This window comes from Loxodonta africana, chromosome 3 (assembly GCF_030014295.1).
Source record: "Loxodonta africana isolate mLoxAfr1 chromosome 3, mLoxAfr1.hap2, whole genome shotgun sequence".
NCBI classification, from domain to species: domain Eukaryota; kingdom Metazoa; phylum Chordata; class Mammalia; order Proboscidea; family Elephantidae; genus Loxodonta; species Loxodonta africana.
The window spans coordinates 140,723,101-140,867,279 of NC_087344.1; positions in this window are offsets into that span (position 1 = coordinate 140,723,101).

A 144,179-nucleotide genomic window follows, 5' to 3' on the forward strand; every position below is an offset into this window, starting at 1 on the left:
ATGTCTACACCTTAAAACTATAAGAAAGTTTTCTAGGTTTTCTTTTAATTTGGATTTCTTTTATTAAAAGGAGGTTAAAAAATTCAGTTGTCATCTAGTCGATACCAATTCATGGTGACCCCACGGGTGTCAGAGTAGAACTGTGCTCCATGGGGTTTTCAGTGGCTGATTTTTTGGAAGTACATTACCAGGCCTTTCTTCTGAGGTACCTCTAGGTGGGCTCACGCCTCCAACCTTTCATTAGTAGCCATGTACATTAACTGTTTGCACTACCTTGGAATTCCCAAAGGAAGGTTAGTAGAGAATTACTGAACCCTTAATATGATTTATTAAACAATCAAAATCTCTACATTGTATAGAAATTCCTATACTATATCTTAGAAAGATAATTATTTGGCCTTGTTCTTAGCGTCTCCAATGATATGGTGCTCATCAGCTTCCAAGGCAGCCCATTTCATTGCTAGACACTTCTTGTATTTGAAAGCATTTTCTGAGGCTGAACAAGGATCTTTCTCTTACTTTTGACAGCTACCATCTACACAGGCAGCACGATGTGCTAGGGATTTTTGCTTCATACAACACTTCTAACTATACCTCACAAAAGCCCTACAAGGTAGACGTTACTATCCCACTACCTATTTGAGGAAAATAAGGCTGAGGAAGTTTGATTTACCTAAGATCACACAGTTAGCAGCAAAGCCGGCGTTTGCACCCACTCTGGTTTTCCCAGGCGCCACACTCCTTTCAACTCCCAGTGAAATTAAAGCCTTACAAATCAAAACATTAACTATAAAATAAAGCCTCACCTTTTAAGTGTCAGACCTTTGGGATATTTATATATGCCTCCTCCTTAAGTATCTCGTGTAACTACATTAAGGCAAAAGGACAAATTTTTTGTTGTTTTTCTTCTCCCAGTAAAAAGAGACATTTGGAGGAAATAGACAAGTTTGGAGGGAATAGACAATTGGGTGGAGCCCTGGTGGTGCAGTGCTTAAGAGCTAAGGCTGCTAACCAAAATTTTGGCAGTTCAAATCCACCATCCACTCCTTAGAAACCCTATGGGGAGTTCTACTCTGTCCCATGGGGTCGCTATGAGTCTGAATCAACTCAACGGCAATGGGTTTTTATGGTTAGACAAGTGCCTAGGTATTAAAGATCTGTCTATATGAAATGATACATGAATATGAATGGGGCCAACATGTGCCCCTCTTCTCATTTATGTATAAATATATGCACACACATAAACACTCATACACCCTTTGAGAATGAGGAAGACCTGATTTTTTATGCCCACATAAATGACTGAAGCTTCCCTCCACCTACTGCCCATGGGATACAGACACACTAAACTCCAATGGTGGAAGGAGATAGGACACAGGACAGTCCCAAGACATCCTGCTCATATGGCCACAGCCAACCTGGGAGCTCCGCAATCTATCCACTCAGGAGTGCCAGACCCAGAGTTTGCAAGAATCAGAATGAGGGCACAGGAGGTCTGATTGCCACCAATATCAGATGCCCCCTCAGTGGCACTTGTCCAGTCTTTGGGTCAAATGCAGAACATCCTTGAAACAGCTTCTGGAAATGGGTCACAAGTCTAAGAGCCTGTTCCTCATTCTGTTCTCTGCTCAACAAGTATTTATTGATCACCTACTCTGTGTGAATTCCAGGGGAGGATACAAGCCTGAACAAGGCCAGATTCTTGCCCCTAAGGAGGTCATGATCTAGTGGGAAAATACCAATAAATAACTCCACTAAAACTGAGTATGCTACATTTAATAGTGCTAATCATGGTTAATCAGAGAGTAGTTAAAATCAAGAACTTTGGCTTCGAAACCTGGGTCTACCAGCAGAGCTGTCCTGCTGTGAGGACTCCCACTGAAGAGAAACGACTCTAGGCTGATAGTAAGCTGAGACCCTATCCTTCTTGTAAGCTGATTACAAACATGGCTTATGAGTCTGAATGGAGCCTAAGAAAACCAAAAATTAGGTGGCTTCTAAATTACATAACTGTAGTTTTACATATTCCCCATGTGTCTGTCAGTTTGTTGTACTGTGGGGGCTTGTGCGTTGCTGTGATGCTGGAAGCTACGCTACTGGTATTCAGATACCAGCAGGGTCACCCGTGGAGGACAGGTCTCAGCTGAGCTTCCGGACTAAGACAGACTAGGAAGAAGGACCTGGCAGTATCCTTCTGAAAAGAATTAACATGTTGTCAGGAGGGATCAGTCCCTGGAGAAGAATATCATGCTTGGTAAAGTACAGGGTCAGCAGAAAAGAGGAAGACCTTCAACAAGATGGATTGAAACTGTGGCTGCAACAATGGGCTCAAGCATAACAATGATTGTAAGGATGGCACAGGACCAAGCAGTGTTTTGTTCTGTGGTACATAGTGTCACTATGAGTCGGAGCCGACCTGACAGTACCTAACAACAGCAACGATTTTACATACTGTTCTCAGCAAAATCATAAAATGTATAATAATCCTCAAAACTACAAAATGTATACTAATCCTCAATCTTCACACCCAAGTAACTTCCAGAGGTTTATTATTCATCTGAAGCCCACACAGCTTAAAGGCCAAAGACTTGACATCTCAAGTTTGCCTGGGACTGAAGGGTGCCCCGGAACCTGGGTCCTTCCGTGCTACAACCAGGGCAGTACCAAAAAAACTTAATGGTTGGTCAACTTAGCAGGGTCACCTCTTGATTTAGCAGCAGACCCAGCCACCTTCCATGTACACTGATATCCTTATCTTCCACTCTATAGGTTTATGAAGGAACCCATTCAGGAACCCTCAGAATCAAGCAGAACTGTCCAGACTAAGAGGGACTGGGAAGAAAAGTCCGGCAATCTACTTCCAAAAATCAGCTAATGATTTATCGTATGGACCACAACAGTCCCATCCGTAAGCGATCATGGTGATAGTACAGAACTGGGCATCATTTCGTTCTGTTGTGCCTGGGGTCACCACGAGTCAGGGCCAGCTTGATAGCACTCAACAATAACAACATCAAGTAAGGGGGAAATGTACAAGAGGAGTAACACCAGGGCCAGAGGACACCCCAGGAGGAAGATTTCTTGCCCATGCCCTTCCACATACAGAAGAGCGAGCCCTGCTTTGTGAACTGATGGATGCAGTGACATTCACTTAGCTTCAATATAGAGCAGCAATACATTTTTACAATGCCAAAACCTTCCCTCCTACAAGGAAAATGCAATAATAAATTGCTGAAAAGTTAAGCATATATATCATTCTAGGGCTCAGTTCTGAAATATACCTACTTTGTGTCCAGAGAACACAGCAAAAGGCAAATTAAATAACTGTGCAAAATGAATAAATACATATTCATTCCTTCAACAAAATGTCTATTGAGGGCCCACTACACACAAGGCACTATGTGGGGCCTTGGGGACACGCAAAGGACTCAGTTCTGGTCTGGCAGCCATCTTATTTAAATCCCCCACTCTATTCACAGTCTCGGCTTCCTAGTTTGGGGCTATACTAACTTGGGTAGACTTGTTCTCCAGGGCTTGGGCCATGCACAGAAAACATTCAGTAATTCAATTGCCTCATTTACTATCCCTCCCTGAAGAAGAAGCCATGGCCAACACATTTTTCATGCATTCAGCTTACATTTTCTTCTTTGGGAGCTAATTTCTGTCCACCAAGGTAGCTTAGGCAACAGGTAGCGAAGACATATTAAAGACAAATGAAGGAGGAAACCCCAACAGGAGGGAAATTATTGTTTTAGCCATTACCTACCACTTCTTGTATTGAATCAGTCCTGAAACCATTTTCTCCCTCCTAATTTATTATCATTACCTTTTAAAAAAAAAAAAAAAAATTTTTTTTTTTTTTAATTTATTATCATTACCTTAGTTCTAAAGTCTTTATGGCTTTTTTCTGCACCTGGAGTAGCAACCAATCCTCTCCGAATTCAGACAGGGAAATGCAAGTGGGGTCTCACCCCAGTGATCAGAATAACACATCCCTCCCTGTTATCTGACATCTCCCTCTTTCCAGCTCAGCTCAGACACCACTCCATTGTTTCAGCTGAGAATGCCTGACAGGGGAGATGACTGATGCAACTGACAGATGGGGTTTCAATAGAGAGAGAAGCCTGTTTAAGTTCGGGCCTGTCTGTTCCAGTAAATCTCTGGTTTTTTCAGTGAGGAACAACTGGCTCATTTCGACTAGATCGGTGGCAGTCCATCTCTTTACAGCCTCTTGTCGGGGACAGCCTTCAGGTTCCTCTACATGCCAGGTTTGATCTGAGTCAAACCTGGTGTGAACAAGGATTAACCTATAAGATTGGTGAGACTCCCTGGAAATATAATCCAGGCAGAGAGGAAAGGAACTATAAACTCGATTAAACAAGGTAAACTTTCCCTAGTCCCTCTGCAACATGACTCTCATTTGCATTCCTTCAGCAGTTTGAATAAACATAACCATTGACCTGGGCGGCTCTAGCTGAGAGCCCGGAGCCAGCACCCGCACGCCAGGAGGAATATTTCAATGTTATCATGGCAAAACTGGACAGCCTGTCAGGAACATGAAAACGGCTTTTGAAATCTGCATGTCTGTGTGAAGGTATAAAATATTCATACCTCAGATTAAAATATTTTATTGAATTAATATTGATTTACTTTTAATTTTTAAATAGATTCATATTTCATGAGGCACTCACAATGAACCCACCAATTGGGCCTCAGTGAGTGAAACCAATTATACAAATCGTTAAGGAAGGAAGCAACCAAGAAAGCAACTCCCAATGCCTGGAGAGAGACAAAAAGGACGTGAAAATCAGGCTTTATGATAAAATAAATATAGTGCCTATATTTTATATAGTTACTGGGAAAATTAAAAAAAAAGAAAAAACCTCATCCCCCTGCTTGCTTTTATTCAGCTTTTATTCCCCCTCCTTTTCAACGTATACCATGGGGCATCCTCTGCTAATTTTTTTTAGAAAGATATCTAAGTTTGGAGTCACATTTAAAAACTTCACTGCAGTGACAATTTTTTTTTCCAAAATTTGCAATAATTCTCACCTTCCAAGAAGAAATGTAATAATAATAGCTACTTTTTTTTTTTTTTTTTTACCAAAAAGTGAGGCTTCCTTGAGATTTCCTCCCTCCTGTATCCGGCACAGCCTTTCAGAAAAACGCTGACAGTTGAAAACAAAAGACATTGATTGCTGCACCCAATTAGCATCTTCAGACACAAAGCAATGGCGGGTAAGATGAGGGTTCCCAAGTGCTTTCGTACATGTTCTATTTCAATCTGAGTCCAGAAAATTAACTTCCCCCTTCCTCAGTACTCCTGTTACACTTTCCACGATCACACCTGTGTTTTTGTCTGAAAATTCACCATCATTTCGTTGAGTTCCCTTTTGAAAGGCAATTTTTTTTTCTAGTTTATACAAGGTATTTTTACAGCCTAAGCAACAGACCCAGTTCATCTTTATTCATCCTTCTTTCTTTTTATATCTCATTCATGTTTTTCTTCTCTTACTCAATCAGTCCAAATTGAGCCACCCTTGATCAGTTTATTATAGTCAGTTCTTTTTTTGCACAAATCACCAGTATGTAAAGTCACAGGACAAAATAAGGATTATTTGTCACTTTGTGATGAAAGGATTTAACTTGAGCAAGAAGATCTTTAAAGGTACGGGAAATCTGTGAACGCTAGACTGGGTTAGAATAGCCACGTGGGGCTAAGATGATGCCCAGGGCCTCCTAATTAGATAAAGCCATTGTTTAGATTCAGACAATACCTGTTTACAGTTCAATAAACAACTTGTCACAGTTGCTTGCTCAAAGCAGACCTAGATGTCAATGCAAACAGTTAGTACAGAGGTAGTGAAATAAATTGGTCTCCTGAGTAAATAAATTGAGCAGCAATGTGAACTGCCTCATCAGTACTGAGGAAGATACCAAAAAAAAAAAAAAAAAAAACCACTACCGTTGAGTCAATTCTGACTCATGACAAGCCTATAGGACAGGATAGAACTGCCCTATAGAGTGTTAAAGGCTGTAAATCTTTATGGAAACAGACTACCATACCTTTCTTCCACGGAGCAGCTGGTGGGTTCGAACTGCCAGGCTCTGAATTAGCAGCTGAGTGATTAACCACTGTACACCAGGGCTCCTTTACTACTGAGGAAGATAATCATCTGTAAAGGTTTAGAACGGTATTTCGTAAGTATTGACGTTTAGAGAAATGTCTTTTCCCATCTAAATGACTGCTCCCCTTTTCCGATTTCCACCAGCCACTAAAACAGGATAATAATAATAAAATAAAAAGAAAGGATCTCTGGGATCACTCCATCAAAGTGTTTGTTTAATGCTTTGTATATAAAATTTAATAAACACCCACAAGATTCCAGGTCTTGTACATAAATTATGGATTAGTATGTCACCTGCCTTCAAGAACTTTCCATTCTGTCAAGAGCAAAATGGATCCAGACAAAAAGATTAGACAAGTGGAAAGGTCATTTGGCCAAACCCTCAGGTTTTGTTGTTGTTTCTTGTTGATGAGTAAGGAGGGAGAAACCAATAAAAGCAAGAGCAGAGCTGAGATGTTGGCTTAGAAACCGTAGTCAGGGAGATGAGGAAAGGGAGGCTGGAAGAAGAAATGAGGTGACACTGTTGGGTGATTTCTTTCAGGAGATAATGATTGCACAGAGTGGCATTCCTTTTCCCAAAGATGTTTGAAAGAAAGTATCTGTACTGGGGGATGTAACAACTAAACAATTGAATTCAAAGTTTTCGCAACAAATCGTTATACATACAAATAGAGAAATCACAGAAAGCCTGTCAGAGACACCTATGCACACATAAACATGAGGAAGCAGAGTGGAAGATTCCAATGCTTCAGCTGTTGTGAGGAAAGAAGTCATTAACATTCAGTCACCACCATCTTTAAAGCTTTGCTACAGTGCAGGTTTGGAATCCCTGGGTGGTGTAACCAGTTAACGTGCAGGGCTGCTAGCTGAAAGGTTGGAAGTTCGAGGCTGTCAGAGGTGCCCAGGAAGAAAGGCCTGGAGATCTACTGAAAAATTAGCCAATGAAAACCTACTCTGATACACGTGGGGTCCCCATGAGTTGGGATAGACTTGAAGGCAGCTGGTTTCTGGTTTATTGTGTGTATTAGCATATTAAAGGGCCAGAAGGGGCTAAATCCAAAGGCACTGAACCAACTGAGATGGTGTTACTTTGTGGGGAGGGAGCTGTTTAGAGGGTGGGAAGCTAAAGTTTGACATATTTAATAGATATCAGAAGTTTTGTTTCCATCACATTCTTTCTTCTCCTTTTTTTGTCACCCCACCTTCATGCTTCACGCCACGGACCCTACATGACAGAGCTCCCTGTTCCATGTCACTTACTTTCTAAGAATCTCTTTTTTGTTGTTGTGTGCTATCAAATAGATTCCAACTTATAGTGACTATATATGACAGGGTAGAACTGCCCCATAAGGGTTTCCTAGGCTGTAATCTTTACAGATATCCAGGTTTTTTCTCTCATGGTGCTGCTGGTGGATTCGAACCACTGATCTTTCAGTTAACAGCTGAGCTCTTTAACCACTGCACCACCAGGGCTCCTTAAGAATCTCTTTACCCGTCCATTTTCAAAAGATTCATGAAAGCTGCCACTATGAATAACATTTATTTCCCCTTAACACAAAATTTTTAAAACTCACATTCAGACTTTATAGCAACAGAAGCTTTTTCTTGAACCAAGAAAATAAAACTGGAGTACATTCAATACCATTATAAACCCCAACGATCCTTCCTGAGATGAATATTTACCATCTGCTCTTGTAATTCACACCCCCTATGTTCCTGGTGCTTTACAACCACACCTGCCTTCTCAAGCAGAGTTCACAAACTGACTGACTGTGAGATTTCTTTCACTGGCGTTTATGTTGTGGTCACAGGCCTGAGAGCACATAATGCCAGGATTACTGCTGACCTGCCCTTGGGGGAAATCTGAGCTCAGGGGTATCTTTATACAATGTTAGCTTTCAAGGCTACTCTAGACAAAGTCGACAGTGGATGTAATTTTTCACCTCTATTCCCAGCTCCCATGTTCTGAGACAAATTCTCATTTACTCCATACTTCTCAGAGGGGCCTAGAGCTCTCAGTTGTCTCCTCTTTTAAAACCCTTTCTCAGGAAGGCTCAGCACTGCAGAGAAGAAAGAGAAGGAATTGGGATGAGAATAAAAAAAAAAAAAACACCAAACTCATTGCCATTGAGTTGATTCTGACTCATAATGACCCTGTAGAACAGAGTAGAACTGCCCCATAGGGTTTTCAAGGCTCTAATCTAGATTGCCACACCGTTCTCCCACTGAGCAGCTGGTGGATTCGAACCTCTTTTCATTAGCAGCTGAGCACTTAGCCACTGCACCACCAAGGTTCCTAGGGATAAGAATACCCAAGTTCAAGTCCCATCTCTAATGACTGGGTGACCTTGTTCAGGCACTTTCCCTCTCCAGCTTACATTCTCCTTGTGTAAAAGAAAGATAATAAAACTATTAAGCTCCCAAGGAGTGTGCTTATTGAGTTTACAAGACAGGTAGTACTTGGAAATTTAAAGAATCCATCAGGTGTTTTTTCCTTAAATGATTATTAATTCACTCAAAATATAATTGAACATCTACTATGTTTGATGCTGGATACAGTGATGAATAAGATGAGGGCTCTGACCCTGGCAACACATTCTAATAGGGAATGTCATGAGAAGAAATAATATTAATATTCCAGGAACTCCAGGGTCTGACTAGAGGCTGTTTTAGGATGCATAGTATGTCCTTGGTGACTGTTTCTGTAACCTCTTCTGTGCTTTGATGCCATCTCTTGCGAAATTTACTAAGAGCCCTGGTAGCATCATAAAGTGTTTGGCTGCTAACCAAAAGGTCAGTCTTTCAAACCCACCGGCTGCTCTGAGAGAGAAAGATACAGCAGTTTGCTTCCGTAAAGATTTACAGCCTTGGAAATCCTATGGGGAAGTTTTGCTCTGTCCCATAGTATCACTAGTCACTATGAGTTGAAATCAACTCAATGGCAGTGGCAGTGGGTCTTGAGACATTAACATAACAACCACCTGCATAACCTGCTTTCACTATCCCTTCATCAGGGTGCCTTCCCCACATATGCAGGTGAGGTAGTCCAATTTGAATCATACCTAATCACAATAAACATATTCTGTTATACTAATTTTTGGTGTTTCTCTAAGCATTTTGGTTTTTGACAATGTATATATGTATATAAACAAATACATATGTACATATGTAGTTGTTTTTAGGTGCCTTCCAGTCTATTTCAACAGGGAAACTTTGCCTGGTCCTGCGCCATCCTCACAATGGTTGCTGTGTTAAAGCCCACTGCTGCAGCCACTGTGTCAATCCATCTCATTGAGGGTTTCCCTCTTTTTTGCTGACCCTCTACTTTACTAAGCATGATGTCCTTCTCCAGGGACTGGTCCCTCCTGATAACATGTCCAAAGTATGTGAGACATAGTCTTGCCATCCTTGCCTCTAAGGAGGAAACTGGTCCTACTTCTTCTAAGACAGATTTGTTCATTCTTTTGACAGTCCGTGGGATATTTTAACATCCTCCGAAACCACAATTAGAAGGAGTCAATTCTTCTTTGGGCTTCCTTATTCATAGTCCAGCTCTCACATACACGTGAAGCGATTGAAAACACGATGGCTTGAGTCAGGTGCACCTTAGTCTTCAAGGTGACGTCTTTGCTTTTCAACACTTTAAAGAGGTCTTTTGCAGCTGATTTGCCCAACACAATGCATCTTTTGATTTGTTGACTGCTGCTTCCACGGGTGTTGATTGTAGATCCAAGTAACATGAAATTCTTGACAACTTCAATGTTTTCTCCATTTGTCATGATGTTGCTTATTGGTCCAGTTGTGAGGATTTCTATATGTTCAGGTGTAGTCCATACTGTGCTCTTTGATCTTTATCAGTAAGTGCTTCAAGTCCTCTTCACTTTCAGCAAGCAAGGTTGTGTCATCAGCATAACAAACACTGTTAATGAGTCTTCCTCCAATCTTGATGCCCCATTCTTCTTCATATAGTCCAGCTTCTCAGATTATTTGCTCAGTATACAGTTTGAATAGATGTGGTAAAAGGGTACAACCCTGACGCACACCTTTCCTGACTTTAAACCACTCAGTATCCCCTTGTTCTGTTTGAACAACTGCCTCTTGACCTATGTACAGGTTCCTCATGAGCACAATTAAGTGTTCTGGAATTCTCATTTTTTTGCAATGTTATCCATAATTTGTTATGATCCACACAAATGTCTTTGCATAGTCAATAAAACGTATATACGTGTAAAACACATATCTGTATAGTTGTATGCTGCCAAGTCAATTCCAGTTCATGATGACCTCACATGACAGAGCAGAGCTTCCTCATAGTGTTTTCTAAGCTTTAATCTTTATTTACTGGAGCAGATCTCCAGGGCTTTTCTCCTGCAGAGTTGCTAGTAGGTTATAACTTAAGGTTAGCAGCCAAGCAGGTAACCATTGCTCCACATGTCTCCACATACATATATCAAAATGATGAGCCCTACCATCCACCAGGAGGGGTATGTATTTTAACTATAGTCAAAGTCTGAGACTCCAGGAATGAAGTTCTAAGGTTTCAATTTTAACCCTCAACCAGCTAAGAGAGGAAATACATGGGAACCATCAGGGCCAAACCAGTTCCTGTTCAGTGCTTCCAAATCACATGGAAGTGGTCACTACAATTAAGGCAGTCTTTCTCTGCTTCGAACCATAGAATTGATGGGTTAGAGCATAAGGTCATTTTACCCCATTCCCCTTTCTTCAGCTACATTTTTTGGGTTTTGATTCAAACATATTAGCTAGGAAAAAGAAATCCACTTCAGATGATGAGCTTACGTCTACTTTATATGTTTAAGGAAGCCCATCAGGGAAGGTATTTGGACAGACTCTTCCTCAGTTCGACCCTTGTATACTGGTGTTCCCCAAACTCATCTCATCTACCTATGCCTTCTGAATGCGTTTATTAACACCTATGAGATTAACCACCCTACATATGCTAGTGAATGCTGCATAAGAATCCCCAGCCAGCCACACAGTCAACTCCAAAACCAAATACACTTCCTCAATGGCAAATCTGTACCTTCTCCTGTGTTCCCTTATCTCTGTAAGGGACACCAACTCCTTCACCCCAGCCAGAAAGTAGGAAGCCATTCTTTACTCCTCCCTTTATCCTACCTCCCTCTGTTTCCCAGGCCCACTCAGTAAGCCTTGATAATTCCATGTTTTTGTCATTTCTCATACCTATACCTTCCTTTCCTTCCTGCTCTGATTGCCTGCGTTCAGCTTGAATCACATTTTATCTCACCTAGGAAATAACTCTTTCTCTCTGTCTCTAATTTTACTTCCTCCAATTTATTCTCCAAATTCTACCAAAGTGATAGTGTTCTTTAAATGCCAAGATGAGTCACGTAACTCTCCTTCTTAAAATCCTTCAAAAGCTCTCCATAGTTTACAGAACAAAGAGCAAAATTTTTTAAATGAAAGAGAATAAATTATCTGGCCTAGCAGTTATGTCTTGACACTTACCTCAAATTTCTTGTAGTCCTCTGAATATTCCATGTGGTTTCATAATTCCCTGCCTTTGTTTTTACTGGATTTCTCTATCTGAAAAGCCTGCCTCCTGATTCCCAACTCCCTGTCCTAAAAAATACCTACTCATTTGCCGAGACTCACTCCAAAATAAACCAAACCTACTACCATCAAGTCAATTCCTCACCATCTCATTCCTACTCTCCTCATCATCTCTCAGTGCCCCAACACCTGTAACTAGTGTCAGATCTCAACATGCTGTAGGAAGATAAGCTTATTGTGGAGAGAGACAGAGTGTATTTTGGGATATGAAAAGTGTATTATTCTTTTCATATCCCAAGAGAATAACAAGATTTTGAAAACACACATTGGCAGAAACCTGAAGAGTATGAGTGGGAGTGAGTTCTAAGGGTCTTAGACTCAGAAGGAAAAAATACATAATGTTAGATCAAACCAAAAAAATCAAACCCACTGCCATTGAGTAGATTGCAACTCATAGCAACCCTATAGGACCGAGTGGAACTGCCCCATAGGGTTTCCAATTCTGTAAATCTTTATAGAAGCAGACTACCACATCTTTCTCCCATGGAGCAGCTGGTGGGTTTGAATCACCAACCTTTTGGCTAGCACTTTAACCACTGTGCCACCAGGGCTCCTTTAATGTTGAATCAAGCCATATATATTAATATGATTTAATTTACCAGAGAAAGAATTAACTACAAAGGGTTCTAACAATTTGTTTGGCTGATGGTCTGAAATATGGACTCAAAGTTGACCTAATTTAATCAGGATGAAATGCCAGAGCTTCCTTGGCAAAAAAAAATTAGAAGATAGAATGTAAAGGCTTAGAAATATAAGAATGTTGCTGAAAACATTCTCATTGAGAACAGGAATAAAAGAATGATGCCCTTTATCATCACTCCTATTTAACATTACACTGGATGTCCTAGCTAGAGCAATAAGTCAAGAAAATGAGATACAGGGCATCCAAATTGGTAAAGAAGCAAAACTGTCTCTATTTGCAGATGATATGATACTATGCATAGAAAACCCAAAAGGCTCCATAAGAAATCTACTCAACAAATAGAAAGATTCAGTAGAGTAGCACGATACAAGATAAACATACAAAAATTAGTTAGATTCCTATACACTAATAGAGAGAACTACAAAAAGAAAATCAGGAAAGCAATAACATTTATAATAGCCCCTAAAAAAATAAAAAATACTTAGGAATAAATCTAACCAGGGATGTAAAAGACCTATAAAAAGAAAACTACAAAATGCTACTGCGAGAAACCAAAAGAAACCTACATAATGGACAAACAAACCATGCTCATGCATAAGCAGACTTAACATTGTGAAAATGTCAATTCTACCAAAGCAATCTACAGATACAATGCAATCCCAATCCAAATGTTAACAGCTCTCTTTAAAGAGATGGAAAAACTAATCTGGGGTCTTAAAAGCCTGTGAGTGGCCATCTAAGATACTCTACTGGCCTCACACCATCTGGAGCAAGGCAGAATGAAGAAAAAAAAAGACACAAGGGAAAGATTAGTCCAAAGAAATAATGGACCACAACTACCACAGTCTCCACCAGGCTGAGTCCAACACAATTAGATGGTACGCAGCTGCTACCACCAACTGTTCTAATAAGGATCAAATGAGGGTCCCAGACAGAGCTGGAGAAAAATGTAGGACAAAATTCTAACTCCCCTCCCCCCCCAAAAAAAGACCAGGCTTACTGGTCTGATGGAAACTTGAGAAACTCCAAGAGCATGACCCCCGACACCCTTATAGCTCAGTAATAAATCACCTTTTGAGGTACACTCTTCAGCCAAAGATTAGACAGGCCCATAAAATAAAACAAGACTAAATGGGCACACTGGCTCAGGGGCAAAGACTAGAAGGGAAGCTGCGACAGAAAAGCTAGTAATGGGGAGCCCAAAGTTGAGAAGGGGAGAGTGTTGACATGTCTTGAGGTTGACAAGCCATATGACAAAAAAAGTGTTTATTGAAACAGAGCCAAGATGGTGGAACAGACAGACATTTCTGGCGAGCCCTCTTTTTAACAGAGACCCCAAAAAAACAAGTGAAAAAAGTATATTTGTGACAAGCTGGGAGCCCTGAGCTTCAAAGGCAAGCTTAGAAAACGAACTGAGGGGCAGAGGGAGGAAGAGGCCGTTCAGAAGTGGAGAGGAGTTACCGGACCTGAATCGCAGGGAGCCCTCAGGCACCATTCCCAAAGCCACGGTGGTGGGCTGGTACTTGCATTCCGCCATAGTTTCCTCAGGGAGAGGAAGCCAGCCATGCAGCCTACTCACACCTCTGGAACCTGAGAGGAATGGCACTCTCTGCAAAAGCTAAAAACTTGGGTACATTTTACCATCCCCCCCACCCCCAAGCCACCTTCAGGGGCTGAACTCCCTGGGCCTGAGATAGGCCCTGTTGAGCACCTAGAGCCATCCTCCCAGCCTTGGGGAAGGAAAAAAATTGCAATTGGGGGAAAAGAAAATTTGCTAGCTCCACTAACCAGGGAAACTCAGGACAGAAGCAGCACCTGTCCAGGCATAAACTGTCCATGGACTTTGAGCACCTTTCCCTTCTTCATGGACCTATGTGGACCTATTTCAGGAGAAAAGGCCCTTTTGGCAAACTCCAACCATTTCAGCTGTGTGGCGGAGAGGTAGGTGTTTGATGTTTGACATTGCTTTGCCTATTAAACAAAGTCCTTACCTACCCACATCAGGGACCTAAGGACTGGTAGCTCCACTCAGGTCACCCAGCCACCCACAACAGGGGTCCAAAGATGACTGGTACCTCCCAGTCCTTACAACCAAAAACTTTGGGTGCCCATGGTCCGTCTACAGAGCCCACCCACTTGCACGCTCTAGGGAACAGGTACAAGCTTTCCTCAGAGACACTCGGGGGTCATTTCTCAGCCCCCTGCCTTGTCAGAGTGTGACCCCCTGCTGCAATCAGATACTAGTATATATGCCAATCACCCCTGCCCCTCTAAGACTGTAGGACAGAGCCTGTACCACACACTTGATATCAGCTACCTGGAAACCTGATCTGAATTCATACAAGAAAACTGAATAGACCCCTAGACTGATATACCTGATAACAGTTCTAGCCATCTGGGGACAGGAATTCAGAGCTCCAAAGGTGAAAATAATCAAGCTAGCTCACTCAAGCAACCCATAGGGGTATACCAAAACAAAACAAAGCAAGAAGCTACAACACAGTAAGCAAGCATAAAATAAACTAATACAATAACATATAGATGGCTCGGAGTCAACAGTCAATATCAAGTCACTTAAAAAAACAGATCATGATCACCTCAATAGGCTCTCAAAACAAAGAATCCAGGAATCTTCTAGATGAAAGTGCATTCCTGGAATTACCAGAGCCACAATACAAAAGTTTAATATACAGAACCCTTCAAGACATCAGGAAGGAAATGAGGCAATATGCAGAGCAAGCCAAGGAACACACAGGTAAAGCAATTGAAGAAATTAGGAAGATTATTCAGGAACATAATGAAAAGTTTAATAAGCTGGAAAAATCCACAGACAGACAGCAATCAGAAATTCAGAAGATTAACAATCAAATTACAAAATTAGATAACACAATAGAAAGTCAGAGGAGCAGAACTGAGCAAGTAGAAGCTAGAATTTCTGAACTTGAAGATAAATCACTTGGCGGTAATACATTTGAAGAAAAATTGGATAAAAGAATTTAAAAAATGAAGAAACCTTAAGAATCATGTGGGACTCTATCAAGAGAAATAACCTACGAGTGATTGGAGTACCAGAACAGGGAAGGATAATAGAAAATACAGAGAGAATTGTTGAAGATTTGTTGGCAGAAAACTTCCCTGATGTCACAAAAGATGAGAAGATATCTATCCAAGATGCTCATTGAACTCCACATATGGCAGATTTCCAAAAAAAGTCACCAAGACATATTATAATCAAACTTGCCAAAACCAAAGATAAAGAGAGAATTTTAAGAGCAGCTAGGGATAAACTAAAAGTCACCTACAAAGGAAAGTCAATAAGAATAAGCTTGGACTACCTGGCAGAAACCATGCAGAAAGAAGGCAATGGGATGACTTATATAAAAAACTGAAAGAAAAAAATTGCCAGCCAAGAATCATACATCCAGCAAAACTCTCTCTCAAATGTGAAGGTGCAATTAGGACATTTCCAGACAAACAGAAGTTTAGGGAAGTCATAAAAACCAAACCAAAACTACAAGAAATACTCAAGGGAGTTCTTTGGTTAGAAAATCAATAATATCAGGTATCAACCCAAGACTAGAACACTGTGCACAGCAACCAGAAGTCAACCCAGACAGGGAATCCAAAAAACAAAGCAAGATTATTTAAAAAAAAAAAAAAAGTTCAAAACAGGGTAACAGTGACCTTATTATATAAAAGAAGACAACATTAAAATAATAAAGAGGGACTAAGAAATGTAATCACACACCTTCCATATGGAGAGGAAGATACAGCGATACAAAGAAATAAAAGTTAGTTTTAAATTTAGAAAAATGGGGGTAAATAATAAGGTAACCACAAAAGAGACAAACTATCCTATTCATCAAAATAAAATACAAGAAAAAAATAGAGACTCAGCAGAAACAAAATCAACAACAACAAATATGAGGAAAGGACAATATGTAAACAAAATCTATTCAGCACATAAAATTAAGTGGGAAAAAGAAATTGTCAACAACGCACAAAAAAAAAGATATTAAAATGATAACACTAAATTCATACCTATCTATAATTACCCTGAATATAAATGGACTAAATGCACCAATAAAGAGACAGAGAGTGGCAGAATGCATTAAAAAACAAGATCCGTCTATATGCTGCCTACAAGAGACACATCTTAGACTTAGAGACACAAACAAGCTAAAACTCAAAGGATGGAAAAAAATATATCAAGCAAACAACAATCAAAAAAGAGTAGGAGTGGCAATACTAATTTCTGACAAAATAGACTTTAGAGTTAAATCCACCACAAAAGATAAGGAAGGACACTATATAATGACTAAAGTGACAATACACCTAGAAGATATAACCATATTAAATATTTATGCACTCAATGACAGGGCTGAAAGATACATAAAACAAACTATCAGCATTGAAAAGTGAGATAGACGGCTCCACAATAATAGCAGAAGACTTCAACACACCACTTTCAGTGAAGGAGAGGACATCCAGAAAGAAGCTCAATAAAGACACGGAAGATCTAAGTACCACAATCAACCAAGTTGACCTCTTAGACATATACAGAACACTCCACCCAACAGCAACCAAGTATACTTTCTTTTCTAGTGTACATGGAACATTCTCTAAAATAGACCACATATTAGGTCATAAAGCAAGCCTTAGAAGAATCCAAAACATTGAAATATTACAAAGCATCTTCTCTGACTATAAGGCCATAAAAGTGGAAATCAATACCAGGAAAAACAGTGAAAAAAAAAATCAAACACGTGGAAACTGAACAATATCCTGCTCAAAAAAGACTGGATTACAGAAGACATTAAGGATGGAATAAAGAAATTCAGAGAATCCAATGAGAATGAAAACACTTCCTATCAGAACCTTTGGGACACAGCAAAAGCAGTGCTCAGAGGCCAATTTATATTAATAAATGCACACATACAAAAAGAAGAAAGGGCCAAAATCAAAGAATTATCCCTACACTTAAACAAATAGAAAGAGAGCAACAAAAGAAACCCTCAGGCTCCAGAAGAAAGCAAATGATAAAAATTAGAGCTGAACTAAATGAAATAGAAAACAGAAACAATTGAAAGAATTAACAAGACCAAAAGCTGCTTTTTTGAAAAACTCAACAAAATTGATAATCCATTGGCCAAACTGACAAAAGAAAAACAGGAGAGGAAAGCAAATAACCCAAATAAGAAATGAGATGGGAGATATTACAACAGACCTAACTGAAATTAAAAGAATCATATCAGATTAGTATGAAAAACTATACTCAAACAAATTTGAAAACCTAGAAGAAATGGATGAATTCCTAGAAACACACTACCTACCTAAACTAACACAAACAGAGGTAGAACAACTAAATGGACACTTAACAAAAGAAGAGATTGAAAAGGTAATCAAAAAACTCCCAACAAAAAAAAAAACCCTGGTACGGACTGTTTCACTGCAGAGTTCTACCAAACTTTGAGAGAAGAGTTAACGCCACTACTACTAAAAGTATTTCAAAGCATAGAAAAGGGTGGACTATTACCAAACTCATTGTATGAAGCCACCATATCCCTGATACCAAAACCAGGTACAGGCACCACAAGAAAAGAAAATTATAGACCTATATCCCTCATGAACATAGATGAAAAAATCCTCAACAAAATTCTAGCCAATAGAATTCAACAACATATCAAAAAAATAATTCACCATGACCAACTGGGATTCATACCAGGTATGCAGGGATGATTCAACATTAGAAAAACAATTAATGTAATCCACCACATAAATAAAACAAAAGACAAGAATCACATGATTTTATCAATTGATGCAGAAAAGGCATTTGACAAAGTTCAACACTGATTCATGATAAAAAAAAACTCTCGGCAAAATAGGAATAGAAGGAAAATTCCTCAACATAATAAGGGGCATTTATACAAAGCCAACGGCCAACATCGCCCTAAATGGAGAGTGCCTGAAAGCATTCCCCTGGAGATTGGGAACCAGGCAAAGATGTCCTTTATCACTGCTCTTATTCAACATTGGGTTGGAGGTCCTAGCCAGAACAATTAGGCTAGATAAAGAAATAAAGGGCATCCAGATTGGCAAGAAAGAAGTAAAAGTATCTCTATTTGCAGATGACATGATCTTTTACTCAGAAAACTAAGGAATCCTCAGGAAAACTGCTAAAACTAATAGAAGAGTTCAGCAGAGCATCAGGATACAAGATAAACATACAAAAATCGGTTGGATTCCTCTACACCAATAAAAAGAACATCAAAGAGGAAATCACCAAATCAATGACACTTACAACAGCCCCCAAGAAGATAAAATACTTAGGAATAAATCTTACCAGAGATGTAAAAGACTTACACAAAGAAAACTATGGTACACTTCTGCAAGAAACCAAAAGAGACTTACATAAGTGGAAAAACATACCTTGCTCATGGATAGGAAGACTTAACATTATAAAAATGTCTATTCTACCAAACGCAATCTATACATTTAATGCAATTCCCATCCAAATCCCAAGGACGTTCTTTAATGAGATGGAGAAACAAATCACCAACTTCATATGGAAGGGAAAGAGGCCCCGGATAAATAAGGCATTACTGAAAAAGAAGAACAAAGTGGGAGGCCTCACTCTACTTGATTTTAGAACCTATTATACCGCCACAGTAGTCAAAACAGCCTGGTACTGGTACAACAACAGATACATAGACCAATGGAACAGAATTGAGAATCCAGACATAAATCCATCCACATATGAGCCGTTGATATTTGACTAAGGCCCCAAAACAGTTTAATGGGGAAAAGACAGTCTTTTTAACAAACGGTGCTGGCATAACTGGATATCCATCTGCAAAAACATGAAACAAGACCCATACCTCACTCCATGCATGAAAATGAGCTCAAACTGGATCAAAGGCCTAAATATACATTCTAAAATGATAAAGATCATGGAAGAAAAAATAGGGACAACATGAAGATCCCTAATACATGGCATAAACAGTGTACAAAACACTATTAAGAATGCAGAAGAAAAACTAGATAGCTGGGAGCTCCTAAAAATCAAACACCTATGCTCATCCAAAGACTTCACCAAAAGAGTAAAAAGACTACCTACAGACTGGGAAAAAGTTCTTAGCTATGACATTTCTGATCAGCACCTGATCTCTAAAATCTACATGATACTGTAAAAACTCAGCTACAAAAAGATAAATAACCCAATTAAAAAATGGGCAAAAGATATGAATAGACACTTCACTAAAGAAGACATTCAGGTAGGTAACAGATACGTGAGGAAATGTTCACGATCATTAGCCATTAGAGAAATGCAAATCAAAACTATAATGAGATTTCATCTCACTCCAACAAGGCTGGCATTAATCCAAAAAACACAAAATAATAAATGTTGGAGAAGCTGTGGAGAGATTGGAACACTTCTACACTGCTGGTGGGAATGTAAAATGGTACAACCACTTTGGAAATTGATTTGTTCTTCCTTAAACAGCTAGAAATAGAACTACCATACAATCCAGTAATCCCACTCCTGGGAATATATCCTAGAGAAATAAGAGTCTTTACACGAACAGATATATGCACAGCCATGTTTATTGCAGCACTGTTTACAATAGCAAAAACATGGAAGCAACCAAGGTGCCCATCAATGGATGAATGGATAAATAAATTATGGTATATTCACACAATGGATTACTATGTATCGATAAAGAACAGTGATGAGTCTGTGAAACATTTCATAACATGGAGGAACCTGGAAAGCATTATGCTGAGTGAAATTAGTCAGTTCCAAAAGGACAAATATTGTATAAGACCACTATTATAAGAACTTGAGAAATAGTTTAAACGGAGAAGAAAACATTCTTTTGTGGTTATGAGAGGGTGGAGGGAGGGAGGGTAGGAAAGGGGTATTGACTACTTACATAGTAGATAAGAATTACTGTAGGTGAAGGGAAAGACAACACACAATACAGGGGAGGTCAGCACAACTGGACTAAACTAAAAGCAAAGAAGTTTCCTTAATAAACTTAATGCTTCGAAAGCCAGTGTAGCAGGGGCAGGGGTTTGGGGACCATGGTTTCAGGGGACATCTAAGTCAATTAGCATAATAAAATCTCTTAAGAAAACATTCTGCATCACACTTTGAAGAGTAGCATCTGGGGTCTTAAATGCTAGCAAGCAGCCATCTAAGATGCATCAGTTGGTCTCAGCCCACCTGGGTCAAAGGAGAATGAAGAACACCAAAGACACAAGGCAATTACGAGCCCAAGAGACAGAAAGGGCCACATGAACCAGAGACTACATCATCCGGAGACCAGAAGAACTAGACGGTGTCCGGCTACAACCGATGACTGTCCTAACAGGGAACACAACAGAGAACCCCTGAGGGAGCAGGAGAGCAGTGGGATGCAGACCCCAAATTCTCATAAAAAGACCAGACTTAATAGTCTGACTGAGACTAGAAGGACCCCGGTGGTCATGGCCCCCAGGCCTTCGGTTGGCCCAGGACAGGAACCATTCCCGAAGCCAACTCTTCAGACATGGATTGGAGAGGGATGCTAGTGAGGAGGGAGCTTCTTGGATTAGGTGGACACTTGAGATTATGTTGGCATCTCCTGCCTGGAGGGTAGATGAGAGGGTAGAGGGGTAAGAAGCTGGCAAAATAGACATGAAAAGAGAGAGTGGAGGGAGAGAGCAGGCTGTCTCATTAAAAAAAAAAAAAAAAAAATTTTTTTTTTTTTTCATTAGGGGGAGAGTAATTGGGAGTATGTAGCAAGGCGCATGTAAGTTTTTGTGTGAGAGACTGACTTCATTTGTAAACTTTCACTTAAAGCACAATAAAAATTATTAAAAAAGTATGTTAATTTTTTAATGAGAAACTAGTTTGCTCTGTAAATCTTCATCTAAAGTACAGTAAAACTTAAAAATAAAAAAAATAAGAAATGTCAGAATGTTGAAGTGAAGCTAAATACCAACTCCCACCATATTCCCTGAGAGTGCCCAGAGTACATCCCCTAACTAAGGGACCTTGGTCACCTGGGCATTTCACAGAACATCACAATGGCAGCTATATTAATGAAACTATGTCTACCAGGGCTTATGAACAGGAAAAGTCAAGAATTTTAGATGACTTAATAACATGCATTCAAAAAAGTGGGAAATAAACCCTACAGATTTTCAGAGACTTGCAATCTAAGTTAGTCTTGCAGGCAACCAGCCTGCCAGCTGGTATCATTAACCGTAGACAATCCATCAAGCAGGAAATCTGAAGTAGATGATCCCGCATGATTTTGACTTTTCAAACCTCCATCCTAACCAAAATCCATCTATCACAAATTTGCCCATCTTGGGTATCTTCTATGTACAGAATAGGTGACTCATTCCTCCCAAACACCAAACATTTGCTGAGAGGGTCTGGTTCAATCGCCTGTGCTGTGTGTGATTTGCCTTCATGTTGCAGCCTGCAGAATTAAGAAGGGTGATTTGAGAGATAGGTCAGAAGGCTGGGAGGAGCATTGCACCATCCAAGAGAGTCAACAGTCTAGTCAGGCCCTGCTATGACCACTGTTTCTTCCCAGTACTATTAATCCCAACACTCCTCACGCACAGGGACTCAGCTTCAGAATCCTTCCAAGCATAGTTTACCAAACAATCTCTACCAACTCTCTGTGAGAAAACGACAACGACAATTTTCTCTTAAAGTGAATCGAGGCATAGGTCATGGGATGAAAATCATAAAAACTGACTGAGAGGAAAGGGGAGCAAAATGAAGGTGGGAAGTGAAATATAAGTATACCTCAGTAAAATAGAGAAGCCGCAGCATCTGGTATAGTCAGGGAGGGAACAGTTACAAGTATGTTAGCTCTGACGGTGAAGGCAGAAAATTCCTGAAGCAAGTTCTTTTATTTAACCCTCAACTGCTCTCTGTGAGGAATCATGTCTTGAAAAGTGTGTCCATTGCTACAGGTGTGAAGTGGCTGTCTGCGGGGATCGGCTCCAAGATAAAATACAATCCTAGAAGCTAACATACACATCTAAGATCAGACACTAGAAATATACTGTTCTGCCAAAAAAAGTGAGAATAATATTTCATATCTTGCTACTTCACAGACACTTAATGAGTTTCCAAATTAAGAAAACAAGCTTGCAAGCCAGCTAAGTAAGGTCCTCAGAGCAAAGTAATTGATAAACTGAATAGAATTATTAGAAGAGTTAAGCAATAGGCTTTTTTGTAAAAGAGCTCTTAAGTTGAGAAAGTAGCAGACCATGACCCATGACTTTTTGATTAAAAAAAAAAAAAATTTTTTTTATGCCAAAAAAAAAAGCAAACTTTTCACATTAAAAGATTTCAACAAATGTTTATTAAATTGAAATTTGCAATATACTTATCCTAAAATTTTAATTTTGGAGTTTTGTTTTTTCATATTTTACATAATATTTCAGTTAATTCACCACCAGGCACTCCTTGGAAACTCTATGGGGCAGTTCTACTCTGCCCTATACAGTTGCCATAAGTCGAATCAACTTGATAACAATGGGTTTGGTTTTGGGTTAAGACATCAAAATTTTCATTTGCCGAAAACCTCTTTTCAGTCAAAGCCAAGGAATAGACTGACCAATTCATTCCATTCTAAATCATGTCAGAAACTGCACTCGTCTTAGGAAATGAGCCACTCAGAAGTGGTCTGCATTATTTTCAGCTGGCCCAGATCTGGAACCACTAACGAATGGTAGGCAGATGTCAATTGTTAGACTGTGTATCTTCCTACAGGAAGCCTACAATCATATAAGCAGAGGAGCTGGATCAACGTCCTCATTCACTGAATCACTCCTTTCCAGTCAATTTGGCCTCTTTTTGTTCCTCAACACACCCAACGTGTTTCTGCCTAAGATTTTTGCATTTGCCTTTTCCTCAGCCTTGATCATGGCTTGCTCTCTTACTTAGTCAAGTCTTTACTTCAAGTCACTTTCTCATTGAAGCCCTTCCTGGACATTCTATTTAAAGTTCAACCCCCTTCCCTGCATTATTTCCTTTTCTTTAGCACACATTGCTATCTAACATATCCTGTGTTTTACCTTTTTATTACTGTTGCATATTTCTCCTACTGGACTATAAGCTCCATGAGAACAGATTTTTTTTTTCCATTACTACAGCTAAAGGCTTTAGAATGGTGTCTAGCATATATTTGACACTCAATAAATGTCTGTTGAATTAATAGACGATCGTGCAATAGTGTCCAAAAACATGACATGAAAAATGTCAGGAGACAAGTTATATAGCCTTCAAATCTTCTCCCTTTCTCCCTGAACCCAGGCAACTTTTTACTTAGATCTTGAATACACTCTTTTTTTAATATATATATAATTTTTATTGTGCTTTAAGTGAAAGTTTACAAATCAAGTCAGTCTCTCATACAAAAACCCATATACACCTTGCTACACACTCCCAATTACTCTCCCCCTAATGAGACAGCCCATTCTCTCCCTCCACTCTCTCTTTTCTTGTCCTTTTCACCAGCTTCTAAGCCCCTCCACCCTCTCATTTCCCCTCCAGGCAGGAGATGCCAACATAGTCTCATGTGTCCACTTGATCCAAGAAGCTCACTCCTCACCAGCGTCCCTCTCCATCCCATTGTCCAGTCCAATCCATGTCTGAAGAATTACACTCTATTTTATAATTTTATTCCAAAATTACCAAACTGTTTTGGGAGAAGACAGATAGCCCTGATACATTATGAACACCCTAGGAAATTTCAAAACTTCTATTCCCTGCATTGTTCATAATACATTATACTTTGACATTTATAAAAATGAAAAACAAACAGAAATTAGCCTCGTCTTTAAAATATGAATCCTATAAATGTTATTGGACTATGTTTATACCCCACTTTTTAAAAAATGCATATAATATTTAGCTTCAAAATCCATTACTGCTTCACAATTTAGAATTTTTATATTAATAGATGTTTACTTTTTCATTTAAATCAAATCATTGATATCTCTGCAACCAATACATTTGTCAAGCCAGTACTACTCTTTTTTATTCTTTGTCTGCACTATAAAAAATTGTTAAGGCTCAACTTTTAACCTGCTTGGAAATGAGAGCAAAGTATCAGGAGGGTAGGATTAGAGAAGTTGGAGCACACTTAAGCAATGTCAATTCACGCTAAATAATGAAAAACACGTCACCCAGGAAACACAGCTGCTGCACCAAAGTTTACCTGCACACTCAGTGGCTACTCAAACCAAACTAAACCGTCTGCCATCCAGTCGATCCTGACTCATGACAACCACATGCATGCAGAGTACAGCCACTCCATAGGGCTCCTAAGGCTGTGATCTTCTGGAATGAGATCACCTTCCGTAGCACCTCTGCCTGAGTTCCAGCCACCAGCCTTGAGGGTTAGTAGTCAAGCCCCTAACTGTTTGTGCCTCCCAGGGACTCTCCCCACTGGCTATATACCAGTTTGCAGGCCTTTGTGGGCAGAGGTCCCCAGAAGAGATGGATATAAAATTGTCACACAAAGTCCACATGAGTGTCCCATCTAGAGTGAATTCTGGGAAGAGAGAAACGTGAGATGGTAATGAAGATTCTAGATGTGTTTGAAATTCAGGGGAGAATGAGAAAGGAAACACAAGAAAGCAATGACTGTAGCCAATGTACCACGAGCAATTCAAGGCACAAATATTCTTTCCTAGTGGTGTGTTAATTTAGGGTCAAGAATAAAATTTCTTCTTAGCAGTTTTTCAGGGTTGTGTTAAATCAACCTCTGTGGCTCACAACTGTTGTCGTTATTGTTGACTGGATTCAACTCGAGTGGAATAGAAGAGTGGAACTGCTCCATGCTCACTGCTGTTGAGTCAATTCTGACTCATAGCGACACTGTAGGGCAAAGCAGAACTGTCCCTTAGGGTTTCCAAGGCTGTAAATCTTTACAGAGACAGATTGCTCCATCTTTCTCCCGCAGAGTGGCTGGTGGGTTCAAGTCACCAACCTTTTGGTTAGCAGCCCAGCTCTTTAACCACCGCACCACCACAGCTCCTGAACTGCTTCATAAGGTTTTAAAATTATGACCTTTCAGAAGCAGATTGCCAGGACTTACTTCTGAGACACCCCTGGGTGCATTTGAACTGCCAGCCTTTGGATAAGTAGTCCAGCGCTTACTCATTTGCACCACTCAGGGACGTCTACGGCTCACAATAAAGCAGAGATCATTCCGATCAAGTTAGAAAGAGCCCCAGTATTTGCTAATCCCTCTACAATTGAAGTGAATGCAATCATATCCCTTGCCTTTCAACCCCACGGTTATTCTTTATTGTTTTAAAACATATTGCAGATTTATATTTAACCTGAAAATAAGGCATATGTCTTTTTAAAATTTTTGAGAACCTAACGCTTCAATTTTGAATTGTTTCTTTTCTCCTTCAAATTTGAAAGTCCTACTTTACATATATAACCGTCTAACGTATTTTTTTTTCTTTAACGTATAGAATATTTGATTTATTAAATTGCTTCTTCTCTGTCAGCCCCCAAAAAATACAGGCTCCAAAAAGTCAGAGATTTTTGTTGTTGTCGTTTTATTCATTTACGTAACCTTAGCACTTAAAGCAGTGCCTGACACATAGAAAGCATTTAATTAATATTTATGGAATGAATGAATGATGTCATTAAAGTAGTCTTTTAGGTATATAGATACACCTAGAAAGACTAATACATGACTTTTTTGGAGCTACTTGAAGATAGAATCATGAAATTTTTCTTAATTGCCTGATTTATGCCTACTCTTCTTAACAGATATGAAGAGGGTCGCTGGCCTTGATTGCACTTAGGAACCCTAAACAGCACTTTAGCACGACATTTAGGAGCCACTTTAAACAGCAAAATCACCAACAAAAAGCACAAAAATGCAAAAAACATGGGACTAAATAGACTGAAAAGGACAACTGTTTAAAGTGTAAGAGCTGACACAAGAAGGCAGAGCATCATCTCATTCACCCTCAGCTGAAAAAGTATACATCGGGCAATTCAAAGTGTTTGCTACTCTGTGTATGCGCACAAATGACCATGAAAGTACCTTCAGTACTGATTTTGGGTTTACAAATAAATTTCAGTGAGTAGGCAAATTTGCATATATGGAATTCATGAATAATGAGGATAGACTTACGATGCATTCTATTAGGCTGAAGATCCATGCACTCATTGACTCAGGAAATATCTGTGGAGCATTTACAATGCGCTAACAACTGTGCTGGGTGCTAGGGATCATAAAGTGAACAAAATAAATGAAGTCCCTGCCCTCTTGAAGCTTACAGTATAATCGAAGAGAGAGACAAGAAACAAGTGAATAAATAAAACCATTTAGACATCAATGAGTATTTTGAGAGGCATAACATGGCAATGCCTAGAAGAGTTTAATGTGGGACAGTTTAGTCGAAGAAGGTCTTCTGAAGCAGTGACATTCAAGTTAGTCCAGCATGAGCTTGGGAAAAAGCAATTAGTGGGAAAAAACAATTAGTAGACAAAAGCTTTCAAATTATTCCAGGAAATGAATATGGAAAGCACATGGAGAAGTGGTGACTGAGAAAGAAGGGTCAGGAAGTCACATCCCAGGGTGTGCACAGAGATTGTTACAAATAGGTAGGAGACTTACCTGCCCTGCAGGGGCCAAGATAGCCCTGACACTCCCACATGGCAAGTATGAGGAAGGTCGATATTGAAACAAGAACAAAAATTATGAGGATTAAATAAAACTCAAGAGACTATGTAATCAATCTCAACACCCACAGAAAAAAAAAAAAAAAAAGCTTAAAATTTTTTAAATTGTTAAAAACTATAAACCCACAGACCCAAGAATCTTAGCAAAAACAATGCAGAATCAAATTCAGCAATGTATCAAATGGATAATGCATTATGACAGAGAAGTTTCATCTCAAGAAGGCAGTGAAGGCTTGTTGTTGTTGTTAGTTGCCATCAAGTCCATTCCAATGTGTGCAGAGTACAATTGCTCCATAGGGTTTTCAAAGCTGTAATCTTTCAGAAGCAGTTGACCAGGCCTGTCTTCTGAGGCACATTTGGGTGGGTTTGAGCTGCCAACCTTTCAGCTAGTCTTTAAGCACTTAAGCCTTTGGGTCACCCAAGGATTCCTCAAAAATCAGCTAAGGGAATTCACCATATTAATCAACCAACAAAAGAAAACAATGCTATCAATTCAATAAACGCAAGAAAGGAATTTAACAAAATCCTATCCCCATTCACGATAAAAATTCTCAGCATTGTACAAATAGAAGCTAACTTTCTCCAACTGCTAAAGAGATCTACAAAAAAAACCCAAAAAACTACAAGTAACATCACACTTAATGATGAAATCCTGAATTATTTTCTCCTATAATCAAGAACAGGAGAAGTATGTCCATTCTCAGTATTTATATTCAACATTTACTGAAAGTTCTAGATGGTACATTAAGGCAAGAAAAATAATGAAAATTAAAAGAATAAAACTCTGTTTCCACAAATGATATGATCATCTATGCAGAAAGTCCTAAGCAAATAGAACAAATAAGTGAGTTTAGCAAGTTCACAGGATACATAATTAATATACAAAAATCAATTTCAATTGGAAATTGAAATTTAAAGAAATACTGTCACAATAGCTTAGAAAATACTGTAGCTTGAAAAAGTACAAAATACTTGAGAATAAATTTAACAAAAATATGTGCAAGATATTTATGTACACTGAAAACTATATGATATTGCTGAGATAAATTAAAAAGACCTAAGTATGTGGACTTCCTTATTCATTGTCATTCATTGCTGGACAATGAATAAGGAAGACCGAAGAAGAATTGACGCCTTTGAATTGTGATGTTGGCAAAGAATATTGAGTATACCACGGACTGCCAAAAGAACGAACAAATCTGTCTTAGAAGAAGTACAACCAGAGCGCTCCTTAGAAGCAACGATGGCGAGACTGCGTCTTACATACTTTGGACACGTTGTCAGGAGGGATGAGTCCCTGGAGAAGGACATCATGCTTGGCAGAGTACAGGGTCAGTGGAAAAGCAGAAGGCCCTCAAAGAGATGGATTGACACAGTGGCTGCAAAAATGAGCTCAAGCATAACAACGATTGTAAGGGTGGCTCAGGAGCGGGCAGTGTTTTGTTCTGTTGTGCATAGGGCCTCTATGAGTCGGAACCGACTTGATGGCACCTAACAACAACAACAACAACAAGTATGTGGAAAGGAGCCCCAGTGGCACAATGGTTAAGTGCCCAGCGGCTCCTTGGGAGAAAGACTTTAAGACCTACTCCCATAAAGATTACAGCCTAGAAAACCCTGTGGGGCAGTTCTATTCTGTCACATGAGGCTGTCCTGAGTTGAAATTGACTCAATGGCACCTTACAACAGCAACAAAAAGTATGTAGAGAGTGATACCATGTTCATGGATCAAAAGGCTCAATATTGTCAGGATAGCAATTCTCCCCAAACTGATTTACAGATTCAACACAATTTCTAAAATTTATACACAAAACCAATGGACCTAGAATTGCCAAAACATTTTCAAAAGAAGAAACAAAGTTGCAGGATTCATGCTACCTGACTTCAAGACAATATAAAACTATAATAATCAAGAGTATAGTATTGGTGCAAATAGACATATAGATCAAAAAACTGGAATAAATGGTCCATAAATAGACCAACATATACATGGTCAATTAATTTTTGACAGAGAAGTCAAAATAATGGAACAACAAAAAGATTTTTTTCTAACAAATGGTACTAGAAAAATTAGACATTTATGCACAAAAGGAAAAAAAAAAAAAAAAGAATCTCAGCCCATACCTCACATCATACAAAAAAGAAAATTAACTAGAAATGGATCATACACCTAAATACAAGAACTAAAATTATAAAAATTTCTAGAAGACAACATAAGAGAAAATCTTTGTGACCATGAGTTATAAAAAAAAAAATTCTTAATGAACTGTAAAAAAATTGATAAACGGGACTTTATCAAAATTAAACAACATTTGCTCTACAAAAGGCATCATTAGGAAAGTAAAAAGTCAAATCATAAACTAGGAGAAAATATTTTCAAAACGTGTATCTGATAAAGGGCCTTTATCCAGAATATATTAATTCTTCCAATAATATGACCCACAAAACTAATTAAGAAAAAAAAAAAAGCAAAATATTTCAAAGGACATTTCCACAAAGAACATACCAATGGCAAATAAGAACATGGAAAAAAAAAGCATTAGTCATCATGAAAATGCAAATTAAAATGACAGTGAGATAGCAACACACTTTCACTGGATGTGACAATATCAAGTGTTGGCAAGAGTCAGGGACACTTGGAATTCTCATATATTGTTGGTAGAAATGTAAAGTGGTATTACCACTTTAGAAAAAAGTTTGGCATTTTCTTTTAAAGCTAAACATGTCCCCAGGTGGTATAAATTGTTTGCATTTGACTACTAACCTAAAGGTTGGCAATTTGAACCCATCCAGTGATAATGCGGAAGGAATGGGCTATCCATTTGCTTTCCTTAAGATTACAGCCAAGAAAACCCAATGGAGCAGTACTACTCTGTAGCACATGGAGTCACCAGGAGTCGGAATTGACTCAACAGCAAATAACAACAACAACAAAATCCCAAAATTTCTGTTCCTAGGCATTTACCCAAGAGAAGTGAAAACATACGTTTACACAAAAACCTGTACGTGAATGTTTATAGCAGGTTTATTCACAATAGCTCAAAACCAGAAACTACTCTAATATCTATAAGTTGGTCAATGGATAAACAAATTTTGGGTGCACCCATTCAATAGAATACATCTACTCAATGGAATACAATAAATGAAAAAAATGCCTGATACATGCAGCAAAATTAATAATTCTAAAAAATTATGCTAAGTGAGCTCATTAAGAAAAACCAGACACAGAAGTTTACATACTATATAAAATTGTAGAAAAAGTAAAATTATGGTGACAGAAAGTTGAACAGTGATTTCAAAAGCCCTAGAGTGGACAAGGGGAAGATTGACTGCAAAGAGGAGCTAGGGCATTTTGGGTGTGATGGAAATGTGACTATATCATGATTGCAGTGATAGTTATACAACTGTATACATTAGTCAACCTATCATATTGGACATTAAAATTGGTGATTTTATTTTCTGTAAATTATACTCAAAACACATGCACACAGGCAATTTATAATTTATAATTTATATGTATTCTGTAGAACATGGTGAACCCCTTGACTGCCAAGTCTATATATGTCAGATTTCTGAAACATAATAGACATTTTTTGTTTCATTTTATTGTTGTTGTTAAGAACAAACACAGGTAAGTATAACTAATCCAACAGTTCCTACACGTACAGTCAGTGACATTGATTGCATTCTTCAAGTTGTGCAACCGTTCTCACTCTCCTTTTCTGAGTTGTTCCTCTCCCAACATAATAGACATTTAATAAGTGAAGAAATAGGAGAATGAGTAAACAAGTGAACAATTAGCACAGAAATAAGAAATTATAAATAAATGCTTTAAAGACCCTATATTTGCCTTAAATCCTAAAACACTTCTATACTGGAGTTATTGAGGTTCTTAAAGGATATTTTGTACCTCCTAACACAGTTTCCTACATTCTTGCCAGTCAGTTCTTTTTGACACATTGTGCTGCCTATTATCAGGGTTCTTTCTTAGCTTTGGCTTCTGTCCAAAAAAAATTCCTGGCAAGATTTTACACAACCTAAAGTATATTGATATCCTTATTACTACAGCTCTAAACTCCTGAAATTTCATTTCATTTATTGGTCAGTTTTCCAAATGACACTCTCCAAGAACTTGTATCATCATGTTTCTTTAGCAATTTTAGAAACTTGTTTGGATGACCTGGGAATAAAAGTTTGACTCCAAGGTGAATCACTTCATATATAATTCAATTTTTAATAACTCCAAATAGATTCTTTTAGCCATTTTCTCCTCAAAAAACTAATTTTGCTTGTCAACAAAGCCTGAGCCAGCAAAATAGATTTAGAATTGAGACTTCACTTAGTTTTTTTTACTTAAAAGAACAACAAAAAAAACTTTTAAAGTTTACTTCTCCACAAGAACACTATATATATTTTGCCCAAAATATAAATCAAAGTTCCAAATGAACAGCTTGCATAGATCCACTACACTCTGCTTTCCAAGGTGAGGCACATCCTGTGAAGCACTGGGATCCTTCAGTCATTACACCACAGCCATGATTAATGACAAACTAAGCGGCTACTGGGGGATCAAGCATTATCAGTTGTCATATCTATAGACAGGGTTACTCTCTCCCCTTGGTCTGTGGCAGAGCACGGCCCACCTCCATCCTGTGGGAAAATACAGTGTGTGTTTTCTGTGGTCCCCCTGAGGGATGAAACAAAACCTTGCAGATATGTCAATTAACCCAAAAAAAGGGTGAGTTATATTAACAGAAATAAATATTATTACAAAATACCCTATCTTGTTTAAATTAAGATTAGAAAGTCTGTCACAGAAGTAGGAGGTAAAAAGTCCAGCATAAACTCATATGATGGTCAAAAGTGTCTTGTGGTCCCCCCGCAGACAGGTGAAAGTCAGACATTTGGGTTAATAGTCTCTCAAAGGAGTCATTCAAGCATTGTCCTATTATCTACAATAAGATACACATGGATAACATGGGAACTGACCTCCAAGGAGATAAGTCCAGATTTAAGAACAGGTCTATAAAGTTTATGGAGCCCTGGTGGCACAGTGGTTAAGACCAAAAGGTCAGCAGTTCAAATCCACCTGCTACTCCTTGGAAATGCTATGGAGAAGTTCTACTCTGTCCTGTAGGGTCACTATGAGTCAGAATTGACTCAAGGGCAATGGGTTTGGTTTGGTTTTATGAAGTTTATAGGTGTGAAACTGAATCTGTGCAGAAATTTGCATCAGTTGAGTTGTCCAATAAGTACTCACTAAAAATCTCAACTGAAATGAACATGAGGCCCACTATAAAATTTCTCTCCACAATAGCTGCCCAAGTGGTTTAAAATTTTCCCACTTCACATCCAGGGTCATGGGTACCACATGGTCCAATTAAGACCTTCCTCATAGACCTGAACATCTTTGTACACTAGCCAAAAAAACTAGCTGGGCATGTAATGAAGATCTGAACACCCAGAAACTAAAAGGGAAACAGCAGTCATTTCATTCTTTAGAACTTTTTTCTAGGAAAAAAATGAGTTTTTTTTTTTTTTAATTTATCAGCTGGCATAGAAATAGAGCAAGACTGAACAGTCAAGTACAGAAAAACAACCAACATTTGCAGAAGGTATGCCAAATGCCTCCTTAAATCCCTAGATTCATCAGTATAGGAATGTTTGCACGGGTTCCAGGATTTTTTTCAAATCACATTGCCAATAGAGAATTCTAGGTCTCCTGCATATCTCCCCCAATTGCCTTTTCAACATTAACTAAATTTCCTGAGCAATGTTGGAATCTCTTGAATACTCACCAAAAGAGCATCATGAATCACTCTTTCCATGTGAGGCTTATGAGTCAGATCATTCACACTACAGACCCAAGCTACCACCACCAAATTCAACGTTCCACACACTAATTCACTTACACTTTATATTTTCTGCCTAGCTGCTAGTACTTTCTCAGATCTTTTTATTTTCTTTATTTGATTCCAAAATAAGTTATTATTTCATGGGAATTACTCTGTATGTGTAATGTTAATAAGAGACTACTGACGCTTTCAGAAAAAACATCTTATCGTTTTTATCATGTTTCACACTGTGAGAAAGCACACTAGGACTAAAAGCAGGAGGTCATGGAAATCTGAACAGCTGATCATGTTTACTTAAAAACCTAGATGACCCAAAAGCTATTTAATAGCAGTTAGAAAAGGAGAAAACCAAGACAATTGATGAATAGGGGAAAAAACGCATAAACGTAAGACAATTTCCATACACACACACACTGTCTTCATACTGAAAATGCCATCTGAATGTCAAGCACAAAAAGTCAAGATCCATACCTAGAAATGTTCTGATAAAGTTTCATAATTTCAAATGCAAAGAGGAAATTTAAAACTTTCAGGGGAGAGGCTAGGTTTCTCAACAAGTGAATTCTGAATACCTAAAACAATGTTACAATTCCTTTAGGTTAGTAGGAAAAACAATAGTAAATCTGTATTTCTATAGCCATTTAATAATCAATCAAATTTAAATCAAGACATTCTTCGAATTCTCGAAGTGTACCTTTCAGCCTAAGATTAGACAGGCCTGTAAATCAAGCAATAAAACACGTGAGGAACGTTCTTCTTAGTTCAGTCAAGTATGCGAAACCAAATGGTCAACACCTGCCCAAAAGCAAAGATGAGAACCCAGGAAGGGACAGGAAAACTGGACTAATGGACACTGGGAGCCTGGGGGGGAAAGGGAAAGGAGGAAAGTGCTGACACACTGCAAGGACTGCAACCAATGTCACAAAACAAGTAGTGTATAAATTTTTGAATGAGAAATTAATTTTCACTGTAAACTTTCACCTAAAGCACTACAAAATTTTTGAAAAAGACGTTCTTTGACATATAAGAAATTAAAAAGCTCACCTCCCATACATATGCTTTAAAGCAAAACAAACAAAAACACTTGCACCTGTGTTTACGTAAAAATACACCATGATGAGAGCCTATTTCACTTCTGTCAATAACAACAACAACAAAAAAAAAACAGTTAGATACTCAGAAAAGGAAACAAAATGCTTTATCAAAAATGCATTCAAGTATGAGTAAAATTATAATGCAGCATAATTTTGAGTTATTGAGTTTAAGAAGATGCCACCATTTTTCTTGATGTCTGGCGCATTTATCATTAAATATTACAGGTTTAACAACATAGGATTACTTTTTCCTCTTTTGAGGTAAAATCAAACTACTTGGCTCTTCAGGGAATAATATGTATATACAATAAAATTATAAATGTTATTTAAGAGTATTCAGCTTTTCAAATCAACTTATATACCAAACCAAACCCATTGCTGTCGAGTCAATTCTGACTTGTAGCAACCCTATAAGACAGAGCAGAACTTTCCCATAGGGTTTCCAAGGAGAGGCTGGTAGATTCGAACCACTGACCCTTTGGTTAGCAGCTAAAGGCTTAACCACTATACCACCAGGGCTCCGACTTATATACACGACACAAGAAATTTAACTACAGAACTGAAGGCAAAAGTTTAACAACATAAAAGCAATATAGGAGTCCAGACTTCAGAACTGGGAAACAGAGTCTGGTGGGGCCTGGCAATTAAGTTTATTTAATTTTGCATTCCTTGATTTATTGATATAAGGTTCATTAAATTTATTCTTCCTTACAACCAATAAAGACAACCAAGAGTAGATCCAAGCCACTATGGAGACCAGCTATGAGTATTTGAACATATAGAGAACCATAAACATCATTACAGAAATAACTTACTATACCTCTAATGCTCTCATCTACTCCCAAGACTCTCCCATAACCTAGCTCTCTTTTCCTTTTCTTATAGCCTCTTTAGTAAACAATAACAAATAATTTGGGATTCTTAAATCTCATGGCTGTTTTCAATTGTACAGCCTGTACTTAGCTTCCATAATGATGTATCTCAAATACTTTATGAGCTTCTTTTTCTCACAAAAAATGAGTATACTCTTGACTCTAATGAGTAGGATTAACTCTTTAAACTTATAGGTATATTAGTTACCATAACCCTAAAATTTGTAACAGATAAATCTCACTGACTTAATACATTTAGATTTGTTGCTCAGCAGAGGGTGATGGGGCAAATGTTCTGCTTCATTCTGTCATCCAGGAACCTAAACTAAGAAAGGAACCCTGATGGTGCAGTGGTTAAGCGCTACAGCTACTAACCAAAGGGTCAGCAGTTCAAATCCACCAGACACTCCTTGGAAACCCTATGGGGCAGTTCTACTCTGTCCTACAGGGTCATTATGAGTCCGAATCAGGCTCTGCCATATTCAACACATGACTTTCAAGATTGACTTGGGCATAGACATCCAGCCAATAGATGGCATGAGAGAGAAAATAGAGGATTGTGCGGCGGGTTTTATGGACCAGATCTAAAAGAGGAATACATGCCTTCTGTCCACATTCCATTGGCCAGGACTTAGTCATGTGTCCACACCTAATTGCAAGTTGAATCTGGAAAACACATCTAGCTATCTGCCCAGAAGGATGGGGGAAACTAGTTTGGTAAATGGCTAGCCAGTTTGCCACAATTAAAGTGCTATTTAAAGTGTTAAAAAACAAAAGTCTGAAATACCTGTGGTATGGCTAACCACTGTCTCAACCCTATCTCATCATTTAGTTTGCAAGTAGCTGAAAGACAGAAGACATGGCCTACACATCTTTGCTTTCCTAGCACCTTCACTTGCACAAGTGTTTGAGAAATCCTTGAAGGAATTAATTTACTTAATTATATTCTAGTAGCAAGGCAAATGAATGTGGCTACCAGAGTAAAAAATAATCTCCTTCCTCAATGAAAAGATCAAGCCAAATATTTTTGAAGTGACTACATTTTTTATTAAAATAACTACAGTACAATCAGCCCATAATTGGTTATTCCAAATAATAGCTGAGTTTGTGAATTTTAATATTTGTTTTATTATTGAATGCAAAATGGTAAAGACCGCAAATATAAGCATTTCCTCATTTTTCTTAAGAGAATAAAACCAGGCAGCAAATGTTTAATGATACAATGAATTGGTAATGTCCTAATTTGCCACAGAAGAAGACACGTTTATCAGGTGATGTTTATACCTGTATGCTGCAAGAAAACCATTAAAGTAATAGACTCAAATCCCACAATTCAACCAAACAAATAGCTTCTTGAATGTAGCAACTGTTATTGGGGTACCTCAGCCTCTACTTCAGAGTCCAAGGAAAGGACTGATGAAGGTTAAAATGTTAAAGGTAGGAATAAAAAATTATGTTAAATGATGAATATAGTGTGGTTTAAACTATCATCAAAGACACTTCAGTTACTGAGGAAATTCCAAGGTTTTAGAGGTTGTCTCTCAGGAACCAAGGACAAAGACCAAATTATTGGAGTAAAGTTAAATTCTTTAGCCCTTAAGTGGTATAGTGTGATGACATGAAATTCAAAGCTGGGTTTTCTGTTTTGGTGGAAAGAGTAAAAACAATAAAAATACAACAAGGTAGGAGAAGTGTGTGAGAGAAAAACAGACTCCCAAGAGCCGTAGGGGAAGCAGTGTCCTCGGGTAAAAGCTAGGAAAATACAGCAGATTATGCTAATGACTGACAATTATGTTTGCTCTCAGTGAATCACCTTTCCTGAGTTGGTGAGGTGCCTTCAGTAAACCGTGCATGCATCATGATGCTTTCCATGACTGAGCAGTGCATTCAAAACTACTAAATGGCCCAAAAGCTAGTTGGGTGCTCACTCCTCTTCTCGTGTTCTTTCATATTCTGAAGAAGAGGGGCCATGCAAAATGTGCAGCCTGAGCATCAAGTCTTTTAAGCTCAGAGAAAAACTATTGAAAAACCATTGACTTCAGGGGCTGATTAGGTCACATCACTTTTTCTTTTTTATGTCATTTGCTTTTATTTTATATTTGGGAAGTACTTAGCTTTTTAAAATGGAAGCTTGGGGCTCCATTAGTGATTAGGCCATCAAATGATGAAAACTGACTAGCACTCTTGTTGGAACGCTAGGTCAAGGATTTAAATCAAGCAGATTTCCTTAGGATTTCAGAATGATGTTCACATTTTTATACTTGAAATGTGTGTCCATTTACATTGTTACAAAAAGGAACTTCAGTTGGTTTGAGGATGTGAAAGGGTACATAGAGAAAATTCCCCAATCCACTTTTTTTTTTTTTGACCACAGAAATCTTATAAGACAATTTGCCATTGTTTGTAGCATTTTATACCCAAAAAGTTCAAATGTGATTTGTAAGAACATTTTTAGAAAACTATCCTCAAGAGAAATCTAGGCGTATCTTAGGTTATGGAATCTTTTATATACCGAAGTCCATGTTCCATTTAGAACCTATTTAGATTCTATTTAAAATCATGCTTTTCAGACTTTATGACCACAACACAGAGTAAGAAATGCATTTCACATTTTAACCCAGTAAACATGCATATTAACAAGGGCACAAACAACACACATGAAATAAAATTTTTGTGAAAAATAATACACATTCTTAGATTATAAAATGTGTTCTCATGTTCCCATTGCATTTTCTATTTTAAATGTTACAACCTATTAAACTGATTTCATGACCCACAACACAAACAACACACATGAAATAAAATTTTCATGAAAAATAATACACATTCTTAGATTATAAAATGTGTTCTCATGTTTCCATTGTGTTTTCTATTTTAAATGCTGGTTATAGCCTATTAAATTGATTTCATGACCCACTAGTCACAAGCGACAGAAAAACACTGATTTTAGAGTCATGATATGGAATCGCTACCTTCCTTTTTTTCTTTTTCCTGTCAAAAGGAGAATGGTCATTTCTTCAGTCTCTGAGATAAAAGAAACACCATTTTTTTTTTTTAAATCAACCACCAATATCCAGAATAAGATAAATTTATACAGTAATCACACTCCTGGTAAACCCAGTGCCGTCGAATGAGTAATAGACATAGACCTAAATTCTTTGTATTTATTATCTTATTTGATCGTTACAACAACGCTATGAAGAAGGTAGTTTTTCCAAAGTACTTTCCCAATTATACAAATGATAGAATTATGAGTTTTAACCCTATAGTGTACTAAATTGCCCCATACCTGCCCAGAGTTTCTCTTCAAGATTTACTGGGTACTAGCAGACACAAGAGTTTCTGGGTGGTGCAAATGGTTAATATGCACAGCTGCTAGCTGAAATGTTGGAGATTCAAGTACACCCACAGGTGCCTTGGAAGAGAAGTCTGGCAATCTACTTCTGAAAAATCAACCATTAAAAACCCTGTGGGGCAGAGTTCTGTTCCGACACACATGGAATCTCCATGAGTCAGAGCTGAGTTGAGGGCAACTGTTTTTTCGGTGGACACAGCAGGGGACAAGACATGATAAATACTTTGGGGCACTTCAATTTAGACTATGTTTATCCTCTCACATGCAGCACATTTTAAGACTAGCAGTATATATATATTGCATAGTCTGAAAATGCTTCATGTGGGCTGTTCTACTCTGACCTATAGGGTGATCATGAGTCAGAGTCAACTTGACAGTATCTAACAAAAAATATATATATATATATACACACACATACATACATATATATACACACATATGGAAGGAGTCCTGGTGGCAGGGTGTTTAAGAGGCCCCAACTGCTAACCAAAAGGTCAGTGGTTCAAATCCACAAGCCACTTTTTGGGAGAAAGATGTGTCAGTCTCCTCCTGTAAAGATGTACAGAATCAGAGTCAACTCAACGACAACGGATTTGGCAATGGGAATATATATATATATATATATATATATATCACATTTTTGAGTCTACCAAACACTTCCATGTTCATTATCTGTACTAACTTCTTCAGGTAGTACAGCTTAAATTTCAGAAAACTCACACAATAGCTTTCAGAATTCTGATACTTTTATCTGTTTCTGTTTTCTCTTCTCTGTTATCAGATGGCTTCCATCTCTTCAAACCACCGCTATTAGTTATCTAATTTAGCATTGTTAGTGGTGGCCAGAGAAACTTTGAGATATAGTCATTTCATCAATTATCTTCAGCTAGGAGAATTTAGTGCTTTTAAATAGGGCCACAATATCAAGTTCATCTACGCTATTAGTGAGGTCTTTATCACTGCCAAGTTCAGAAAGTGCTAAAGCATTTAAAAAAAAAACTTTTTTTTTTTTTTTTTTGCCTTTGGATTTTTGGTGCAGTTCATTTTCTTGCTTTTACAGAGCTGGGGTTTCATCTCTAAGAGAACCACCATTCTAAATCAAGTCAAAGCAGAATTGTGGAATGAATATACTTTAGGTCAAGCAAAGAGTTAGTCAGCATTTACTGATTCCCCTAGAAGCTAGCTCTTACGGCCTCTGGGAGAATGGAGAAGAAGCAGAATCAGAGGCAGAGAAACCAGATAAGAAGCTTTCATAGGAGTCCAGGGAAAGACTATGGCAGTGTAATAGGACAGCAACAGCAGAGATAGAAAGTCATGGGCAGACCTGAGAAATACTTAGTGTAGCAGGGCTCTGTATGCAGGGAGACGGAGGAGTCGAGGGTCACTGTGAGGTTTTGGTTTCTAGTTTTGGCAGATGGACATATTCTGGTACCATTCAGTGAGAGAGGGGACAAAATCCCTGAGTAAAAGAGAATAATATGTGCTGGAAACCATATTAACTCTATACAGTAAGAAATGAAGTTCTACCTACAGAGAGGTAAAACTAAAATTTGGTTTAAGTTGAAATTGCAAACGCCTTTCTACGTCAATGCTGAAACAGTGGGTTAAAAGGCAGAATCTGCCAGATTCTGAGCAGATTAAAGTTATCTGATTTCCTTTAGATCAGTGTGGATGGAGGATTGAGAGAGGAAGTAGCTAAATGTGAAACAGATTTCACTTCTCCCGGCAAGCAATAAACCTGGTGCCGTTGTGTCAATTCTGACTCATAGGGGTTCTATAGGACAGAGTAGAGCTGCCCCATAGGATTTCCAAGGCTGCAAATCTTTACAGAAGCAGACTGCAACATCTTTTTCCAGCTGAGCATCTGGTGGGTTTGAAATGCTGACCTTTCAGTTGCAGCGGGCACTTAACCACTGCACCACCAGGGTAAGCAATAACAAGGGCATAAACTAAGGCAGCTGTGGTAGGGCTCAGACAAAAGAAAAGAACAGAGATTTAGAGGAGAGAATCAATGGCTTTTGATGAAGATTACATATCATAGGGTGAGGGAAAGAGGTGCTGAAGATGAGCCAGGTATCCTAGTTTGGGAGACTGAGAAGTGGCAATTCTATTAAGGAGAGACACTCTATGGGAAGAGGAGGAGTTTCAGGGAAATCATAACAAAGTTGATTTGGATGTGCTGAGTCTGAGATACTTGTGGAATACAGAAGGCACTCAACAATGTCTGTTGTCGTTATATGTCTGAAGTTTGGGAAGAAGGTTGGGAACAGGAGATATGGATGTACGAGTTGTCAACATAAATTTAGAGCCAAGGGAACGGGTGCTCATTGCTAAGAAAGAATGTATGGAAGGACAAGATGAGAAAGAAAACCTTGGGGTAAGTCCGATATCTAAGATGTTGTTGGGTGGAGGTAGAAATGATTGAGATGGGAACCACCCTAGCTAGCCTCTAATGCTGAAGACCTCCTTAAAGATAAAGAGATTTCAGGATGCTTGACGTATATCTATGTGTTAGATGAATTGAAAAGTGATTAGCTAATGAAAGGGAGATCAACTGGAAAGCTGTAACAGAAGGCCAGTCCCAATATCCCAATAAAGTGTAGATTTCCACTCTAATCATAAATAACACTTAATATGAATGAGGATATATGTCTTTGGTCATAATGAATAATAAGAAAAATTACCAATTTTCAGTTTCTTTATTCACTCATGCTTTTTTTTTTTTCCCTGAAACTGGACTCTTTTTAACTGAATAAAAAATAAAAACACTAGATAAAAAGTGACTGTTCAGTCACTAGCAGAGTCAAAGAATAAGAGTAACTATTATTAGTTGGGCAAATGGGCCAGAAAGAATAGAAAAAGAACTCACAGTAAATTTGGCTATTTGACTACTCAGCTGAGAACCTGTCAAAAGGCATCAGCTGAAGGGTGCCTGCAGCAGTGCTCAGCGCCAAACAAGGTCAGTAAAAAATGGCAAGTCCAGAAGCAAAGAGGCTCCACCTATTCATGCATAATACTCATTCCATGGCTATTTGGAGACTCTGGGGAATGCTCTGGTTTTTCAGTTTTATGTCCTGGGTAGCATGTGTATGACATGATGACATGTCAGTGCAGACTGTCAGTGTAAAATATTAGTTTTGAATTTAACCAGGCAGCTCATGAAAGTGAAAAATGCAGTCTAAAATTTCTAAAGAACATAGGCCTCTATCTGGTTTGCTCATGTCTCGGGAAAAGTAGTAAATAAGATATTTGTCTATATCCAGCACCACGGCCCCAACTAAGTATTGTATAATGGGATGAGTCATTTCCAGGTAAGCAATGATTTGAAATATGCTGTAATTACCACCCTGCCCATGTCAACCAAGGAGAAGAGGAAACATCTAAGTAACATTGCTATGCCTTACAAATTGTCAAATATTTCGTCAGTGATTTCACCTCACACTGGGGATGACCAATCAGTGGATTTTACAATCATAGACCTGCCAGCTTGGTCTGAAGAGGAAAGGAACTCTCAGAAAGCAGGAGTGTTGGGTTCATAATTAGCTCCATCACTATAATCCAGGCAAAATTCAGAAGTGTATGTTTTAATTGGCTTGCTAACATATATTGATAATAAAATTTCTAACAGGATAATTTTTCCAAACTCAGAAAAAATGAGAGAAAAAAGTAACAGTTATTTTTCAAAATGTCTTCATACTCGATAGTTTGGAAAACTATTACTACTTTGTATACATCGGCCTGGCATTCTCCTAAAATCAGGATTTTCTTCCAGTAAAAAGTGCTTAGAGGCTATGGCACAAACAGCTAGATAACCAGCTGGAATGAGTAAAATAAATCTCTTGGGAGAGGAAATGGCTTTCAGTCTTTCCATTTACCTGTTATTGCCATCAACTGTCTCCAGATAACAAGATACAACAGCAACAAATGAGAGTCACGTTGCCACAGAAGTCAGTTGCTGGGAAAAGTGGGTGGGAAATGCCAATCCAGTACCAAGAGACAATAACCTCAGTGATAGTTTCCTTGTAGACTCACCCTATTATTGCCTCGGTAAAGCTGACTATGGAAAATACCATCTATAAGCTTATCCATCCCATGTCATTTACAACCATTACAATTCACTATCTTTTCTTTTTTTTAATTCCAATAGCATAAACCTGAAAATGGTTGCCATTGAGTCGATTATGACTCATAGCCACCCTATAGGACAGAGTACAACTGCCCCATAGGATTTCAAAGTATCGGCTGGCGGATTTGAATTGCCAACCTTTTGGTTAGCAGTCGAGCTCTTAACCACTGTGCCACTGGGGCTCCTATTCCAATAGCATGGGACCCTAGGATTGTATAATTAAATATTTCTATCATTGACATTCCTAGGTATTCTAAGAAAGCGTCCAGACCAAAAAACAAACCCCTTGCCGTTGAGTTGATTCTGATTCATGGTGACCCTATAGGACAGAGTAGAACTGCCTCATAGGGTTTCCAAGGAGCGGCTGGTGGATTTGAGCTGCCAACCTTTTGGTTAGCAGCTGTAGCTCTTAACCACTGCACCACCAGGGCTCCAAGAAAGCATCACCCCTATCAAAATACCTTCCTCTCTGAAGCTGAGTAACAGAACAATACTGCCATATATCAAGTTAAGATGAATGTGGGCTTTCCTTCTGGAAAAGTCTGAAGAGACTTAGATTCACACCCACTAACTTGTGCTCACAGAGAGGATTTGTCTGTGGAGAGGCAATAACTTTACCCAGATGTAACCACCATAGAGGCCCAAATGGATCATTTCTTGCCCACTGCATCTCCCAACAAACTCAGAAAATGAACTTTGTTCCAAGGAAATAATTTAATACATGTAAAAAGACAGCCATCCAAGAATCATTTCTAGTAACAGAACTTTAAATGTATACTTGGTCTCAATCAGTAAAGATGCCATCAACTATGCTACATTTACTCTATGAAATATTTTGTGGTTATTACAAGTGGCACATATGACCACGTGACCATACAGTAAAGCCCACAGGTGACAACTCCATCCTTGCACAGAACTTTTGATCAAGTTACGAGTGTTTCCCTCTTAAGCATGAGACAACCAAGATCACCACATAACTGAGAAAAACTTCTAACATAAAAGGCAAAGTCCAAAACAAAGAGGGGAGGAAAAGTTACTTGGAGGAGACTACGAGAGAAGAAAACTTTAAATAAAAACAACCATTTATATCCTTAGTGAGATGCGGAAGGATAGCGGCATCCATGAAATGAGAACAGAATAGTATTTAAAATTTTATAGAAAAAACAGAGTCCAAAAAAAGTTGAAATTAAATCTATTATAGCAAAAATTAATGCAGTAAGACAGTTGGAAGAATAAGAAAATCTCCAAAAAAGTAAAAAAAAAGATAAAGAGATGGAAAAGAGGTAGAAAACATTAACAAAATTGGAGGATATTTCAGGAAATCTAACATCAAATAATGGGAATCCCAAAAACAGAAGATAAAATTGCAGTGATGGTGGTGGTTGGCTGCCATTTAGCTGGCCCTTGACTCATGACAACCTCATATGTTATAGAGTAGAATTGCTCCATAGACTTTTCTTGGCTGTAATCTTTTACGGAAAGAGATTGATAGGCCTTTTCTTCAATGGAGTAACTGGGTAGGTTCGAACTGCTAAACTTTCAGTCAGCAACCAATCACAAACCACTTGTGCCACCTAGGCACTCAGAGAAAATGAAGAGGAGAATACAATTTAAAAAAATATATGTATATATATCAGGAAACTGTCCCAGACTTGAAGGGCAGGAGTTTTCAGAATTAAAAGAGCCCACCCAGTACCCAGAACAATAAAATAAAATCATCAAATCCACCTTCCACTCCTTGGAAACCCTATGAGGTAGTTCTACTCTGTCCTACAGGATTGCTGTGAATCGGAATTGGCTTCACAGCACCAGGTTTGCTTTATACTTACACCTGCCACCAGGGTTTCCAAACTTATGCTAAAACATATTATTATGAACAATGCTGGAGACAAAGAGAAAGACTTACAACTTCCAAAGATTTAAAAAAAAAAAAAATCATATGTAAAGAATTGGGAATCAGAAGGGCATTTAATTTCTCAAAAACATTAGAAGCTGGAATATAATGGAGCAATGACTTCAAATTTCAGAAGGTCACTTCCAGCCTCAAGTTTTATACCCAACTAAATTAACAATTAAGCATGAGATCCAACTAAAGACCTTTTCTAATTGTCTCTAATTTAGGATCCCCCAGGAAACTATCCTTGACATAAGGATTTCAGTGCAAATAGCTTATTTGAGAGGTGATCCCAGGAAGCACCAGTAGAAACTTGGGGAGATAGGTTGAACATGCATCATAATTATTCTTACCAAGGGGTAAGAAAGCTGATCCATAATTATCTAATAGCATCTCCCACAGGTGAACCAAGGTTGGTCCTTTATTGAACTTGGAATTGTTGTTGTTAGTTGCCATTAAGCCAACTCTAATTCATGGCAACCTCATGTGTGCAGAGTAGAACTGCTCCATAGGGTTTTCAAGGCTGTTTTCCAAAGACGATTGCCAGGCCTGTCTTCCTAGGTGCCTCTGGGTGGGTTCAAGCCACCAACCTTTCAGCTAGTAGTCAAGCACTTAGCTGTTTTCAAAACCCAGGGAGCTTGATCTTTTAGGCAATGCAAAATTTTATAAATCTGGCTTATAGACTAGTAATTCCTATGGTCAAATTTCTTTCTCTATAAAATGAATTCCTTACTGAGGCCATGTTGGTAAATCCAGCACTATGGATTTAAATAGCAATTTAAATAATGCTGGAAGGAGTACTGTAGGCAAAGAAAGCAAGTCCATAGCTGGAATTGTTGTCAACTCTGGTAATGATGAATTTCTGCCCCCTCCAGAGTAGATGGAGTCTCATGTAATCAATCTGATGCCAAGTATCTGGTGGATTTCTTTGAGGGTGAGAGGGGCTCAGCAACAGTCGCTTCTGCTGGCATTTTGGATATTCAGCAGCAGCAGTAGCTACATCAGCTCTACTAGAAGGGATCTCATGTTGGCAGGCCCCTGCACAGCCTTCATCCCTGCCACTGTGGCCACTCTGTGCATGAGCTCATTGTGCAGCAGTAGTGGGGCGAAAGAGTGGAGATTGCTGACATCTACTAGATGGGCCTTTCCATCCACCTGGTTGTTTTCTGCAGTGGATGTTCTCTGGTGGGCATTGGTAGGACAAAAGATCCACCAACTTTGTGCCACCTCCTTAGAATTTTTCAAATGCCTCCTCCCCAAACCTCGACTCTGATGTTCCAATTTTGCTTCTTCCAAGTACTGACTAACATGCATGGGACCCCATTTGCTACTGCCCAGAAGTCCCATTATGTCATTATCTCAAGCCACCTTTTCCCCCATACAAAGTGATTAAGACAATTAAAGGAGACACTGGAGATAAGTTATAAAAACCAAAACCAAACCCACTGCTGTTAAGTCAATCCAGACTGATAGCAACCCTATAGGACACAGTAGAACTGCCCCACAGGGTTTCCAAGGCTGTAATCCTTTGGGTAGCAGACCTCCATGTCTTTCTCCCACAGAGCTACTAGTGGGTTAGAATCACCGACTTTCCAGGTAGGAGCCAAGCACTTAACCACCACGCCACCAGAGCTACTTGAGTAGGTAATAACCATACAGAAAACTAAGAAAACAAACAAACAAATAAAAAAAAAAAAAGGCAAGACAATTATAAACTTAAGGGAAAAAGAAAAAATCACATAAGAAAGGAAAACTAATTAGAATGTACTGCAGCTAACAATATTAATAAGGTAAGGTTCTACGTTTTTTCCCTTGACAATTTATTTTGTCTATGCACACAGACCTACCACATTTTCAAACCCATATAAAATATACTTAAAAAGGGTGCATTATAGTTCATTTAATGCCTCCATAATCATGGGCAGTCTAGGGCAAATTACTGCATGAAGCAAGGAATCTTCAAAAGAAAATGGAAGAAATACATAGAGTCACTGTACCAAAAAGAATTGGTTGATGTTCAATCATTTCAGGAGGTAGCATAAGATTAAGAACCAATGATACTGAAGGAAGAATTCCAAGCTGCACTAAATACACTGGTTAAAAACAAGGCTCCAGGAATTGGCAGAATACCAACTGAGATATTTTAAGAAGCCCATGCAGTGCTGAAAGTGCTCACTCATCTATGCAAAGAAATTTGGAAGATAGCTACCTGGGCAACCAACAGAAAGAGATCTATATTTATGCCTACTCCAAAGAAAGGTGATCCAACTAAATGTGGAAATTATTGAACAATATCATTAATACCACACACAAGTAAAATTTTGCTGGAGATCATTCAAAAGCAGTTGCAGCAGTAGATCAACAGGATACTGCCAGAAATTCAAGCTGGATTCAGAAAAGGACATAGAACAAGAGATATTGCTGAGGTCAGATGGCTCTTGGCTGAAAACAGAGAATACCAGAAAGATACTTACCTGTGTTTTATTGACTATGCAAAGTCATTGGGCTGTGTGGATCATAACAAAGTATGGATAACATTTTGAAGAATAGCAACTCCAGAGCACTTAACCGTGCTCATGAGGGATCTGTACATAGATCAAGAGGCAGTCATTTGAATAGAACAAGGGGATAGTACTTGGTTTAAAGTCAAAAAAGGTGAGCATCAGGTTTGTATTCTTTCACAAAAATGTGTGCCAACATACAGCTTATTCAGTCTATATGCTGAGCAACTAATCCAAGAAGTTGGACTGTATGAAGAACACAGCATCAGGTTTGGAGGAAGACTCATTAACAACCTGCATTACGCAGATAACACAACCTTGCTTGTTGAAAGTGAAAAGGACTTGAAGTACTTACTGATGAAGATCAAAGACCACAGCCTTCAGTATGGATTACACCTCAACAATCCAGGCATTTAGGTCACCTCCACTTTTTTTTTTTTTTTTACTAGTCCCAAAAATGCTGTAATAAACTTCTTTGAAATTTTCTGTAGGATACACTCCTAGTTGTGGAATTTCTGGGTCAAACAGTATACACCTTTAAAGTTTTGATGGCTTTGACAAATTCTTCTCCAAAAAAGTTTCCATCAATTCCCACCAACAGTGCACAGCTCTCTTCACCAAATCACCTACCATGATATTATCAATCTGCTTTTTTATGGGTTTTCTTTATTATTTTTTTTTTTAATTTTCATAGTACTTTAAGGGAAAGTTTAAGAATCAAGTGAGTCCCTCACACAAAAACTTATATACACCTTGCTGCATACTCCCAATTGCCCTTCCCCTAATGAGACAACCCACTCCTTCCCTCCACTCTCTCTTTTCATGTCTATTTCACCAGCTTCTAACCCCCTCTTCCCTCTCATCTCCCCTCCAGGCAGGAGATGCCAACATAGTCTCAAGTGTCCACCTGATCCAAGAAGCTCACTCCTCACCAGCATCCTTCTACATCCCATTGTTCAGTCCAATCCCTGTCTGAAGAGTTGGCTTTGGGAATGGTTCCTGTCCTCGGCCAACAAAAGGGCTGGGGGCTATGACCACCAGGGTCCTTCTAGTCTCAGTCAGGCCATTAAGTTCGGTCTTTTTACGAGAATTTGGGGCCTGCATCCCACTGCTCTCCTGCTCCCTCAGGGGTTCTGTTGTGTTCCTTATCAGGGCAGTCATTGGTTGTAGCCAGGCACCATCTAGTTCTTCTGGTCTCAGGCTGGGTAGCCTCTGGTTTATGGGGCCCTTTCTGTCTCTTGGGCTTGTACTTACCTTGTGTCGTTGGTGTTCTTATTCTCTTTTGGTCCAGGTGAGTTGAGACCAATTGATCCATCTTAGATGGCCACTTGCTAGCGTTTAAGACCCCAGACACAAGTTTCCAAAGTGGAATGCAGAATGTTTTCTTAATAGATTTTATTATGCCAATTGATTTAGATGTCCCCTGAAACCGTGGTCCCCAAATCCCCGCGCCTGCTATGCTGGCCTTCTAAGCATTAATTTATTCAGAAAACTTCTTTGCTTTTGGTTTAGTCCAGTTGTGCTGACCTCGCCTGTATTGTGTGCTGCCTTTCCCTTTACCAAAGTAGTTCTTATCTCCTATCTAAATTAGTGAATATCCCTCTCCCACTCTTCCTCCCTCCCCCATATCTTAGCCATCGAAGAATATTTTCTTCTCTGTTTAAATTATTTCTCAAGTTCTTTTAATAGTGGTCTTTTACAATATTTGTCCTTTTGCAACTGACTAATTTCACTCAGCATAATGCCTTCCAGATTCCTCCACGCTATGAAATGTTTCATGGATTCATCACTGTTCTTTATCGATGCATAGTATTCCATTGTGTGAATATACCATAATTTATTTATCCATTCATCTGTTGATGGGCACCTTGGTTGCTTCCATCTTTTTACTATTGTAAACAGTGCTGCAGTGAACATGGGTGTGCATATATCTGTTCATGTAAAGGCTATTATTTCTCTAGGATATATTCCAAGGAGTAGGATTGCTGGATCATATGGTAGTTCTATTTCTAGCTTTTTAAGGAAGAGCCAAAACAATTTCCAAAGTGGTTACACCATTTTACATTCCCACCAGCAGTGTATAAGTGTTCCAATCTCTCCACAACCTCTCCAACATTTATTATTTTGTGTTTTTTGGATTAATGCCAGCCTTGTTGGAGTGAGGTGGGATCTCATTTTAGTTTTGATTTGCGTTTCTCTAACGGCTAATGATCGTGAGCATTTCCTCATGTATCTGTTAGATACCTGAATGTCTTTAGTGAAGTGTCTGTTCATATCTTTTGCCCATTTTATAATTGGGTTGTCTTTTTATAGTTGACTTTTTGCAGAATCATGTAGATTTTAGAGATCAGACGCTGATCGGAAATGTCATAGCTAAAAACTTTTTCCCAGTCTGTAGGTAGTTTTTTTCCCTTCTGGTGAAGTGTTTGGGTGAGGATAGGTGTTTGATTTTTAGGAGCTCCCACTTACCTAGTTTTTCTTCTGCAATGTTAGTAATGTTTTCTATACTGTTTATATCATGTATTAGGGCTCCTAAAATTGTCCCTACTTTTTCTTCCATGATCCTTATCATTTTAGATTTTATATTTAGGCCTTTGATCCATTTTGAGCTCATTTTGTGCACAGAATGAGGTATAGGTCTTGATCCATTTTTCTGCAGATGAATATCCAGTTATGCTAGCACCATTTATTAAAAAGACTGTCTTTTCCCTATTTAACCGCTTTGGGGCCTTTGTCAAATAGCTGCTCATATGTTCATGGTTTTATGTCTGGATTCTCAATTCTGTTCCATTGGTCTATGTATCTGTTTTTGTACCAGTACCAGACTGTTGTGACTACTGTGGAGGTATAATAGGTTCTAAAATCAGGTAGAGTGAGGCCTCTCACATTGTTCTTCTTTTTCAGTAATGCTTTACTTATCCAGGGCCTGTTGCCCTTCCATATGAAGTTGGTGATTTATTTATCGATTTCATTAAAAAATGTCATTGGAATGTAGATCAGAATTGCATTAAATGTATGAATCGCTTTTGGTAGAATAGACATTTTTATAATGTTAAGTCTTCCTATCCATGAGCAATGTATGTTTTTCCACTTGTGCAGGTCTCTTTTGGTTTCTTGCAGAAGTGTTTTATAGTTTTCTTTGTATAAGTCTTATACACCTCTGGTAAGATTTATTCCTAAGTATTTTATCTTCTTGGGGACTACTGTAAATGGTATTGATTTGGTGGTTTCCTCTTCGATGTTCTTTTTGTTGGTGTAGAGGAATCCAACTGATTTTTGTATGTTTATCACGTATCCTGATACTCTGCTGAACTCTTCTAGTAGTTTCAGTAGTTTTCCTGAGGATTCCTTAGGGTTTTATGTGTACAAGATCATGTCACATGCAAATAAAGATACTTTTACTTCTTCCTTGCCAATTTGGATGCACTTTATTTCTTTATCTAGCCTAATTGCTCTGGCTAGGAACACCAGCACAATGTTGAATAAGAGTGGTGACAAAGCGTATCCTTGTCTGGTTCCCAGTCTCAAGGGGAATTCTTTCAGGGTCTCTCCATTTAGGGTGATGTTGGCTGTTGGCTTTGTATAAAGGCCCTTTATTATGCTGAGGATTTTTCCTTCTATTCCTATTTTGCTGAGAGTTTTTATCATGAATGAGTGTTGAACTTTGTCAAATGCCTTTTCTGCATCAATTGGTAAAATCATGTGATTCTTGTCTTTTGGTTTATTTATGTGATGGATTACATTAATTCCTTTTCTAATGTTGAACCCTCCCTGCATACCTGGTATGAATCCCACTTGGTCATGGTGAATTATTTTTTTGATATGTTGTTGAATTCTATTGCCTAGAATTTTGTTGAGAATCTTTGTATCTAAGTTCATGAGGTCTGTAATTTTCTTTTTTTTGTGGTGTCTTTTGGTTTTGGTATCAGGGATATGGTGGCTTCATAGAATGAGTTTGGGAGTATCCCATCCTTTCCTATGCTCTGAAATACCTTTAGTATAGTGGTATGAACTCTTCTCTGAAATTTTGGTAGAACTCTGCAGTGAAGCCATCCAGGCCAGGGCTTTCTTTCTTTCTTTTTTTTTTTTTTTAATAATTTTTATTGTGCTTTAAGTGAAAGGTTACAGATCAAGTCAGTCTCTCACATAAAAACTTATATACACCTTGCTAAAAAAAAATATATATATATTTTTTTTTACATACTCCCAATTACTCTCCCCTCAATGAGACAGCCTGCTCCCTCCTTCCACTCTCTCATTTCATGTCCATTTTGCCAGCTTCTAAGCCCCTCTGGACACGCTGGTGGCATAGTGGTTAAGTGCTATGGCTGCTAACCAAAGGGTTGGCAGTTCAAATCCACCAGGTGCTCCTCGGAAACTCTATGGGGCAGTTCTACTCTGACCTATAGGGTCACTATGAGTCGGAACCAACTTGACGGCACCGGGTTTGGTTTGGTTTGGTTTGGTTTTGAAGCCCCTCTACCCTCCAGGCAGGAGGTGCTAACATAGTCTCAAGTGCCAGACTGATCCAAGTAGCTCACTCCTCACCAGCATCCCTCTCCTATCCATTGTCCATTTCAAGCCCAATGAGCTGTCTTTTGGAATGGTTCCTGTTCTGGGCAAACAGAAGGTCTGGGGGCCATGATCACTGGGGTCCTTCTAGTCTCAGTCAGACCATTAAGTCTGGTCCATTTAGAAGAATTTGGGGTCTGCATCCCACTGTTCTACCGCTCCCTCAGGAGTCCTCTGCTGTGTTCCCCGTCAGGGCAGTCATTGGTTGTGGCTGGGCACCATCTAGATCTTCTGGTCTCAGGATAATGTAGTCTCTGGTTCATGTAGCCCTTTCTGTCTCTTGTGTTCTCTATTACCTTGTGTACTTGGTGTTCTTCATTCTCCTTTGATCCAGGTGGGTTGAGACCAATTGATGCATCTTAGATGGCTGCTTGCTAGCGTTTAAGACCCCAGACGTCACACTTCAAAGTGGAATGCAGAATGTTTTCTTAATACATTTTATTATGCCAGTTGACTTAGATGTCCCCTGAAACCATGGTCCCCAAACCCCTTCTCCTGCTTCGCTAACCTTCTAAGCATTCAGTTTACTCAGGAAACTTCTTTGCTTTTGGTTTAGTCCAGTCGTGCTGACCTTCGCTGTATTGAGTGTTGTTCTTCCCTTCTCCTAAAGTAATTCTTACCTACTATCTAATTAATCCCCCACATGTCTGTCAGTTTGTCTTACTATGGGGGCTTGTGTGTTGCTGTGATGCTGGAAGCTATGCCACCAGTATTCAGATAACAGCAGGGTCACCCATGGAGCACAGGTTTCAGCTGGGCTTCCAGACTAAGACAGACTGGGAAGAAGGACCCGGCAGTCTACTTCTAAAAGCATTAGCCAGTGAAAACCTTATGAATAGCAGAGGAACATTGTCTGATATAGTGCTGGAAGATGAGCTCCCAGGTTGGAAGGCACTCAAAAGATGACTGTGGAAGAGCTGCCTCCTCAAAGTGGAGTCAACCTTAATGACGTGGATGGAGTAAAGCTTCTGGGACCTTCATTTGCTGATGGGGCACGACTCAAAATGAGAAGAAACAGCTGCAAACATCCATTAATAATCAGAACCTGGAATGTATGAAGTATGAATCTAGGAAAATTGGAAATCATCAAAAATGAAATGGAACACATAAACATCAATATCCTAGGCATTAGTGAAATGAAATGGACTGGTATTGGCCATTTTGAATTGCACAATCACATAGTCTACTATGCTGGGAATGACAGCTTGAAGAGGAATGGTGTTGCATTCATCGTCAAAAAGAACATTTCAAAACCTATCCTGAAGTACAACGCTGTCAGTGATAGGATAATATCCATATGCCTACAAGGAAGACCAGTTAATACAACTATTATTCAGATTTATGCACCAAACACTAGGGCCAAAGATGAAGAAACAGAAGATTTTATCAGCTGCTACAGTCTGAAATTGATCAAACATGAAATCAAGATAAAAATTTTTTTTTCTTTTTTATCTTGATTGAATATTCGATCAATTTCAGAATTAATTACTGGCGATTGGAATGCAAAAGTTGGAAGCAAAGAAGGATCAGTAGTTGGAAAATATGGTCTTAGAGATAGAAACAACGCTGGAGATTGAATGATAGAATTTTGCAAGACCAACGACTTCTTCATTGCAAATACCTTCTTTCAACAACATAAACGGCGACTATACACATTATGGACCTCACCAGATGGAACACACAGAAATCAAATTGACTACATCTGTGGAAACAGACGATGGAAAAGCTCAATATCATCAGTCAGAACAAGGCCAGGGGCCGACTCTGGAACAGACCATCAATTGCTCCTATGCAAGTTCAAGCTGAAACTGAAGAAAATCAGAGCAAGTCCACGAGAGCCAAAATATGACCTTGAGTATATCCCACCTGAATTTAGAGACCATCTCAAGAATAGATTTGATGCATTGAACACTAGTGACTGCAGACCAGACGAGTTGTGGAATGACATCAAGGACATCATCCATGAAGAAAGCAAGAGGTCTTTGGAAAGACAGGAAAGAAAGAAAAGACCAAGACGGATGTCAGAGGAGACTCTGAAACTTGCTCTCAGACATTGAGTAGCTAAAGCGAAAGGAAGATGTGATGATATAAAAGAGCTGAACAGAAGATTTCAAAGGGCCTCTCGAGAAGACAAGGTAAAGTATTATAATGACATGTGCAAAGACCTGGAGATGGAAAACCAAAAGGGAAGAACATACTCAGTGTTTCTCAAGCTGAAAGAACTGAAGAAAAAAATTCAAGCCTTGAGTTGCAATAGTGAAGGATTCCATGGGGAAAATATTAAATGACGCAGGAAGCGTCAAAAGAAGATGGAAGGAATACACAGAGTCCTTATACCAAAAAGAATTAGTCAATATTTAACCATTTCAAGAGGTGGCATATGATCAGGAACCGATGGTACTGAAGGAAGAAGTCCAAGCTGCTCTGAAGGCATTGGCGAAAAACAAAGCTCCAGGAATTGATGGAATATCAATTGAGATGTTTCAACAAACAGATGCAGCGCTGGAGGTGCTCACTCATCTATGCCAAGAAATATGGAAGACAGCTTCCTGGCCAACTGACTGGAAGAGATACATATTTGTGCCTATTCCCAAGAAAGGTGATCCAACCGAATGTGGAAATTATACAACAATATCGTTAATATCACACGCAAGCAAAATTTTGCTGAAGATCATTCAAAAACTGCTGTAGCAGTATATCAACAGGGAACTGTCAGAAATTCATGCCTGTTTCAGAAGAGGACATGGAACCAGGGATATAATTGCTGATGTCAGATGGGTCCTGGCTGAAAGCAGAGAATACCAGAAGGATGTTTACCTGTGTTTTATTGACTATGCAAAGGCATTTGACTGTGTGAATCATAACAAACTACAGATAACACTGCAAAGAATGGGAATTCCAGAGCACTTGTGCTCATGAGGAACCTTTACATGGATCAAGAGGCAGTTGTTCAGACAGAACAAGAGGATACTGATTGGTTTAACGTCAGGAAAGGTGTGCATCAGGGTTGTATTCTTTCACCATACCTATTTAATCTGTATGCTGAACAAATAATACGAGAAGCTGGACTATATAAAGAAGAACGGGGCATCAGGATTGGAGGAAGACTCATTAACAACCTGCGTTATGCAGATGACACAACCTTGCTTGCTGAAAGTGAAGAGGACTTGAAGCACTTACTAATGAAGATCAAAGACCACAGCCTTCAGTATGGATTATACCTCAACATAAAGAAACAACTGGACCAATGAGCAACATCATGATAAACGGAGAAAAGATTGAAGTTGTCAAGGATTTCATTTTAATTAGATCCACAATCAACAGCCATGGAAGCAGCAGTCAAGAAATCAAAAGACGCATTGTATTGGGCAAATCTGCTGCAAATGACCTCTTCAAAGTGTTGAAGAGCACAGATGTCACCCTGAAGACTAAGGTGTGCCTGACCCAAGCCATGGTGTTTTCAATCGCATCATATGCATGTGAAAGCTGAACAATGAATAAGGAAGGCCGAAGAAGAGTTGATGCCTTTGAATTGTGGTGTTGGCAAAGAATATTGAATATACCATGGACTGCCAAAAGAACGAACAAATCTGTCCTGGAAGAAGTGCGGCCAGAATGCTCCTTAGAGGCAAGGATGGCGAGACTGCGTCTTACATACTTTGGACATGTTGTCAGAAGGGATGAGTCCCTGGAGAAGGACATCATGCTTGGTAGAGTACAGAGTCGGTGGAAAAGAGGAAGACCCTTAAAAAGGTGGGTTGACACAGTGGCTGCAACAATGAGCTCAAGCATAACAACGATTGTAAGGATGGTGCAGGACCGGGCAGTGTTTCGTTCTGTTGTGCATAGAGTCGCTATGAGTCGGAAGCGACTCGACGGCACCTAACAACAACAACAACATCTAATTAGTAAATATCCCTCTCCCACCCTCCTTCTCTCCCCCCGCTCGTAACCATAAAAGAATGTGTTCTTCTCAGTTTAAACTGTTTCTCAAGATCTTGTAACAGTGGTCTCATACAATATTTGTCCTTTTGCATCTGACTAATTTCACTCAGCATAATGCCTTCCAGGTTCCTCCATGCTACGAAATGTTTCACAGATTCATCACTGTTCTTTATTGATGCGTGGTATTTCATTGTGTGAATATGCCATAATTTATTTATCCATTCATCTGTTGATGGGCACCTTGGTTTCTTCCATCTTTTTGCTGTTGTAAACAGTGCTGCAATAAACATGGGTGTGCATATATTTGTTCTTATAAAGGCTCTTATTTCTCTAGGATATTTTTTTTTTATATTCCACGGAGTGGGGTTGCTGGGTCGCATGGTAGTTCTATTTCTAGCTTTTTAAGGAAGTGCCAAATAGATTTCCAAAGTGGTTGTACCATTTTACATTCCCACCAGCAGTGTAAAAGTGTTCTAATCTCTCCACAACCTCTCCAACATTTATTATTTTGTTTTTTGGGTTAATGTCAGCCTTGTTGGAGTGAGATGGAATCTCACTGTAATTTTGATTTGCATTTTTCTAATGGAAACCCTGGTGGCATAGTGGTTAAGTGCTAGGGCTGCTAATCAAAAAGTCTGCAGTTCGAATCCGCCAGGCGCTCCTTGGAAACTCTACAGGGCAGTTCTACCCTGTCCTATAGGGTCGCTATGAGTTAGAATCTACTCAATGGCATTGGCTTGGGTGTGTCATGGCTAATGATCGAGAACATTTCCTCAAGTATCTGTTAGCCACCTGAATGTCTTCTTTACTGAAGTGTCTGTTCATATCCTTTGCCCATTTTTTAATTGTGTTGTTTGTCGTTTTGTGGTTGAGTTTTAGCAGAATCATGTAGATTTTAGAGGTCAGGCGCTGGTCGGAGATGTCGTACCTGAAAATTCTTTCCCAGTCTGTAGGTGGTCTTTTTAGTCTTTTGTTGAAGTCCTTTGATGAGCATAGGTGTTTGATTTTTAATACCTCCCAGTTATCTGGTTTCTTTTTGGCATCTTTAGTAATGTTGTATTCTGTTTATGCCATGTTTTAGGGCTCCTAACGTTGTCCCTATTTTTTCTTTCATGATCTTTACCGTCTTAGACTTTATGTTTAGGTCTTTGATCCATATGGAGTTAGTTTTTATGCATGGTGTGAGGTATGGGTCCTGTTTCCTTTTTTTGCAAATGGATATCCAGTTATGCCAGCACCATTTGTTAAAAAGCCCGGGCTTTTTTGTTGTTGTTGTTGTTGGGAGTTTTTTGATTATCTTTTCAATCTCTTCTTTTGTTGTGAGTCTATTTAGTCGTTCTACCTCTGTTTGTGTTAGTTTAGGTAGGTAGTGTCTTTCTAGGAATTCATCCATTTCTAGAGTACAATTTTTCATAATAATCTGATATGATTCTGTTAATTTCAGTTGGGTCTGTTGTAATGTAGCCCATCTCATTTCTTCTTCAGGTTATTTGCGTCCTCTTCTGTTTTTCTTTTGTCAGTTTGGCCAATGGTTTATCAATTTTGTTGTTTTTTTCAGAGAACCAGCTTTTGGTCTTGTTAATTCTTTTAGTTGTTCTTCTGTTTTCTTTTTCATTTAGTTCTGCTCTAATTTTTATTATTTGTTTTCTACTGGAGCCTGAGGGTTTCTTTTTTTGCTCTCTTTCTATTCGTTCTAGTTGAAGTTTAATTCCTTGATTTTGGCCCTTTCTTCTTTTTGGATGTGTGCATTTATTAATATAAATTGGCCTCTGAGCACCGCTTTTGCTGAGTCGCAAAGGTTCTGATAGGAAATGTTTTCATTCTCATTGGATTCTACAAATTTCTTTATTCCATCCTTAATGCCTTCTAGAATCCAGTCTTTTTTGAACAGGTTATTGTTCAGTTTCCAAGTGTTTGATTTCTTTTCCCTGCTTTTTCTGTTATTACTTTCCACGTTTATGGCCTTGTGGTCAGAAAAGATACTTTACAATATTTTGATGTTTTGGATTCTGCTAAGGCTTGCTTTATGAACTAATATGTGGTCTATTCTAGAGAATGTTCCATGTGCACTAAAAAAGAAAGTATACTTAGTTCCTGTTGGGTAGAGTGTTCTGTATTTGTCTATGAGGTCAATTTGGTTTACTGTGGCATTTAGATCTTGCGTGTCTTTACTGAGCTTCTTTGGTGTCCTGTCCTTCACTGAAAGTGGTGTGTTGAAGTCTCCTACTATTATTGTCGAGCTGTCTATCTCACTTTTCAATGCCGATAGAGTTTGTTTTATGTATCTTGCAGCCCTGTCATTGGGTGCATAAATATTTAATATGTCTATATCTTCTTGGCATATTGTCCCTTTAATCATTATATAGTGTCCTTCCTTTTCGTTTTAGTTTTAGTTTGTTTGTGTTTCTAAGTCTAAGGCGTGCCTCTTGTAGGGAGCATATAGACGGATCTTGTTTTTTAATCCATTCTGCCACTCTCTGTCTCTTTATTAGTGCATCTTGTCCATTTACATTCAGCATAATTATGGATAGGTATGAATTTACTGCTATCGTTTTGATGTCTTTTTTTTGTGTGTTGTTGACAGTTTCTTTTTCCCACTTAATTTTATGTGCTGAGCAGATTATCTTTATATATTGTCCTTTCCTCATTTCATTTTTGATTTTGTTTCTGCTGAGTCTCTATTTTTTTCTTGTGTTTTATTTTGATGTGTAGGATCATTTCTCTCCTTTTTGGTTACCTTATCATCTACCCCATTTTTCTGAATTTAAACCTAACTTTTATTTCTTTGTATCACCTTGTCTTCTCCATATGGAAGATCTATGACTACATTTCTTAGTCCCTCTTTATTGTGTTAATGTTGTCTTCTTTTACGTAACGACATTGCTGTTCCCCTGTTTTGAGCGTTTTTTTTTATCTTGGTTTATTTTTGTGATTTCCCTGTCTGGGTTGACTTCTGGTTGCTCTGTCCAGTGTTCAGTCTTGGGTTGATACCTGATATTATTGATTTTCTAGCCAAAGAAGAACTCCCTTCAGTATTGCTTGTGTTTTTCGTTTGGTTTTTACGAATTCCCTAAACTTCTGTTTGTCTGGAAATGTCCTAATTGCACCTTCATATTTGAGAGAGATTTTTGCTGGATAGATGATTCTTGGCTGGCAATTTTTTTCCTTCAGTTTTTTATATAAGTCATCCCATTGCCTTCTTCCTGCATGGTTTCTGCCAGGTAGTCCAAGCTTATTCTTATTGACTTTCCTTTGTAGGTGACTTTTCGTTTATCCCTAGCTGCTCTTAAAATTCTCTCTTTATCTTTGGTTTTGGCAAGTTTGATTATAATATGTCTTGGTGACTTTCTTTTAAAATCTACATTATGTGGAGTTCAATGAGCATCTTGGATAGATATCTTCTCAACCTTCACGATATCAGGGAATTTATCTGCCAATAAATCTTCAGCAATTCTTTCTGTATTTTTTGTTATCCCTCCCTGTTCTGATACTCCAATCACTAGTAGGTTATTTCTCTTGATAGAGTCCCACATGATTCTTAAGGTCTCTTCATTTTTTTAATTCTTTTATCTGATTTTTCTTCAAATACATTAGTGCCAATTTTTTTATCTTCAAGTTCAGAAATTCTGCCTTTCACTCACTCGTTTCTGCTCCTCTGACTTTCTATTGAGTTATTTCTGTAATTTTATTGTTTATCTTCTGAATTTCTGATTGTTGTCTATCTATGGATTTTTTCCAGCGTATTAAATTTTTCACTATGTTCCTGAATAATCTTTTTAATTTCTACAATTGCTCTATCTGTGTGTTCTTTGGCTTGTTCTGCATATTGCCTCATTTCCTTCCTGAGGTCTTAAAGGGTTCTGTATATTAATCTGCCTCTGGTAATTCCAGGAAGGCATTTTCATCTAGAAGATCCCTGGATTCTTTGTTTTGAGAGCTTGTTGAGGCAATCATTGTCTTTTTTTATGTGACTTGATATTGACTGTTGTCTCCAAGCCATCTATAAATTGTTGTATTAGTTTATTTTATGTTTACTTACTGTGTAATAGCTTCTTGCTTTGTTTTGTTTTGATATGCCCAAATGGGTTGCTTGAGTGAGCTAGCTTGATTATTTTCACCACTGGAGCTCTGATGTCCTGTCCCCAGATGGCTAGAGCTGTTATCAGGTGTATCAGTCTAGGAGTCCATTCACTTTTCTTGTATGAATTCAGCTCAGGTGTCCAGGTAGCTTATCATCAAATGTGTGGTGCAGGTTCTGCCCTACAGTCTTAGAGGGGCAGGGGTGATTGGTGTAGGTACCAGTATCTGGTTGCAGCAGGGGCTCACACTATTAACAAGCAGGGGCCTGAGAATCGTCCCCCGCCTGTCTCTGAGGAAAGCGTATCCTTGTTCTGTAGAGCATACAGGTGGGAGAATTCTGCAGACAGACCATGAGCACCCAATGTTTTTGGTTGTAAGGACTGGGAGGTACCAGTTATCCTTGGACTCCTGTCGCATGTGGCTGGGTGACCTGAGTGGAGGCATCAGTCCTTAGGTCCATGATGTGGGTAGGTGAGGACCCAGTTTAATAGGCAAAGCAGTGTCAAACCTCAAACACCCACCTCTCCACCACACAGCTGAAAAGATTGGAGTCTGCCAAAAAGGGCCTATTCTCCTGAAATAGGCCCACACATGGCCATGCAGAGGGGAGATGTACTCGAAGTCCACAGGCCATTTATGCCTGTACAGGAGCTGCTTCTGTCCTAAACTCCCCTGGTTAGTGGAGTTGGCAAATTATCTTTTCCCCCACATGCAAATTTATTCCTTCTCCAAGGCCAGGAGGGTGGCTCTAGGTGCTCAACAGAGCCTATCTCAGGCCCAGGGAAATCAGCTGATTCCGGCTTAGGAGCGGGGCGGGGGGGGTGGTGGGGTGCAGTAAAACATATGCAAATACTTAGCTTTTGCCGAGAACAGTGTTCTTCTCTGGTTCCAGGGGTGTGAGCAGGCTGTGTGGCTGGCTGCTTCTCCCTGAGGAAGCTGCAACCCAACACTAGTACCAGCCCACCTCCACCACTCCCGGGAATGGTGTCCGAAGGCTCCCCATGATTCAGGTCTAGTAATTCCTCTCTGCTTTTCTGAACCGTCTCTTCCTCGCCCTGCCCCTCAGTTCATTTTCTGTGCTTGCCTTTGATGTTCAGGGCTCCTACCTTCTCATAAATATACTCATTTCACTTGTTTTTTTGGGTCTTTGTTGTAAGAGGTCTCGCCAGAAGCATCTCTCTATTCCGCCATCTTGGCTCCGCCTCCTGGGTTGTCTTTTTGATGATTAAAGAAGCAAAAGGTTTAGATGAGGACTTTCATTTATTTATACTTATGTATTACTTTAATTTTGAACCAATGTACTACTTTTTAAAATCAAGCACCTAATGGAATTGATTCATTGAATTGAATTTTCATACTACACAGGTAAATTTTTCAAAATAAATAGTGTTCTAAAGATATTGTTATGGATTGAATGTGTCCCCAAAAAATGTGTGTCTGCTTGGCTAGGCCATGATTCACAGTATTGTGTGGTTGTCTTCCATTTTGTGATCTGATGTAATTGTCCTATGTGTTGTAAATCCTAACCTCTATAATGTTAATGTGGCAGGATTAGAGGCCGTTATGTTAATGAGGCAGGACACAATCTACAGGATTATGTTGTATCTTGAGTCAATCTCTTTTGAGATATAAAAGAGAGATGCAAGCAGAGAGGAGAGGGACTTCATTACCACCAAGCAAGAAGAGCCAGGATCAGAGCTCATCCTTTTGATCCAAGGTTCCTGCACTGAGAAGCTCCTAGGCCAGGGGAAGATTGATGCAAGGACCTTCCACCAGATCCAGCTGAGAGAGAAAACTTCCCCTAGAGCCAGCACCCAAAATTTGGACTTCTAGCCTCCTAAGCTTTGAGAGAATAAATTTCTCTTTGCTAAGCCACCTACTTGTGATATTTCTGTTACAGGAGCACTAGGTAACTGAGAAAGATGTGAAACATTATTGTCACCCTTAATGCTAAATTATTTCATTCTGTAAAAATTCAGTATATTCAATGTCAATAAAGTAGCTGCTGAATAGTCAATATAATTACCAAGAGATTATCTTTGATGCTTTTAAAGAATCTATATACCTTATACATTCATTAATCTCTAAATACAGGATGTTATGAATTCCAGATCCTTTAATCAAGAGGGATGTGAAGAGAAGAAAAATATATAATTCCCATTTTGCAAATGAAATGTAGAACAATTAATGACAACTAATGGAAAATCAAATAATGTGGATTAGTGCTCTCTACTTAATCTCAGCCATCAATATAAGCTCTAGTTCTCTACTAAGAGATTCTGCCATCTACAGTAGACCCAGTTAGGGCACAGATCTTTACATTCTGTCTCCTAATTTCCCAGAGTCTTCACTCTGGGACACTTTCTCTAGTATTTAAAACCTTCTTCATTAAGACAAGTAGTTACTTACTTGCATCGGTCACTTTTCTGATAGGATTTGAAGTTAATTATTTTTTCCTGGGTATGCAAAGATAGATTCCAGTGTTTTATCAATTTTAGTAAACAATGGACCATCCTCCACAAAAAAATAAGAAGAAAATTGTTAATTTTTTTTTTTTAATTTTAAAACCTCAGCTGATTACTCATAAAATCTTATAATCACAAAATAAGAATTTAAACCTTAATCTTTTTTTAACAATTATTGGCTAGCATACTAAATGATTTAGGAAAAATCAAGTCATGAGTCTTTGGCTTTTTTTTTTTTTTTTTCAAAGTAACTGTTTCAAAGTTTAAAATCTCAAAAATCTCTGCCACAGGCACTGAATTTAATAACATTCCAATTGTGGCTTTTAAATAGTTGTGGTTCTAATAATTGTGCTAAAATGTGTTCTGCTGATAACTTCTTTTACAAGATTCAAGCTATAATCTAGACACTGTTTGCATTTGGTAAGTGTGGCACACTGAGGAACAAAATGACTTCTCTATTCATGCAGTGAACCTTTCAAAATTTCATTATTCCATGGCTGCAGTTGAATAAAATGCCATAGATACAGTGCACAGAGGCAGGGGAAGACTTCAAACTGGGCCCCTGGACACTGCAAAGAATTACATTGAACATGAGGGCCTAAAGTCCTTTCTCCCTCTCTAGTGTAGACCCTTATTAGAGTATTTGTTCCATCCTGGGCTCCGCAGGCATATAGAGATGCTGGAAAGAGTTCAGAGTCAAGCCCTGAAGATGATTAAGGGGTTGGACTAAGGAAGAAATGAACAGATTGCTAAACTTGGAAAAGGAGGGCGCTCTATTTAATAATGGCTTCTGAGTTATAGGACTGATTAATAGACAAAAATAGAAACTCAGCTGTTTTTCATTCCCACTGTGAATAGAATAAGAGAAAACAGGTGGAACTAAATATGAGGGTTAAAGCTGCCAACAGCTTAGCAAGTTGGGAGCAGCAGTGTGTGTAGCAACCAGTTGTGATATTTTAATTTTCACAATTGGTAAGGTAGGCCAGTGGTGGAGGTAAAACGTAGTCCTCACCACCACACACTAAAACAAATGATTGTGTGTTGAAGGGAGGGAGGAAATACTTCTAAAAACATCAAGCATAAGTCTTCATTTCCAGACCATCCCAGTCAATAACTCGTGTGGCAATTCTAACGTGTAAATGAAGATAGCCCTGGAGCTAGGCTGTCTGGGTTCAAATTCTGGCTCTTCTCTTTACCACCTCTGTGTCCTTCACAAGGTACTTAACCTATCTGTTCTTCCTTTTCCTCATCTGTAAAAAGGGGGAAATAATATCTGTGTATGTATAATAACATTAATAATAATATTATTAGTATTCTTTAATCAGAAGTGATGGGTGTTGGAGAAATGTGTTTTGGGTGTAATTTATCTAGCTTCAACAGGCTAATGCCTAAAATTCTCTACTAACCAGCACATTCATAGCCAGTGCAATAAATGAAGATGCTTATGCTAATGATTCTCAGGCAGACACTATGAAGCCCTCAAGTACGAGTCATACAAACTTATTCACATTTATCAAATATTTAGACTTAACTTGTGTAATTCTTTAAGACTTGTGATCTGTGTTTACCTTATGTACTAATTCTCTATTTAGAAGGTATATTAACTAGAATATATTATTTCCTAGTCACAATATGTAATAGAGAGTATATCATAGCACTTAATTAATTAATCAAAGCTGACTATGGACCACACGCCTTTGGCAGACTACCCTGTACAATCACAGAATGTTCCCCTTTGCTGATGTGTGATTAATGCCTAAGAAGTTTCCTCTTTCAGTAGAGAAAATGCCCACCCATGCTTTGGCAAGATAGCTTAAAAAAACTGCAAAACTCTGTTAAGGAAAACAGTGTTCAATATAAAAGAGAGCTTTATCAACCTTGGTAAACTAAATATTTTGATATATCTCTAAAAGATTATAATGTAAAATAGAATTGTAGGAATATACTGAGTAATTAAAATGACTTTAACTGAATGATTATGTAAGACTGTTGTTATTTGGGGCACTAAGAACAGAAAATTAACATGAACCAAATTCCTTTTGTCTATCAGTTTGCTGTGAAAGTTTTAATTTTTCGGCTCAGATTTAAAGCCCATAAATCATATTTGGTTGCACACCTACTCTGTACACAGAAATGTTTATTTATTCCTTAAAGTAATGATTTAAAACTGTTCCATCATATGCCTAGACATACGCTTCATTGTGATTTTCCTTTTTACACTTATTGAAAAAAAGTGTTTAAGAAAGATATAATACGATTAAGCAAAAACGCTGCATAGTGAGAACTAGTTTTTGTAGATTCAAGATCTGAATGAGAGCTAATGTACCCAGGGTCTTTATTTTTAAGCAAAAATATTGCTTGGCTTCTGTTAGTTGCCCATGGTAGTCTAGATAAGCCATGTCAGCAACAGATGACCCCTTGTGGGGTGAAAGGGGACTGGGTTCACGTGTATCCGAGCCCAGATCTCTCCCTGAGCATCATATAGCAATACAGGAACCTGGCTGATGCTTTATTTGCACACCCTAAATCATATAAGTTCCGAAGATGAGCATTTTAAAATACCTATAGAGAAGAACATAACTTTCAGTGATACGCTAGTCCAGCTCTCTCAGGTTAATGAGATTGAGATTTATTGCTGTTTGGAATAGACTCCTTCACAGAATTAACACATATTATTTTTCTTAATGTGGTAAATGAGACCATAAATAAGGTCATGAGACAAACAATTAATTTAAAAAATATATTTTTTTCAACATGTATGATGGGCAAAAGATTTTTATCTCTAACATTCTCAGAGCTCCTCTAAATTTGATAAGAAGAAAAATAACCCAAGAAGTAAAAACAAGACAAATGAGCAAATGATACAAAGTGATATTATGACAAATGGGCAAATGATATAGTGATTGTGATATTTCATATAAGAACAAACATATTTATTTAGGAAATAAATTTAGGAAATTTAGGAAAAGATATATAATCTCACTAACAGTCATTGGAATACCAATTTAAATAATGAGATTCCATTTTTCAAACATAAGATCAATTTTTAAAAAACATTTTTTTGGTATAATAATAAATGCTGGTGAAAATACAGAAAACTAAAAATACTAAATTTACTAAAATTTTAAGACTGCTTTCACCCAATTCCTACTTTGAGGAATCTGTGTGTATGGTGGACATTTGTTATTTGAAACTCCTAGCATCCAATCCTTTTTAATAACCACACACCAATTATCCTTTGGAGAATCACACTTCCTTTACCTTCAATCCATATATTTGGCAAGGCTGGCCTCTTCCTCCAGGGCCCAGAGGAGAGCCTGTGACCAGGGCTTGGTTCAGTGATTGGTTCAGGAATGGGCACCGAGGCCAATGAAAGTCCTATCCAGGACCTTTGATAAAACTACTGGGAAAAAGAAGATCTTATAACACTATGGAGTAAGATTTAAGGCTGAAATTGATAATGGTCATTTTGTCATTAAAAGAGGAGAGATTGCCTGAGAATTAAGCTTACCAAGACGAAAGCTGAATCAAGAACCAGAGAGAGGCAGATTATAGAGGACATCATAGCAGTCCCAGGATCTAAGAGTAAGTACCTGAAGTCTGTATTCCCCTGGATTTTTCAATTACCTGAGCCAATAGAGTTGAATCAGTGATGAACACCCATTTTATGGGATATTATGCAACTTTTTAAAAACAAAGAAATAGAACAAAATGTATTGAAAATAGTCAGCAAACTTTGTCTCTAAAGGTCCAGAGGGAAAATATTTTTGGCTTTGCTCCCAAAATGTCTCTGTTGTAACTACTCAACTCTGTCTTTGTACTGCAAAAGCAGCCATAGACAATATGCAAAAATGGGCATGGCTAGATGACCCAGAAGAACGTCCGTGACATCATTAAATCAAAATTGATGCCATTTTTATCAAAGAAATTGCTTAAAGAATTTCGATAAACATAGAACTTAATATAATTCAATAATATTGGATGTTCAATATAATTAAATAATACAATTTTATAAAATCATATATTAAATGTATGGTGAAAACAACCAATCAACCAGTTACCATTGAGTCAATTTGATTTATGGGGACCCCATTTTTTTTTTTTTTCTATGTGTGTCAGAGTAGAAATGTGCTCCAGAGGATTTTCAATGCTGATTTTTCTGAAGTAGCTAGGCAGGTTTTTCTTCCAAGGCACCTCTGAGTGGAATTGAACCTCCAATCTTTCAGTTAGCAGTCACACATGTTAACCATTTGCACCATCCAGGGATTGTATGGTAAAAATAGTATACCCTTTGCCGTGGAGTCGATTCCGACTCATAGCGACCCTATAGGACAGAGTAGAGTTTCCAAGGAGCACGTGGTGGATTCAAACTATCCACCTTTTGGTTAGCAGCCATAGCACTTAACCAACCACGCCACCAGGTCTTCCAGTAAATATAGTAGAATGATTACTATCTAACTGTCATCGATTACCTCAGGTGGGCCAGTAGGAGGGGTGGTTTTAGAGGAAGGTTGCAGGGTCATTTTAAACTTTTTAGAACTTTTCTTTTTACATCTTTGTATTATTTAATTGTTGAGATAAGCATATATATATTTATTTAAAAACATCCAATGACATAAAAGAAAAAAAGGGGAGGAGGTGGCAAACATTTTGAAAGAAATGTGGCCCCTAAATTTTAACAATCAACTTTGCATCATAAATTAGGCTAGAATTAAGGAAATCCCTGAATATTCAATAAGCCCCTATCTTTTAACACAGGGGAGTCATCCTAAGTTTAATAAACCCATTTTATAGATAAGGCCTAAAGGGGCACTTATTGTGCCTTGCTGAAGGTCACAGAGCTAATTAGTGGTAAAGCTTAGTCTAGAAATGAAGTCTTTCGATGCCCAGTTCAATTCTTTTTCCATCACATATACAGGGCCATAGATGCTGCTACCATTTCTCATTTGCGATTATTGCATAGAAAATAGATGTCTCTCCAAACATAACATCGCGAATATGTTTACAGCATCCAGCTCCAAGCAGCTCTGCCTTCAAAGATTTTTACACCACAGTCAGATTTTCTCTTCTGTAAATCGTTAGCACTATTTTTAGGAGCCCTTTTCTCTGGCAGATCCAGGCGTTCTCGCGTTTGAGCCCTGTCATCTCTTCAGTGTGTATTTAGTAGTTACAGCGCTCGGCTTACTGTTTGCATATCATGACACCAGGCAGAGTTCAGCAATACAGAACGTCTTATCCATTTCCTCTTAATCCATTTTAAATTCAGCCTGAGCCCATCAGAGCAGGAGATGTAATGAGAGTTTTATAATTACCTTTTGCAAACAGAACATTAAATTATTATACAGTGGAATCCTCTAGATTCTTGGACATAAGACAGCCTTTTACTCGCTAGTGAACAGGTCTGCCTGTCTCTGTAAGTACACATATGTATTTTGGAAATCAGCCCTGTTAGTTTGAAGTTATTGATCGATTTTGGTAGATTACCGAGATAGATTCTTGAAGTACTTTAAGATTAAGAGATGTGCTTGGCTTTCGTCTGTCATGTATCTCAAAGGAAAACCATGAGATGAGACACACAATGAAAAACAGCAGGTAATACCATATGAGACTCCTTATTAAAAACATAAAGTGCCTTTCACTCCCGCTTTTATTAAGTCTACTTTTCAAGCTAAATGGGGGTTAGGTGAGGCGATTATAATACAAGTCACATCTAACTATTTCATTATCCATGTCCTACAGCAAGATAGCCCCCAGAATACCTTTGAAAGCTCCAGAGTGATGGCAGCAGGTTGAATATAATGAACAATGTTACAAATGGGGACACTAGACGGAGGGTCTGGCACGGATAGAATCTCGGAGAGACTGCAAGGCTGTAATTACTGAACACCAGCTCTGTCTCGGTTGGCTTTGAACACTGGTAACCATCTTTGGCGGATTATATTTTTCTCTGCTAGTTAAAATGAAGCCAGTCAGGAGAATGGAAATTTATAAGGCATAATGTATACGCAAAAGTGCTGTCTGTTTTTATTACTCTAATTTTTGTCTCATTCCACTATGCACTGCACAACTGGATTAAAATTGGGCTGAGAAACACTTTTGTGTTATGGTGTCCGAGGGCTGAATTGTTATACGTTATACTTAAAAAGAATTGAGCAGACCAATCTTTAGTTGGGGAAAGAGGAGCAGACAATGGAATTTCAATTTTAACTGTCAGCACTTTTTCTAAATATCTTATTTGAAATGATGACTGCGTTAAAATGGAAAAGAGGGAAGTGTGTGAAGAGGGGAATAAACGCGAATGGTAGGTACAAGGAAACCTGGAGACTGAAACCAGCTTAACCAGTTCCATTCCCTTGATTCACCTTACACATTTAACCCAAAACAACAAGAAAAATGAAAATTTCTGATAATGCCCACTTTAATTTAGCTTGATTCCTAATCCAAATTTTCAGGGCTAAGGAAGTTAGTCTAAAGTTACTAAAAAGCTTGAAGAAAATCTGTCAGCTGCCCTGCTGCATGAACAAGCCAGAATCCAGCCTAGCACACGCCTGTTTCACTGCCTGGAACTGCCTGGATAAAATTCGGTTTAGCTCAATTCAGAGAACACAGCCCAGGCAGGACCATGTCCATTGGGGTGTGCACAGGCCCACAAAACAGCCTCCACTCTTATTGTTCATTCTTTGTCCCCTTTCTCCCTGGAACATGGGGAATCTGGTTAAAGGGAACATCATGGCCACACTGACAGAGAAAGGAAGAAGGGCAATATCACAACAACCTGAGGGACATGTGGAAAAGGATGGGGTGCTGTTGCCCAGGATTCGATCTGAGACCACCAACCCTATCCTGGTACCCGTGAGCAGCATGGATTTGGTGGGGGGGGGGGGTGCTGGAAAGACAAATCACTGTATCCTTCATTGTCTTTGTTTTGGTGTCACCTAATAGCATCACCTCCACTTCTCCTCTTACCAGCTATTTCCTCAGTCACTGCCTCCCTGACGCAGAGGTCTGAGGCAAGGGTCCAGTCTGCCATACCACAGTGCTGCATCCCCACCTCTGTTAGCAGCAGGGTGCCAGTGCTCCTGCTCAGCACTGATGCAAAGAAGCAGTTTGGGAGTGCCAGCCTGGTGGGGGTTCTCTCTCACTCAGTTTTGTAGGTGGTGTTGGTGCTCATATGCCCTCAGTCCATCCCTGAGGTCACCTGCAAATAGTCCCCATCTAGTCCCACAACTTCTGGTATCTATGTCTGAGGGTGTTTTCCACCTAAGGGAGCCTGCTCAGCCTGGGCTGGAAGCAGGTCAGAACTCTCAGGAGCAACCCTCAATCAATGCAGGCCAGGAGTTGGTGGATACACACACCAGCTTCCGCAGCCCTCGGGGGGCAGTATGAAGTATGCTCTATGCAGTCTCTCAGGAGGTTCCAGTGGGATTGAGCCCCAATTGTTCACAGCAGTGAGCCTCTATTTGCTGTCCTCTCTTCCTTCACAGTATATCCTGAGATCACCTCCCAAATAAACTGCTTGACCCAAATCCTTGTCTCTGGGTTTGGGAAAACCTGACCTAAAAACCTTGGCAACACACCTATGACTTGCCCAAACCAGAATGGCTCCTGTCCCCCAAAAATTATCTCTCATTTCCCAGAGAAGCAAAAGTTTCCCCTTTATTAATTGAAGTGCTACTTCTTCCAGGACAAAGCCTGTTATTCCATAAGACCAGGTATAGGGGAAAACTGCAGCCAGCTGGCAGAGTTGGCACCTACAATGTCTTCTCTTAAGAAAGTGGTCACCTTGGACCCCTCTGCTCATGCTGGCATTTCACTCCTGAGTGATGTAATCCAAAGTTTGCCGCACTCGGAAGTGAGCAGCAAATGCTGTTGAACAGGTGGATTAAATTTTACTGCATTGTGAAATACAGAACAAGAGTTTCTTTAGGCTTCAACATAAGACATAAATAACTTAACAGGAGTTTATTATAATTATCTCATTGTACCACACTTTTGTAGTTGTTGGATGCCATCAAGTTGATTCCAACTCATAGCAACCCTGTGTGACAGAGTAGAACTGCCCCATAGGGTCTCCTAGGCTGTAATCTTGACAGGCGCAGATTGCCAGGTCTTTGTCCCATAATTAGCAACTGAGCACATAACCATTGTACCACCAGGGCTCCTTTACCGTACCATAGTAACAGTCAAAAATGCAGGGCCCAGTATTCCTCACAGCCTGCAGTGGTCTCCCAAAGTCCAGTTTCACACCCAGGTCCTTGTTTCTTTGTCAGTAAAGGCCTACCTCTTTAACCTTTCCGAGTGTTTCTCTGATGAGCATGTCATACATGCTGAGTTGAGTGGATGAGCATGGGAATTTGTCTGATTAGAATAAGTGGTAAATGGGCTATGGTGATAGACTCTGGTGGGATGTTTCTGGACCCTGTCTACCATGCTGGGAATTTGCCTGCAGGAGGGGCCAAGACAATATGTAACAAGAGAAGAAACATTTGGGTGAGCAATCAAAATAAGGAGAAGAGGGAATGAGGTGTACAGTTAGGTTAGGAGAGTCAACTCAGGAATCAGACCAATGAAAAGACTCTCCCCTTGGGTTTCGTACAGTTTTAAGGAGGCCGTGTAGAGCTGTACAATATGTTAATCAGGGTATAATGGGAGGTGACCTCGTCCCAGCTCCATCTTCACTCTCTTAGGAAGAGGAAAGATCCCACCTCTCATATCACTAAACCCCTGAGAAAATTCGGGATCAAACAGTAGATTAGCAACTTACCAGAAAGACCGCCATTTTGAGGCTCCCTTTGTTGAAAATCCTCTGTGAATCTGGGAAATAACACAGGTTTATTCTCAGTTCTTTCAACTGTTCCTTTCCAAGGCCCCCTTCTCAGACCTCAGCCCACCACCAAGTGTCCCTCCACCTCAACCCTGCCCCCAAACTCTTGGTTCAGGATCATAGAATTTCAGAATTCCAAGAGACTTTCTTTCATTCAATCAGTAAACTCTTACTGAGTACCTACTATGATCTGTGTCAACAAAAAGACAGTCTAACTTCATAGAACTTTAGTGGGGAAGATAACATTAATCAAAAACTCACAGTAACAAATGGTACATGTACCTGAGAAAGATGCTGTGAAGAAAATGCTGTCATAAAAGGTAAGATGAGGGAATTGCTTCATTAGGAAGGCCAGAAATTCACCTTCAGGTCATGGTTGAACTAAATTCTGAAAAAAATAGAAATTAATTTTTTTTTTAAAGAGCAGAAATTTAAAAAGGGAAGGGATTGGCAGCAGGGTGAAGGTTGGAAGTGAAGATCACTGAAAACATGGAGGCCGTTCTCCGTGAAGAACATGGAGGTTGGAGGTTAAGGTCCCAACATTCTAGGCAAAGGAAATTGATGTGCAAGAGTGGCCACTGCAGGGTCTGGAAAAGAGACATTAGTAGCAATAGGGATAGAGAGAAGAGAATAGATCTGAGACATATTAAGGACATAAATGAACGGGACTTTGTGATTGATCAAATATGTGGATTGAAGGGGAGGAGATAGAAAAGTTTCTAGATTCCATAACTAGATGATGACAGTGCCATTCACTGAGACAGAGAACTAGAAAAGTCCGGGTGTGAAGAGGAAATTCATGAGTTTGGTGTGAGTTTGGGATGCTTTCAAGACATCCAAGTAGAGATGACAACTTGGCGGTGAACTAATGAATCCAGAACTCATCACATCAAGACTATTATGAGTGCAAGGCCCTTCTACCACATTCCAGTTTCACCTTGTACACTTGTAAAAGTAGAACTCTCACCCGCTATGAGGCATCGCGGCCACAACTAAACAATTCTAACAGAAAGAGAGCTCTTTCTTATGCTGATTCTAAACCTACAAATCCCACTCTTGCCCTGATTCTGCCCCCTCAGACACCCAAAATAAAAATAAATCCAGTTTCTCTTCTACACGATATTTAAAGGTGCTTGCAAGGCTCTCCTTCCTCCTCCAGCACAAAGCCTTCTCTTCTCTAAATATTCTCAGCTCTCTTAAATTTATCCTGTTCCATAATTTCTAGACTGTCCACCACCCTAGTTGCCACCTCTGACTGGATTCCATTTTGTTTTCCTTCCTCATAAATTTCCTCTCTCTTCTCACCCAGTTTGGTCACCTTGTACATCTGTCCTCTTCAGGCTCTGTTTATGGCAATCAGTTATTTCTGCACCACTCTACAGTGCACACTGTAGTCACTAATGTCCATCCGAGATTTTTTTTTTTAAGCTATCCGTAAGGAACGCTAGGAATATTACCCCTTAAATTTATCAAACAACCATTCACATCTATGTGCTAAGCTGAGTTCCTTGAATTAAAGATTATTCTTCTTTTGGGAGCTTTCAATTCCTTTGAGAATCTGATGAAAACTGTCCATCTCCCCACAGAAATGCTCATATGCATGCTCACAAATCATTCTGCACAAGCTATGAAGAGATGCAGAGTCCTTCTAAAGTATTTCTGGACCCAGCTTAGAGTCCACATTTCCATCTAAACTTCTAAAAGCACTGTCTTTCCTAACCAGTAGCATTTTTGTTCCATTACTCTCAAGCAAGGATCCGGACACAGGATTAAGTCCAGGACTATCATACAACTGGCACTTGGAGAGATGATTTCATTAGCTCTAAGAAAAGATTCTGCCTTGTTGAGCACTGTGGGGCCTGAAGCCTAAATCTTCCAGGTGAAGATACTAAGCACAGTCACCCCCTCCCGCTTTCTTGCTTCTTGCTGTGGGACATAGAACCCACACACCTAAAAGGTCCTGCTACATAAGGCAACCTTTCCACAGAGCCTCAGAGAGTTTAAATTTCCTTGGGGATCTTCCAAAACTCTGGTTGGAGTATCACAAAAAAAAAAAAAAAAGAAAAAGAAATGTTTGCCATCGAGCCAATTCCGACTGACAGCAACCTTATAGGAAAGAGTAGAACTGCCCCATAGGATCTCCAAGGAGCTGCTGGTAGATTCGAAATGGTGACCTTTTGGCTAGCTGCTGAGATCTTAACCACCAAACCTTAATTACTAAGAATTTGGTGAGCTTGTTTTCAAAAAAAAAAAAAGCTGTCTCTCTGGATAGGCTAATTCAACTGGAATGAAAGCTGTTTAAGACTGTGGCTACAGCACCATTGTTTTTACAGCACCAGGAAACCAGCTTGTTTTCCATCTCCATTGCCGAGATAGGATATACCAATAAGTTGAGTCACAGAGGAAGTTGGAAGGCATTTTGGCTCTCCCTGATGTGTGTGAGCTATACCTGATTCCATAATGTTTTAGCAACGTACATTTGCTTATACACCCGGGCTGGAGGAGATCTGAGAAGTCTGATTAGGGCTAATGGCGTGTCTTTTTTTTTTTTTTTTACACAATATTTTTAAAGCATATATGTATGCATATGTTCTCTCTTTCAGCACTTGTTAGAGGCCTACTGTATGCACCGGGAGTCATACAAAGATGAATTAGATCCGTCATTAATGATAATTTTTACATTCTTGTAGGGGAGCTAAGACTCAAATGTCCTACAATTCTTTCACATCGAATGCTGTAGTTGGCAAGGGAAGAGAGCTCTTTCATATGGGATTTACCTAATGTCTGAAAACTATATATTGTTTCATCTGTGATCAGCATATGAACTGTGTCCAATCCCCTTTCTTATCAAACACTAGGGTTTGATTTTTTTCAAGCAATTAATTTTGGAGACAAAACAGTACATAAAAGTAGAATTTACCTCCCTAAATTTATTAAAATACCATCTGCAAGTCCTGATGAAGTTAACATCCCTCAGCTAAATAAATAAGCCAAAATCTGAAAATAAATAAAATCTTCACATTTAATGATCATCTATAGACGAGCTGAAAATATATGGGAATGACAATCTAGAACACTCATGTAGGTGGAGGGTATAGTTTTGGCAAAATTCATTACTAATGACATTTCTTTAAATGTAACAAAATTTCAACAAAACCCAAACTAAGAGACTCTACATTAACACATAACTGGGTACAACGTGATTAGTGCCTTTCCTCTATCTAATCCTATTCTCAGGTCTTTTGGGCTAAAGCTCTTTTACAGGGAGGGAAGACATAGAGTAGGAACACAAGGTGAAACTTGGTGGAAATGGCAGGCAACCTCTTCTTGGGAGGTGGTGAAGAGGAGAGTGGGTCCTTTGGTCTCTGGGATTCTTCTGGTTCAATATCCTCAGACCAAGCCAACAAAATAGAAACAAGCTAACTGGGAGATTCCCAGAATTGCTGCTGCTCTTCCAGAATTCCCAGTCATCCATAAGACCCTGAGTCAATGCAATGACACCTCAGCCAGAGGGGACAACCATTGTTAAACCCAAAAACCAGTCCCGTCAAGTCGATTCCGACTCATAGCAACCGTATAGCTAGGTGGCAACAAACTGCAACTGGGATGGAGACAGAGTGGGGTCCCTCAACCAAACCCCAGGATCTTTGTGCCAACTGAGTAAACATGCTCACCCCCCTCATTTCATTAACTTGGCAGTGCTGTGAACCTACGTTTTACAGGATTGGATTTTTTGGACCCCACTTATCAGGTTTTGGCAGGGTTTTACTTAGCGAAATATCTTCTAGGTCATCTTTTTTATCCAAAAACAAATTTACGAAAAGGTCAGCTATAGTTTGTAGGAATGATGAACAACTCAAACAGAAATTGAAATCTGAAATGTTTTATGGAGGAGATTTGAAAGCAAGAAAAATATTGAATGAGAAGTATACAAATACAAAAGTTTTCTCAGTATTTTTTTATTCAGGTTTTTAAAACCGTACCTAAGCACTTTTCAAGTCTGCCATCATAAGCTTGAAAGAATTCAGAAGCAACCACTATCTGAAAGTACAGATTTAAAAAAGCAGCTTTAGAACCATGAGACAAATTTTAACTCAATAAAACCCAGATCCCAGATGGCCAAAAGAGGTTGTTCCCAGGGGATATGTAAACACACACACACACACACACACGCACACGCACACGCACACGCACACGCACAAACACAATCAAGCCAGAATTCTCGGCCTTTAAAAATTCCAAGTGTAGCTTTTGCATTAGTAATACATCTAGTTGATTAATAAATACTTACACAGTCAACAATCGAACTATTTAAACATTGTGACCAGGAATTTTTATATAAAGATAAAACAGTGAAAGAAAATAAAAAATCATCATCCATGCAATCCCATGTTGCCTACGGACTGCACTGCATTTTATCTATAGATTGCTTATAACACACACACAGACACATATACACACACAGACACACATTCACCTATGCACTCACATGCACACACACACACACACACACAAAACAGCTAGATACTATACAAACCTAAACCTGTTGCCATCAAGTCAGTTCTGATTCATAGCGACCCTATAGAACAGAGTAGAACTGCCCCCATAGAGTTTGAAAGGAGTGCCTGGTGGATTCAAACTGCAGACCTTCTGGTTAGCAGCTGCAGGTCTTAACCACTATGCCACCAGGGTTTCCTTGGTGCTAAAGGCAAAGCAATAAACCAATATCACAGAATAGGTATGTGGCTGAAGTTCTTTATAAACTATTACCCCTAATTTTTTTATTTAAAAAAAAAAAAAGCAAACTCTCCAGTTATCGAACAATGGAGCATCAGCGGTATAATGAAGGACTTTGCGCAGGTACTGACGAACACTATGACATAGTTAATGAAGAAGTCAACGTTGTGAGACATAGAAGCGTGTCTTAACGGAGTTGAAAATGACTGTTTTTGGAGACTCACACACTTATACCTCCTCAGGAATTTCTGTGGCTCTCATGACTGCATCTCCCAGTTCAAAGTGCTGCTAGAAGTGAGCAGCCTCTCTTTTTGTACCGTAGGGTACACTGTAGTTTTAAGGAAAGGGAGTTAATTGGTTATATCTGAGCAGTCACAAGATTTATAGGTTTGATTATCCAAAATGGATGCTTTCACCCTGATATATATGGAGTTTTCACTGTTGTATTAATAATAATAAAAGCTTCCAAATGAATGAAAAATCATCATTATAAAAGGGATTTGTGTGTGCAATGAAACAGTGTGTGCCTCGTGGTTCCCTACAATGAAGATTTAACTATTTCCATATACAAGTTATTAGCTCACGTTATTCTTTATTATACTATAACTTTGTTCCTATAGCAACATGGTTGTAGCAGAAAAATAATTATGCCTGTGTGTTACATGCCAGATGTTTTTAAAGCAAAGGTGGCAGCTTAATTCTAAGGTAGTTTAAATGGTAGATATAAGCAGTCTCCCTCAAAATAAATAAGAGGATTTTTAGAAAAGTAAGGCGTGCTTAATTAGAAACACAAATTTCTAGATATCTTTTTTTCTAGGCCAGAGCTATCCAATAGAACTACATGTAAGCACATATGTAATTTTAACTTTTTGTCAGTCACATTTTAAAAAAGTGAAAAGATACAAATGAGCTTAACTTTAATAATGTTTTTAACCTAATATATTAAAAAAATTATCATTTCAACATGTAATTAGCGTAAAAGTTATTAAGATATTTTACTTCTTTTTTCTAGGTTTTCTAAACCTGATATGTATTTTATACTTACAATGCATCTCCAGTCAGTTTAGTCAAATTTCAAGTGCTCAATAGCCATATATGGCTATTGGCTACTCTAACGAACAGCACACTTCTAGACTTTTCCTTGGCTTATATTTTGGACCATACTTTTGGAAACCCTGGTGGCATAGTGGTTAAGTCTACGGCTGCTAACCAAGAGGTTGGCAGTTCAAATCCACCAGGTGCTCCTTGGAAACTCTATGGGGCAGTTCTACTCTGTTCTATAGGGTCATTATGAGTCAGAATCAATTCAACAGCAGTGGGGTGGGTAGGACCATAGTTAACTTCTCCCATGCAGTTTATAAAAATATTCAGAGAAGATGACCCTGGGACCCAGGGCTGGCTAAAGGTCTGCATGTGGATTCTTCACAGAGGGTGGCTGAGGACTTTCATTCAATCAAGATGACCACAGTTCTAAGTTCAACTCCGAAAACATAAAATAAATAAGTACATAAACCTCATTTTAAAATTCTAGAGTCCAATAACTGTGCCTCAGTTATTGTGTCTGCCTACAGGAAGGAAGAAAACCCAAATATCAGAAGTGACAGATCTCTAAATGGCGTGTTCCACATTCTCACCCTGCTGTGGGAGCTTGTGTTCCATGGGGTTGTAGTGAGAATTAAAGGAAAGAATGTGTGAAAAGCATCAAGGCCTGCAACTCTGTTGGCCGAGCAAAGAATTATCAAAAAAAGAAAAGGCCCTGTCCCTGTCCTCAAGCTCTAGGTCTACCTCGTTCAGTGATAATAGGATAGAAGCCAGCACACTGAAAGAACCCAAATGGAACCTAAGGCAGTGGAATAACAACAAAATATAAACAGTTGCCATGGAATTAATTCTGACTCACGGTGACTCCATGTGTGTCAGAGTAGAACTGCGTGGCGCCGAGTTTTCAACGGCTGATTTTTTGGAAGTAGGTTTCCAGGCCTTTCTTTTTAGGTGCCTCTGACTGGACTTGAACCTCCAACCTCTCAGTTAGCAAAGAATTCCAAGCCTTGGTTAAATCACGGAATATTTTAGTCAGCCACTCTACCCCACAGCCCTACCGTTTCTCCCCAGAACATTTGCATATGGATGGTATTAAGTGTTTGTTTTGTTTGTTTTTAAGTGAACTTCAGCTTCAGAAGAGAAAATTACAAGCAGCAACTTGCAGTGTAAGATGGAAAGGAGGGGAAGTGTAGAGAAAGAAAGGACAGTCCCATTTTTTTTGGCTGAGAGGTGAGTTTACCAACTGAATGTTTGTTTTCTTTTTGCATTACCTGGAAGGCTTCCCTGTCTGTTCACCAGCTGCCAGCTATAAGGACAGCACAAAACTCAGGGTCAGGGTAATTGCCCAGCTTTGCCAGTCCTGAAGACCTCTTGATGATGATGGAATGCAGAATTAAGGAAATTCATAAATGCTGAATGTTTGCTGACATGAACGGTACATTTCAAATCCAGCTGAATTAATAACAAAAGGAGATGAAGATGGTGAGTGAGATAGGGTTGAAGAGAAGGACTGGGGCGGTCGTTATGCTCTAGTCCATCATCATGGTATTTCTCCCTCCCAACCAAGACTATTGTGTTCTCCCCATGAGACAGAGCTGGCAAAATAATTCAACCAATTCCAGCTGGAAACAGGGTGAATGTGGTATCATCAGTAATCCTCTGTGGTATAAGCCCCCAGAAGACAGAGTCTCTGTTGTCTTGTTACCCAGTGCCTATACTAGTGCCTTAAGAGACACTAAAAATGTGCTTACTAGTAAGCGCTAGTTGTCCTTGGGTGGCACAGATGATTAAGGTGCTCAGCAGCAAATCAAAATGTTAGAAGTTCAAGTCCACAGAGGTGCCTAGGAAGAGAGTCCTGGGGATCTATTTCCGAAAATCAGCCATTGAAAACCCTATGGAGCACGGTTCTACTCTGATACATATGGGGGTGTCATGAGTTGAAATCAACTCCATTACAACTGGTGAGGCTTGTGATAGTAGTACGTGCAACTGCTGCTTTGGAGAATCAAGGCTGGCTAACATTATGATGTCTCCAGAGACAACACAAAGGACTGAGAAAACTTACTGTGATGGTTAAGGGTGTGTGCACTTGGCTGGTTCATGATTCTCAGTAATTTGGCAGTTATGACATAGTTTGGCAGTCATATGATGCTGTGATCACTTCCATGATGAGATTTGATATAATGTGTTCACCTTCATGATGAGATCTGCTGTGAAAGGGAGTTTCCTTGGGCATGTGGTCTGCATTGAATATAAGTGGACATTCTGGCAAGGCTCATGGGCTTTTTCTCACTCTCGATCCTGCAGCTGGCTCCTGTTCATCTGACCTCCAGTTTTTGGAGCTTGAGCTAGCAGCTTACCTGTGGTCTTGCCTGCTGATTTTGGGATTTGTAGATCTTTGCAGCCTGTGAGCAACAGCCCTGCTCTGCTGATCTTGGGCTCACCAGTCCCTGTAGCTACGTGAAACAGAAGCCTCTATCCTGACCCATTGACTTGGGTGTTTCAGCCTCTACAACCCCATAGATATTTGCTTGATATAAATCTCTCTAAATATATATATTTACACCTTTTACTGGTTTTGCTTCTCTAGAGAACCCAGCCCAAGACGCTTGCCAATGCCAAGTATGAAAGCAAACGGGAGAGAAATCCAGGTGGGTGCTGCAGAAAGAAAGTGGGAATAGAAGGAGTTTGGGGGCTATCATTCTCCAGCATTTAAACACAAGTAAAATCAACTCATTCGTGGATCAATGTTTTTCCCACATTTATGTATTGATTTATCACTTCTGTTAAGAGCCTACCCTGAAACCTAATCACTTTACTTTCAGGTAGCTAATCCTAGATTCAGCCCAGAGATCATTTTAGTTACTCTTATCTTCTAACAAGCTAACTAATTTCTCTCCATCTTTGATGTTTACGCCGTTCAAATATTTGTAGAGCATTATCACACCTCCCATTAGTTGTTGCTGAGCCAGGCTTTAAGGATTAGACATATTTAGATCCTTTAAACCTTGTAAATGCCTCAAATCAATCCTTCCATTATTCTAACCATTTCTGATACTCTTCTTGAGAGTGTTTTTAGGGTCTTTGTACATCTCTACACTACTGAGAAGTCTGACATTCAACTTGATATTCCAAAAACAACATGAGCAGATCATGTGGCATCTTTTTCTTGGGCTACTTCCGTCAAAATACCCCCAGAATGATTATTTAAACTCAGATTCTTGGATTATAAAACTGAAGCTAATGAATCAGAATCTCTGAGAGATGGGTCCAGAAAGTGAAAATGTTACATTAACAAGATCCCCATGGGTTTTTCTTAGGCACACTCAAGTTTGAGGACCACCCGCAGCAAGGCATTATTGAGAAATCTTCAACATACATTTTCAATACTTTTACATAGGTACCTAGGCATGAAAGACAAACTTGAAAAACACTATCCACTATTATTTGTGTCTACTCCACAAACAACGAGTGTTGAGATGAAGCAGCTAAGATCTCAGACATGGAGGAAAAGGAGACAAGAAGCTTCAGGCATAATACTTGTAGTTTTTCCCCCATTGCACTAAAACTCTGTTACTCTTTTGTTTACTTCAAGTTCATAGAATAAGATTCATCATGCCCTTGGTTTATCTTACACTTTCATCATCGGTCCATACATAAATCCAAAAAACCAAATCCGTTGCCATCAAGTCAATTCCAACTCACAGTGACCCTATAGGACACAGCAGACCTGTCCCATAGGTTTCTAAGGCTATAAATCTTTACAGAAGCAGACTGCCACATCTTTATCCCATGGAGTAGCTGGTGGGTTCAAACCACTGACCTTTTGGTTAGCATTTAAGAGCTTAACCACTGTGCCATGAGGTCTCCTATGGTCCATGCATGGTTCTTGTTTGTTTGTTTAAAGTGTAATAAACCTAGAGACCCCACACCTAACATAGAAATTAGAACATTTGCAATGACTTACATCCTCCAGTGTGATTTTTGCCACCTGTCCCCTGTCCCAGCTTCCTTACTATCCAATTCCAAGTGCAAATTCTGAGACTGGCAAGAGACCTACTAAGACATTTTATAAGATTCTCTCTTCCCACTGAAAAGAAATGTTTTGAAAAAAAGAAAAAAAACACACAAGGTTCCCAATTTGGATAGAATGTAGAGACCATAAAGGGAAGTAAGCCTGGAAAAGTAGTTTAATTGGATTATCAAGAACTTTGAATACAATGCTAATGAATTTAGACTTATTTTGATAAGTAGTATGGACACGCAGTGTATTTGTTTGCTTGTTTGTTCTTCCAAAAGGTTCATTAGTCTGTAGTGAATAGAAATGGGAGAAAATGGGGAAAAACAATCATCAGGAACACTGGCTAAGAAGCTGTACATTCCACAAATGTGCATTGATTGCCTACTATGTCCCATGTGTGGTGCTAGACTCAGGGAATAAAAAGATGGTCCATGCCCTCAAAGAACTCGTAGTTGGTCGGAAAGACAGAAAATTCAGTAAAGTGCAATAGGTGCAATGACAGAAGGTTGGCACGGGGGAACTGAGACCTAAAGGATAAAGACTCAATTCCACTGAGGAAGAGAAGAATATCAGGAAAGCGACTCACAGAGAAGGTAACATTAGAATTGAGTCTTGGACAATGATTCTGAAAGAACTCTAAATAAACCAAAGATTTGAGTTTCAGAAAGGGCTAGTGTTAGTGCCTTAAAATCTAATCGTACCTAATGCTCACTTAGTTTCTAGAACTTCGCTCTCATATATATAACAGTATGGAAGCCATGATCCGTGAGACCCCAATCTCAGCAATGCCTTAGTCAAGAAAACACTGTTAAGCAAGCAAAAAATAATATCAACATTATTCAGTCCCTTTGGATTGCATTTGGAGAGCACATGTATAGCCCTCAGTAATATGTTTTTTTTTATTAACATTTATTAAGCTTCGAGTGAACGTTTACAAATCCAATCAGTCTGTCACATATAAGTTTACATACATCTTACTCCGTACTCCCACTTGCTCTTCACCTATTGAGTCAGCCCTTTCAGTCTCTCCTTTCGTGACAATTTTGCCAGCTTCCCTCTCTCTCTATCCTCCCACCCCTCCTCCAGACAAGAGCTGCCAACACACTCTCAAGTGTCCACCTGATATAATTAGCTCACTCTTCATCAGCATCTCTCTCCCTCCCGCTGACCAGTCCCTTTCATGTCTGATGAGTTGTCTTCGGGGATGGTTCCTGTCCTGTGCCAACAGAAGATCTGGGGAGCATGGCCGCCGGGATTCCTCTAGTCTCAGTCAGACCATTAAGTATGGTCTTTTTATGAGAATTTGGGGTCTGCATCCCACTGATCTCCTCTCCCTCAGGGGTCCTCTGCTGTGCTCCCTCTCAGGGCAGTCATCGATTGTGGCCGGGCACCAACTAGTTCTTCTGGTCTCAGGATGATGTAGGTCTCTGGTTCATGTGGCCCTTTCTGTCTCTTGGGCTCTTAGTTGTCGTGTGATCTTGGTGTTCTTCATTTTCCTTTGCTCCAGGTGGGTTGAGACCAATTGATGCATCTTAGATGGCCGCTTGTTAGCATTTAAGACCCCAGACGCCACATTTCAAAGCGGGATGTAGAATGTTTTCATAATAGAATTATTTTGCCAATTGGCTTAGAAGCCCCCTCAAACCATGTTCCCCAGACCCCCGCCCCTGCTCCGCTGACCTTTGAAGCATTCATTTTATCCCGGAAACTTCTTTGCTTTTGGTCCAGTCCAATTGAGCTGACCTTCCATGTATTGAGTGTTGTCTTTCCCTTCACCTAAAGCAGTTCTTATCTACTAATTAATCAATAAAAAACCCTCTCCCTCCCTCCCTCCCTCCCCGCCTCGTAACCACAAAAGTATGTGTTCTTCACAGTTTTTACTATTTCTCAAGATCTTATAATAGTGGTCTTATACAATATTTGTCCTTTTGCCTCTGACTCATTTCACTCAGCATAATGCCTTCCAGGTTCCTCCATGTTATGAAATGTTTCACAGATTCGTCACTGTTCTTTATCGATGCATAGTATTCCATTGTGTGAATATACCACAATTTATTTACCCATTCATCCTTTGATGGACACCTTGGTTGCTTCCAGCTTTTTGCTATTGTAAACAGAGCTGCAATAAACATGGGTGTGCATATATCTGTTTGTGTGAAGGCTCTTCTTTCTCTAGGGTATATTCCGAGGAGTGGGATTTCTGGGTTGTATGGTAGTTCTATTTCTAACTGTTTAAGATAATGCCAGATAGATTTCCAAAGTGGTTGTACAGTAATATGTTTTTTAAAACTTTCATTTCTTCTCCCTTCTATTTTCTTCATGCCTTGAAACTCCTCAAGAGCCACTCTACCCAAAACTTCCTTGAAAAACACCTTTTCCTCCACCTCTAGTCTGAGCCATCCATCTGTCTCTCTCCTTCTGCATCACAAACCTCAGCAATTTGGCCTGGCAATACCAGAACACTCCACTCCTCAGGAAACAAGAAAGGCAAAGAAGCTGTGCAGACAAAGCTGAAACCTTGGTTTAACCTATGGTTATTGTTAACTAGTTGGCTGGTGACTCGTGGTGACCCCATGCACAATGGAATGAAACGTTGCCTGGTAGTGCACCATTCCCATAATCAATTGTTAATCAGACAGTTGTGATCCATAGGGTTTCATTGACTGATTTTCAGAAGCAGATCAGCAGGCCTTTCTTCCTAGTCTATCTTAGTCTGGAAACTCTGCTAAAACTATTCAGCATCACAGCAACACGCGAGCCTCCATGGTCAGATGAGTGATGGCTACGGAATGAGGTGCATGGGCTGGAAATCAAACGTAGGTCTTCATGTGGAGAGAGAGAATTCTACCACAACAGCCCCCTTTAGCAGATTAGGGGATGGAAAGGCTGAGAACACTCACGTTATATTTGTCTTCAAATATTCATAACATCCAAATTTCTACTCTCTTAAAATGGTGGATCCATCAAAATATTTACAACTTCTGACTTTTAATCAGCCTCATTCCCCTGAGAAGTTGAAACAAGAAGAAAAAGGTAGAAAGGCAGACAAGAACCAGATTGTAAAAGGGTTTGAATCCAAGCTAAAGAGTTTGAATCTTATATTCTTAACAATGGAGAGTCATCAAAGTGTTTTGACAAGGGAAAGTCTTAAGAAGATAAAGCATCAAATGGATTGGAGGAGAGAGAGTTATTAAGCCACTGTTCTTATTAGGTGCACTCAAGTCAGTTCTGACTCACAGAGACCCTCTGTACGGCAGAGCAAAACACTGCCTGGTCCTGCACCATCCTCACAATCACTGCCATGTTTGGGTCCATTGTTGGAGCCACTGTGTCAGTCCATCTCATGAAGGGTCTTCCTCTTTTTCTCTGACATTCTACTTTAGCAAGCATGATGTCCTTCTCCAGGGACTGGTCTCTCCTGATAACATGTCCAAAGTATGTGAGACGAAGTCTCACCATCCTCACTTCTAAGGAGCATTCTGGCTATCCTTCCAAGATAGATTTGTTTGTTTTTCTGGCAGTCCGTGGTACATTCAGTATTCTTCATTGTGCAGATTTCACATGCTAATCTTCTGTTCAGCTCCTTTACTTCATCATTTCTTCCCTTCACTTTAGCTACTCTATGTTCAAGAGCAAGTTTCAGAGCCTCTTCTGACATCCATTTTGTTTTTTTTCTTGTGTTTTTAATGACGTTTTGCTTTCTTCCTTATTGAAGTCCTTGCTGTCAGCCTACAACTCATCTGGTCTTCGGTCATTAGAGTGCAACGCAGCAAATCTGTTCTTGAGGCCTTAAGAGGTTAAGTGAAATATTCAAGGCCAGGAAGGATTCAGAACTGAACATCCAGGAAGAAGCACCCTGCATAGCAGTACTCTTTGGAAGAGAAACTAATACTATTCTAAAAATCCACTAATGGCCATAGGGGATTGGAATTGGTCCTACATATCTCCTGTCAAATGAACCTTTGCATCTACCACTAGTATGTTAGGCATGTTTATCTCTTAAAAGCATCCTGACTTCTCATTACACTTTCTACACTCAGAGAAAGTGTATCATATTACCACTCGCCTCTTGTTCCAAAAACACATTCTCAATGACTCTAGAGTGACTACATTTGCATCTATAGTGACTGCATTTAAGGGTGCTTTAAATGTAATCGGAAACCCTGGTGGTGTAGTGGTTAAGTGCTATGGCTGCTAACCTAAAGGTTGGCAGTTCAAATCCACCAGGCACTCCTTGGAAACTCCATGGGGCAGTTCTACTCTGTCCTGTAGGGTCACTATGAGTCGGAATTGACCCCATGGCAACGGGTAACGGGTTCACCAACACCATAATTCAAATGCATCAATTCTTCTTTGATCTTCCTTATTCATTGTCCAGCTTTCGCATGCATATGAGGTGATTGAAAATACCATGGCTTGGGTCAGGCACACCTTAATCCTTAAAGTGACAACTTTGCTTTGTAACACTTTAAAGAGGTCTTTTGCAGCAGATTTGCCCAATGCAATATGTCATTTGATTTATGAACTGCTGCATCCATGGGCATTGATTGTGAATCCAAGTAAAATGAAATCCTTGACAACTTCAATCTTTTCTCCATTTATTTATCATGATGTTGCTTATTGACCCAGTTATGAGGACTTTTGCCTTCTTTATGTTGATGTGTAATGCATACTGAAAGCTGTTGTCTTTGATCTTCATCAGTAAATGTGTCCAGTCTTCTTCACTTTCAGCAAGCAAGTTTGTGTCATCTGCATGTTAATGAGTCTTCCTCCAATCCTGATGCCCATTTCTTCTTTATACAGTCCAGCTTCTCGGATTATTTGCTCAGTATACATATTGAATAAGTATGGTAAAAGGATACAACCCTGACACACATCTTTCCTGATTATAAACCATGTGGTATCCCCCTGTTCTGTTCGAGTGACTGCATCTTGGTCTATGTACAGGTTGTGCATGAGCTCAATTAAGCCACTAATGGTACATTATTTGTTAGCTATATTCCCAATATTTAAGGGTGGGATTATTGCTTCTTTCCCCCAGCATCTGAGTTTATCACTCACTAACAAGGGTTGGACTACATGTATTACCTTCTTTGTTTCCCTAGCCTCCAAAACCATTCTCTACTTAACACCAATTTTACCTTCTGTCCTTATCTGGAATACTCTTTTCTCCTCACAAATCAACCAATCAGACTCCGTTTCATCAAAGGCTATCTCAAAACCCACCCTCTGTACATTCTAAGTGGATGACTGGCCTGTACAGGTTTGGTATCCTTCTTTTGCTCTTAATGTTTCTATTAATTTCAAGATGCTAAATTTTCGTTTTCATGGAATCTCCTTGTCTTGTTCATCTAGTGCTGGTATAACAGAAATAGCACCAGTGTATGGCTTTAACAAAGAGAAATTTATTCTCTCACAGTCCAGTAGGCTAGAAGTCCGAATTCAGGCTGCTGGCTCCAGGGGAAGGTGTTCTCTCTCTGTTGGCTCTAGAGGAATGTCCTTGTGATGCATCTGTCTTCCCTTGGCCTGGGAGCATCTCAGCACAGAAACCTGAGATCCAAAGGATGGGCTGTGCTCCTGGCACTGCTTTCTTGGTGGTATGAGGTCCCCATGCCTCTCTGCTCATTCCTCTCTTTTATATCTCAAAAGAGATTGGCTTAAGACACAATCTAATCTTGTAGATCTCATCAATATAACTGCCGATAATCCATCTCATTAAAGCATAGAGATAAGATTTACAATGCGCAGGAAAAATCACATCAGATGACAAAATGGTGGACAATCACACAATACTGGGAATCATGGCCTAGCCAAATTGATACACATATTTTTTGGGGACATAAGGTTTAATTCAATCCAAGACATTCCTCCATAGAGTATCAAATGTAAATTATCCTATGTTGATACCATGTTTTAGAGATATCACCTTGGTAGTTGGTAGTAAAAAGAACCTTTTCTTTTTTCTTAAAAAAGAAAAAAAAATTCCGTATGTGGTTTAGCCTAAAATATATGAGATTGAAATTTGTCAAAATACAAATATAAAGATAGGATAATTAAATTTTTAAGTTTTAAGCAAAAGTAGAGCTCACAATTTTGAAGGAATTAGAATTCAGTCACCACCAATGACTCATTTCTGAATGTGGTCTAGATGCAGACCTCTGTTCTAAATGTGATCTTCCAGGTGCACACATCACTTTCGTGCGCAGTATAAAGGAAAATCTCATTTCTGTGTGTGTTCTATATCCTCATCTCATTTCTAAATATATTCTAAATGTACACCTCAGCTCTGTATGGCTCTAGACGTACACCTCACTTCTGTGCGTGCTCTAGCGGTACACCTCTGTTCTTTATGTGCTCTAGATGCACACATCATTTTGTATAGCTGTAGATGCATAACTCATTTCTGCATGTGCTCTAGATGCACACATCACTGCTGTGTGTGCTCCAGATATGCACCTCTTCTTCATGTGGCCTAGATGCACACCTCACTTCTGTGTGTGCTTTAGATGCACGTTTCACTTCTGCATGTTCCAGATGCACACCTCACTTCAGTGTGTGCTCTAGATGCACACCTCACTTCTGTGTGTGCTCTAGATGCACACCTCACTTCTGTGTGTTCCAGATGCACACCTCACTTCTGTGTGTGTTCTAGGTGCACACATCAGTTCTGTGTGTATTCTAGATGCACACCTCACTTCTGTGTGTTCCAGATGCATACCTCACTTTTGTGTGTGCTCTAGATGCATACCTCACTTCTGTTTGTGTTCTAGATGCACACCTCAGTTCTGTGTGTGCTCTAGATGCATGTTTCACTTCTGTGTGTTCCAGATGCACACCTCACTTCTGTGTGCTCCAGATGCACACCTCACTTCTGTGTGTATTCTAGATGCACACCTCACTTCTGTGTGTTCCAGATGCACACCTCACTTCTGTGTGTGTTCTAGGTGTACACCTCAGTTCTGTGTGTATTCTAGATACACACCTCAGTTCTGTGTGTGCTCTAGATGCACATTTCACTTCTGTGTGTGTTCTAGGTGCACACATCACTTCTGTGTGTTCCAAATGCACACCCCCCTTCGTCGTATGTTCTAGATGCACATCACTGTGCGTGCTGTAGATGCATGCCTCCATGTGCCTAGTTAGATTTGGGTTGTCTCTGATCAGGCGATCCCATGGGGGCTGGAAGTAAGAGAATTAACTTTTCTTAGCTTATTTCTCATTTATTCTGTGCCAAGGAGCAATTCCTTTTACTTCTCCATGTGTTTATTTCTGTATTTCCTTTTCTTAGAGTGGGGCTTGATACTTGCACTTTGCCAATCTTACACAAGACCTGCACACTAAAATTTGTAAAACACAGGCAGTCCCCACTTGTAAATGTCTGATTTACAGACAACTCATACTTAAGAATGAATTACAATAACAAATGAACCTATTAAAAAATGGGCAAAAGATATGAACAGGCACATCACTAAAGAAGACATTCAGGTAGCTAACAGATACATGAGGAAATGCTCATGATAACCAGCCACTAGAGAAATGCAAATCAAAACTACAATGAGATTCCATCTCACTCCAACAAAGCTGGCATTAATCCAATAAACACAAAAGAATAAATGTTGGAGAGGTTGTGGAGAGACTGGAACACTTATACACTACCAGTGGGAATGTAAAATGGTACAACCACTTTGAAAATCGACTTGGCGCTTCCTTAAAAAGCTAGAAAGAGAACTACCGTATGATCCAGTAATCCCACTCCTTGGAGTATATCCTAGAGAAATAAGAGCCTTTACATGAATAGATATATGCACACCCATGTTTATTGCAGCACTGTTTACAATAGCAAAAACATGGAAGCAACCAAGGTGCCCATCAACAGATGAATGGATAAATAAATTATGGTATATTCACACAATGGAATACTATGCATCGATAAAGAACAGTAATGAATCTGTGAAACATTTTATAACATGGAGGAACCTGGAAGGCATTATGCTGAGTGAAATTAGTCAGTTGCAAAAGGACAAATATTGTATAAGACCACTATTATAAGAACTTGAGAAATAGTTTAAAATGAGAAGAAAATATTCTTCGATGGTTATGAGAGGGGGGAGGGAGGAAAGATGAGAGAGGGGTATTCACTAATTAGATAGTAGGTAAGAACTACTTTAAGTGAAGGGAAAGACAACACACAATACAGACAAGGTCAGCACAACTGGATTAAACCAAAAGCAAAGAAGTTTCCTAAATAAACTGAATGCTTTGAAGGCCAGTATAGCAGGGGCAGGGGTTTGGGGACCATGGTTTCAGGGGACATCTAAGTCAATTGGCACGATAAAATCTATTGAGAAAACATTCTGCATCCCACTTTAGAGAGTGGTGTCTGGGGTCTTAAATTCTAGCAAGTGGCCATCTAAGATGCATCAATTGGTCTCAACCCACCTGGATCAAAGGAGAATGAAGAACACCAAGGATACAAGGTAATTATAAGCCCGAGAAACAGAAAGGGCCACATAAACCAGAGACTACATCAGCCTGAGACTAGAAGAACTAGATGGTGGCCTGCTACAACTGATTACTACCCTGACAGGGAACACAACTGAGAACCCCTGGGGAAGCAGGAGAGCAGAGGGATGCAGACCCCAAATCCCCGTAAAAAGATCAGACTTAATGGTCTGACTGAGACTAGAAGGACCCCAGTGGTCACAGTCCTCAGACCTTCTGTTAGCTCAAGACAGGAACCATTCCCAAAGCCAACTCCTCAGACAGGGATTGGACTGGACAATGGGATGGAGAGGGATGCTGGGGAGGCGTGAGCTTCTTGGATCAGGTGAACGCTCGAGACTATGTTGGCATCTCCTGTCTGGAGGGAAGATGAGAGGGCAGAGTGGGTCAGAAGCTGGTGGAATGGACATAAAAAGAGAGAGTGGAGGGAGGGAGTGGGCTGTCTCATTGAGGGGAGAGCAATTAGGAGTATATACCCACTACTAAACCACTGCCGTCGAGTCGACAAGGTGTATATAAGTTTTTGTATAAGAGACTAACTTGACTTGTAAACTTTCACTTAAAGCACAATAATAAAAAAAAAAAAGCATGAATTACTATAAAGCCTACTATATTAAAATTTTGAGTTAAATGGTCTGTAATAACAAATGCATGCACTACTTTGTGATGCTCATGAAAACATTGTGTGTTTTCAAATTGTTTCTTTAGGTTTTATATGCTATATAAAAAAAATTACTATATACTAAAACAAACATTTGACTAACTGACACTAAATAAGAACTTTATGTACCTGTTCTGACTTACCTACAAATTCAACTTAAAGAGGGACTTGGGAACAGATCTCATTCTTAACCTGGGGACCACCTGCATGCCAAAAACATGTTGACAAAAAGGCACTGGGATTCCTTTTTATTGCAGTCTTGCAGTGTTCCCTATGTGGATTAATGAGTTAATGCTTGCAAACCCCTTTGACGAATTAGGGTATTACATACTACTGAGAAGAGGCAAGAGCCGTATGTTAAAAATTAATTGGAGGAAACCACTTGCAGATTGTAATAACGAAACATCCCAAGTTCCAAAGGCACTGGGGACTTCAAGTAAACAAGCCCTCATTAATTTGGCTAATTAGTCACTTGCTGTATTTGCTGGTTTATAAGCAGTACCCTTTTAAGCAGAAAATTGAGCTGTAAAGCCCTAAGAGCCATATGTGTGGTAAAGATGGCATCGATATCCCACACCTTGGATTTCAAAAGCACATCTTAAAAATGCATTTAGGAAATGTGGACATTTCAGACTCATCTGCGTCACCCAGGATGGACAGAGGGATGCGTGGAGACAACAGAGCCCACTATGTTAAAAAAAAAAAGGAGAGGCTAGAGAGAACTGATGGAAATCACTGTTAAAGTTCTTTTTTCCCAGAAGGGAGGACAACAGGCTTTTTCAGATTGGGTCTCACACTCACAGGCAGCAGCTTGTGATTGGTTATTGCAGGGACAAGAGAAGGAAGAGATCGGTTTGATCCCTGGGACTGCCAAATGCCCAGCTCCATATACCGATGATACCTGAAGGCCCTGTGTAACAACGAGAATGGAGGGAATTATCTCATATAAACTGTAGCAAGCATAGTGAACTATTCTGCCACAAAAGCAGAGCTTCCGTCTGGTGAGCCAAACACTTGTGTCCCCCAGATGCAGTGTCTTGCTTCCTTGGATTGGGCTAAAACACATTATGAAATTCTTACTTTCCACTTCCTTTTTATATCAACTAACAATAGTACCAGCACTTTCATAGCTTCCTGATCAGCAGCTGATACTCCTGGGTTCCAATAGCATCGCACTTATAAGCCAGCTCCTAGGTTAAGTCAGTAATGCACGTAGCTAATAATATTCATTGTGTGCTCAATTTTATTAGTTTCAGTCGCTTAAAACACTTATTGACCTTGTTCTCAAACTCTGCGGACTCATTAATTCAAATCCAATCAAAAGATGTTACATACAAAGCGCTGACTTGTATAGAGCAGTGAATACGAAGGTAAGATTTTGTCCTGTCTTAAAGGGTTAAAATCTGCATATGCATTGACTAGGAGTCCCTGGGTAATACAAACAGTTGGAAACTCAGCTACTAACTGAAAGGTTGGTGGTTAAGTCCACCCTAAGAAGAAAGGTCTGACAATCTACTTCCAAAAAAATCAGCCATTGAAAACTCTGTGGAGCACAGTTGGGTCATCATGAGTAGGAATTGATGCAATGGCAACTGGTTTTTATGCATCCGCTGACATTGTCTGCAAGACAAAGCTTGTTACTGGAAATAGAACACGGTGGCTAACTTCCAGGAAACTAACTTCCAGGAAACTGAAATAGATTCTGAATTCTAGACTCACCTAGAAATCCGTAGAGTCCAAATGCAATAATTTAAATGAATTTTCATACAACACTTGCACCTTCCACCATGTGTTTGCCCCAGAACAGCTCTCTGCCTGCTCTCCAAAAAACTGGTTCAGGTGGACCAGGGTTGCAGAGAAACTGTGGGGATAAACAGGGCTTATTTAGTTGGTGCAAAGAGCAAATGTAAATATTCTTATTAGCAGGCAAAGCGCTAAAATATATTTTTGAGTGTTGCTAATGAGTGGAAGAAGCACGCTGCTTTTATCATGCAGTGGTACAAATTAGATATTTATGGGTTTCCTGTGGTGTTCAAGGTGTTGCTCCTTTTCAGTATTTTAGGAAGGAAAGCTTTGTGTTCTAAGAATAGCTCCATTGATGATTCTCCCTCTAGCACAAAAGTATTCAGAGCTGAAGACTCTGAAACTCATAGGGAGTGTGAACTATAACCTTAGGTTTTTGGTTTTTGGTGTTGTGTTTTATTTGTTTTTTACAGCTTTATTGAGATGTGATTCACATACCATCTAATTCACCTATCTAAAGGGTACAATTCAATGGTTTTTAGTATATTCACAGATACATACAATCTTTACCACAGCCCATTTTAGAACATTTTCATTCCCTTAAAAACTCTGTACCCTGTAACTATCACCCTTCTACTCCTTCAGCCTCCTCCCCCACCCCTAAGCAAACACTCATCTACTTTCCATCTCTATAGATTTCTGTTTCGAACATTTCATAATTTCCCATGAATGGACTCACATGATACGTGATCTTCTGTGACTGCTTCTTTCAGTCAGCATAATGTTTTCAAGGTTTATCCATGTTGCAGCATGTATCAGAGTTTCATTCCTTTTTATGGTCAAATAATATTGCATTGTGTAGATACACCACACTTTCTGTATTAATGGACATTTTGGTTTTTCCATCTTTTGGCTATTACGAATAAGACTATGTACAAGTTTTTGTGTCGATATCTGTTTTCATTACTCGTCGGCCTAATCCTAGGAGTGGCATTGCTAGATCTTATGGTAATTCTGTGTTTAATCACTTGAGGAATTGCCAGATTATTTTCCATAGTGGTGCATTCCTACCAACAGTGCCTGCAAATTCTTATTTTTCTATTTCCTTTCATCCAACACTTCTCATTATCTGGCTTTTTTATTTTAGCCATCCTTTTTTTAGTGGGTGTTAAGTGGCACCTCATTATGGTTTTGATTTTCACTTCCCTGATTACCAGTGGTGTGGAGCATCTTTTCATTTGTTTATTGTCCATTTGTGTTTCTTCCTTGTAGAAAAGTCTATTCAGATCCTTTGCTCATTTCTTAATTGGGTCATTTTTCTTTTTATTATTGAGTTGCAAAAACCCACTGCCATTGAGTCGATTCCAACTCATAGCGACCCGATAGGGCTCCCAAGGCTGTGAATCTCTATGGAAGCAGATTGCTACATCTTTCTCCCATGGAGCAGCTGGTGGTTTTGAACCAGTGACCGTTAGGTTAGCAGTCAATTGCTTTAACCACTGCAAGTTGTAAGAGTTTTTATATTCTAGATAAAAGTCCCTTACTGGATATATGATTTGCCAAGATTTTCTCCAGTCTGTAAGTTATCTTTTTCTTTTCTTGATTGTTTGCTTTGAATCATGAAAATTTTTAATTTTGATGAAGTTTTGGAGAACGCTTGTAGCATGGTGTTTTCAACAACCCAGCAGCTTTGTTTAGCCTTGACATTGCCTAAATCCCTCACCCACCTCTCTGGAAGACCACCTCTGCACCCCTCCCACTCATCTCCATACCCCCTTCCTTGCCCATTCATCCTCTGGCCACACTGGCTTTCTTTCCATTTCTCAATATGCCAAGCTTTTTCCTACATTTAATTCTTAACATTCATGTCTCAGCTCAAATGTCATTCCCTTAAAGAGTTCTGCCTTACCACCCAGTCATCCCATCTAGTCACATACGATCTAATTTTCTTCATAACACATGTCTTCATTGTCTTTCACTTGTGTAAACACTAAACTATTTCCCCAAAATACAAACTCGACTAGAGTTGTTGTTGTTAGGTGCCATCAAGTCGCTTCTGACTCATAGCGATCCTAGGTACAACAGAACAAAACACTGCCCAGTGTTGCATGATGTTTAAGTCCATTATTGCAGCCATTGTGTCAATCCACCTCATTGAGGGTCTTCCTCTTTTTTGGTGACCCTCTACTTTACCAAGCATGATATACTTCTCCGGGGACTGGTCCCTCCTGACAACATGTCCAAAGTATGTGAGACGTAGTCTCGCCATCCTTACTTCTAAGGAGCACTCTGGCTGTACTTCTTTCAAGACAGATTTGTTCATTCTTTCGGCAGTTCATGGCATGTTCAATATTCTTCTCCAACGCCAGAATTCGAAGGCGTCAATTCTTCTTCGGTCTTCCTTATTCATTGTCCAGCTGTCACATGCTTAGGAAGCGATTGAAAACATCATGGCTTGGGTCAGGCGCACCTTAGTCTTCAACGTGACATCTTTGCTTTACAACACTTTAAAGAGGTCTTTTGTAGCAGATTTGTCCAGTGGGATGCGTCCTTTGATTTCTTGACTGCTGCTTCCATGGGTGTTGATTGTGGATCCAAGTAAAATAAAATCCTTGACAACTTCAATTTTTTCTCCGTTTATCATGTCGTTGCTTATTGGTCCACTTGTGAAGATTTTTGCTTTCTTAATGTTGAGGTGTAATCCATACTGAAGGCTGTGGTCTTTGATCCTCATCAGTCAGTGCTTCAAGACCTCTTCACTTTCAGCAAGGTTGTATCATGTGCATAATGCAGGTTGTTAATGAGTCTTCCTCCAATTCCAATCCCCCATTCATCTTCATATAGTCCAGCTTCTCAGATTCTTTGCTCAGCATACAGATTGAGTAGGAATGGTAAAAGGATACAACCCTGACGCACACCTTTCCTGACTTTGAACCACATAGTATTCCCTTGTTCTGTTCAAACAACTGTCTCTTGATCTATGTACAGGTTCCTCAGAAGTACAATTAAATATTCTGGAAGTCCCATTCTTCACAAAGTACCCATAATTTGTTATGAGCCACTCTATGCCTTTGCATAGTCAATAACACACAGGTAAACATCTTTTTAGTATTCTCTGCTTTCAGCCAGGATCTATCTGACATCAGCAATGATATCCTCGGTTCCATGTCCTCTTCTGAAACCAGCTTGAATTTCTGGCAGTTCCCTGTTGATACATAGTGTTGTAGCCACTTTTGAGTGATCTTCAGCAAAACTTTACTTGTGTCTGTAAAATTAACGATATTATTCAATAATTTCTGCACTCGGTGGGATCACCTTTCTTGGGAGTAAGCATAAACATGAATCCCTTCCAGTTGGTTGACCGGGTAGCTGTCTTCCTAATTTCTTAGCATAGAGGAATGAGTACTTCCAGTGCTACATCCATTTGTTGAAACATCTTAATTGGTATTCCTTCAATTCCTGGAGCCTTGTTTTTCACTGATGCCTTCAGTGCAGCTTGGACTTCTTCCTTCAGTACCATTGGTTCCTGCTCATATTGTACCTCCTGATATGGCTGAACGTTGAACAATTCCTTTTGGTATGGTGACTCCATGTATTCCTTCCATCTTCTTTTGATGCTTCCTGCATCGTTCAATATTTTCCCCATAGAATCCTTCAATATTGCAACTGGAGGCTCGAATGTTTTCCTCTGTTCTTTCAGCATGAGAAACATAGAGCCTATTCTTCTCATTTGTTTTTCCATCTCCAGATCTTTGCATATGTCATTATAATACTTTATTTTCTCGAGCCACCCTTTGAAATCTGTTCAGTTTTTTTACTTCACCATTTTTTCCTTTTGTTTTAGCTACTCAATGTTCCAGAGCAAGTTTCAGAGTCTCTTCTGACATCCATTTTGGTGTTTTCTTTCCTTCCTGTCTTTTTAATGACCTCTTGCTTTCTTCATGTATGATGTCCTTGATGTCATTACACAACTTGTCTGGTCTTCAGTCATTAGTGTTCGATGCATCAAATCTGTTCTTGAGATAGTCTCTAAATTCAGGTGGGACATACTCAAGGTCGTATTTTGGCTCTCATGACCTTGTTCTAATTTTCTTCAGCTTCAGCTTGAACTTGCAAAGGAGTAATTCATGGTGTGTTCCACAGTCAGTCCCTGGCCTTGTTCTGACTGATGATATTGAGCCTTCCCATTGTCTCTTCCCACAGATGTGGTCAATTTAATTTCTGTGTATTCCATTTGGCAAGGTCCACATATATAGTCGCTGTTTATGTTGGTGAAAAAAGCTATTTGCAATGATGAAGCCATTGATCTTGCAAAATTCTATCATCCCATCTCCAGCATTGTTTCTATCACCAAGGCCAGATTTTCCAACTACTGATACTTCTTCTTTATTTCCAACTTTCAGATTCCTATCTCCAGTAATTATCATTGCACACTGATTGCATGTTCCATCAATTTCAGACTGCAGAAGTTGGTAAAAATCTTCAATTTCTTCATCTTTGGCCTTAGTGGTTGGTGTGTAAATTTGAATATTAGTCGTATTAACTGTTCTTCCTTGTAGGCATATGGATATTATCCTATCACTGACATCTACTAAAGGAGGAATCATCTATTTCATTCACTGCTATATCCTGAGTGTCTAGAATAGTGCTTGCCACATAGTAGGTGGTCAATAAATATTTGTTAAATGAATGAATCCTCCATCCCAGGCATCGTGTTTGGGACTAGGAGTAAAACAGTAAATAAGATAAATCCCCATACAGGAATGGAGTCCCTTTAGAAACATATCTTGAGGTCAGTGTTCTTTGGTAGGGGTATGTGGTTGTTAGCTGGAGACTTATTTGGAAAGATGAGTTAATTTTTTAACTGCTTATTTTTAAAGATACCATTAAGACAGGCTTGAACAAACTTGCTTTGCAAACACTCAGAACTTCTTTAATCGAATTTATTATGCTCACAACTTTTCATTGCATTTTTTTTTTAACTCACTTTGCAAGAATTTCCCACAATTTCACTACTAGTGGGGAAAAATGAAGGGACCTGACTATATTCTTTTCCTCCACTTGTATTGTCTGGTGATGATGATGATGGTGATGACTCAGGGACGGATTATCCAATAAGCAAGGTATGCACAGGCTTACTTGTGCTTATTTGCTAGTCTGCAGTGCACACTTTCACCCATATGAAATTGTGCACTACAGATTAGTAAGTAAACACAAGGAAGCCCATGCGTACCTTGCTTAATGTAAGCTGCTGCATACCTTGCTTACTGGTTAATCCACCCCTGATAATGATGGTAATAATGATGCTTTTTTTTTTTTTTTTACTTTTGATGCCCTGGCCTGGAAAAGGGACAGAAAAGCTGTTCCCTTCTTCTGTGCTAGTCGAAAGCCCCAAGATGGCCGCTAAGAGGCTGGGTTCTAGTCCCAGCTTACCTAGACTTAGCCGCGTAACCTTAAGCCTTATGCAATTTTTTTAGGTTTCAATTTCCTCCCCCATAACTTTCAGTTGATAACCTGGTTCCTATCTAACTTGCGGAATTTGTGTGAGGATCAAATAGGGTAAATGTAAAAATACTTATTGCTCCTGCTGGGTGGGGAGCCGTGACCACCTTGGCATCTCCTGGGACACCTACATGTCATCAGAGATGTTCAAATAACTCTGAAAAGAATCCAAGTTCTCATGTGCCTCCAAGTCCTTGCCTAAATTATTTCCTCTGCCTAAAAGGCTCCTCCCCTTCTCTCTTTCCTTTGACTAATTCCTTCTCACACCTCGATGTTTGCAGAAACATATCTTCTCTCTGAGGACTGCCGGGGTTTTGAATACTGTGGTCTTTAGAACCTCCAATGTAACAACAGTCACATAGGGACCAACAGCTCAAGTATTCAAAAATACCCCCACAGCAGATTCTAAGGACAAGATAAACGGATTAAGTGAGAATAACTGAAGATATGCTCTATAACAAGAACCACACACACGTACTCTATCACAAACTAGAAAGGACATTCAGTGTGTTTCCAAGTTCTCCTCCCTAAAGAACTGGTGATAATTCTTACCAGCAGTCAAAATAAAAGTGTCTATTATGAGCTGCTCTAGAAAGCTTCCTTCTTAAAGTCTCTGGGATGCTTCTGTCTGCCCATGCTGTCCTTCTCCCCTTCCATCTACATTAACAAGTTCACTTCTTGCTTTAGAGCTGGCTTCAGAAGCTGTCAGTCTGTGTGTATGCATGTTCTCAAATCATGTACAGTTGTGCAGGTTGTGCACTACACAGAAGCACCCAACTGAGTCGGGGAGTTGGGGCCAAGATTCAGCCTGTCTTCTGCTAGCCATGCTAGGAGGAAGGGGTGTCTTCTTGCAATTCATCCACCCAAAGGCAGTGACATTTTTTAATTCACAATATATAGGTTAATGGATATGGGCTAGCAACAACCCTCTTGTCAAAATACTGATTGAAGAACCAGGTCTTCATCAATTACCTTCTACAGAAGGCTGCCCCCCCCCCCCCGCCCCACAAAACCCTGGTTAAAGGGACTGGCTCCTGTGTGCTGGCCTTGCTTCTCTCTAACCTCGATGGTTCTGGTCCAAGACTCACAGTCTGTGCCTGACGCGCGAGCTGTCTCCCCTCAGTTAGTGTTGAACATAACTAAAAATGCTGGAGAGAAAGCATTTTTGGAATTTTTGGTGAAAAGCTCACTTCCTGAGGAGTCTGAATTGAGAACTAGCTTCTCTCCTGGAATAACACTTCCTCTGTTACTCTAGTCATTTACCCCAGCGGTAGCAAATTTAGGTTTATTATAGTTCAATTATGTAATTCTCAGTATCCTACAGGCTATATACATGCACTTCAGTTAAAATTCAGCTTCTAATGAGGAAGACCATTTCGTCTATGAATTCTGCCTCCATTTCCTTTTCTTTAACATGTATATAATACAATTCATAATATTGGGGTGAGGAGTAAAATATATAATATCTGACTGAATACCAAAAAGTAATGAAGCCATTCATAAGTAATATTTTTCAACATTTCTCTAAGATCTTAATGAAATTTTAAGTTTAAAGGAGCGCCACTCAATTCAAGTACATGAGATGTTCTAAAAAGCAAATTTTCACCGAAGCCAAAAATTGCATCGTTGTTAAAATTAAGCATGTCGCTATTAAAAGAAGTGGGCTTCTTTTAAAGGCAGTGAAATGTAAAAATATTACTTCAAACTTAAGTCCAAGACACCATGAAAGGAGGGAGAGATAGCTGTTGAAAGGATTAACAATGTGAAATGACAGAAATGTTTTATATCTATCATTCATTGTGTTTTCCCCTTTCTTCTTAAAAGCAAAGATACTATAACAAATAAAAAATTAATAAGTAAAAAATACATTTTAAATGAAAAACCATGATTAACTTATTAAGAACCATTAAGTATATAATTACAAGGATTTTATTACATTAAGATACCAATTTCTTTAAAGCCAGAAATAATACCTACTGAAACTTTAATTATTTAAATGAGAAGAGAAAGAGGCATGTTATCTTCTCTGACAAAGATTAAAATCAATTTAATTGCTTCTCTGCTGCCTTGACATGATTCTCGCTGTGAGTCAAGCAAGCAAAAAGGGAAATTAATACCGCAGCTGTTAATCAAGTGATATCCGTGCACTCCGTTTGATTACATCAGGGAGAAAACCGTTGCTCCTTGGCCGACTTATGCATCCATACTCACCCTGCTTCTTTTTATTTTTGGTTGGGTTAGCTATGAGAAGGGCCGATGCTGGACTTAATTTTTAGAGCCTGTGGTAGCTGCAGGTGAGGCGCGGCCTCAGGAAATTGCAGGTTGCTGTGTTTGAGGATGAGTCAAGGCAGTTCTATCGAGACAGACGTTTGTTCCAAATTAAATTCACCCCTTGGTGCCTGATTCAACTGTCCATAGTGTGAAGTACAAAGAAACACAAGGGCATCGGCAGGGCTGAGGGGAGAGAACAAGAAAGAATATGAGAATGTGGCTAAGATTGATGGTTTTTTTGCCTGTGGAGCATAACAATATATTTTTCAAGGTAGACAGCAGCAGCTTCTAGAGGTCAAATACCAACTCTTTCACCTGAATTAGAACGTGCATTTGAAAGCAAGGTATGGTGGCAAGTGATGTGCACCTCCTGGCTCCCCTATCTGCTGATTTCAAAGCAGGGCTTTTGTTAAACACCGGCATGGAGTGAACAGTCACCGGCATCCACATTTGGCAAATGAATGTATCTGATTGTAAGAAAATGGTATTGTGCAATATTTATGAGTCTGGAAATACAAACCAGTACCCTGCCTCATCATCTCTTATCAGCCCTTGTTAACTCTACAGATGACGAGAGGCACTGGAATAACTGAGGTTGTCAAAACTAATAGATAGCAGGCACTTTGCACTCTCGGAGTTCAGTTTCATCAAGGGCCTTTTCTTCAGGAACTTTTAACCCTCCCCCTTCCTGTTTGCTTTCCCTTGTCAGGGACAGAGATGAATAATAGCAGTTCTCTCACACATATACATTCAGGAGAGAATTCTTCTGAGAACCCAGTCCTTACTCAAGGTAGGAGAAAACCTTCAGGTAGGTGGGGAGAAATTCGGTCCATAGCTATGAAAGCTTTGGGGTTTGGGCTTTTTTTTTTAACATTCTTGTTGTGATGTGACATGATCATGGGGGACCACTTGGAGGAAAAGCCGATACGTGCTAATAGGGCAGAATGGCTAAAAAGACAAAACATACTGCCCTCAAAAGATAACTCAATGTTTTTTACATTTCAAATAATAATAATCTCTGGCTCAGGTCAGCCCATGGGATGGGCTCAGGTGCCCATCAGCTCTCATTTTACAGGAGACCTGTTCATCTATCCCCAGGATCTGTAGATGACTTTGTCTGGCTCTTTTTCATCAAATACAACTCATCCTTCTATATTGGATCACCTTGCTGTTAGCCTGGCACTGTCCCTCCCCGTTTCAATTTGACCAAATTGAAACAGATGCCCAGAGGCCATGGAGATCAAGACTGGTATAACAAAATTTGGAGCCCGTTTCCCAGCTTAAATCAATATTTAACGGTAAGCCTGCTTTTATTTCTTTATTTTTTGGCAGGCTTTTACTGGCAAATATCACTTTAAACTGAAAGTCAGAAGCCTTAATTATAAAGGATCCTGTTCAGGCTATATTTTTAAAAACAATAACTCATTTGACAAAACAGCCTGATAGTTTAAGGGATTATCCTCCCCCCAGAATAAGGCAAGGAAGAGCGTGCTATTGTTTTCTATATCCTTCAAGGGTGTATTTAGTTACTTGATCTTCAAGCATGCAGAGAAGATTCAAATAGCGGAGAGGGAGAGGGAGGCAGGGGGAATGAGACCCATTTACTGCCTGAGTCAAATCAGGCAGAGCCTCAATGGCCTACTGGCAACATCAGAGGCACACTCCAAAATGGCACAGGGAAAGAACAGAACTGGGGTGGGCAGGCAGAGGTGCGCTAACTCTGCCCCACAGCTCAGAGCAGTGGAAGACATTTACCAAGGCGGGGAAAGATCACCCAAATGGACCTCTAGAGAGAATGAAGACCAGCATGAATGCTTTTCCTTGGTGACCTTTACTTCACCTCACCGCTTTCCAACATGTGCAGTAAATCTTCTCCTGATGAGCCAAAGGACATGACAAGTGGGGAAGAAGTGATATTAGGTCAGAAATATAAGTCCCATTGGGCTTGCCAGGCACAACAAGACTGGACTAGAGATTTTGTTTCTTTAGTATAATTTTGGGAATGAGTTGCAGTGCTGAAATTCTCTTTGCACCTTACCTACTTTGAACTGCAACAGCAAAATGAAAACAGAATTATCTGTGTAAGTTGTTATTAAAGATAAAAATCAAAAGCACACATAAACACTCACAAAATGAATCCACACCCAACTTAGCAAGCACCAACGCAGAGCTAATAATCATTCACTAATCTCCAGGAACCTATTTCCAAATGTGCAGTCAAAAGCCAGCAAGCAGTAGCCTATGTTCCACAACAGCAGGCTCTGCGTACCTGTCTGGTAATGCTGCCATTTAACTTCAATAGGATTTTGCAATTTTCTAAAGAAAGAAGTTGTTATCCACTTAAATAGACACTATTTAGGAAGGGGGCGGTGTTTGGAGAGAGACTACAATACAGCTCACCAGGAAACAGAAGGGACTCAAAGCCCTCGTGTAAAAGAGGGAAGAAACCAGTCCCAGCCTGGGCACTAAGCCTATTTCTCCCCCGTCTGCCAGAACATACAGTCAGGAGTGGTAGTCTTTCTTCTCCCCTTCTTTATGTTGTTTTACTAATTCAAACTAGCCTCCAGGTGTCCTGTCTCTGTCCCCTATAAAATAAAACTCCCAAAAGTCTTCTCCCCTTCGATATCACCCCCACCCAGGCCTTCCAAGAGTCATAACACTGGTTTTCTGCCTGTCCTCCAGCCTCTGGGCAAAATAAAATGACTTCAGTGGGGTCTCTTCCAGACAGCCCTGTAAGTTCTCACATCTACCTCTATGAGCATATTGAGCGGGAACCCCATCTACATTGACAAGAACACAGTTGTAGGACTCTCATTTGATTTTATCAACTTCTCTTTGCACTTGCCTGTCTCTCCCATGTCTGCCACCAGCAGCAAGAGATCAGAGAACAGAAGAGGTAGAAGCTCTTGTGAGAACCACAGGAATTTGGCAGAACCTTTGTGGGAACCATATGGCAACAACTTTGCAGCACATGAAACATTTCTAAGGGAGGAAATATTATTATTTCCAAGAAATTTTTCTCATAGATCTCAAGCAGATTAAGTACGCATGCCAAAGGATGGGAATAATGTTTTCTGGAAAGATGGTACAAAAAACAGATAATATCTGACCTCAATGTATCTAATAGTAACAAATCATCATTATACCCCCACAATATATTTTTTGTAATTCAAAAGAGGAAGAAGACAATATGGTTTTTCTAATATTCTGTAGCCATGAATAACCTCCCTATAGAACATTTTTAGAACATTTACCCATCTGTGTAACAAATGGGCAGGATAAGATAAATCGTTTTCAATTTTTTTAATCTTTGTAGCAGTTTTCTTTTTTTCAAACAAATTCTTACTCAAATCTTTCAATATGTAAAAAAAGAAAAAAAAAAAAAACATTGCTGTCGAGTCAATTCTAACTCATAGCGACCCTATAGGACAGAGTAGAACTGCTCCATAGAGTTTCCAAGAAGCGCCTGGCGGATTTGAACGCCAATTTTTTGGTTAGCAGCCACAGCACTTAACCACTACGCCACCAGAGTTTCCTTCAATACATAAAAAAAGATAATTACAGAGAGGGTTTGATTGAAGCAAGAGTAGAAGGTGTGGACCCTTTCTCAGCCTCTTCCTCACTTTTTTTTTTCTTTTTTTCTGGAAAGTTTCTTTCCCAGAACTCTGCTGATTTTAAAAAGGTAGAACAGGAAGAGACATAGTCCCATCCAGATCTACCAGGGCCAAATGTGGTTTGCTCTCTCGTTCAGAAAGATGAGCTGTGAGCTTGCATTGCCTTCAATGGTCCACGAATCCCCAGTGAGCTCTGCTGTCCACATATCCCTCTCATATAACCATCTGTGGGCAGGACTCAGTTAATGACGAAGACCAATGCTCCTAGAGGAGTCAGGGCTGTCTTTGGGGCCAGGCAGTGCAGAATCTGTGGAGAAGAATGAGAATCAGTCAAAGAGAAGAGAGATGAGAGTGACTGCAGACAGGACAGAGTCCTGAAGATAGTCTCTTTCCTTCCCAAAACCCTAAACCAAAACCAAAATCCATTGTCATAGAGTCGATTTGATTAACAGCCAGACTCTTAGCCACTGTGCCACCAGAGTTTCCTCCCAAAGCCCTGGAGTTCTCTAAACAAAGCCCCCTCCCCTACACAGTGGGGACCACGAAGAGAAGACCCAGGGAAACCACAATCTCATCACTGCACAATTTGTGCAGTAAGCTTTAGAAGCCAGAAATAGTTTAAGAAATAACTGTACAGTGCTTAAATTGTGGGTAGTTGAGGCAGAAAATGTTTGTGCCTTAAAGCCCAACCTTTTAGCAACTACATATGAAATAGACATTGAGGTGTGGAAATAACAAACAAAACAGCTTAGGCTGAAGGAGTGGACAATTTCTGCAGAAACACAAAACCAAGATGATGGAAGAAGATGATCAACAATATGACTAGGACAATCACCATACCCAAACCACTCGTGATTTAGGGCTTCAAAAAATGAGAAAGGATTGGAACCTTCAAACCACGGTGAGATCTGCAGATAGCTTAATTTTTTTTTTTTTCATATTTAAACTCAGTTCACTTTTGATTTCATAAATTGATTTAATTTCCTCTCCCCTAAACTTTTTAGGAACTTATACAGTCCTAACCAAAGGAATACTTCAGACACTTTTATGAAAACGCTCCTGAACCAAGGGGATACAACCTAACTCTTGGTCAGCTGTAGGCATGATGGTGGTGCCCTAAAGAGAAAGAATAAGAAAGCACCCTTCACATTCTTAAGGAATCTAGAGTGATTACAATTAAAAACCAACAAAAACCAAAGCCAGTGCTGTCGAGTCGATTCTGACTCATAGCAACCCTATAAGACAGAGTAAACTGCCCCATGGAGTTTCCAAGGAGCGCCTGGTGGATTCAAACTGCCAACACTTTGGTTAGCAGCCATAGCACTTAACCACTACACCACCAGGGTTTCCGATTACATTTAAAGCACCCTTAAATGCAGTCACTATAGACGCAAAAGTAGTCACTCTAGAGTCATTGAGAATGTGTTTTTGGAACAAGAGGCGAGTGGTAATATGATACACTTTCTCTGAGTGTAGAAAGTGTAATGAGAAGTCAGGATGCTTTTAAGAGATAAACATGCCTAACATACTAGTAGTAGATGCAAAGGTTCATTTGACAGGAGATATGTAGGATCAATTCCAATCCCCTATGGCCATTAGTGGATTTTTAGAATAGTATTAGTTTCTCTTCCAAAGAGTACTGCTATGCAGGGTGCTTCTTCCTGGATGTTCAATTTTGAATCCTTCCTGGCCTTGAATATTTCACTTAGCCTTTTAGGGCCTCAAGAACAGATTTGCTGCGTTGCACTCTAATGACCGAAGACCAGATGAGTTGTAGGATGACAGCAAGGACTTCAATAAGGAAGAAAGCAAAATGTCATTAAAAACACAAGAAAAAAAAGAAAAAACAAACAAAATAGATGTCAGAAGAGGCTCTGAAACTTGCTCTTGAACATAGAGTAGCTAAAGCGAAGGGAAGAAATGATGAAGTAAAGGAGCTGAACAGAAGATTAGCATGTGAAATCTGCACAGTGAATAAGGAAGACAGAAGAAGAATTGATGCCTTTGAATTATGATGTTGGCAAAGAATATTGAATATACCATGGACTTTCAGAGGAACGAGCAAATCTCTCTCGGAAGAAGTATAGCAAGACTATTCCTTAGAAGTGAGGATGGTGAGACTTCATCTCACATACTTTGGACAGGTTATCAGAAGGGACCAGTCCCTGGAGAAGGATATCTTGATGGGTAGAGGATCAAGGATAAAGACCCTCAACAAGATGGACTCACACAGTGGCTGCAACAATGGACTTAAACATAGCAACAATTGTGAGGATGGCATAGAAATGGACAGCATTTCATTCTGTTGTATATGAATAGAAACCGACTCAATGGCACCTAACAATAACAACAACATGAGGAAAATATTGAACAATGCAAGAAGCATAAAAAAAGAGGAAGAAATCATTGTACAATTGGTACAGTCATAGTACCAAAAGAGAAATGATCAATGTTCAACCATTTCAAGAGGTAGTACATGATCAAGAACCGATGGTATGGAAGGAAAAAGTCCAGCTTCGCTAAAGGTGTTGGCAAAAACAACAAAAACCAAACCCACTGCCGTCAAGTCAATTCAAACCCATAGCAGCCCTATCGGACAGAGTAGAACTTCCCCCATAGGGCTTCAAGGCTGCAAATCTTGATGAAAGTAGACTGCTACATCTTTCTCCCACGGAGCAGCTGGTGGATTTGAACCACTGACCTTTCAGTAAACAGCTGAGTGTTTTAACCGCTCCAGGAACTGGTGGAATACCAACTAAGCTGTCTCAACAAACAGATGTAATGCTGGAAGTGCTCACACATCCATGCCAAGAAAATTGGAAGGCAGCTACCTGGCCAAGCAACTGGAAGAGATCCATGTTTGAGCCCATTCCAAAGAGACGTGATCCAACAGAATGTGGAAATTAATGAAAAATATCATTAATATCACAGAAATTCAAGCCAGATTCAGAAGAGGACCCGGAACCAAGGATATCATTGCTGACGTCAGATGGATTCTGGCTGAAAGCAGAGAATACCAGAAAGATGTTTACCTGTGTTTTATTGACTGCGAAGACATTCGATTGTGTGGATCATAATGAATTATGGACAACTTTGAGAAGAATGGGAATCCAGAACACTTGTGTTCATGTGGAACCTATACATAGACCAAGAGGTAGTCGTTTGAACAGAAAAAGGGGATACTGCATAGTTTAAAATCAGGGTAGGTGTGCGTCAGGGTTGTATCCTTTCACCATACTTATTTAATCTGTATATTGAGCAAATAATCTGAGAACCGGGACTGTATGAAGAAGAACGGGGCATCAGGATTGGAGGAAGACTCATTAACAACTTGCAATATGCAGATGACACAACCTTGCTTGCTGAAAGGGAAGAGGACTTGAAACACTTACTGATGGAGATCAAAGACCACACCCTTCAGTATGGATTACAACTCAACGTAAAGAAAACGAAAACCCTCACAACTGGCCCAATAGGCCACATCGTGATAAACGGAGAAAATATTGATGTGGTCAAGAATTTCATTTTACTTGGATCCACAATCAACACCCATGGAAGCAGCAGTCAAGAAATCAAATGATGTATTGCATTGGACAAATCTGCTACAAAAGAACATTTGAAAGTGTTAAAAAGCAAAGATGTCACTTTGAGGACTAAGGTGTGCCTGATGGGAGGCATGGTATTTTCAACAGCCTTATATGTATGAGAAAGCTGGACAATGAATGAGGACGATGGAAGAAGAATTGATGATATTGGCAATTGAACTGTGGTGTTGGCAGAGAATACTGAGTATACCGTGGACTGCCAGAAGAACAAACAAATCTGTCTTGGAAGGAGTACAGCCAGAATGCTCCTTAAAAGTGTGGATGGGGAGACTTTGTTTTGCTTACTTTGGACATGTCATCAGGAGGGACCAGTCCCTGCAGAAGGACATCATGCTGGGTAAAGTAGAGGGTCAGCAAAAAGAGGAAGACTCTCAAGGAGATGGACTGACACAGTGGCTGCAACAATGGGCTCCAAAAGCAACAACTGTAAGGATGACGCAGAACTGGACAGTGTTTTGTTCTGTTGTACGTAGAGTTGCCATGTGTTGGAGCTGACTCAGCAGTGCCTAACAACAACAATAACTTCAGGGCCTCAGGCTTTTTAATCTATAAATGTGATGATGATGATAATGATGATGATACATTCAGTCTAAACCCTCTTCATACGGGCAGGAGGTTGCTAGTGCTTGAGTGCTAACCAAGGACTCTACTTCTAAAGTTTAGGTCCTAGAGCCAGTGGGGTCAGGGTCAAACTGGTGACCTCTCAGGCTAATAATTCATTGGTCCGTAAAGCAGGTATTCTGTAAATATTTGACCAACATTATCTATGGGAGATATTGAGGGTTGATATAGGAAAAAGGAGCTTGGGCTGTAGATCACCAAATTGTCTCCCCCTTTAGGTTCCTTAGCAATTCAGTTCTTGTGCTGACCTTGCATACCCTAAACTATGGATCCCTAAACTAATTTAGGGTACGCAAAACTAAAGATCCATAGTTAATATGGCCTGCCCTCCTTAGAGAGCATTTCAGGAGCCAACTCTTCCTACTCAGGAGTTTACCTTAGGTTAATTGTATTCTCTGAGAAGATTAAGAATGTTGAGCAAATTGTAGTTAAGAAGTGTTAGTAATCAAGACAGTGGAGGTAGCGATCCTAGTATTTGCTCAGCGGCTTACTAGTTGCAAAGAGCTCTACGTGCATTATCTTGGTTAGTAACTACAACAATCTGGAGAATGTCTTTTATGACCTGTGTCTTGTATCCTCCCTTTCAAAGCAGCTTACCTACATTTTCCTTATCCTGTATATGGTACTGTTCCTAATAGGAGTTCTAAACATCCTGTTTTTGTCCATCTTTTCATATTTTCAGGGATTGTTTAGACCCCAGGGGTATTCTGGTGTACTGATTTTTTGGCATTTCAGGCTGTTGCCTGAACCCAGTTGACCTCTCAATGTAATCTGAGTCTGGGTGGGGTTTCTTCTTCTCTGGCATCTTCCCAGCTGAGCTGATCTTCCAATCCAGTTTGGTTCTGGGTGAGCTGTCCTACTGTATCAGCCAGATACCATCACAGTGAATGGCAGCCAAAGTCTTTGGCATTGTGGATCAAGCCAGGACAAACCATATCAGTTAACAAACCAAAAAGGTAAAGCAGGGTTGAGAGTGAAAGACTATATCCTTTGATGTTGAGTCTGGAGGACTGGAACCAAAAAGGAGCAGGTCAAAAATGAAGAAAGTGCCTTCTGGTACCTGGGTCTTGTGCAATTGAAATAGATTAACTCTGCAGCATCCTGGGCTTATCTACATTTACCGTTGACTCCAAGGTGTATGACTTCAGGCCAAGAAAGACATGCTTCAGGTTGTTGTGGTAACTAGCAAGATAATGCATGTAAGGTTCTTTGTAACAAGCCATTGAGCAAATACTATGACTGCCACCTCCACTGGTCCTGTTTACTAACGCTTCTTAATTACGATTTGCTCAGCATTCTTAATCCTCTCAGAGAACACAATTAACTGTAAAGGGAGACTTTAATAAGGATCATGAAATTCAGATTCAGGCAGAACTGGGTGCAAATCCCAACACCATCGCTAAGTAGCTCACAGAGCTTAGTCAACTCACATAACCCTGAGCCTCAATTTTCTCTTCATTGGAATGGAAATAATAACAATAGCTTGAAGGAATGTTAGGGTATTGACGCCAGCATTCATTAAATTCCAGGCCCAGTAGGTAGTCAATAAATAGCATTTGTTATTGTTTGTTTGTTTACTCATTCATTTACTTGTTCGATTTTTTTAAGTTGAACTCTCAGACTGCTTCACTTGGAAAGAAACAGTTGCTGTTGTTTTGTGCCAAAGAGTAGATTGCAGCTCATGGTGACCCCATGTGTTAGACTCCAACTGCTTCAGAGGATTTTCTTGGCTGTAATCTTTATGGAAACAAAATGCTAGGCCTGCCTTTCTTCTGCGGTACCACTGGATGGGTTCAAACCGCCAACCTTTCTGTTACCAGTCAAACGCAAACCATCTGCGCCACCCAGAGACCTTGGAAAGAAACTACATCCTAGGAATTACTTTTTTTCTCTCTCTCTTTGCATAAAAACTGGACTTTTCCTCAGTACACTCCAGCCAGAAGAGGAAACCCTCAATTTAAGGCCATTAACATGTCCATTTTAACAGTATTAAGACGATAACAAGGAAACTCCAGGGTCTCCACAAAGTGGTTTCAGTTTACTCTCTCTGTGTCCTTAGGGGGGAAAAGGAAAACAGGTTAAAATGTTCAAAGAATGTTCTTTTGTTTGTTTGGTTGGTTGGTTTTAAGTAGAAGGAAGATTTTTTTCTATTAACTTGAGATTTCTGCATTCTGAAGTTCAAAATTGAGGATCAGTGTCTTCAAAGATTAGAAAAGAATATTTGAACTTCCCAGATTGTGTGAAATCTTGTGGGAGTATTTCACATTTCTGTGGAATGGGGAGAAAATATCTCAGTAAAGACTCCTGAGAGACTGACAAAAACATGCTGAAAAGTCTGGTTGAAGTCAGCAGACTCCATGCAGGCCAGATACACGGAAGCCTTCCCTGATAAGCACTTAGGAGAGCAGGTTGTGAGTCATTTTTCTATTGGGCGTAACCAAAGTGAGCTCTGTACAGAGGAAGAAGTCTGTGTGAGCCAAAGCCTTGGAAAATTTGCATACAAGCCAGCAACTCAACAGGTCTTGGCTGCACACAGATCCAGCTTTCTCAAGGAATTAAGCAACAAAGATTGGTACAGAGGCCATGGCAGAGTTAGAAGCTGTTTCCTGTTGTGCCCATTCACCACAATTCTTCTGCACCCTTCTGCCCCAGGTTGATGTCAGCTACCATCCTGTTGTTATTGCTGTTAGCTGCCATCAAGCCGTACCTGACTCATGATGACCCCATGTGCAACAGAACAAACTGCTGCCTGAAAATTCTACCACTGGACCACCAGTGGAATTCTTGTCTTCCATGCAGGAGACCCGGGTTTGATTCCTGGCCAGTGCACCTCATATGCAACCATGTCCCGTCTGTCAGTAGAGGCTTGCACATTGCTGTGATGCTAAATAGGTTTCAGCAGAGCTTTCAGACTAAGACATACTAGGAAGAAATGACTGGCAATCTATTTCTGAAAATCACCCAATGAAAACCCTATGTTCATTGTTCACGAGGTCGATGCCATCCTACTATCTCGCTATTCATTTATTTGATAGCTCTTCCTTAAGTGTCTATGTACTACTGTGCTGGGTACAGTGGATAAGTCAATAAGCCCCACAGAGGCATCCCTACCCTCACATAGCTGAGAGAACTCCCCTCACTTTCTATCCTGGTTCTCAGAGCTCCTGCTCACTGCGTTGGCCACTCAAGCTGATCTTTCCCAGGAATTTCCTTCTTAGTCTGCTATACTCCCCTATCTGCTCCCTCCCACACCCACATCAAAATTCACCTATCTTGTGTCCTATTTCACCCCTCAGACCTAATTCATCAAAAGTATCGATGATCTCAACTTCCTAAATGTATAGCCTCTGCTAGGGGTATTTCAATATTAAAGCAGTTGTATGAAGGAACTTAAGGAGCCCTGGTGGTACAGTGATTAAGGGCTGGACTGCTAACTGAAAGGTCAGTGGTTTGAACCCACCAGCCGCTCCATGGAGAAAGATGTGGCAGTCTGCTTCCATAAAGATTACAGCTTTGGAAACCCTATGGGACAGTTCTACTCTGTCCTATAGGGTTGCTATGAGTAAGAATCAACTCAACGACAATAGGTTTGGTTTTTTTTTTGTTTATGAAGGAGCTTGCGTAATTAGATTTGAAACTCTAAAGGTAGTTGTATCACAGTGGAAAAGAGGTTTTGTAGCAAGTACTTTCTACCAAATAAATATTTCTTGAATGCTTCTTGTGTCACTCATAGTGCTAAGCAACAAGCACATCTTATACCATTCGATTTTCAGAGTAAAACCTATGAGGAAGGTATTATCATCCCCATTTTATAGAAAAGTAAACTGGGGTTGGAGAGGCTAAGCAATTTACCAAGGAACATGCTGTTAACAAATGCAGAGATAGGATTCAAACCCAGATTATGCTAACTCCAAAACTCACTTCCTTAACTATTATACTACACTGGCTCCCTTGCTAAGATGAAAGGGTAGTCTTAGGTCTCAACAATCTCCAATGGAAAAAACCTTAATGCAACCCCTCCAAAAATAAAAATCATAGGAAAGAAGGAAGAGAAGTAGGAAAAGAGAGAGGAAGGGAGGAAGGAAGTAAGGAGAAAACCTTCTTCAGCCAAGCCATTGGTTAAATGGATACTAGCCAATTGCTTATGCTAAGAGAGGCCAGAAAGTAAATGGCATAAGCTCTCTTACTTGGCCAGAAAAGGAGGAAAATCTTTCTAGTAAACTGCTAAGAGAAAAACATTCCCTGAAGGAAGAAGGGATAGGAAGAGATGATGAACACAGAAGCACATTTTTTTCTAATTAATATTTGAAAGCTCCATGGAAATGGCTTAAAGATGGCATAGCAGTTACTAACTTTATTTTACTGAATTAAATTCCTTAAATCAATTTTGAAAACTGCTTTACCTGCCATGTTTTTACTCATAATTCTCAAGGGGAGTAGAGTCAGCAAGCATGATACGGACAATCTCTGTTCTATCTTTGCACAACACCAGCTACTAAGAAGGCTTCCCAGACCAGTCAGTCCCCCACAGAGTTAAACCTAGCCTAAAATTGCCATTATCAGAGCCACAGCTCTGGGTGAAAGTACTAAGGTTAACATCAAAGCAAATTTACCTGATTACAATTTCTCCAAGAATCTTGTCTTTATATCTATCTTCAGCGCCCAACTAAGATACATTGGATTGGATTCCCCTGCTTTAAACATGACAAAGGACCCTGCGCCAAGCAGATAAACTCAGGGTTCTCCTAGAAAGGGAGGCTGGGCAGCAGTGGAGATTGTTGTTGCTAGTCACCATCAAGTCAATTCTGACTCATGGTAACCCCACGTGTGCAGAGTAGAACTGTTCGGTAGGTTTTCAAGGCCGTGACCTTTTGTAAGCAGATCTCATTACCTTTCTTCTTACATGCCTCTGAGTGTGTTGAAACTGCCAACCATTCAGCTAATAGTCAAGTGCTTAACAGTTTATGCTACTCAGGGACTCCAACAGTGGAGATTAAGAGCAACAAAATTATGTATTACTTCTTTCTTTTCCTGGGCAATAATCAAGAAGTTTTTTCAGCAATAGCAATTCAAAGTCATATACAGAATGCTGCTCTGTGGCAATCCCTGAGCTAAGCAAGAAGAAGGAGCAGAAAAAAGAGCTGGAGAAAGGTAGGAGGGAGAAGGGGGGCAAAAAAGAGGAGATTTTGACATACAGAGAAAAAATGCATGAGAAGAAGGATTAAGGGAAGGAAAGCAGTTGGACGCTGGAAGATCAAAGAGATCTTAGGATGCTTCACTATCTATTTGAGGGATTCAGTAAAAATAATAATACTGTCCTGAAATTAAATCTTTCAATTTCTTTATCTATAAAACAGGGATATTAGCTCACAGAGTTGTGAGAATTAAATAATCTTAAAAAAGCTTTTGATACCTCCTAGATTCTTCAATAAAGGCCAGTTGCCTTCTTTTTCTCTTCCCATTCCCTACTGTTGTGGGTTGAATTGTGTCCTGCAAAAAGATGTGCTTAAGTCCTAACTCTGGTGCCTGTGAATGTGACCTTATTTGGAATTAGGGCCTTTGCAGATGTAATCAAGTTAAGATGTGGTGATATCAGAGTAGGGTGGGCCCTAAATCCAACTTGACTAGTGTCCTGATAAGAAGAGAAGAAAAAACACAGACACAGACACAGGCACAGGGAGACTACGATATGATAATGACGGCTTCTACAAACCAAAGAACGCCAAGGATTGCTGACAGCTACCAGAAGCTGGAAGAGGCAAGGAAGAATCTTCCCCTAGGGACTTGAGGGGAGCATGGCCCTGCTGACACCCTGAATCCAGACTTCTAGCTTCCAAAACTATGAGAAAATAAATTTCTGCTGTTTTAAGCTACCCAGTTTGTGCCAATTTCTTAAGGTAGTTCTAGGAAACTCATATACCTCGCATGTAGGAATTTATACTCCACGTAAAGAGGCATATATTGGCTACATGAAAAAGTTAGTATGAATGCAAGACCACATTTAATTTTGTGCTGAAGTAAATGAGGTGGACAGTACACCAGAAGAGCTCAGAGAAGAGGTGGATCAACAAGGACAGATGACTCAGGGAGGACCTGGCATATGAGCTGGGGATAGGAAGGATGAAGGCAGAGAGAAGGGCTGGATGGGTGAGGAGGCTAGCAGAAATGGGACCTTCCAGAAGGAAAGAGCCCACTCCTCTCTCAGAAAGAATAAATATTTGGGGACTTATATATACTTTGGAGCCCTCATGGCACAGCAGGTAAGAGCTCAGTCTGCTAACCAAGAGGTCAGCACTTTCAATCTAACTGGAATCTCCTTGGAAACTCTACGGGGCAGTTCTACTCTGTCCTATAGAGTTCCTATGAGTTTAAATCAACTCAACGGCAACAGTTTGTTTTTCTTTTGTAGTTGTTTGCTTGCTATACACAGTTTAAGGAGCCCTGGTGATGCAGTAGTTAAGCCCCTGATTTCTCAGCAAAAGATAGATGGTTCGAGCTGACCAGCTGCTCCACAAGAGAAAGATGTGGCAGTCTACTTCCATAAAGATTTACCACCCGTCCTATAGGGTCGCTATGAGTTGGCATCAGCTCGATGGCAGTGGGGTTTGGTTTTTAGTTTTTATATATAATTTAACTGCCCCACACAACCCTGGATATTTCGATATACAATAACTTGAAAAATATGATTCTCCAGGAATTCATTTCTCTGGAAAAACAACACATTGTGCTAAAGAAAGTACTGGGGACCTCCCAGGAGCTCCTCATCATGTTCTACAGCACATGGGAAACCGAGTGCACGATTCGACCCTCTACTTGCAGCACCGAACAGATGCCTCGCCAGCCCCCATGCTAAAAACCTAGAGCACAGTATCCCAGGAACAGATTAAAGTAGTAGCCGGAAGCACACCCAAGCTGAGGATTTACAGATGTTCCAGAAAACCTGCAAAGAGCCCACCAAAATCCCTGCACAGAGCTGGAAAGGGCACGTGTCCAGCTCAGTTGGAAATGGGTCCACAGCGAGGGAGAGCAACAAGAATCCTAGCTGCTCCAGATGCATGTCACAAAGGGTGCTGAGCAGCTTGAGTGCATCTTTCAAGAATAGTAACTTTCCAATCTATCGCCGTCTGCTTTTGAACTTCAGAATTCTCACTTCACCATTAAAACTGTTCAGTTTAGACAGAGCACATAACAGATACCTCAGTGCCAAGGAGCAGGAAGATGCACAACCTGAGATGAGCCCAGTGTGCAGCAGAGCACACAAATACTCGGGAAAGCCACGGAGTAGCCTGACTGGAGGGCTGAGCACCAAACAGGCATTCTCATCTTATTATCCTCTTCTTGATTGCCCTATTTGGACACATTTGTAAAATGCATTACCCGCCCCACCCTTTACTCCCCAAATGCAGCAGATGGTTGCAGCGCAGTGTTTCAAATCAGATGTTAGGCAGAGAGACTGAGCTGCAGCCCAGAGCATCTGGGTTTTCAAGAAGCAGAACGCAGAGCATGCGAGAGGCCTCGGAGAGAACAGGGGAAGAGATTGTTCAGAGTATTTACCAGGCCGTATTTAGCCAGAAGGAAAATCACCCCCAAAATTGTGTGATTATTCTTTCCTTAACCTGAGTGGGAAGAAAAAATGTGGGCTCAAAGAGCAAACCAATGTATTAGCTTATTTCAGGAGCTAGAAATTTTTAAGTAAGTTCCTTTCTTCAATTCATGCACACGCACACACAATATGTTATCACAATTTTTGTAGCTAAATTTTCAAAACAAAAATAGACTGTTAAGAAGAAATTATAAATGAAAGTCCAAAAAAGAGAAAAAGTGTAATTCAGCTCAATTCAGTATTCATATTTTTCAAAACCCAAAGTGAAATGCAAAAGAATGCACTTCTGTGTTTCTGAAAATGATGCCTTCTGTCTTTTAAAGATTGTCAGGTAAAGACTGAAAGAATAGTGGATTGAGGATAACTTAGGAAGGGAAGTGAACATGGGTTTGATTCAGTAAATACTGGGAAGAGTTGGAAGTCCATGAGTAGGGTATTAAGTGATCCACGCCATGTTATATTATAGTTCAACTGGGAGGCAAAGACACAGGTGGAGAAATTACTTGTTTTGTCAATAACTGAAAAAAGATGGAGATGTGATTTCATAGTGTCATGTTGAGTATTTGTCAGCCTTATCACATTGCCAGCTGGCTAGTAACAATAGCTTGCTTATGAGAGCTTAGGCAAATTATCTTTTCCATGGCTCAAGTTTGCTCATTTATAAAATGAAAGGATTGGACCATATTGTCTCTGAGGTTCCTACTTGCTCTAATATTCTACAGATATGTGAAACCCTACCTAATTAAATAATACACATTGTTGCTGTGTGCTGTCGAGTGGATTCCGACTCATAGTGACCCGATAGGACAGAACTACCCCATAGGATTTTCTAGGCTGTAATCTTTATGGGAGCAGATCGCCAGGTCTTTTCTCCTGCAGAGCCACTGATGGGTTCAAACCACAGATCTTTCAGTTAGCAGTCAAGTTCTTAACCATTACACCACCAAGGCTCCTTAAATAATATATGTAAAGTACTTAAAACCACAGATCTTTCAGTTAGCAGTCAAGTTCTTAACCATTACACCACCAAGGCTCCTTAAATAATATATGTAAAGTACTTAATACCATGTCTTGCATATAGGTGCTGAATAAGTGATTGTCATTATTATAATAATATAAGTTTCTCATATCTGGTACCCATGTTACATTAGATATTCTTTGAACACAGACTGTTTTGATGTAGAGAGAAAAGCAACACTGCACAGCTCGGACCTAGAACTTGACGAAGTTGAGTCCATGAGTAGGAGAAATGAGGAAAAGCAGGTGCTCACGTCTTCACCTTCTTGCCAGGAAATAAAGTGAGCACTCCATTATCGTATCTTTCTGGCCATGCTTTCTGATTCACTCAATGGTTTCTCTTAGGGGTTGCTCGGAATAGGAATATGGAACAATAAATCAATAAGTCTGTACTTCCCACTTCTGAAACTTTAATCTAATCTACCTAAAGATACACTCTTCTTGGCCCTTAAAGTTATTATTAAACGTTATTAGATATTAATAATATATAATAATTATGAGTCAGAATTGACTCCACACACAATAATAATAATATTATTAAAAATAATTAAAGAATAATATTCATTTTTGGGTTCCATATTTTGAGAGAGTTGACTGACATCTAAAAATAATTCGCTGAAAATAATTATAGTGTAAAGCCTGAATACATAAATTCTACTCCTTCCTTCTCTTACCATATCTCATTTAGTGAATGGTATTCATTTCACTGAATGTCCAAGTTAGTAAACTGAGAGATCCTAGGCTACCCTGTTCCAAATTCTCTTTTTTCTCTCTCCTGTCTTCCTCCCTGCTTCCATCATACCTTATCCAATAAATATTTGCCGAATCAACAACAGTGACAGCTAACCTTTACAGCCTTTACTATTTGCCAGGCACTCTTCTAAACATTTTATATGCATTTACTCATTTAATATTCACAACAACTCCATTTTCCACATTTAATAGATGAGCAAACTGAGGCATAGAGAGATTAAATGACTTGCTCGGGTTCACACAGTGAATAAATGACAGGTCTGCTTCTCAAACCCAGGCAGTTTGGTTTCAGAGTCCATGTGGTAAACCACTGTTCTTTACTGTCTCTTTCTATAGCTTGAGACATTTAAGTTCAATCCTACCACCAGAGTTAAGGTGTATTCATTCCAATTTGAATTAAATAACAATATACTGCTTGTGTTTAGTTATTATTTTTCATTAATCTATAGATATTGTTCTTTGAATTGTCTCACCAACCCAACTTAGTAGTTGTTCCCCAGAGCTCTAGAGTGCCCTGAACATCACCCTAGGAAAGTATTATATAAAGTAACTCTTTCCCATCTCCCTGACAGCCTGGTGGCACACCAGTTCCCTATATGCAAACAAGTCAGCAGGAGGGGGAGCAGTGGAAAAGAAGTATAGAAGAGCAGATTGAGGGTAGCCTAGGAAGGAAGATGAACACGGGTTTGATTTAGTAAATGCTGGGCTATGAGTAGGGTGTTAGGTAATTCGGGCCCTGTTTTAGGAAGGCCGATTTGGCAGCAACGCATGGGACAGCCTGGTATGAGGACAAGTGGACTGGTGTGAGAAATGCTAGCAACAGGAATATCAATGCCTAGGCTTTGCTCCTGGTCCTACTCACCACTCCCCTCCCACCGCTGAAACTAAGCGGTGGGAGGGGGGTGGTGGAGATAGACTCTAGAGCTACTTAGGAGGTAGAATTGGCCTTCCTGGCTGATCAGATGAAGAGTGTGAGGGAGAAAGGAGACAAGAGCATCTTTAGAGCGTGTAGACAGGCCAGGAGAATGGTAAAATCACTGGGTTATTGGGCCCTGCCTTCCTGCAGCCTACAGGCTAGTGGAGGAGACACACAATAAATAAGCAAACTAATAAAATATATTGTTGTTGCTATTGTTGTTAGGTGCCATCTAGTCAATTTTGATCCATAGTGACCCCATAAGGTTCTACAAAAGAAACCAATAGAATATGAGGTGGAGAGGAAGAAATAAGGTCTACATGGAGGAAAATAAGCAGTAGAGTCTTTTGTCACAGAAGCCAATGGAAGCAGCAAACTTCAATAAGAAAGGCACAGTAAATAATATCAAACACTAAGCGGGTATATGAAGTTTTGTTTGTTTGACAGGGAAGGACAGAAATAGGAAGTTAGATTGAAAAGGAGGCAGGATCGGGGGGCTCTTCTAAGTAAGGGTAAGTGTAACATCTTTGTGGAGTAAGGGAAAGAAATCATTGTAGGCAGAGGTTAAAAATCAGGAAAGGAAGGGCACAGCTGGAGGAGAACGCCAGGAGGAGAGAAGAGGAGCAAGAGCAAAGATGTACGTGCGAGCCTAGGAAGAAAGAAGTAAGAACGCTTCATCCAGCAGACAGTGTTCATCGTCCAGGGCTGGAAAGGTAAAATAACTATGTGCCCTTTTCTAAATATTGAATGAGGAGCTCAGGAAATATTTCCCCCTTGAGGTGGGCAGCATCTGTGAGACACCGCCACCATTTTACAAAGACAGAACTATGTACTAGGAGAGGACTATGAAACAGCCTGTACCACAAATTCAATACACAAACGTTGTTTGCAAAGTCACACCAGCATTTATCTCAAGAAATCAATAAAAAGTATTAAGTGGCTCTGATTTTCCTTTTACCATCAGAAACAGGAAAAATCTAGTAAGCTGTTTGGATAGACATCACTTAAATCAATTACCTACAAATAATTGAATTTATTTTCAAGTAAAACAAAACAGGAAAATCATTTCAATTACCTCTTTTAAATGAACGTGTTCCCATAAAAGGTAATGCGTAAGGAGGAGGGAAAGAGAAAAGAAGGCAATAACACTTGTTGAGCACCTATTATGAGTCAAGTGTCTTGAATTGAGTATAAAATACCTTTCGTTATTCACTTAATTCTAATGCCTCATAAACTAGACATTATCATTTTTTAATAGATGAAACTGAGGCTCAAACATGTTAAAGAACTATTCTTCTGAGCGCTCCCCCTTTGATATAACTACCCTTGAGTATTTGTATCTAGAGGCTAGCTTGGCACCAGTTACTAGAACTCTGTGTTTGGCACCCTTGCCATCATGGTAGCATTGGACACGAAGCAATCCCATCCACCGGATTTATCAGAAGGATCTTGGAATTTCATCATTTCGCTCATAGCCGTTTGCAATAGACACGCTCTAAGATGCCTTTCCTGCCCACAACCCTCTCTCTTTCTCTGGCAACTGCCCCGCCTTTAGGTACTGTTAAAGGGACAGGCTCAAGTGGTTATACTTGGGCCCTCTACCCTCTGGTCACAGCTGAGTTTCCTAGGATGGAGTATCTCAGCCAAGACCAATGGCTGGCCAGCTATTCTCTAACAAGGGTCCAAATAGGACACAGAGAAGACATCGGTTCATGATGGGCTTTGGAACTAAAACCATGTAGATTTAGGGTTGGAGTTGATGCTAAACCAAAGACATGAATAAGCTATAGTAGGGTCACAAGAGCAGAAAGATGAATAGGTAGAAAAAGCTGGTCTGCAAACAGGGGAATTGAACAGAAACACAGAGAATCAGGGGTGAGAAGCCACATGGCCCTGGGGAAAGAAAGATCATCTCCTGTTCCTTTGAAGAGTTTCATCTTGGGCCCTCTATGCCCATGACGTTGTCTAACGTAGCATCATAATAGGTACTACATTTTGAGACAGTGTCTGCTGCTTGCAATAAAATTGTTGACTAAAAAATCACTCATCTAACACAAAACACCCTATTAACAATATAATAATAACCCCCCCACACACACACAACACAAGCAGTTGCCATTGAGTCAATTCAGAGTAGAACTGTGCCCCATAGGGTTTTCAATAGCTGATTTTTCAGAAGTAGATAACCAGGCCTTTCTTCCAAGGTGCCTCTGGGTGAAACTTAACCTCCAAATTTTATGTGAACAGACATTAATAGTTTGTACCACTCAGGGACTCAGCTAACATTTATTGAACCCTTACTATGTTTTAGTACTGTTCTAAGTGCTATACATTCATTAACTCTTTCAATCCACACAAGAATTCTATGAGATAGATGTTAATTTTTTTCTCATTTTACAGGTAAAGAAATGGTGACACAAAAAAAACAAACATTTAAATGTCTTTAAAATTCCATTATAAATTCATTCCCTAGCACAAATGGACCCCTACTTCCACCCCCAAAATATTTAATTTTGCCTGTGTTTCCATTCAGAGTTAGGTCTTAGATCTAAGAGGTTTTCTAAACAGTTTAATTGATGGGGTGGGAGTAATTTCTCTTTCAACTGCAGAAACAAGTTGAAAATAGCTACAGAAAACAAAATGTATTCCTGAACCAAAAATTAAAACTTAATAATGTGCAAGCAAATTGCATTGAGCTTTGATCCCATTTTGCCCTCGCTGAACATTTTTGGCTTCAGCAGCTGCTTCATGAAATATAGCCATCACTACAGTGAATAAATAAGCAACTATTGCTGTGATACAGCTGCCCCTTGTAACAGCATTAGGGTAAAGCCATTAGTGGAGCTACAGGCTGGAAGAGAGCTGCATTCTTGCTGAATATGGATGGGATTTCATGCAGTCAACAGCAACTCCTCTGAGATTACAGTACATGTAGAAGGGAAAATGCCCTCCATAGTGGACACCTACTATTTGACCTGTCCAGGTTTTCCTTCTTTGGGAAATTTTTCCAAACCTAACTTCGTTCTAACCATGTGAGTCCTGTGGAGAAGGTGCCATTTTTCTATGCAAAGCTGCCTCTCTGGCAACAGCTAATTGGTCCAATCGAGGCCCACCAACATTTCCTTCAGGATTTTGTACACTGGAACCAACAAAGAGTCAGTGTTTTAGGGATGGTAGATTTGAAATCCAAAACTCAGGAGTTGTGGGGTAAAGAATTTGTTTTTGTCTTTGGTTCCTGAGAGATAACTTCTAAAACCTTGGAATTTTCCAGTGATTGAAGAATTTTTGTTGAGGTCTTCAGGCCACACCTGACTGTTTATGCTAATGAGGTGACTAAAGAGGGAGATGGCCAGACCAGAAAGACTACCAGTGATAGCAGTTGAACTCAGAGAGGCAGGCATGATTCAATCAATGATAGCTATGCAATGAGGTCCCAATAAAGGCTCTGGACAAGAGCGCCCATGGGCTTCCTGGTTGGTGAAACACATCAATACACATGGGAGGACAGTGCATCCCTTTTTGGGGCGAAGACACTTCATGTTGGGAACCCTCTAAGACCTCGCCCATGTATACCCTTTTTGCTATAATAAAACTATAAGTATAGCACTTTCCCTGAGTTCCGTCAGTCATTCCAGTGAATTATCAAACCCAGCGGACTATTGAGAGCTGGTAGGTCAGAAGTTAGGGGTGCTGTTGACCCCTGAGCTTACAGCTGGTACCCTGAAGAGGTAGAAGGAACCCCTGAATTTGTAGTCAGCAGGTCAGAAGTAAGGGTGCCATGAGGACTCTCAAACTTGCAGTTAGCCTCTGAAGTCATGGGCAGACTTGGCAGTCTGGAGGACGGTGCCTTTTCACTTGTGAGGCCTGACCTAGCTCCGGGTGATTAGGGGAAGAAGTGCTACGTGTGTAGCTGGTGTCAGAACAGAAGTGAAACAGTGGGGAACTGAACTAAAAATAAATTGATTTGGGATGATCAACATATATGGTGTTGAAGAGGTGAAAAATGGGATTTGAGATTTATCTACACAGGAGCTATCAGCAGCCATGCTTTCTACCACATGGAAGAAGGCAGCCTACAAGGAGAGAAAGCGGCCAACACTCAGCAAGATAAAAAGGGTTGTAAAAACATTTGATTCCCTGACTACAGTAGTTCCTGGACTCAGCTGTATCACTATCCTTCCCACATTTGAATGCTCAGTCCTTGCTTAGATTACCTGGGCCAATAAATTTCCCTTTTGTCTGAATTAGTTTGAGTTTCTATCAATTTCATCTAAGAGTCTTAATATAATCTTATCATTTATTCTCAATTCCTGGGCCATTTACTACAGAAGACACATTTTCTATTTTGCACAGAAACTTAGGTGTTGCAGTATGTTTCTTCTTTTCTCACTGTCTTTCCTTTAATCAACATTTCCCTAATACTTAGGCTAGTCTCCTAACCCCATGAGTTTTGCCAGTGCCTTACAATCAGGGCCACCACATAGCAGAACTTCAAGGAGTGCCATTCACATACGTGAATCACACCTCTTGGAGCTGTACAATATGTAGTCAGTAGCCTTGCTTATAATCATTAAGGATTTTTGATACTGTAGAAGACTTAGCTGGCTGTTCACTTAACAATGCAGTTGTTGTTGTTGTCGTTGTTGGGTGCCATTGAGTGGACTCCTACTCTTAACGACCCCGTGTGACAGAGCAGAACTGCCCCATAGGATTATCTAGGCCATGGGTATAAGGTTGGGCCCAGGGATCTACACTTTTGCCTAGCATATCTGGTGATTTTTATTCAGGTGGTTCCTGGATCATAAATTACAGAATATTAGTATAGTTAATCTCAAACCCAAAATTTCCCTTAATACTTATTAAATCAATTTCTTATTCTTCCAGTGTCTTTGAAGGAGTAAGGGAAGGAAACATAGAAAGGGTAGTGCCATCCTCTCATATGAAGCTGTTGGTCAAAGAAAAACATACCATCAGCTTCTATTTCTGCCTCCCCACCATGGTTAAGAGCTTGGCTGCTAACCAAAAGGTCGATGATTTGAACCCACCCAGCAGCTCCCTGAGAGAAAGACCTGGAGGTCTGCTCCTGTAAAGATTACAACCTAGAAAATCCTACGGGTCAGTTCTACTATGTCACGTGAGGTCACACTGAGTTGGAATGGACTTGATGACACCTAGCAAGAACAACAGCATCAAATATGTTCTCCTGAGCTAGAGCACCCATCAGAGAGGAGTAGATGGGATGACCAAGAAATGGAGTCAGCAGTGTGGGAAAATGGTAGAGAAGGGGGCAGCCAAGTGGAGAAAGCCTGGGAAGAAAGAAACGAAAGCACATGATTGCAACAAGGTTCACATCATGACTGTCATTTAGAATTATAGTTCAAGGAACACAAAATAAGCAGGGTTTATTTGAAGGATGTAAGATCTTCCTGAGAGGTTTTAGAATAAGATTTGAACACATAGAAAGTATGTATTATTCCTAGACAGGAAGACAGCATTATAAAAATATCAGGTTTCCCTAGATTAATCTAGAATTTTTTTTTCATATTGATACTTAAGTTCACCTGGAAAAAATAAACACGTGAGAATAGTCACAGGAGAACTGAGGGGATGATAGCTTTACCAGATATGAAAACATATAATAAAGCTATAGTAATTGAGAAGTTTGATGCTAAAGCAAGTATAATCAAACTATAATAAAAATAGAAATTTGGTATATTATAAAGATACATGATAAATAATGTATTAAGCAAGTATATTTCTTGAATAATTTGTTGTTGTTGCTAGGTACCATGGAGCCGATTTGCAAATCATAGTAACCCCATATGACAGAATAGAACTGCCCCATATAACTGGTGAAGGGTAGGACAGTACACAATATTGGAGAAGTCAGCAACTCAACCAAGGCAAAGTCACAGAAACTCTACAGACACATCCAAACTCCCCGAGGGACTGAGTTATTGGGCTGAGGCCTGAAGATCATGGTCTTGGGGAGCATCTAGCTCAACTGGCATTACACAGGTTATAAAGAAAATGTTTTACATCGTACTTTGGTGAAAAAGACCACGCTTACTGGTCTGACAGAGGCTGGGGGAACCCTGAGTTAGTAGGGCCCCTGGACACTCCTTTAACTTTGTACCGAAGTCACTCCTGATGTTCACCCTTTGCCCAAAAGTTAGACAGGCCTATAAAATAAACAATAACACATGTAGTTCAACCATGTATAAGAGACTAAATGGGTACATCAGCCCAAAAGCAGAGACAAGAAGTCAGGAAGGGACAGGAAAGCTGGACGAATGGAAATGGGGAAGTTGAGGTCGAGAAGGGGAGAGCATTGACACATCACGGGGTTGGTAACCAATGTCACAAAATAATATGTGTATTAATTGTTTAATGAGAAACTAATTTGCTCTGTAAACTTTCACCTAAAGCACAATTAAAAAAAAAAAAGAGAAAGAAAAGAAAAGAACTGCCCTATAGGGTTTTCTAGGTTGTAATCTTTACAGAAGTAGATTGCCAGCGCATTCTCCCTCGGGGCTGCTGAGTAGGTTTGAGCTGCCAACCTTTCAGTTAGCAGTGATGTACTTAACCATTGTACCACCAGGGCTCTTTCTTGGATAAATATAATAAACAAATATTGAGAAAAGTAATAGTGTTATTTCAGTTGAACAGTCATTTGCAGAAATAAACAAATTGCTTATTACACAAATCTAAATTCCAGATAGAGCAAAAATTCAAATATACAAACAAGAAAGCAAAAGTACTAAAATAATACATAGGCAAAGAGTTTTTTATTATTATTGAGAAGAGCCTTCTAAGCATGAAATAAAACTCAGTAGCCATAAAGAAAAAGTGTGCTAAATTTGAATACATAAAACCTAGGAACTTCTTTTGGACAAAAGTCAAAATATAAATTTGAGAAAAATTGAAAAAAAATTGCAATACACATAACAGACTAATGTCTATATGAAACAGAGAACAACCAAACAGAAAAATGAGGAAAGGACATAAACTGGCAATTTATATTAAAAGAAATATAAATAATCACTCAATATGTGAAATTATGTTCAATACCACTCATAATAAATGCAAATTAAAACAAAAACGGAATATCATTTTTTTTGTTGTAACAAATTAGCAATGACTAATCATTTCATGGAAACCCTTGTGGCATAGTGGTTAAGTGCTACGGCTGCTAACCAAAGGGTCAACAGTTCAAATGTGCCAGGCACTCCTTGGAAACTCTATGGGGCAGTTCTACTCTGTCCTATAGGGTCGCTGAGTCAGAGTCGACTCAATGGCACTGGGTTTGGTTTTTAGTTTTGGTTTAATCATATCATAATACATAATCTTGACTCACATGCATTGTTTGTGAGATTACAAATTGGTACAACCTTTATTGGAGCCAGTTTTAGAGGTCCTTGGGTGGTGCACATGGTTGAGTACTCAATTACTAACCAAAAGGTTAGCGGTTTGAACGCACCCAGAGGCACTTCTGAAGAAAGGCCTGGAAATCGGCTTCCAAAAAAGGTCACAGCCTTGAAAACCCTATGGAGCACAGTTCTACTCTGCTCACATGGGTCACCATGAGTCAGAATCAACTTGACAGCTGCTGGTTTGTTTTTTTGGTTTTGACAATGTTAACCTAAATTAGAAATGCTGTACCTTTTGAATACCATCTAAAAGGGATTTATCCTACAAAAAATATTTGTGTACGTATTTATAGAAGGATATTTCCAATGGCAAAAACTGAAGACAGCTTTCTATAGAGAAATAGGTAAATGCATTCCAGCACATCTATGCCACTATCACCCACCATGAGAAACGATAGATCTACATGTATTTATATGGAAAGATAATTAAGAAATATTAAATGAGCCTGTAAACCTGTTGCCATAGAGTCGATTCCAAATCATACTGACCCTATAAGACAGAGTAGAATTGCCCCATAGGGTTTCCAAGGAGCAGCTGGTGGATTCGAGCTGCTGGCCTTTTGGTTAGCAGCCAAGTTCTTAACCACTGTGCCACCAGGGCTCCAGGGGGAGCTAATTTCAGAACCATATATATAGAATAATCTTTAATTAAAAGCATACAAACCTTGGATTAACTGTCCCAGTTTGTAACCAGCTCTCCTACTAAAGAACTGTTGTTGTATGCTGCTGTTGAGTCAGCCCCTGGCTAACGGTGACCCCATACACAACGGAATAAAACACTGCCAGGTTGTGTGCCATCCCAGGGATTGGTTAGGAATTGGAACTTTGTGATCCATAGATTTTCATTGGCTGATTTTCTGAAGTAGATTGCCCAGCCTTTCTTCCTAGGCCAATAAACTCTGTGACCTTAAATAAAATACTTAACCTCTATCGATGTCTCAGAAACCCTGGTGGCGTAGTGGTTAGGTGCTACGGCAGCTAACCAAAAAGTTGGCAGTTGAATCCACCAGGCACTCCTTGGAAACTCTATGGGACAGTTCTACTCTGTCCTATAGGGTAGCTAGGAGTTGGAATCAACTTGATGGCTATAGGTTTGGCTTGGTTGGTTTACTGATGTCTCAGTTCTGCATATTGACATGGGAGGGTAACAGTATGTACTTTATAGAGTCATTGCGAATATTAAATGAAATAATCATGTAAAGCACTAAGCACAGTGCCAGGCATATAATAAACTCTGTATCAACTATTATTTTTATATAGCTATGTATTTGTATGGAGGCCTGGTGGCACCGCAGTGAAGAGCTCAGGCTGCTAACCAACAGATCAGCAATTTGAATCCACCAGTCACTCCTTGGAAACCCCGTGGGGCAGTTCTACTCTGCCGTATAGAGTTGCTAGGAGTCAGAAGTGATTCCACAGCAATGGGTTTTGTTTGGTTTAATGTATATATATATGCTTGTATATGCATTGGAATGTTCTGAGTAACAGACAAGAAATTCTTCATGGTGGTTATCTCTGGGACATGAGCTGGGCTTGGGGCTTGTATGGACCTCTTATATCTTTCTATGCTTTTTGATTTTCTTTAACTCAAACATATATTACTTTCATCATTTAAAAAATTAGTTCAAGCTTAAAGAATCCCATCAGAGATTGATTTTAAAAAGAACTTTTCCATGTGTATTTCAATATTTGTGACATTCTCAAAGTTAAATTCCCCTCAAAATCAATGTCTATACTCTTTCCTCAAATAATAAAACTAAATAGCAGTTCCCTAGCATCTGTAAATCTCATTCTACCCAACCAGACAGAAGAGCTGCATTTGCTTGGTGAAGGATAAGAGTAGTAAGGCGCAAGGCTTTAGTTGACTTATTTGTTGTTATAATAAACCATTATTCATTCATTCTCCAAAGTATATAAGACAGGCTGACCTTGGCAGCATTCTTTAGGAGTGAGAAGACTATAAGCCAAATATCTAATCATCAGAATAAAAATTTGATTTCTGGATCATCAGAAAAATTGGCCTCTTCTGCTGCCAAACGATCCTCCTGCTGACCACATTTTCAGTCAATCAGAATATAATCCCATCACGGGCAGTGAGCGAGCGTGAGGATTGCATTTTGTTTCATAGCTGGTCTAAACATGATTACTGCTTTCATCACACAGCTGTATCATCAAGTCAATAAGGATTTTCGATACTGACTTTTCATGTTGCACAGGCTGTATAAAGGAAACTTGAGTAATTCCAATTTGCTGCACAAAATCCATCTCTGCAGAGAATAGATTAGTACCTGTCCACCTTGGCTTGTTTGGGATAAACCATGGTACTACTCACTAGCCCATTAGTATATTTCTCTTATTATTAAAAAAAAAAAAAAAAAAACAACTCTAATTCTACTTGCAAATAGATTCCTCTTTAGAACATAAATTTTGAAGACGTTTCTGTTACTCAAGGCATAGATGTTATAAAAATCATACTATCCCATTCCATTCTTTGCTCTTCCCTGCATTTTTTTTTTCTATCATAAAACTGTCTCCCACTTCAAAGTCCAGAGTTACTAGACACAGTAACTACTAGCCCAGCAGAATTTTATGGCCAGAAACCACTGCATTCAGCTGCCGAAATCTTCTTCTTGCCTCAAACGTAACCTCAGTCTCAACAGAGCATAGAATCACCTCTTTCTGCCCAGACCTTCATGGCTCCAGAGCTGACTATGAAGAGATGATCCAAAGTGATGGGTAATATTTCATTGAAAAGTCTTGTAGCTTTTCACGAAAGGTAGAAAAAGTCTTGAGGACTTCTAGAAAGGGAAAAGGCATATGTCATAGTTACCTTTGTAAAATTGGTGACTATCTATTTATACAAGGGGGGAATATCTGGAAGAGAAGAAAAATAAATGAATCAGGAGCCATCTCAATTATATACCCATCCTTGTCCAACAATTTCTCCATTCCTCTCAGAAACATACAAATTTCACCAGGAAGAATACAAATCTTTTATACAGAGTAACAAAAACAACGAGCTTCTATGGACTCTGTGTTTCTGTCCAGCTACTGCACCCATTTGACAGAAAAACATGTAGAAAAAATTGTCAGTGGTCACCATCTCCATTTTCTCACCTTCCAGCCTCTCCTAACCCCAGTCTAATCAGACACGTGCCCCCGAGTGCACTGAAGCTACTCTTTTTAAGGTCTCCAGTGAACTCCAAGTTGCCAAATATAATGATCATTTCTCTGACCTCATCCAGCTCAACTTCTTCCACCCCCTCACTGAAATATTCTCTTCTTTTATCATTTATGACATCATAGTATCTTGGTTTTCCTACTAACTTCATACAACATGTTCTTGTAGTCATCCTTATATGTAGAGCCACCTTATTCTTTCTCATGGTTGCACAATAGCCTATAGTATGGATGTGCTATAATGCATTTACCTAATTCTTTATTGAAAGTTGTCTTCAGCTTTTGCCATTACAAATATTCTACAGATACCTTTACATGGATGCTCATTTACCAACGTATTATCCTCTGCTTCTCCTCTAAGTCCTAGTGTGTTCCAAATCTGGGTTCAAAGACCTCTCTTATCTATTTTCACTCCCTTTCTTGGGATCTCATCCAGTCCCATGGCTTCAAATACCATCAACACACTGAAGACTTCCAAATTTCCACCTCCAGTCCATATCTCTCCCCTAGACTCTAGTTGGCCATCTAATTGACTAATTGAAATTTCCACATGAAGGCCTCATAGAGATCTCAAATGTAATATGTCCAAACAGAACTCTTGATTTTCTACCTCCAATCCTGCTCTTCCTCTAGTCTTCCCCATGCCAGTAACACCATTATCATGTACTCAGTTTCTATGTCAAAACCCAAAAGTCACTCTATACCTCTTTCTCTCATCACTCCCTATACCAAATTATCAAGTCCATCAACTCCACAGACTATCTCAAGTCCATCCATTTAGCTCCATGAACACTCTTTCCACCTTTTGCCAAGACACATCCCTCACTCACTAACCTTTTGCAGTAGTCTCCTAATTGCTCTCTGTATTGCTTTTAGCCTTGCTTCTCTAAAATCCATTATCTACTGGCTGCCAAGGAAATCTTTTAAAATATTAATCAGATCATAGCCCTCTCCTTTTCAATGGATCTCTATAATTTTTACAGGAATAGTCAAACTTTTTTGCTCCCGTAAAAACCCCTGTATGATTTGGCTCTTCCACACTTGTATGAACTCATCTCTTTTGCTCACTAAAATCCAGTCACACTGGGTTTCTCTCTGTTGCTTTAACACACTAAGCTTTATTGCATTTCAAATGTTTACTCTTGTTAGAGTGCATTCTATCTGGGATGCTCCACCTCTGAATCTTCTCATAGCTGATTTCTTCTAGTCATAATGGGTCTCATGTTTAATATCAATGTTTCAGATTAATGTCACTGACCACCTACCTAAAATAGTCCACCAAGCCCATTTCCTCTTCCCACACCCTATAATCTCTTACTTTCATTCCTCTATAACATTTATAATTATTTGAAATCAATTTTTTTCTATTTTCTGTCCTCCTCTACTCCTATTAGAATATATAGCTCCATGAGAACAAGGACCATGACTCTCTTTAATCTCATTAATCTCAAGCACCCCAAAATTGTGTTTAGCATATAGTTGTTGTTAGGTGCCATTGAGTCAGTTCTGACTCATATTGACCCAGTTCTGACTCATATTTACCCTGTGTACAACAGAATGAAATACTGCCAAGCCCTGTGCCATCCTCACAATCCTTGTTATGCTTGAGCCCATTGTTGCAGCCACTGTGTCAATCCATCTCATCAAGAGTCTTCTTCTTTTTCCCTGACCCTCTAATTTACCAAGCATGATATCCTTCTCCAGGGATGATCTCTCCTGATAACATGTCCAAAGTATGTGAAATGAAGTCTCACCATCCTCACTTCTAAGGAGCATTCTGGCTACAGTTCTGGTGCATATTAAGAACCAAAAAAATTGTTAAAAGAATTAATAAATGAATGAGTGACATAAATAGAGCAAGTGTAAGTTTTGCAATCATTCATATCAGATGCTTTATTGTGGTGTTCAATTTAAATGCAAGACGTTCCTGCCTTTGAGGAGAAATATCTCTGAAACCAAAGTCACTAAGACTTCCAAAGAGAGGTCAAGAGGAGTAGATAAAGTAGGAGGGAATGTATAGATCCTTATATTTGTGGCATCAAATAATTACTTATGTATACTTAAAAGGCTGAAAGTAGGCATCTTTCAGAGAACATTGAAGATAAAAATCAGACTGATATAATTAAAAAAAAAAAATTAGGAGGCCATTATTATAGAAGGAGTCCCTGTGTGGTGCAAATAGTTAAGCACTGAATTACTAGCTGAAAGGTTGGCAGTTTGAACCGACCCACAAGAGCCTCAGGAGACAGGCCTGGAGATCTGCTTCCAAAAGGTCATAGCCTTGAAAATATTACAAAGCAGCCCTACTCTGCACACATGGGGTAGTCATTGAGCTGGAATGGATTTGATGGGGACTAACAACAACAACAATTATCATAAAAATAAAATTATTATATGAGCAAAATGTAATCCATTTATTTAGAAATTGAGAAGAGAAGGAATAAGAAAAACAAGTAATGGGATCAAGAGAGATTTCTTTGAGCATGGTAATGATATAAGCTGGGTATGTGTGAAAGGAAAAAAGGGAAGAAAGAGGGAGAGAAGCATAGAGAAAGAAAAGGATGGAAAATAAAAAAGATGAAAAGAAGAGTAAGAAAAGAGAAGAGAAATGTGGAAGAAGACAAAAAAGAAAATAACATAAAGAAATATGAATCAAGAATCAGAGAGAGAAGACTGGGGACATCATGAAGGCTGATGAAAGGAAGACAGAAATTAGACCCATTGATTGGAAGTTCCACTAGACATTGAACTTTCCAAAGGCATAGAATACAGTTTATTTTTGTATTCTCAGCTCCTAGTATAACAGGATGTTAAATTGGAAGTTTTGGCTGAGGTTCTATGATACAATGGAAAATTCCAAAGTGAAGTGGCAGATCACAAAACAGAAATTTCAAAGTGGGCACCAAGAACCAGTTAGACAACTCTACAACTCTCAAGGAGGATATAAAAATGTTAATAAAGTCATGATGGAAGGGGGATTTGTGAGAAGATATTATTTGGAAAAACTCAACAGTTGATCTCATGCTTCTGCTCTCCAGGAAAAGAGTGGGGACACCTGACTTCTCAGTTCAAGCCTGGTGAGAGGGCTTTAACTCGACCACTAAAAAATGGAGACCTTCATATGTGCCCTACATTTCTGGGGCCAAGCACAGGACACGTCCTGACACATGACTAAAGAATCTCAAAATGAGAAGCTGTGCTTATCAGCCTGAGGTAGTGCCGAGGAAAAGTAGACAGTTGTGTTTGGAAGGTAACTATACTCCCACGAACAGCAAGACAAAAAATGCATGAGTGTTTCCCACCATGAGAAAATTATAGCCTGGAGCCACTTTAAGTGCTGCCCAAGAAGATTACCTGGAATCTTGAAGGATACCAATAGAGAGAGTTTGGTATATATTAGACCACTGGAAAACTAGAAGTTAAAAAGGGTTTGGACACCAAAAGAAAATGTGCTTCTCAAGAGACTTATGGGCAGACAGTCCCAGTAAGGAGGCCTCCTAAGAATTCACGAAAGCCAGTTCAAAAGAGTCAGGTTTGAACACCTGCTGAGTCCAGAAATGCAACGTCATTCCATGATAGTACCAGTCAAGTAAGAACTTTCTCTTCTCACTTTTTCCACTTCACCTTTTGTGGTCTGTCTTAGTTATCTAGTGCTGCTATAACAGAAATGCCACAAGTGTATGGCTTTAACAAACAGAAATTTATTCTTTCATAGTGTAGGAGGCTAGAAGTTCAAATTCAGGGTGGCAGCTCCAAGAGAAGGCTTTCTGTCTCCATTGGCTCTGGAGGAAAGTCCTTGTCAACAATCTTCCCCTGGTCAAGCAGCTTCTCAGCGCAGGGACCCTTGGTGCTTCTTTCTTGGGTATGAAGTCCCCAAGTCCTTCTGCTCTCTTCTGTCTTTTATATATTAAAAGAGTTTGGTTTAGGATACAGCCTAATCTTGTAGATTGAGTCCTGCCTCATTAACATAACTGCTGCTAATCCCACCTCATTAACATCACAGAGGTAGTGTTTAGAACACACAGGAAAATCACATCAGATGACAAAATGGCAGGTAATCGCACAACACTGGGAATCATGGACTAGCCAACTTGACACACATTTTCGGGAGACACAACTGAATCCATGACATGGTCCAAGGAGGAATGCCAGAAGTTGTGACTAGCATAGGAAAGGGCAAAAAGAGAAAGAAGATGGGACTATAGCTCTCACCAGGGCAGTTTGAGACCCTTCTGAAGCTGGGAGAAAGGAGAAGGGTTAATTTGAAATTACATTAGAAGAGTTAGGTTTTATACAGTACTGAGCATTCTAGTTACTGCACTGAGATTAGAAAAGTCATGAAGTCAGCCAAATTTTCATCCTGTGGCAGGAGAAAAACATTCTGATCTTAAAAATTTAAAGGGACAGATGCAGGAAAACTAGAGATGCAGGCTGACTATATCTCATAACTCATACTTGTTCAGTGTGTTGATTATGCTAGCACAGCACTTGCCACATAAAACATTCAATGTGCTTTTGATCAAATAAAATAAAACCATATAGTATTTAATATGTGTCACTTTTCATATAGTCCTTACAATAGCCCTATGATGTAGATACTACTATTATCTCCATTTTATGGATGGGGAGATTGAGGTACAAAGGAAGAGCTTTAGAAACAGGCCCATAAATTGGAAGCTCCACTAGACCTTGGGTTTCCTGAAGGCATGGAACACAGCTAGCAAGGAGGAGAGCTAAGATTCATATGCAGTCTGGCTCTGAAAACAGTTTGCTTCTATGCTATTCTGCCCTCTCAAATTAACAACATTTATTGGATGTCATCTATGTGCCTTGTGCTAAGTATCTAACAATGAAGAAGCCAGATATTGTCCCGCCCTCAAGGATCTACATGCTAGAAGGAAAACAAATACAGTAAAACCTGCAAACGCCGGGATCTCTGTAAGGTGCAAACCTCTCAGAGAAGGAAAACTCAAATATTTTCCACCAATAGAGAGGCTAGAAAAGTGGTAAGATGGTGCCCCGTCAAAGGCAGAACACTAGTGAGACCCAGAGAAACAAGGCAGTCCCATCTAGTTCCAGTTCTCACAGGCTTTGATGTAAAAACAAGTGAAAAAATAAAATACAAGAACAAAAAATAAACAGGGTGTGATGGTGGGAACTACAAGCAAGGACCACTTCTACATGGGTAGTCAGAGAAGCATACTCTGAGGAGATGACATTTAACCAGACCTAAAGTGTGGGAAGGGCAGGCCAACCATACTAAGAAGAGGATACTTAAAAATCAAGTAAAATATCAGATATACTACTGATCTTATAAAATGTGCTTTAAATGGAAAGAGAGCAGACAGAGGTTAAAATATCATACGCTTTATGTCATATGCTTTATGAAATGATATCAGCTACAAGAACAGACTTCCAAAAATAAGCCAATGAAACCCCATGGATCACAATGGTCCTATCTGCAACAAGTCACAGGGACAGCACAGGACCAAGTAGTGCTTCATTCCATTGTCCATGGGGTGCCATGAGCCAGGGGCTGACTCAATGGCAGCTAACAACAAGAATTTAATAAGGGCCTTATTTTTTATAAGGCACCAACAGGGTTTTTTGTACTTCATCTGGCCAGGGGAGCTTCCACAATGAAGTATGTAACTTAGGAGTAGTCCAGTTTCTTCTTAGGTCTATTTTCTTTAGGCATTTTGGGCCTAAAGAATCCCACTTTGAAGGTGGGAGAAGAGGAGGGGAGAGATGATTGAAAGGAACCCCTGTTACACTACATAAAATGTAAGGGGTGCTGTTGTGACAATAACACCATGCAAACAACTGGGACACTTAGCAAAGTGTTTCTTGTTATGGATTTCAACTGTACTATCTCTGATAATTAATGATGGTACTTGGAAAATGTGCATGGGTGTGTCCCAAAAGTTTGAATATTCAGAAAAACAAAAAAGTATGTTTACTTTTCACACTTGTAGGAAAACCTCATAGGTGACCAGACTTAGTGTTCAGACCCACCCTGGATTAGCCTGTTCCTGTATGGATGTGAAGATGGGGGTTGCAGGCAGGGAGGTTCCATGGGATGTTAGTCCAGGCTGAGTAACACAGACTTAAAAACTGTGGGTGAGGAAGTAAGATCCATCTCTGTGGAGAGAAGATGAAATTTTCCAAAAGATGGATAGAGTCACATGGCAGAGATTAGAAGGACACACTCTTGTGAAAGGGTGCCCCCATGTGTGTCAGAGTAGAACTGTGCTCTGTTGGATTTTCAGTGGTTGATTTTTCAGAAGTAATCATCAGGCCTTTCTTCCGAAGAGCATCTCAGTGGACTCGAACCTCCAACCTTTTGGTTAGCAAGTAGCCAAGCCCATTAACTATTTACACCACCCAAAACCATAACTTAAAACAGGGGTACAAAATTAATAACTAGGACATTCACACACACACACAAAATACCCCTATTTAAAATTTATCTTCTCAGATGGCTTATTCACAGAATATGGGAAAAATCATATTTAGAGCAAAGTGTAAACATTCCCCCTACTCTAAAATTCCTTTTAACTTTTAATGTAGCTGTACTTGTACAACTCTATGAGATGGTATGTAGAAAAAAGAGAGGACAGGCAAGGAACCTGTGGCTGACCCTCATTCTCACTCTTCTGATGGCTACAAAGAGGGAGCTGCATCCTGTCGAGGTATGGAGGGGGCCACGGACAGTTTCAGGCAGGAGTAGCTGCAGGTGGCGTGGGCATGGGTTCCTGGGAGGTATGTAGAGGGACTCATGATGATGGGCTGGGCAATTTTCAGCAGGTACGAGAAAAGCTCTTTTCTTCTCTAAATTTTTAGAGGGAGAGAGCCTATGGGAGAAGGGCAAGTGGACACTTGAGTAATAAACCCCCATGCCCATATTTGAAACATGAGGCTTTACTTGCCATTTATTTTGACTCTCTGAGGCTGGTGTGGCTATTCCCTTTGTATATAGTTCTTCTCTGGTAAGAAGCCAAATATTTAAGCTCAGCTCTTCCCAGGGAGAGAAAGGCACTGCTAACTCTCCACCACTGACTGGCCACTGCCAGATGAGGAGCCCACCCAGGGGAGACAATGGAAGGTGGTATGGGGGGAGGGGGCTTTGCTCTTTAACTGTGCCTTTTCTTAGGGTCCAGGCAGGACTGAGGCCCATAATTTATTGCTTTCTATCCTGTGGTATGTTTATGCATGCATGTGTGTGTGCTTTTAAGTGTGTGTTTCTTCTTTGTTCCCCTGTTGTTAAGGATACAAATGACTCAGTTCTGGTACGTTGGAGGGTTGTCTTGCTGACCCTGTGGTTGTCTCTAATGTACACACATTTCATCATTTGCCAGTGGTACGATAACCTCTGCAGTGGCTAACACATCCATATTTCCTACGAATGTGCCCATCTTCCACAAAAATATAACAAAGAAAAAGTAACCATTCATTAGACCCCTCAACATAATTTGAATAACTGGGAACCTGAGGAAACTGAGACTTCTGTACATTAATACTATTCTTTTTTCTACAAAGGATCATACTTAATGTTCTGACAATCTTGCCAATTCATTCTCAGCTCCCTGTTTCAAATCGACCTCAGTCAAATTCTACCTAAATCCTTATACTTCCCAGCCTTCTAGGTTTCTGTCCTCATATGTCCCCTACAGTGCCAAGTGCTCTGGTGGTTCTCAGCAAATAGCATTACAGCCATAACAGTGGTTAGATTTTAATTTCATTACCTGGGACTTTAACCTGTCTTCTAATTAGACGATGAACTGAGGAAAATCTAATTACTTTTCCAATATTCCTTCACATGGCATTCTTGCTTATATCCATGTCACATTTGAACAACTTACAGGGGTTTCTTGAATGTATATAACTATCACTCCTTTTCAAACAAAAGCTGAAGTAATGCCATTAATCAAAGAGTGTAAAGATTTTTTGAGCTTTTTGTTGTTGTTGTTGTCTGTTTGACTTTTACTAGAATTGGGTCTGTAGGTCTCACCCCTAACATGAGATTAGTCAACTTTGGGTCATTCAAGCAACCAAAAGCATCTGAAAAGTGTTACGATTGGCCCTGTCTTATAACAATTCTCTTTTGTTTTACAAGACAGACATATGACAGGAGCAAGTGGGTAAATGGATTACTCGATTGAATGGACATGACACTTCTGTTGAGAAATGGTCTTTAAACATATTTGGCAAATTGAAAGTGGTGAGGCCCATTAGGTAATATTATGTTAATTTGGTTGCCATCCAGGTAAGGAAGGAGTTCTGCTACAATGGTACCTTGTAGACAACTGCTTTGTCCTGGCAAAGATGGCTGTAGAGTAGTGAGGCCACCTAGGTGATGAGGATGACCCAACTCCTGTGACTGTCTTATGAGGAAGGCAATAAAGTTGATGAGGCCCCTTCATGTTGCCTGATTGACTACTGTTGGCCTTGTGGATACAAGCAAACGAGGGTTAAGTCTGTTTTCACCATTTGCCTCTCCAATTATTCCTCCCCTATTCAAACTCATACACGGGGTCACCGTGAGTCAGTTGAGGTCTTCCTCTTTTTTGCTGACCCTCAACTTTACCAAGCACAATGTCCTTCTCCAGGTATTGGTCCCTCCTTATAACACGTCCAATGTATGTGAGACGAAGTCTTGTTATCCTCACTTCTAATGAGAATTCTGGCTATGCTTCTTCCAAAATAGGTTTGTTTGCTCTTCCAGCTGTCCGTGGTATATTCAATATTTTTCAACAACACCATAATTCAAAGGTATCATTTCTTTTTCAGTCTTCCTTATTCATTGTCCAGCTTTCACATGCACATGAGGCGATTGAAAACACCATGGCTTGGGTCAGACACACCATAGTCCTTAAAGCGACATCTTTGCTTTTTAACACTTTAAAGGAATCTTTTGCAGCAGATTTGCCCAATGCAATCCATTTTTTGATTTCATAACTGCTGCTTCCATGGGTGTTGATTGTGGATCCAAATAAAATGAAATCCTTGACTACTTCAATCTTTTCTCCGTTTATCATGATGTTACTCATTGGTCCAGTTGTGAGGAATTTTGTTTTCTTTATGATGAGTTGTAATCCATACTGAAGGCAGTAGTCTTTGATCCTCATCAGCAAGTACTTCAAGTCCTCTTCACTTTCAGCAAGCAAAGTGTGTCTTCTGCATATTGCAGGTTGTTAATGAGTCTTTTCCTAGTCCTGATGCCATGTTCTTCTTCATAAAGTCCAGCTTCTCAGATTATTTGCTCAGCACACAGGTTTAATAAGTATGGTGAAAGAATATCACCCTGATGCACACCTTTCTTGACTTTAAACTACGCAATATCCACTTGATCTGTCTGAACGACTGCCTCTTGGTCTAAGTACAGGTTCCTCGTGAGCACAATTAAGCGTTCTGGAAATTCCCATTCTTCGCAATGCTATCCATAATTTGTTATGATCCACACAGTTGAATGCCAGAGCCCCTCTAGCTCATCTTTATTAAAAGATTTTATACATTGGATTTAGTCTCAGTGTCAAATATTAGATCCCATGAGTTTGAAGTCCATGATCTACCAGTAAAGCTTGTAGCAAGAGGTTTTCTTTGGAGCACAGGAAAATGCTGAGCAAAAAGTGCTGTCCAACCCAGCAATTCAAATATCCTTCTCCTTTTCTGCTTTTCCTGAAATACAAGATGATTCTTCTGCTTCTGGGGAGGCTAAAACACAGAAAGAAACAAGTCCAGAGGAAGGATTATCTTGGATACAAACCCTTTTCCTGCGATACTAGATAATCCAGGCCTACAAGCTGGTACAAGACAGCTAAACATTAGTCCAACTCCTTTTTGTGTCTGTAAATGTAGCCCCGTGTCAGTGGCATTGTACAATTAAACCACAAAATCCCAGCAAGACAAAGTGCACACAATTTACAACCCAGCTATTGCAACTGGAGAGAGATCACTGATAGTCTTACCAAAGAGGCAATTACAGAAGAAAGGGGTTCTCAGTCTTGGAGATTTTTTTTCGTGAGGCACTGAGCCAGCGAATTTTTTCCACGGACCTATAAAGCCTTCTTTTTCACCCCATTATTGATGGCTGCAGCAGGCATATTTGCAAAATCGAAGAAGAGCACATTTCCAGAATCCACGAGTATCTATCCAGTAGAATAAAAGGACAAACGGTTAGAGCTAAAAAGGTATTGCTGGAACAGCCCAGTTAGTGTAAGCTGTCAGCCTCAAAGCCAGATAGATAAGGATTCCCAGTCCCGCTACTTACTAGCTCTAGGATTTGGGGTAATTTTTTAACCTCTCCAAGTCTCAGCTCTCTCAATTGTACAAAGGGGATAGTAGTATCTGCATCCTGAAATTGTTACTGAGACAGTGTGTAGCAGGTACTCCACAAATGCCCTTGCCCCTTTTTTGCACAATTATAGGCTAAATATAGAAATAATCAGAGTTTCTATGCAAGCTGTTGTTAGTAGGTGCCATCTAGTCTATCTTAACTCATAGCAGCCCCACGTGACAGAGTAGAACTGGCCCATAGGGTTTCCTGGGTGGTAATGTCTAGGAAAGCAGATCCCCAGGTCTTTCTTCCTGGAGCCGCTGAGTAGATTTGGACTACCAACCTTTTGATTAGCAGGCAAGCACTTAACCATTGTGCCACCAGGGTGGCGTATGCTAAAAACTAAGAAAAGAGAAGATAATGTTCTTGATAAGACAATACCCTGGGAGGTAAACCATTGCCGTTGAGTCAAGCCTGACTCATGGCAACCCCATGTGTGTCAAAGTAGAACTATGCTCTGTAAGGTTTTTAATGGCTGATTTTTTCAGTAGATCCCCAGGCCTTTCCTCCTAGGCATCTGTAGGTGGACTCAACCGCCAAATTTTGGTTAGCAGCTGAGTGTGTTACCCATTTGCACACCCAGGGACTCCACTCTGAGAGGTAGAAGACCTGAATTCAACTCCTGGCTCTGCCCATCTCTAGCCTGTGATTCTCTTCTTCCGTTTGTCTGGGCCTCCGATTCTCATATGAAAACTGAAGAGATCTGACTAGATAGATGATCCCTAAGGCTTCTCCCAGCTTGGAAATTCTTTTATTTCACTAGTGGCTGTTGTCACTGGTATTTTTAAACCACAGAACAGATATTTGTTTAAAGTCTATAGTCCACACTTTTATATTAAAAGCAGCAGCATATAATGGTAACATGTGAGGTCTGAATTTCACTTGAGGTTTAAATTCCAGATTTACCACTCATGAGCTCGGCAACCTGGAAAATTTAACCTTCATGTACATTAGTTCCCTTATGTGAAAAATGGGGAAAATAGTATCTACTGTCTCATCCACTGGTTGTGAACAGTGAGTCTGTCCATGAGGGATACTCAGAACAGTATCTGACACAGTAAATACTTGATAAGTATAGCTACTATCATTATTATTGTTATCTATAAAGGGGAGATAGCTCAGCACTGGGCAGTGTTTCATTCTGTTGTGCATAGGGTTGCTATGAGTCAGAACCAACTAGACGGCACCTAACAACAACAACAAGAAAGGGGAGATACAATAATCATTTAATAGAGTGGTTTCACCAATAATTAATTTAAAATAGCATAGTTGCGTATTTGTATAAAAGAATTTTGAATGACTTACCTCGTTAAGTACCCACCTGCTCCATTATAAACACCCAGAGCAATGACTACTCCGACTTCTGTAGCCCAAGCAGGCAGATCCAGGGAGCGGTGATAAGTGTGATACAGTTCTCAGCATATGGAGAGAAGACTAAGCCCAGAAAAGTCTACCGTTAAGCACTGCCATAATTTGTGAAAAGGTCAGACAGTTATACAAGCATTTTGCTGATACCTGAGAAAATCAAACAAAGGAGAATGCAGGAGGAAAAAAGACATGTAATTTCAAAGTGAGGAATATTTTGAAAACTTTTTAGACACTTTCTGAATACTATAAAATTTCAGGAAATATCTTCCTCAGCACATTATAACATTGCAGCCATATTTCCAAAGCAGTTAAAAATGATGATTGATCCACAGCAAATTTTTAGGCCAATGCATCTGTTTTGGCAGTGGATGCCTTCTAAAAGTTTCATTTTCTTTTGGAACGCGTTGGATGGCGTTTTAATTGTTTTGTGTCTGTGAAAGTTTGATCTTACCAACCACAATTAGCCATAGTGTAATTAATTAAGGTGAACACTGAGATCAGCACTAGAATGGACAGAGTCTCTACCCTCAAGGAACTTCCAGTCCAACTAACATAGGAGCAATTATAATGCAGCGCAAAGTGTGATCAAGGGCTACATTCTAAGGTTCAGACGTTAAGAAATTAATAAGACTTGAGGAGGTGGAGATAGTGTTCTTTGTTAACGCACTTCAGGTCCTGACTCAGCACCAGTGTTTTTCCTTTTGGTTTTCCCTAAGGAGCCCTGGTGATGAAACAGTTAAGCGCTCAGCTGCTAACCAAAAGGTTGGCAGTTCGAACCCACTGGGCAGCTCCAAGGGAGAAAGACCTAGTGATCTGCTTCCATAAAGGTTACAGCCTAGAAAACTCAACGGGGCTGTTCTACTCTGTCATATGGGGTCACTGTGAGTTGAAATCAACTCAACAGCACCACCAACAACACCAGACTTACCCTGTAGTTTTACTTTCAATGTTATCAACAACTTCCAGCCTTAGCTAACTCGGAGTCCAGGCATAAAAACAGTTTGCTATTGCTATCAATTTAACTTCTCACACATTTTTGCTAGCTTTCATTACTCTGAACTTAATTTCATTTTCTTAAATGCAATTATTTAGAATATTATATTATATTAGGATATTATAATTTAAAACAATTCTCCAGTGTAGCCTTTGACAATCTCCTAATAAATTATTCTTGAATGTACTAGAGGAAATCCTAACAGAAACTGAGAAATTTCTGGTAAATAATCTTTTTTTTTCTTGTATTTTAAGCGAAAGTTTACAGAGCAAATTAGTTTCTCATTAAATGGTAAATAAACAAATTGTTTTGTGACATTGTTGGCCAACCCTATGATGTGTCAACACTCTCCCCTTCTCCACCACTGTTTACCTGTTTCCATTCATCCAGTTCTTCTGCCCCTTCCTGCCTTTTCATCTTTGCCTTTGGGCTTGTGTGGCCATTCATTAGTCTCATATACATGATTGAACTATGAAGCACATTCCTCATGTGGCCCTATAGATCTGTCTAATCTTTTGTTGAAGAGTGAACCTCAGGAATGACTTCAGTACTGAGTTAGAGGATATCTGGGGGCCATGATCTCAGGGCTGGCAAATAACTTTAGTGAAATATAACACATAAGATCCAATGGAAAATAGCTAACGCAGAACTCAAAGGAAAACTAATAGCCTTATATACTTATTTGAATACAAAAGAAAAAGTATAATTAGACATCCAATTTTAAAAATGCAATATATACCTAAGAAAAACAGAAAGGTGGAATTAATAAAGACATAAGGAGAAAGTTACAAATTAAGAAAGTGGAAAATCATAGGCAATAAATAAATTAAAAACCTGATTAAAAATGCCAAAAAGTAGAAAATCCATTCTAATAAGAAAACAGCGGGAAAGGAAAAATACATAAATAAGAAATAATGAGGGAGAAACAACTCAGAGTTAAAGAAAACTTAAAGAATCTTAAAAGACAGTTGTTCTCAACTTGACACAATGGATAATTTTCTAGGAAAAATAACTTGCTAAGGCTTACCAACAGAGCATCCCTGGTGGCTTAAAAGAGATTAGAAAGTGCTTTGTTTTTCTTCTACAGTCTGTCACCCTCAAGCTCAGAAATGGAGAGTCTGTATCAACAAGAAAACTAAGCCACTGGCTTTCCAAAGCATGGGTGCCACTAAAGCAAGCCAAGCAGTCAAAATAGTATCTCTCTATGCTCATTCGGAGACCACGACTCCAATCTAAGGTATTGAGGAGGAGGAAATGTGGCTGCGGTTCATTGCATTCTACAAAGCAAAGCCCTTTAGATGGTATAGAGCCAAAAAGAACGTTGACAGAAGTACAGGTTTAGATATTCATTTCAACATATTCCATAATTTCAGAGTATAAGAGGAAGGGCAGGTACAAAAAATAAAAATAAAAATTTCTATACCTCAGCCTGCAGTGCCACATTATTTCCAGGATAAGAGAAATTTCCCACTACCAACTAATCTGAGAAGTTTCCTTCAGCAATCAAAAGAAAGATAAATTTGCCCAAAGACATTCCACCAAATATTAGCCTGGCAAACATCAGGTATGGCTGTAAATCTCAGAAAGCCATTGGGCTCCAAATCCATGGGTTTTGCACAAAACTCAGGACTGAGATCAAGGAGATCAATCGAAGTTCTGTTTGATAAGCAACAGACCCCAAGAACAGAGCCAGCACTTATCACTGTTGCTGCGTTGTTATGAGCCGTTGAGTCAATTCTGACTCATAGCAACCCCACATGACAGAGCAGAGCTGCCCATACACTTTCCTCTGCTGTAATCTTCGCGGGAGTAGGTCTCCAGGACTTTCCTCCTGCAGAGTGGCTGATGGGTTGAAATCTTCAACTTTTCAGTTAACATCCAAGCACTTAACCATTTCACCAACAGGGCTCACCATATTTATTTCTTCTCTCTAGAAACTCCAAATGCTAAAATTTCCCAAATGCCCATACCTCTCTTCATTATAGCCTTGCAAAAATTTCTTTACTGATAAAGTAGTGAAATAGTGAAAGTTACATTACTTTTTGTTTTGGCATCCAGACAAATTCCTCGTCAACTGTGTGTCAGTTTATCACACTGTGGTGGATTGCATGTTGCTATGATTCTATGCGACCGGCATTTCAAGTACCAGCACAATCACCCATGGTGAGCAGGTTTCAATGGATCTCCAGACTAAGATAGACTAACAAGAAAGGCCTGACAATATACTTCTGAAAATCAGCCAGTGAAAACCCTAAGGATCACAATAGAATATTGTCTGATATAGTGATGGAAAATGAGCCCTAATGAAAGACACTCAAAATATACAGTGACTGCAACAATGAACTCAAGCATACCAACAATTGTGATGATCATGCAGGAACAATGTTTCATTCTGTTGTACATGGGGTCACCATGAGCTGGAGCTGACTTGGCACACAATATTGATCAAGAGGCTTCTAAAATCATATGCAAGACATATTTTGTCCATCAAAGTAGAATGTAGGCAGAGAGTATTTACATCTAAGTAAAAAAAAAAAACAGATTTTCTCTTAAAAAAAAAAAAACAATTGGGAATAGCAAATGCTTATACCATGTTTTTTTGGTACCTCTGAGCAAAGACTTCCATATTCTAGCATTTCAGGGCTTATCCCTGGCTCATCATGAAGTAAATGCTAACATGCTCTGCCCTACTCTACCTACCCAACACAGAGCACCCCAGTTGTCCAGTTGTATTTTCTAAGATATAAAGAGACAACCACTGAGGACCAGAAATATGAGAAGAACCAGAACAGCAAAAGAGAAGGAGAAAAATGAACCTCAAAAATAATTCAGGGAAAAGAACACAGTTTTTAAAAGTTTAATTAATATAGACAGAAACAGTAAAGAAGCTATTGCATTAATGAGACAAAATCAGAGTTTTATGAAAAGAAATAATTAAAGACAACTGGGAATTAAGGTTTTGGAAATTTAATGTTGCTGAAATAAAATACTTAGAAGGAATAAAAAATAAAGTCAAAGAATTTTCTGGAATTAAAAAAAAGCAAAGTCATGAAAATATAAAGAAGAAGATGCAGAGAGAAGAAATTAAAAAGGTAAGAACATTCAATTACTGAGTTCTGTAAAGAGAAAGGAAAGTGGTTAAGTGCTACGGCTGCTAACCAAAAGGTTGGCAGTTCAAATCTGCCAGGCTGCAGCTCTGTTTACAATAGCAAAAAGCTGGAAGCAACCAAGGTGTCCATCAACAGATGAATGGTTAAATAAATTGTGGTATATTCACACAATGGAATACTACGCAACAATAAAGAACAGTGACGAATCTGTGAAACATTTCATAACATGGAGGAACCTGGAAGGCATTATGCTGAGCGAAATTAGTCAGAGGCAAAAAAATAAATATTGTATAAGACCACTATTATAAGGTCTTGAGAAATAGTATAAACTGAGAAGAACACATACTTTTGTGGTTACGAGGTGGGGAGGGAGGGAGGGTGGGAGAGGTTTATTTACTGATTAGTTAGTAGATAAGAACTACTTTAGGTGAAGGGAAGGACAATACTCAATACAGGGAAAGTCAGCTCAACTGGACT